The following is a 125224-nucleotide window of genomic DNA, read 5'->3' as shown; positions in this document are numbered from 1 at the left end:
AGACAGGCCAATTCAATGCCCAGACCAAGCATTTGGACATACGGTTCAAAAATGTGTGTGAGGGTGTTAGGACAAACGTGATCAAACTGAAGTATTGTCCTAGCGAAGAGAACCTTGCTGATGGTTTTACCAAGCCCTTAAGTTTCCAGAAGCACAGAGAGTTCTGTGAGGGGCTAAACATGTATTGAACTGTTTGTACATTCGCACCCAGGTCATTGCGAATGAGGGGGGGGTGTTGTGGTTCTGGACAGTTAAGAGTTAACACTCCAGGAGCGTTCTTATCAACTGGGTGCACTGCCCACATGAGCCAGGCATTTTCCTTTGATCTGTGCTCTCTGGGGGCTGCTGAGAGCAGTCTGTCTGAGAGTGTGAGCAAGGTAGTTTCATTTTGTTACATACAGAAAGCTGCAAGTATGCAGCTAGATTCTGTAGGTTTTTCTTTTCTGTTTTTCTATGCTTCTAAATAAAGAGTGATAGAATAGAAGCACTGGTGATGAGCTGAGTTATTGAGGACACCACGCAGACACAGACAAAGCTTTTTTACACTGCGTGTGAACTCTGCTAACATCCGGCAACAGAGAAGAGTGGCAGCGCTCGAGTGGTAGCGTGTGGGCACCACTGAAGTTTGTCGGAGTGTCAATAAATCAAATTTATTGCAGTGCCATTGCAGCAGACTCCGTGGGCCAAAGAATTTATGACCCACAAACTTTAACATGACTGCCACATCTCTTTGAGGTTCAGAAAGTGGTGTTAAAATATACTAGCTTAGACTACATCAGATTTGTTGATTTCTATGTACAAATTTCCCCAAATGTCCCCAAATTCGTAAGTGACCTTCTTCTGACATTTTTTATTCCTATTTGGTAACTGGATTCTTACTGCACTGTTGTCTTATTTTTCTTAAATAAATATGTATTCTGTACTTTTTGTGGATATTTGGATACAGTCTTGATCCAAACCAGTACCTCAGATCCTTTTGGGAATCCTGGCTGTTATGTTCTGCTGGAGACATCTGGCAAAAGCTCTTGCTTTCTGGAATCACCCAGATGTCCTTTGTACCCACTGTGGTTTCCTGGACCTGAAAGGAAGAATTGTTAGCAAGAGCGGTGACATTCTATTATTCTGGGAATTTGGCATTACTAAGATACATATCTCAAACACATGATATGAAAGCATTGGTCTGAGTTTTTAAAATAAAATAAAAGGCTTAATGTGCTGTCAAGTGGGGGGAGGGGACTCAACCTGGTGCCAGTAACCAGGTTGAGAGGTTTAGAAGTTGGCATCTCCCAGGGTGAGAGGCTGGGTGAGAAAAGGGAAAGTCCAAGGTGAAAATGGGGGGTGCCTGTCACTGGGAGTCGGGGAATGTGCTTGTGACTTGTCAATGCTGTGACTTGTTTGCAAAGCATTTTGAGGATAAAATTGCTTGCATCCGCTGGAAACCTGACTCCGCTTTTACAGTGGACAAAACTCAAGGGGTGTCCAGAGAACAGTCCAGCCCTGATGTGTTGGAAGTGTTTCAGTTGGTAACATTCAAGGATATTGCCCCTTGCCCCTCTTGTCTGACGAAAAGGAGCAGGGAGGGGACAGCTGACTGGCTCAAAATGTGATTCATGCCTCCTTACAAGAGGGTGTGGTCCCTGCCTACCTGAAGGCGGTAGTGGTGAGCCATCAACACAGATTGGTTATGTGTACCCCCTCAAGTTATTTCATGGTGGCCCTTGGAGGTGGGATGGGTCTTTTTGGGTGGAGTGTCATATGACATCTTCAATAAAACTCTAGAGGGATGGGGCATAACCAAATTACAGGAGGTAGTATTCTAATACTACTGATGCCTGTTGTATGCAAGACCAATGTATCTTGCAAGGCTGCTCAGTCAGTGGATTTGGGGGGCAGTGTCTATGACACTCTGTCTGAAGGCAACTAGGAGAGACAGACAGACTAGTTGCCATGCCCATCAATTTGGAAGGGACCGGCTCCCTCAGACATTTTATTGGCGGTGGGGGAGTAAAGACCCCTAGTAGCTTTTTACTACTGATGGCCATTGTTGCATGACCAATGTATCCTGCCATGATGCTCAGTGGAATTTTTTTGCGGGGATGGGTAGCACTGTTTATGGCACCCTGTCTGAAGGCAACTAGGAGAGGCATACTGACCAGTTGTCATACCCATGGCCTGTAGTTCAGTGTCAGGAGAGAGATGAGATGGCTGAGTCCAGGAATGATAAACCATGGACTGGAAAACTGAACTTGAATCCTGATAGTGACGCTCCACCGTGATTGCCACAAGGGTTCTGTAACTTTTAGGCTTCCTGTCTGCTATATATGCTTCCCCATTCTGAAATATTCATCTGAAAGAAGACTTGGTAATGCAAGATAAACTAAAACTTACTGTATTTTTCGCTCCATAGGGCGCACTTTTCCTCCCCTAAAAAGTAAGGGGAAATGTATGTGCGTCTTATGGAGCGAAGCCAGCAAGAGCAGCTGCTGCTGACACGCTCTGCACAGCTCTCCTGGCTCATTGTAAAGCCAGGAAGAGCTGCTGCTGCTGAGCTGAGCCGGAGAGGGGATTCCATCTGTCCCTCCCTCCTCCGTGGCTCGCTTTTAGAAGCAAAGTGGGAGCGGAGCCACTTACATTCGTGTAAGCGGCTCTTCTACCACTTTCCTGCTTCAAAGCAACCACGGAGGAGGGAAGGAAGGGGACCGTGGATCCTCCGCTGCTCGCGGCTGCAACGGATTCCCTCCTCCCGGGCTCCCTTTGAAGCAGGAAAGTGGGAGGGGAACCCCTTACATTCGTGTAAGCAGCTCCTCTCCCTCTTTCCTGCTTCAAAGCAACCATGGAGGAGGGAAGGAAGAAGATCCATGCAGCTGATTCCCTCCTCCCGGGCTCCCTTTGAAGCAGTATAGTGGGAGGGGAGCAGCTTACACTCGTGTAAGCAGCTCCTCTCCCACTTTCCTGCTTCAAAGCAGAGGGAATCTGCTGCAGTTGCGAGCAGAGGATCCATGGCTCCGCTTCCTTCCCTCCTCTGTGGCTTGCTTTGAAGCAGGGTGCGGGGGTGCAGGGGGGGGGAGAGGGCAGGAAATAGATGCCAGGCAGGAAGACACAACCACACTTTCTTTGACCACTGGAAAGTCCACCTCAGCCTCCCCAGATTTCCACTGAGATGGCCAGGCTAATCTCAATGGCCATAAGAGCTGGAAACTTGCATGGGCTGTTTATTTAAAGATGAAAACATGCACACAAGTGAAAGAAATCCTCCCAGGTTCCTGGACACAACCCATGCTTGATATTCACACAGGTTACATGGATGGCATTGGCAACTGGAGGAGCAGCATGGTTAAAGAGCAAGTCCTGGTTTCAAGCTTAAGATCATCTCATTCGTGGTGGCCTCAAACAATCCTTTGGCTGCAACGGGAATCCCTCCCTCCCTTAATTCAGGATGCTACAGTCTACAGATGCTGTGGCCGCCTGCCCTTTCCCCTGAGCTGTAAAAGCACCTTCAATAGGGTGATGGGAGGTGACACAGTCATCTTCCAGATGTGCAAAGAACCACCCTCTCGACACTAAATGTGACAGCAAGCCTCACACTCAGATCTGAAGCATAAATGGGAACCTAGGAAGCTGCCATATAAGGAGTCAGACACACTACTCCATCTAGCTTTAGTAATGTCAACACTGACTGGCAGCAGTTTGCCAGAGTTTCAGGCCTGGAGAAGCCAGGATTGAATGTGTGGTGTTCTGTATGCAAAGCCACTGAGGTTACAGCTGTTCCCTTTAAAAACAAACTAAGATTGTAGTCCTCATGATTCTGAAGAAAGGGCTAATTTAAAAAGGAACAGAGGGATCGTCCCTGTACCACGTCAGGACCCCTGAGCCCATTTAGCTCAGTTTTGTCTTCACTGATGGGCAGAGGCTCACCAGGGTTTCAGGAGACACACCCTCAGCCCTACCCGGAGAAGCTTTCAAGGACTGAACTTGGGATCTTCTCCATGCTCTCCCCATTGAGCTATGATGGCTCCCTCCCCTCCTCCTCTGCAGAAGGCCATGGTTCAGAATATATTTTTTCCGTGTTTTCCTCCTCTAAAAACTAGGTGCGCCTTATGGAGTGAAAAATATGGTAATGATAAAAAGACAGGACGATGGGGGGGGGGGGGTTTGTAGGGATCAGTGCTGTTTTTCTAGATTTACAAATGCCAGAGCTCCCCATGAATAGCACCTACCTGAAAGGTGCCAGAGCTGAGCTCCAGTGAACTCTGGCTGAAAAAATGCCCTAAGTTAAATTCTTCAGGAGACACCTCTTTTCTAACAAAACCTCTGAATTTAATAATAATTTTTTTCCCTGCGCAATGTATATTATTTTGTTTTCATCCCGTTTTATATATTTTATATTTAGTAATGTCCTTGGCCAAATCAATTAATAATAATTGCATTTGTATCTGAAAGAAACAGTTCCAAGAGCCAGCATTTTATTTTTCATAACCATTTACGGTGCCTGTAATGGTGAATGAGAATTTAAATAAGTTAGTTTTAAATAGTGTATATTTAAGAAATCTGAGAAATATCATAATTTCATCAGAACATGAATATACAAAATTTTCAACATTAGAAGTTCAGGTAAAAATTAACTCAGATATAATTTTAAATTGCTATCATACCCAAAGGACTCTCAAGACACAAAGAATATTAATAAACAAGTTATATTTATAAGATACAACAAAATCAGAGGATTTGAAAACAGGCCTAATTAATAAGATTAACCAAATCAAATTCTTGTGGGCAGGTGAGCTGCAATAAAATGGGAGGAATTCTATCCCCCAATCTCCTGAGCATGTGAAAAGACGCATGCTGTGGCCATACAGCAAGATTTGAAAACAACACTCCCTCCTTGGTGTCTGAACCTTGAGTATGTGAACCTGCCATAAGTCAACAGGGTGGTGCAGCAGCAAAAAAACCCCCCAAAACTAGAGGTGCACTTCATTGTCTCTCAAGATGGTTGGGTGCCAACTGAGGCTCCCTCAATGCCAAAGGTGCTTCTCAAGTTTCCACCCCATCCCTCACTAATACATATATTTGGCTGGAAGGATTGGAGGCGGCGTACAGATTTCAGCAGACTCCTATGCACTGTTGGTGGAAGTAGTAATCATTTATTTCAAAGGGATTACACTGCAATTCTATATCTGTCTTCCTTGATGTAAGCGTCACTGATTTCAATGGGTCTTTTGCCCAGATAACTGTGTATAGTTCTGTCTTGTGACTTCTTCAAGGTATTGTTAGGAGTTTTGGTTTCTCTGGCGCTTCACTCTATCTCCCCTTCCTCATATTCTTTCATCCTACACATACAGCCACTGTTTAAGAATCTTCTTTCACTTACACTCACACACAAAGTTTCCTACGGAATGAAATTATATTTGCAATCTATTTTGTCATCACCTTTATTTTAAACTCAATCCAAGAAACCAACCTTCACTGAGTTGGTGTGCCATTTCCTCTCCCAACACTTTCATGTAAATGTTGAATAGCACTGAGGACAGGACAGAATCCTGAGGTCAGTTGTCACAGTCCAATGTCTAAGGCTTTGAAAAGACATCCTCTCAGTTGCCTCCTTCCCAGGCTAAGTGTACCCAACTCCCTAATCCATTCCACATAAGGTTTGGTTTCCAGGCCCTTTATCAATTTAGTAGCCCTTCAATGCACACATTCCAGCTTGTAAATATCCTTCTTAGATTGCAGGGTCCAAAACTGGGCACAGCATTCCAGGTGTGGAATGACCAAGTCAGAATCGAGCAGTACAGTGGTACCTCTGGTTAGGTACTTAATTCATTCTGGAGGTCCGTTCTTAATCTGAAACTATTCTTAAACTGAAGCACCACTTTAGCTAAGGGGGCCTCCTGCTGCTGCCGCGCTGCCTGAGCATGATTTCTGTTCTCATCCTGAAGCAAAGTTCTTAACCCAAGGTACTATTTCTGGGTTAGCAGAGTCTGTAACCTGAAGCGCATGTAACGTGAAGCCTATGTAACCCGAGGCACCACTGTACTAAAAATTCCTTTGATCTACATAGACATTATAGAAAACTGTTACAGCACAGCAGACTATTTTTTTTGAAAAATAAGTATACACTTATTTTAATCTTAATCTTATTTTAATTTTAATTAAGTCATTAAGATTCTCATTCACCACCAGAACCAGAAACTCCATGGCTCTAGTAAAGGACTAATGTGAACATTTCTTTTTCTGCTCCAGGTTTTGTTTGTGGGAGTGACTTCACTTTCAAGTGATGTGCAACAAGAGATTTTTGTGCCATTCAAGAAAGTGTTGGAATTGGATCTCTTTCTCAATTGAAATAACTGTTATAATGCTTCAGAAATCTCACAACAACCTCACTTTGATTGGTAATTATGGTTCAGGATAAACCTCCTTCTTGTGAATTCAAGAATTCACAGCAATGGGGCAGACAGGGACTTTTAATAAAGTACCTAGTGTCATGCAAGTAGGACCGTAATTTAACTACATAAGGATTTAGAAAAGAGTCCAGATACTTGGATAGAAGTTCCAACATGGAATTAGTTCCTGATACTATAGGTCTACCAGGTGGCGGAAATCCTTCTTTGTGGATCTTGGGCAAAATATAAAATAAATGTATACGCTGGTTGCTATTAGAAAGAAACTGTTTTAAGGATGAATTGATGAATCCCATTATTTCAGCTTCTTCAACCACGACATTTATCAATCTAGCGATATGTTTAGAATGGTCAGAGGAAAGTTTCCTGTAGTAAGAGGTATCATTCAGTTGATGCATGACTACCTGACAATAATCACTTTTATTCATAATAACTATAGCCCCACCTTTGTCCGCTGGTTTAACAACATTCTGAGCCTGTGCCTCTCTCTTTGCTCTTACTTGAAGTGGAGTCTTATTGAGTTGGAGGGAGCAATATACCGGTACTAATCAAATTGCAAGGAAAGCCTCAAGGTACAGCTCAGGTGACTGCTCAGCTGGCAAAACTGTCAGTATATGGAAACATCACCGCTGCAGACAGCCAGTTTGTTGACACCACATGATGCGCCTATCTGTGGGAAAGAAGAATTTCCAGGACGTTCACAGGCTGGATAAGTCTCTGTGAAGAGTGTAATTTGAAACCTTCTGTGTGCGCATGTTCAGGAAGTTTGTCAGACTTGCTAGAAGAACTAACTGGAAGGACGTGTTTTTCTCTAGTGCTGTAATGTCAGAAATAAACATTATGTAAATAGATTTCTGACTTATTTTTTTCCCCCTGCAGAAGCAGGAGGGAGGGGTTGTGCATTTTACCCACACTTGGGAAAATGTTGCCTATCAAAATCTCCCTGGTCTGTCCGAGATATCAGCCAGAGGAGGTTACCGGTAAGCAAGCTCCGAGGACAGTGAGAGGGGCCAGCCTCTATGGAGGGGGCTTGCAAACCAACAAAAACTAGGCATAGCTCAGGACTGTTGAAAGGTGCCAGGGACACACTGGTAGGCACTGAATGGAATACAGTGACTCCAAGATAATTACTGAGAACTAATTAAATCATATTATGGAACTTTGCTCCTCCTTGTTCTGTTTGTGCCAGATTGTTGGGACGGGCAGAGATACTTTGACTCAGCTGATCTGTTTGCTGATGACTGTCCTTAGCCACATTGTCTTGAATTGAACCCAGCTAGTTGTTTATACCTGTTTCAAATCCCATTCTCCATTTTCAAAAGATAAGAAGAGACCTGAGGTACAGCAGCATCCTTCTTGGAGTGGCTGTTCAGATGTCCATGAGTACAGGACTATCATGACAGGAGGGTGGTAGGCCACTCCCACTGGGCCCTTATGCCTCTATCGCTGTCTGGCAGGCTAACAGCAGCTCTGGCTGTGCACATTTTGCTCTTCAAGATATGGCATCTCTAATAGGCTGCAGTGATGGCCACCAACTCAGATGACTTAAAAAGAGGATTAGATAAATTCAGAGAGGGCATGTTTTCCCACAATGGCTATGTTCTATTTCCACTGTCAAATTTCCCCCCCTCTGAATAATTGGTGCTGGGTATTGCTGAAGGACAGAATATTGTCACAGTCTTGATCAGCTTGCAGGCTTTCCACAGGGATCGGTTGGGATGCTGGACTAGATGGGTCATTGTCCTGATCCAGCAAGTTCACCTTGTGTTTAAAAGAGTGAGGGACAGCTTTTGCCTATTTCCTTCTTCTCTTTCCACTGCTCTTGGACACAAAGCAATATTCTCATTTCCTGCTATACCACCAACCAAGGTATTTTAAACCATACACAGCACAGAAGGCACAGAGGACATTCATCACTAAGCTGTCTATCTTGGGGTGTCCTTCTCTTCACTTCATTATTTATGTTAGGCCTATTGAGCAATGCAACTCCTTCCTTGATAGCCAAAGGTGCTTCTCAAGTTTCCACCCCATCCCTCGGCAATAAATATATTTAAATGGAAGGACTGGAGGTGGCATTTGGATTTCAGCAAGCTCCTTATGCACTGTTGGTGGAAGTAGTAACCATTTATTTCAAAGGGATTACAAAGCAATTCCATATCTGTCTTCCTTGATGTAAGTGTCACTGATTTCATTGGGTCTTACTCCCAGATAAATCTGTATAGTTTGGCATTGCAACTTCTTCAAAGTATATTTTGGAGTTTTGGTTTATCTGACACTTCCCTCTCCTGCCTCAAACTCTTTTCCAGTTGAAATAACTATTGATGCTTCACATATCTCACACCAGCCTCAGATTAATGGGTAATTATGGTTCAGCATAAATCTCCTTCTTGTGAATTCACAGCAATGGGGCAGTTGGGGAGTTGGAAGCCTAGTGGTGAGAGTCAGGCCTTTGGATCTGTGTCTCTTCATTTTTTGTCTAACCACACCTACACTGTCAGTAAACAAGTACTTTAAATAAATGTGTTCTGCCCTCGGGCTTTATGATAAAACTGAGATGGAAACAATCTAATTCTAATGAGGCACAAAGTAATCAACAATTAGCATGTCACACATATGCTCTTCCCAGAAATCAGGTGAACCTGTAACCTGCTCGCAACCATGGGGCCATTCAAGTTTGCACTGACAGTTTTGTAGCTTTTCAGTATTTTTCTTTTTAAATCTAGTCACGATAGCTATCTTCCCTCCAGCACGAGAGCCATTAACCTCTTAATACCCGTTGTTGCAGATCACAGTGGAAGATATTCTTCTTACAGTTCAAAAGTCCATTCACCTTGGAGGCAGAGTTATTTTAAATCTGATTTGAATGCTTTGTAGGATTGGTCCCTACTTTCGCTTTTGTTGTTTTTACTATTTGTAGTCTCTTGGTTATCAAGTCCAGACTGGTTACACCCCTGTACACGATGGTCTAGGCAACGCTGTGGTCGGTCTCTTTAGTACTGAGCGAGCTATTTTTTGCTGCCAGAAGCACCAACTCCGTCAGGAGAGACGTTACCTTTTCTAATTTGTTGTTAATTTCCTCCACTGTTCTTGCAGTCAACAGACAGTGGTCCATGAGTATTTCTCCATGGAGCAGTGGCCCCTCAGATAGTAGTTCATGGGATAGTTCATGAGCGCTCTCTGACTCTGTCTCTGTCAACATAAACTCAGCCGGCAAGCCACGAACTGCTAAAGGATGCTGTTGGTTTGACCAAGAGTGCTACACAAAGAAGGAAGCCTTAAGGAACACTTATTTTGCCTATAGAAACGCTGCACTAAATTACTTACTCCATCTTATTTCAAAATCTAAAAAGAGTATAAAGCCCTTTTGGCCTCAAAAAAAAGAAAAAAAAAGGAAAAAGAAAAAAGGCAGGCCGAACAAAATTCCTGGTCCCTGCTATTGAATGCCTCACTAAACAATGAAACTAAACACTTTTGGCAACTGGTCTCCGACTCAATGAAAAATAGTTCGTCAGCCCCCAGCTGTGCGATTCCAGCTCAGGTTTGGGAGAACCACTTCAGAAATATATTTATGGAAAATCCAAGCTTCCCTTCCAGCTTTCAGGATGATGACAGGGCAGAATTGTCACTGCTCCCTTATTGGAGGCTGGTTACTGTAGAGGAAGTCCATACATTAATTGGGAATCTGAAGAGCGGAAATGCTCCGGGGAAAGACTTTATCCCAGCAGAGTTGATTACATCAAACCAGCACTGGCGGGCTCCGCTTCTGGCAGCACTTTTTATGGTAGTAAATAACTCGGGTAAGGTACCATATAGCTGGAAACATGCTATAGTAGTTCCAATATTTAAGAGAGGCCACCCAAATGTACCCTCCAATTATAGGCCAATTAGCCTGCTCTCAATAATTGGGAAGCTGTATGCCCGATTCCTCAGTAGCAAACTGACAACTTTTCTAAATGAACATAATATACTTGTTGAATATACGACTTCTCTTTCTTATAAAAGCCCTGTACAATGGAACCAAACTGCAGGTCCAATGCGGTCGACAGGGACAGTTATCGAACAGCATCGAGATGACTAGAGGGGTGAGACAGGGATGCATTTTGGCCCCCACATTGTTTTGTCTATTCTTAAATGACCTGGAAGAGAGCTTAATAGACCCATATGGACACCTTCCAAAAATAGGAATGTTGTTATATGCTGATGATGCGGCCATCATCTCACGTTCCAGACCGGGTTTGAATTATCTGCTGAGGAAATTTTCTGATTACTGTTCTGGAAATGGTTTATCCATTAATTATGAAAAATCTAAAATTTTAGTTTTCGAAAGAAGCTTCTCCAAGTCTAAATGGGTGCTGGATGGCCATAACCTTGAACAGATCAAATACTTCAGTTATCTAGGGCTCACATTCCATCATACAGGATCTTGGAAGCACCACTGGCAAACCTCCCTTCAAAAGGCAGAAGTCACAAAGCTAGCCATACTCAGATTCTTTTTTCACAAAGGGCGGCAAATATGTTCCAGCAGCCTTAAGGGTTTTCAACGCAAAACCCGTTTCCTAACTTCTGTATGCTGCAAATGTCTGGCATAATGGGGACCTGCCAAAGCTAGATGGCTTTCAGGCAAAATTTCTATGATCTCTGCTGGAGGTACCCAACTGTGTCCCCAACTCCATACTTCTGTTAGAAGCTGGTGAATGCCCAATTTCAACTAAAGCGTGGTGGGCTGCCCTAAAACATTGGCTCAGGATTTCAGTGTTTGATCTAGAGAAGGGTTTGTACCAACACCTGACCAATGAGGAATTTGTCAGCAAATAGCAGAAAACCATGGCTAAAAAAGCCACCTCTATTGGTCTGTCACCCCCCCCCCCAACTGTATTACCTGGGTTATGAAGCCGCCCAAAAGATGTTAAAGCAAAAATTATGGGATAATGCACACAGTGACTTGCAATCTCAATCACACACAGTCTGTAGTCCGCTGGCAGTAGGAGTACAGTATGGGCATGTCTTTAAGTTAGCATCTTACATTAAAAACCTGACAGTACCAAACTATCGAAGGCTTTTCACCAAAGCCAGACTAAACGTCTTTCCTCCTGCAGTGTTGGATGGCAGGTTGAGAGGAGTTTCCTACCAGGACAGACTTTGCTTGTGTGCTCAAGACATCGATTCCATAAAACATATTTTGTTGCACTGTGCAAAATATGAGCAAGCCAGGGCTGAACTGAAACTACCCTTGCTGGTACCTTTCCCGGGAAAATCAGAGGCTCACTATGTCAGGTTCCTATTGGAAGACCAGACAAATGCTAGAACATTAGCAGTGGCAAAGATTTTATCGGTGGTTGCAAGAACAAATGATCCCTATATTCTGAACAAAATGCTTGTTTAACCTGGATGTAGGCTGTATGAATTGTGTATTGCTTTGTAACTATTTGTTGGGTCTCTGGACCGTAATAAAGTTTGATGATGATGATTTGAATGCACACCCTTCAACAATCCCTTTTTGGCCAGAAGGGCCATGGAATTCATTAAGCTGTCATGAGTTATGCCTTGATTTGAAGGTGTCCTGATTTCTCCCTGCCAGCAGAGAAGGGCCAAAGAAGCAGCTTCTGGGGACATGAGGTCTCCTTCCCAAAACCTAGTTACCGCTTACCAGGTTTTGGGAAGAAGGCTGTTTGACTCTACGGACCTGTCAGAGTCCTCACACCTCCTGCCTGAAGCACCTCCTTGTGCTGCTTCTTTCAGACCAGAAACAAGGGGCTTTCCCAAGCAGTACACTGCTCCCACACCTCTGTATTGTTCACTTTGGGCAGTAGTCAAAGCCATCTGTGCATGGAAGACGCATATCCTCAGGAAGGCCCTTATAATGCCGGAGTGATCTAAAGCCCAGGAAGAATGAACCTTTGGAAGAAGAAGCTGACATGGAGGGATTTATGGGCCAAGGAAGCGTGGGAATGGTCCACTGAGGAGCAGGAACCTATGGAAATAGAGAGTGCATGCTTTCCCAGATATCCTATATTTCTATATTGTAAGACAAAGCTCTTTTTATATATTGGATGCAAGCTTTTTAAGGAACTCGGTGGGATTCAGCCTCTGTGGTGTTGTAAGTTATGGATAAAATCCTTGCAACCTTCTCAACCCCAACTGACACTCTGTCTGTTCCAGAAGCAGAAGATTTTGTAGGAAAACTGTCAGCAATACAGAGTTTGCTAAAAGAGTGTTTGGTCTGTGCCAGGTTGTCAGATGCATATGGACAGACTGGCACCCAATTAATGTGGAAGATCAGGTTTGGCTGTGGACACATTATTTGCCCCAGAAGGGCAGATGCAGGAAACTGGACCCACAGAGATTGGTCCCATTTTAAGTTGTGGACCAGATCAATCCTATGACTTTCCGACTCCAATTGCCTGTATCCAGGAAGATTCATGCCATCCTCCACAGATCTTTCTTGTCACCGATTTTACCTGTACACCCTACCAAGCACCTGGTTAAGCACCTATCCCTCCTGTCATGGTAGAAGGAGATGAAGAATACGAAGTAGACCAAATTCTAGAATCCAGGATGTGAAGAAAGAAGTTGTAATACAGCAGATGAATCTCAAGGGGTGTCCAGAGCACTGTCAAGTCCTGTTGTGTTGGATGAGTTTCAGTTGGTAAGTCTCAAGGACATTGCCCCTTGCCCCTCTTGTCTGTGGAAAACCAGCAGGGAGGGGAAAGCTGACTGGGTCTGGGAGGTGATAGATGCCTCCTTGCAAGAGGGGGTGTCCCTGCCTGCTTTAAGGAGGCAGTGGTGTGCCCTCATCAGAGATGGGTTATGTGGTCTCCTCCCCTCAATGCATTTCATGGTGGCCCTTGAAGCTGGCACTTCTGGGATGGGAGTTTTGGGGTGGCGTGTCATATCACATCATCAATCAAAGTCAGGAGGAGCAGGACGTAAGCAATTGCCAGGAAGTAGTATCCTTCTGTATCTGTAGTATCTGTAGTATCTGTAGTAAACCTCAGAGCCTAGGGCTTGCCGATCAGAAGGTCAGCGGTTTGAATCCCCGCGATGGGGTGAGCTCCCATTGTTCAGTCCCTGCTCCTGCCAACCTAGAAGTTCGAAAGCACGTCAAAGTGCAAGTAGATAAATAGGTACCACTCTGGCAGGAAGGTAAACCGCATTTCCGTGCTCTGCTCTGGTTTGCCAGAAGCGGCTTAGTCATGCTGGCCACATGACCCAGAAGCTGTCTGTGGACAAATACCGGCTCCTTCATCCAGTAAAGTGAGATGAGCGCCGCAATCTGAGTCGTCCGCGACTGGACTTAACGGTCAGGGGTCCTTTTAGTATCCCTATACTACTGATGCCTGTTGCATGCATGACCAATGTATCCTGCTAGACTGCTCAGTCAGTGGAATTGGGGGGGGGGCTCTGTCTATTTCATCCTGTCTGAAGGCAACCAGGAGAGACCAATAGACCAGTTGCCATGCCCCTGGCCTGCACTTCAATGTCAGGTGAGATAAGCTTGTTGTATCGAGGAATGATACTCCATTGACTGGAAAACTCAACCTGAATCCTGATACTGAAGCTTCACCATGATTGCCCCAAGGGGCATGTAACTTTCACCCATCCTGTCTGCTATATATATACTTCTGCATTCTGAAGTATTCATCTGAAAGAAGTCTTTGTAATAAAACAAAACCTAAAAGTTAATGTTTTGTTTTCTGCCAATAGGTTTAAAAACAAAAGTGACAATTTGAGGAGCATATCACTAATCAGGTGAAATCCTTTAAATATCTAGGTTTATACTTTTCAGTTGGAATAAACACTTTGTAAATACAGTACATTGGTTATTCAGTCAACTCTCTGTCAAGGTTCTATTGGAATAAAAGGGAGTACACTGATTTCCCCAGCCCTCAAAATCTGTTTTTTTTTGTTGTTGTTGTTAAATTAAATTTATATACTGCACTATACCCACACATCTCAGAGTGTTTCACAAGATAAAATTAAAATATAAAAACACTTAGTAGACAGAAACAGCAGAGTAACACCCCCCAAAAAACAACAACAACCAACATAAAAACAGTTTAAAACAATTTTAAAAAATAACAAATACAATTAAAAGGCAGTTTAAAACAAAGTCAAAGTCAATCCCCAAATCTGTTATGGTGCAAAAATATGGGGATCTCCTCAAAAGCTGAATCTGTAACAGAATAAATAGATTTGAACCATCTTTGAACTTCCAAAGCTTCTCCTTTTGGAAGTTGTCAGCATTGGTAACTTGAATAAAATAGAGTGGGGGGCAGGAAAGCCTCACTCTGTATAATCAATCAATCAATCAATCAATCAATCAATCAATCAATCAATCTGTCATCTGTATATTTTGTCTCACATCTTTTGCCCATAAGTAATTTCTTTCTAGAAAAAGAGCTGTTGGAGCTCACCATGAACGACTTCCTTGTTCTCTTAGAATGTCAATGGCACCCACATGAGAGGTGCCAGAGCTGAGCTCCAGTGAACTCTGGCTGTAAAAATGCCCTAAGTTTAAAATCTTCAGAGGAGAAACCTCTTATCTAACAAAACCTCCGATTTTAATAATGATTTTTCTGTGCAATGTATATTATTTGGTTTTAATCCTGCTTTATGTATTTTATATTTAGTAATGTCCTTGGCCAAATCAATAAATAATTATTGCATTTGTATCTGAAAGAAACAATTCCAAGAAACAGCATTTGTTTTTCATAACCATTTATTTTGCATTATAATGATCATAATGAATTTTTTTTATGATACACTACAGAGTTCTTTGTGTTTAGAATCCACAGTCCCCACATTCTGACCCCCTTTTCTCTGTTCTTGTTTCCCTTTACCTCCAACAAAAGCAAGCAAGAAAGAAACAGAGATCGCGAGTCCTGGATTTAACCACTAGGCCTCCAATTTCCCCTGGACATAGTCAGATGGCCTTAATTGACTTTGTAGCCTGATTGAGAAATGTTGCTCATTTGGAGATGTCTGTGGTCCTGCAGTATCCCTACCAGGGGGAGTTGACATCTTCCCTGCTGCCCTGCACCAATTCATGCAACAGCTGCCTCACTGTCCAAAACCTTTTAGGATTATTTAAGGAGTTTCTGCTTTAGAATTGCTATGTAGATTCAGGCTTATAAAACTGAATGGCAGACATGCTTTTAAAATAATACTAATAATTTTAGACTTCAGATTACAAAAAAAATTTTTTTTGAAGAGCTGCAATAGCCTGGCTGCACAAAACAACAAAGTCTCAGAGGAGTGCTGTATCAAATTCTAGATCTCAGAGGAGTGCTGTATCAGATTCTAGATATTACTGAAAAGCTCTGACCACATGTGCACAGCATTCAAATCATCAGTTAGGTTGGAGGAGCTGGGTGACAACAACAGAGGCTCACCCCGTAGTGTAGCTTTGAACTGCAGACCTTGTGATCAGCAAATCAAAGAGGCTCAGTGGTTTAGGCCACAGCACCACTTGCATTCCTTTGGGTATCAACCCAACATACACACCTAGGTTCCACTGCTCTGTGTTTACCCAACATTTTCATGTCAGATCTAAGGGGCAGCATCCCACACAAAGAATTAAGCGCTGCAAAGTGCCTGAAGTGTGCCCTTAACCCAAGAATGCCACAGAATGCCTAATCTTTTTCTCCCCATCCTCTTCACCTGCTAGATGCAGCTGAGGCCAGTGGCACCAATTTCTGTCAACTTTCTACTTTCTGTAGCTGTCATTCTCATCAGCTTTGTTCTTACTTATTTCCTCTGGAGCAAAAAAAACAACAACAACAAAAAAACACACCCACAAATAGAATATCCTTTACTTCCAGATACATATCCTTACATTATACCTTAGTCTTACTTGCCTGCACCTGAAAGGATTGATTCAATGCCCCCATTCTTTTTGTGTGTGGATGCACTAACAGCTTTGGGGGGTAATTTGGAGCTGAACCAACAATGTCTCTTCCTCAAGCACATGGCCTGGTGCCTCCCACTCGACTGGTTCAGAAAATGACCATGTTTGTGCAGCTCTCTAATGGAGGAAGCTCCATGGCCATTGCTGGCTCCACTTGAGACCTTCCTCATTGTTGTGTGGGTGACTGATTCATACCTGGCACTTGCTCAGTCATTGGCACATTCGACTCCTGAGGTCTCACCTCATCCCTTTTACACTGTGGAAATTATGGCTGAGACAGCAGGATCATTATACTGGTTAAAACCTCCATTGCATCCACATGTAACCATAGCCCATTCCATTCTTTCCAGCCTTGCTCAAATGGATCTAGTATCCAGTGTTTTCCTGAAGGAGCATCTCCACCCCCATCATTCAGTCCAGACACTGAGATCTAGCTCTTGAGGGCCTTATCACTTCTCTGAGAAATGAGGTTAGAGGGAACTAGGCAGAGGGCCTTCTTGGTAGTGGTGCCCACACTGTGGAACAACCTCCCATCAGATGTCATGAAGATAAGTAACTATTGAACCTTTAGAAAACATCTGAATGCAGCCCTGTATAGGGAGGTTTCTAATGTTTGATGTTTTATTATGTTTCTGCATATGCTTGAAGGCGCTCAGAGTGACTAGGGTGACCCAGTCAGATGGGTGGGGTAAAAATAATAAAAATATTATTACTATTAAGAGGAATCTTATTTTGTAGATGGCTTCTGGGCTTTTGCCCTTTTCCATATTGCTCTCACTTCCTTTCTTGAGTGCCTTCAACATTTACATTGTAAATTATCTATATGTGGTTTAGCGTGAGCACCAACAATGGGCATGGAATTCACTGGAGGCCAGATCTGCTATCCTATGGAACCAGCCACCTAAGACAGTCGTCTGACCTTGCCTCATGGGTGGAACCATCCTGCACCTTGGTATGCCAAACTCAAACTACCCATTCAGGCCCTCACCCTCACTATGTAACCAGCATCACAAATACCACATGGGGAAAAGCTTTTATAGCTCTGTGACTCCAGTGTATGAACTCTGTCATGGCTGAAGGATGCAACTGCCAGATCTCGTATGTGGAAAAAGATTGCCTACATGGAGGTAAGGTGCCTGAATATTTACCCGACAACTTGCTGGTTTGTTCCATCTATGAGGACTTAAGAGAAGCTTTGTTCATATATTTAAATCTCCCAATTGAGAGATGGATTAGGTATATGATTAACTTTTTATTAAGGGACAAGACCCCTACACCTCTGAAAAAGTGGTCTGTTCTGCCTTTAAAGTGACTATTATAAGGAGAAATGTTTGTTCTGTTTTTAACCTCTTTAATGTATTTTATCTTTCATAATCACTTCAGCCAAACCAAGAAATAATCATTGCATTTGTATCTGAAACAGAACTGAGAACCAAAATTTTATTTCCCAAAACCATTTATTTTGTATTGTAATGATCATAAGGAAAACTTTATTTATTAATGATACACTATAGGGTTATTTGTAGATAGAATCCACAATCCCCACATTCTGACCCCTTTTTCTCTGTCCCTTACTTCCCTTCACCTCCCCCAAAAGCATAAAAGAAATAACCAGAGATCCTGAGTTCTGGATTTCACCACTAGGCCTCCAATTCACCCTCATTGCCATGGATTTTGGAATAAACAAGGAGGAGTATTACACCGTCCCATTCACCCTTCATGTTCAAGCTGGTGTGAGATTTGTGAAGCATTGTAACAGCTTTTTTGGAAAGTGAGAAAGATAATTCCCCCACTTCCAAGTAATTGTACTCCATTGTTCCGGAAGGTACAGAAATCTGTTGTTCCACAACCTTGGAAAGTGAAATTGTAGTGCTTAACACCACCTGGGGGGGGGGGAGAGAGAGAAAAAACAAATATTGACATAATTCCTTTACCCAGGGACTAGAAGATTCTGCCTCTGATGCTGAATGAGAATTTTAATGTTAGTTTTTAAAAGTGTATACTTAAGAAATCTGAGAAATATCATAATTTCACTGGGATGTGAATATACAAAATTTTCAACATCAGAAGTTCAGGTAAAAAAATAATTCAGATATCATTCAAAATTGCCATCATACCCAAAGGAGTATCAAGACATGAAGATTATTAGTAAACAGGTTATATTTATAAAATATAATGAAATTAGAGGATCTGAAAACAGGCCTAATTAATGAGATTGACCAAATCAATCGGGGTTGGACTCGATGGCCCTTGTGGTCTCTTCCAACTCTTCCAACTCCATGATTCTATGAAATCAAGTTCTTATGTGCATGTCAGTTAAAAAAAAAAAAAGCAGAGGAATTCTATCCCTGCCATCTCCTGGGCATGTTAAAAGCCACATGCTGTGGCCATACAGAAAGATTTGGAAACAACAATCCATCCCTGGTGTGTGAGCCTTGAGTGTGTGAACCTGGCATGTGCCAACAGTGTGATGCAGCAGCAAAGAAAAGCTGGAGGTGCACGCCATTGTCTTCCAACACTGTTGGATGCCAAGTGAGGCTCCTTCATTGCCCAAAAAGTGATCTAAGTATCAAGAGAATCTTCCTTTTACTTTACCACATCTAATTTCATGTTAAGCACATCTAACATGAAGTAGGTGAAAAGGAGGAATCCCAAGAGTCAACGAGGAACTCTCCTTGGAATCCTTACTCAGCCCTCAAAAGAGAAACGAGCAAAGCCTAAGCTGTAAAGGGCAGGAGAAGGATGAGAAGAAAGAATGTAGGGCAGAAGCTTGTTGAAAGCAGCATATCATCCCTCTCTTCTTCTCCTGTTCATCCCCTAAATCCATTCTGGGGTTTTCCTCAATTCTGAAGAGCAAATTTTGGGAGGATACAGGGCACATGCATGCAGAAGAGAGCAGAAATTCTCTTGCACAACTGTAAATCCTTGCACTAATGGTCTGAGTTAGACAGATACTGCTCATTGTCACAGAATTTAAGGAACTTTATTACATTCCTTGTACATAATAAATATGCTTTTTGAGCAAGAGGGACACATTTTGTCCTGGACTGCATCCCAGTGGTGGAGAGAACCAGATGCAACTGGGGTGAAGCCATGAATGATTTTTTTTACTTTTCTTCAGAAGGGTATTTTATATACACATCTCGATCTGAATTCTTCTTCTGGACAAGCAAGTGGCATTAAGAGAGTTAAAGGACACAGACCAGGCATGCAAAACACTAAGGAAGGGTTCAGAGTGGGGAGAGTGAGAGATATGGACCCTCTCACTTTTCCAGCAACATAAAAAGGAAAGAGAGAGAGAGGGAGGGAAGGAGAGAAGGAGGGAGTCTACGTAGCAAATCTGATGACTAGGTCTTTCCCCTCTGTCTGAGTAGCAATGTTACCTATATGAAGATCTCCTTTAAAATCAACACACTGGGTTTCATTCTCAAGGCAGTTGATGGTCTTCTCACTTTTACATTTTGTGGTCCCTTCGGAGAAGCAGGCTGGGCACTGCAGACCATTTTCAGCCAGCATGTTGCGATCAGGAACTGCCAAAATCAAAAGTATAGTGAGCATATTAATAGTTTTACCGGTTTCTTTGTGTTATATTATTGTATTTCACCCAAGGCCTTAAAGTTTTGGTGGGGCATCTGCAAGTTTTAATGGCTGAAAAGATGATCTGGGTTCAGGATTGACATTGGGACAGATTCCGGAGAGAGCCCAGGTTGGAAAGGGAACCCAAACACCTGGATGGCTCAGTTGGTGAGGGCATGGTGCTGATAACACCAAGGCCGCAGGTTCAATCCCCATATGGGACAGCTGCATATTTGGGTCGGACTAGATGATCCTCAGGGTCCCTTCCAACTCCACGATTCTATGAAACTATTATCTATCCCTTCTCAGGCAGAGACGTAGCTGCCCAGTAGGTCCCTCTTTTTCAGTTTCTCCTCATGCCTGCTTCTTCGTCCTGCCTGCCTCTCTACCCCTTGAGAGCCCCTAATAGTCCTCAGCTGCTCAACCCAACTAGTAGACATCTGGAGCTGTCTCACCCCATTTGAATAAGGCACAGGTCCTCTGAGAGCTGCTGATTGACTAAGAATTGGCCAAATCCAATGCACAGCCATAGCATGTTAAGGATTCTAAAATGATGCAGAAACTTACGGCTGATTGTTGCATTGTTACACAGTTGAGTGTTGCAGCAGTACTTCTTCATCTCAAAGAATTTACCATCCGCTGCAGTGAAGCTGTAATGGCCTGAGAAACAACTACTGGATGGCAAGCATCCATTCAAAAGTTGCTCTTGGCGTTTCACTGTGAAAAAGAATTTGAAAGAAATATCTAGATCAGGGGGGGAAATATGCAGGTCTGTTGCTCCTAAAGCACACTCATTGTAATGGTTCCAATTTTCTGAGTTGTCTGAATCAGTACCCTTTCAGACTAACAATATGGAAAGTATTATTAAATTTGGAAATGGAATCTATGAAGAACTTCATTTCAGGTTAAGTTTGTAGCATGAAGAATCATGGCTTCTTCTATACATCTGACAATACATCTGCCATACACTTCACTCTCTCTTCTAGTCACTCCTAACAGTTTGCAGGTTGGGGAAAAGCTCCTGGGTAGACAGGGTGGGTGAATCAGGAACAAGCAAAGGGATCAAATCAGCCTTAACCAATGATTGAAGTAGGAACCAAAACCTATCAGGGTGGAGGGACCCACTCTGAATCAAGCTGGGTAACGGAAATCCTTTTTAAGAAGAGACCTACAGGAATATTTCCTTTATGTTGGTTCCTTCCTCATCATTTCATCACTGATAATTATTTCAAAATTACTTGAGGGCAGACAGGGAACCATGAAAGTGTGAAGCACCTTCATTTCCCATCCTGAATGCTGAACTTTTGATTAGTTTTTATAGCTCTGTGAAATGACTCTTAATTTTAATGTCATGTTTTGCAAAGAGGATATTCAGTTTATATTCCAGGCTTATTGTCCTAGTTCAGGGATGTCCAACCAGAAGATCGCGATCTTCTGGTAGATCCCCGGCTGATCCTGGTAGATCACGGGATCCTTATCGTGTACAAAAAGTTATGGGGGGAAAGCTAAAAAACTCTGTGCAATCCTCCCCCCAAAAAGCTCAAGAACTCTGGGCACTTCCACCCTAAAAAAAAAAAGCTCAACAATTTGGGCAATCCTCCCACCCCACAGACGCTCCTCCTCCCTCCAATGATAATGGGTAGATCACTGCCAGTTTTTTTTATACTGGGAGTAGATCACAGTAGCTTGGGAGTTGGACATGCTAAACTGGAGTTCATTGCTTTGGATTATGCTGAACTGGCAAAAGTGACTGGAAGAATCAGCAGTTAGGAAGACCGGAATTTTAATAAAGAATGGGAAAGATTATATAAAACCGTCAAAACTTTTAGAAGGGTAAGAAGGGATTTCTCATTAAAGCAAATCAAGTTTTCCAAGCTTGGAGATCAGCACCCAAATTCAGCCACTGGTTGTGATCAGGGGATGTTAGAGTCCCCATTTCCATATGTCAGCCATTCCTTACTTCAGGATGGGAAGCTGTGATCCTCCAGATGTTGTTGGACTGCATCTCCCATCATCCCTGACTGGTGGCCCGGCTAGCTGAGTTCGAATTCATCTACAGCTGAAGTACCACAGTCTCCCCACCTCCCTTTTTTCATAGGAGAGTTGCTACATCATAGACTTCTGTAGGCTAGTAGAATGCTTAAAGTTCAACTATCTTAACCTGGGTCAAATCCAACAGCAAAAGACAAAAATGTAGGCAAATCTTACTTATATTTGTACGCAGAACACTGGCCTCGCAGGAATCTTGAAAAGACGCACAAGTTGTTTTAGCGTAGCCATTATGGGTCAATCCAGTCCTGTTGAAGTCAAATCTGCACTTCAGAGGTAATGCTGAGATTAGGAGCAAAAGATGGATCATTATTATAATCAACATTATTATTATTTGGTTATGCCGCTTGCTTAATGAGACACAGAGGAGGAGGCGATAGTGATTTAAAACTTTTAAATTAAAATGGGTTCAATTTAAGAAGCATTTTAATAGAATAAATTGAAATGAAATGAGTAAAACACTCATTAATTAAAACTCGAAGCCATTGGCCAGAATACTGGTTTAATCATTTCCAAGAGGTGGGGAGGTGAACCCTCCCTTTCCCACGACCCACTTTTCCTCCTATCCAGACTCTCCCTTAAATACAATTTCTTCCCACTGCTTGGTCACAAGCGTAGATCTGGGCACAATTAAACTGTGGAATTTTCTACAAGAGGTAGTGAAGGCCACCAATCTGAATGGCTTTAAAGGAAGGTTCAACACATTGATGGAGAATAAGATCCTCAGTGGCTATGTACTATATGGCTATGTACTATATCCAATATCAAAAGCAGCATATTTCCTCTATCAGTTGCTGGAATCCACAGTAAGCCAAAGTGTTGCTGCTGTGCTGAGGTCCTGATTTCATGCTTCCCATAGTCATTGTGTTGGCCAGTATGAGGACAGGATCCAGGACTACGGATGAACCAATCTATCAATTTCATTTGCTCTTAATTTCTAATTTTTTTCTAATTTAATTATTTATCTGCAGCTACTTCCTCCAAGAAGCTCAAGGTTGTACACATGGTTTTCCCCTCCCCATTTCATCGTTACAAGATTCCTGTGAGGTAGGTTAAGCAGAGGGACAGTGCCTGGTTGCCTGGTCCAGTGAGCTTCATGGCTGAGTGGAAATTTGAACCCTGGTCTCCTGGATCCTTGTCTGACAGTCAAATCACACAATCAAATCTCTTAAATTCAGCAACCGAGATTTCCACAACCAACAAGTATTAGAAGGGGATATGGAACATCACCAGAGGGTTTATGTGATTTGTTCCATGGCGTAGAATTGAAGGCGTCTTTCTTTGTAAAATGTATTTAATTTCTTTGTGCTATGGCCATACTTTGACTTCTTCCCTTTCCTTTCCAGAGGAACTTTTACCCTCCACTCCAAAGCAATTATTATTCTATCCTGTTTTCTAAGACATATTTTCTCCCCCTCCCCTCTAAAGAAAAGATTGTTCACCTTCTTAGCACTTTCACTGCACTTTGAAATCATGCCCAACATTTTCATCTGGCAATCTCTTGCCTTTGGAATCCTCCCTCCCTCCCCATTTCCACACCTACCAGTCTCTGTGTGTTTGTGTGCGTGTGCATATATTTTACACCCACCCATATATATGTATATCTATGAATATCTATATCTATAATTAATCTACGTATATCTATGTATGCATATCTATGACATCACAATAAATAAACTCATGATTTGACTCTCCTCTCTTTCCTCTTGGTAACCCAGCAGTCCTTGCTCTCTATGATGTTGATCTACACTCCTAAGTCCCCTTCCCTCCCAAGAAGCAAGTTCTCTTCAGTGTCCTCTAAAGATTATTGAATGTTACCTGGAGAAAGCAGGGACAAGAGGAGGCATGCGCTTAGGAGTGCCTTCAGCATTCTAGAATGATTAGGAGACTCAGAGCAGAGATGGATCAACAAGGGAATTGATGCAGATAGAGGCTTCCCTGGAGGGATTTAAAGGCAATGGGCTTATATTGCAGGGAACACTTGGGAACAAATAGTTCAGGGAGGTCTGGGAATGAGAGGTGTTCGTTCACCAGGAAGATAAAGAGGGACATACTGAAATTCAAAGCTCACTGTTGGAATTGTCTGTATTATTTCTCTAAGGTCTCATTAGTTGTTGATAGACACTTCTCAGATTTCTTCCTCTTAATAATAATAATTTTGAATTTTTTTACCCCACCCATCTGACTAGGTCACCCTGGCTACTCTGGGTAGGTTCAAGCATACACAGAAACATAATCAAATATCAAACATTAAAAACCTCCCTATGCAGGGTTGCCTTCAGATGTATTCTCTGAACCAGTCGAGTGGCAGGCACCAGGCCTTGTGCAAAGGCTGCTTGAGGAAGAGGCATTGTAGTTTCAGCTCCAAATTACTCCCCAAAGCAGTTAGTGCATCCACACAGAAAAAGAATGGGGGCATTGAATCAATCCCTTCAGGTGCAGGCAAGTAAGACTGAGTGAAGGATATTCTGTTTGTCAGTGACTTTTTTATTGTTGCTCCAGAGGAAAGAAGTAAGAACAAAGCTGATGAGAATGTGAGCTACAAAAAGTAGACAGAAATTGGCCCCACTGGCTTCAGCTGCATCTAGGCAGGTTACAAGGCTGGGGAGAAAAGGATTAGGCATTCTGTGGCATTCTTGGGTTAAGGGCACACTTCAGGCATTTGCCAATCCTTAATTCCTTGCAGGGGATGCTGACCTGCCATGAAAACGTTGGGTAAACATTGAGCAGTGGGACCTAGGGGTGGATGTTGGGTTGATACCAAAGGGGTGAAGGTGGTGCTGTGGCCTAAACCACTGAGCATCAATGGTGTGCTGATCACAAAGTCTGTGGTTCAAATCCACACTACGGGTGAGCTTCTGTTGCTCTGTCCCAGATCCTCCAAACCTAAAAGTCTGAAAACATACAAGTGTGAGTAGATAAATAGGTACCACTGCTGTGGGAAGGTAAACGGCGTTTCCATGCACTCGGGCACTCGTCACGGTCCTCTATGCACCAGAAGCAATTTAGTCATGATGGCCACATGGCCCATAAAGCTGTCTGCAGGCAAACACCGACTCCCTGGACCTGAAAGTGGAGATTGCCACACCCCAAAGTCAAATTCAACTGGAGAGAACCATCCAGGGGTAATTTACCTTTACCATCACCTTCACCTGATACTCAAATCTCACCTAACAAGAAGTGAGTCCTTTTCTCGCCATCCTTTCTCAGGAAGCCCCATTTTGAGGTTATAGTATGCAACACACTGTCTTGGGGAGGGCTGCTTCCATACAAGAGTTAGACAAAATCCTCACCTGCCCACATTTTCTGAATTTGCATAAATTTGGTTTCCAGTTCTTCCAGAGGATCAACTTAGCCTTCCTCCCTCCTTGCCCAGAAAATATTGGAGCCTAACTGATGATTTGAATACTGTGCACATTTGGTCAGAGTTTTTCAGTAATAATTAATAAAGTGGCTCTAGTTGAATCTGATACAGTACATTGAATCTAATACAGTGCTCCTCTGAGACTTTGTTGTTTTATGCATCTAGGCTACTACAGCTCTTCAGGGGTTTTTTTTAATAATCTTAAATTTTTTTTATTATTTTAAAAGCACACAATTCAGTTTTATAAGGTTGCATCTACATAGCAATTCTAAAGCAGAAACTCCTTAAAGAATCCCAAAAGTTTTCGACAGTGAGGCAGCAAATGAGGCAGCTGCTGCATGAATTGGTGCAGGGTAGCAGGGAAGGTGTCAACTCCCCCTGGTAGGAATACTGCAGGGCCACAGACAGTGCCAAATGAGCAACTTGTTCCAAGAAGACTGCAAAGTCAATTGAGGCCATCTGATTATGCTTATCATGAAAACAGAACAACTACTTTAGTGCTTTCATGGTTCTTGTGATTATATTTCTAAATCTCTTTCCACAATGACTAAGACGGCCAACCATATTCTTCAGTGCCTGACTGTAGCCCTCATCTGCTACAGACATGTGCACAAACTGCTAATACTATCACATCCTAGGTCAATGGGAAGTTGCTTGGTCCTTGATGGATAAAGGTATATTCTGAGCCCGTTCCTCTGTCTTTCCTATTACTTGATGTGGGGTCTTACTCAATTGGAAGGAGTGATATACTTTTTTTGTTCTTTCAGGCCACTAATCAAAGTGCAATGAGAGCCTCAAGGCACTGCTCAGGTGACTTCTCAGCTGGCAAAGCTAAACATAACTCAAGACTCTAGAAAGGTGCCAGGGACACACTGGTAGGCACTGAATAGAATCTAATGACTCCAAGATCATCACTGAGAGCTAATTAAATCAATTTATGGAACTTTGTCCCTCCTTATTCTAATTGTGTCTGATTGCTGGGACAGGGAGTGATACTTTGACTCAGCTGATCTGTTTGGTGATGACTGTCCTTAGCCACATTGTCTTGAACTGAACCCAGCTAGTTGTTTATACCTGCTTCAAATCCCATCCTCCATTTTCAAAAGATAAGAAGAATTGTGAAATACTACAGCATCCTTCTTGGAGCAGCTGATCAGATGTGCAAGGGTACAGGGTATCATGTGATGTACAAGGGTCCAAGGGTATCATGTGAGGAGGGCAGTAGCTCACTCCCATTGTGGCCTCATGCCTCTTTCCCCAGTTGACAGGTTAGAAGCAGCTCTACCTGTTCTCTCTTTTTGCCTACCTTTTTCTTCTCTTTCCATTGCTTGGGATGCAGAGCAATACCCTCATTTCCTGCTCATACCACAACTCAAGGCATTTTTTAGCCACACAGTACCGAAGTCACTGAGGACATTCTGCACTAAGCTGTCTATCTTGGGGTGTCTTTCTCTTCACTTCATTGTTTATATAAGGCCTACTGAGCAATGCAACTCCTTTCTTGATAGCCAAAGGTGCTTCTCAAGTTTCCACCCCATCCCTCACCAATAAATACTGTATTTTTCGCCCTATAGGATGCACCGGCCCATAGGACGCACCTAGTTTTCAAGGGGGGGGGGGAAATCAAGGAAAAAAATATGATTTCCCCCCCGCAGCTCTGGGAGCAGCGGACAGGCTGCACGCAGCCTGTGCGCTACTCCAAGACCTTCTTCCTGCTTTTGTGGGAGGTGGAGGAATTCTCCCACCTCCCGCAAAAGCCCACAGGAGCCGCGCGTGACTCCTGCGGGCTTTTTGACCAGGAGGGAGAAGGGACTGAAACGGCCAGTCAGTCCCTTCTCCCTCCTTGGGGAAAAGCCCCCAAGAGCGGCACGCTCTTTAAAGGCTGCGCGGCTCCTACGGGCTTTTCTAGGAGGTGGGGGAATTCCCCCACCTCCTAGAAAAGCCAGCAGAAGCTACACAGCCGCTTTAAAGAGCGCAGGACTTTTGCCTGCTTTTGCGGGAGGTGGGGGAATTCCCCCATCTCCCGCAAAAGCCCACAGGAGGGAGAAGGGACGGACTACGCCAGTCCGTCCCTTCTCCCTCCTTGGGGAAAAGCCTGCTTTCTACCACCGCCAGCCTCCAAGCCGGGTTGGAGAGTAGCAGGAAGGCTTCGCGCCCCTTCCCACTGCCCCCCATCCTCTGGGGCTGGCGATGGGGGAAGCGCTGCTTTCCCCCACCGCCAGCTTCAAAGAGCAGACTCTCCTGGCTTCAGCAGAAGCAACGCGAAGCCTCTGGAGCGCAGGGTTCGGAGGCTTCGTGTTGCTATCGCTGAAGCCAAGGAGCCTGCATTCGCCCCATAAGACGCACACACATTTCCCCTTCATTTTTGGAGCTGGAAAAGTGCGTCTTATAGGGCGAAAAATACGGTATATTTGGCTGGAAGGATTGTCCTGGAGAAGATTTATTTTGCTTGAGTTTAATAAAGTTAAAGAAGACAGAAAACTATTCTATTTAATTACTCCATAATTTCATAAATATTTTACATGAGATAATTGAAAGAAGGGGTAAAACCATGCTTAGTGCAGTTCAGAAGCTATGTGCTGTATAATATTTTATGCAGTTCATAGTTCAATCATGGAACTCACTTCCATAGGAGGCAGTGATGGCCACCAGCTTAGATTACTTGAAAAGAAGACAAACTTGAAAGGTGCCAGGGACAGACTGGTAGGCACTGATTGGAATACAGTGACTCCAAGTTAATTACTGAGAACTAATTAAATCATATTCCCCCTCCTTGTTCTAATTCTGTCAGATTGTTGGGACGGGGAGAGATACTTTGACTCAGCTGATCTGTTTGGTGATGACTGTCCTTAGCCACATTTTCTTGAATTGAACCCAGCTAGTTGTTTATACCTGTTTCAAATCCCATTCTCCATTTTCAAAAGATAAGAAAAGCCCTGAAGTACAGCAGCATCCTTCTTGGAGTGGCTGTTCAGATGTCCATGGCTACAGGACTATGATGAAAGGAGGGCGGTAGGCCACTCCCATTTTGAGGGTGTGGCAGCAGCGGCCCCTTGAACCTGGGCACTTATGCCTCTTTTGCATACAGCAAAACCTGGGCGCTTATGCCTCTTTTGCTAACAGCAGCTCTGGCTGTGCTCATTTTGCTCTTCAAGATATGGCAACTCTAATAGACTGCAGTGATGGCCAGCAACTCAGATGACTTAAAAAATGGATTAGATGAATTCAGAGAGGGCATGTTTTCCTACAATGACTACGTTCTACTTCCACTGTCAAAAGAAGTTCTGCTTCTGAATAATTGGTGCTGGGAATTGCTGATGGACAGAATATTGTCACAGTCTTGATCAGCTTGCAGGCTTTCCACAGGGATCGGTTGGGATGCTGGACAAGATGGGTGATTGTCCTAATCCAGCATTTTCACCTTGTGTTTAAAAGGGTGAGGGACAGCTTTTTGCCTATTTCCTTCTTCTCTTTCCACTGCTCTTGGACACAGAGCAATATCCTCATTTCCTGCTATACCACCAACCAAGGTATTTTTAACCATACACAGCACAGAAGGCACAGAGGACATTCATCACTAAGCTGTCTATCTTGGGGTGTCCTTCTCTTCACTTCATTATTTATATTAGGCCTACTGAGCAATGCAACTCATTCCTTGATAGCCAGATGTGCTTCTCAAGTTTCCACCCCATCCCTCGCCAATACATATATTTGGCTGGAAGAATTGGAGGCAGCGTACGTATTTCAGCAAGCTCCTTATGCACTATTGGTGAAAGTTGTAACCATTTATTTCAAAGGGATTACAATGCAATTCTATATTTGTCTTCCTTGTTGTAAGTGTCACTGATTTAATTGGGTCTTACTCCTAGATAAGTCTGTATAGTTTTGTATTGCAACTTCTTCAAAGTATATTTTGGAGTTTTGGTTTCTCTGGCACTTCCCTTTATCTCCCCTTGCCTCAAACTCTTTTCCAATTAAAATAACTATTATAATGCTTGACGTATCTCACACCAGCCTCACATTGATGGGTAATTATGGTTCAGCATAAATTTCCTTCTTGTGAATTCAAGAATTCACTGCAATGGGGTGCACAGGGAGTTGGAGGCCTAGTGGTGAGAGTCAGGTCTTAGAATCCGTGTCTCTTCCTTTTTTGCTGTTGATGGAGGAAAATGGGATGCAGGACACAGAGAAAGAGGGCTGTATTACAGTGTGTCATTATGCTTATTATGATAAATATAAAGGATTGTGTGAAATAAAAAATTGGTTCTAAAATGTGTATCTTTCAAATCAAAAGTTTCGAATTGGGAAGTATGGTATTTCTTGATATAAAGCATCAGAGTTTTGTTTTTAATGTAAAACAGAAGGCAAGCAGAGGTTTGACAGTTTTTGAATGCATGGTTATGTCATCTAACCCCAATACCAGAGGATACATCTCTCAAGTGAAATGATTAAAAAGTTAGAACAGGTGGTGGAAGAGACAGACTGGGCCTAACAATCTTTGTATGTTCATGTATCTTAGCCTTTTTAAAACACAACATACAAAAAGTCATATTTAAAAGGCAATGGAATTTATGCCAATCCTATGGCCTCCAACTCTGACCATTTTGAGTTGTAAATGTTCTAATCTCCTTACAGCTGAAGAGTACATTCACCTTGGAGGCAAAGAAGAAGAAGAGTTTGGATTTGATATCCCGCTTTATCACTACCCGATGGAGTCTCAAAGCGGCTAACATTCTCCTTTCCCTTCCTCCCCCACATCAAACACTCTGTGAGGTGAGTGGGGCTGAGAGACTTCAGAGAAGTGTGACTAGCCCAAGTTCACCCAGCAGCTGCATGTGGAGGAGTGGAGACGCGAACCCGGTTCTCCAGATTAAGAATCTACCACTCTTAACCACTCAAGCTGATTTGAATGCATACCCCTCAACAGTCCCGATTTGGCCAGGATGGCCACAGAATTCAGTAAGCTGTCATGAGTTATGCCTTGATTTGAAGGTGTCCTGATTTCTCCCTGCCAGCAGAGAAGGGCCACATTAGCAGCTCCTGGGGACATGAGGGCTCCTTCTCAAAGCCTAGTTACTGTTTACCAGGCTTCAGGAAGAATACTGTTGGACTGTAGGACAATGTCAGGGTCCTCCCGCCAGAAGCCGTACAAGCACCTCCTTCTGCAACTTCATTCATTCCAGAAAGAAGGGGCTTTCCCAACCATTGCACTGCTCCCACACCTCTGTATTGTTGAGCCTGAGCACTAGTCAAAACCAACTGTGAAAAGAGGCATATCCCCAGGGAGGCCCTCATAATACCAGAGGGATCAAAAGCCAAGCAGATAACCTATGGAAGAAGAAGCTGACTTGAGGGAAATATGGATTCCAGCTGGGATTCCAACTGGGAAGGACTGGTCCAGTGAGGAGCAGGAAATTATGGAAATAGAGAGTGCATGCTTTCCCAGAAATCCTATATTTTTATATTGTAACACGAAGCTCTTTTTTTCATATTGGATGCAATCTTTTTAAGGAACTCTGTGGGAATCAGCCAGATGCCTCTTCCAGTCTAACCACACCCACACTGTCAGTAAACAAGTACAGTAGTGCCCCGCAAGACGAATGCCTCGCAAGACAAAAAACTCGCTAGACGAAAGGTTTTTTCGCCCGCGATTTGCCTCGCAAGACGAATTCCCCTATGGGCTTGCTTCGCAAAACGAAAACGTCTCGCGACTTTGTTTCCTTTGTGTAAAAACCGTTAAAACCAAGGGTGCTTAGCTTGAGCAGCTGCAGTTGCGACTTGACTTCGAGGAGCAACTGTTAGCACGTGGTTTGGTAGCCTTTTCTCAGACTTTGCTCACTTTTGAAGATTTTCCAAAACTTTTCCAGAACTTTTCCAGAACTTCTCTTTCATCCATTTGGTAAGTTAAACTTTTAAAACTTTTTTGGGGGGTTTTGGATTTTGGGTTGGGGTGTTTGGGATTCAAGGACTTGGTGTTGGGAAGGGGTTTGCGATAATCTGGGGGCTTGTGGGCCTTTTTTGGGAATTTTTATGATTTTCTGTGACCACTGGGCCAGGTTGATTTTTTTTGAAAAATTTTCTGAGTTTGAATTTCTGAGTGCTGGCCATGTTATTATTTTTTGAAATTTTTTTTTGTCTGGGTGGGGAAGCAGTTGGGGAGGGGTTTGCAGCAGTTGGGGAGGGGCTGGGGGAGCAGTTGGGGAGGGGTTTGCAATTTCTGTGTTGTGGGTGGGTTGGTGCGTGTCTGTGGGAGCAGTTGAGGTTTTTGAAGACATTGGTGATTTTTGAAGCTTTTCCTAAACTTATTTTGCAGCCATTTGAGGTTTCTGAGGACGTCGGTGGTTGATTGTTGAAGCTTTTCCAGAACTTCTCTTTCATCCATTTGGTAAGCTAAACTTTTGGATTTTGGATTTGGGGTTGGGGTGCTTGGGATTCAAGGCCTTGGTTCTGGGTTTTAATTTCTGTGTGGTGGGTGGCTGGCTGCTTTTGTATTTTTTGGGTTTGAAGCACATCACTGATTTTTTTTTCTGTTTCTGAGTTTACGAAGGTAGGAGCTGTGCTGCCATGGGACCCAAGAAGACTGCTGCTGCGGTGGCCGGCGAGAGGAAGAAGGAGAAGGTGACGCTGGAAATGAAGAAGGAGATCATCTGGAAGCACGACGGCGGAATGCGTGTGACGGACATCGCCAGGGAGTACGGCAGGAACCCATCAACCATCGGGACCATCCTGAAGATGAGGGAGAAGATCCTGGCGACTGATGCAGCCAAGGGAGTCACCAGGATCGTGAAGAACCGCCCAGCTGTCCTGGAGGAGGTCGAGAAGTTGCTGCTCATCTGGATAGAAGAGAAGCAGCGTGCAGGGGACACAGTGTCTGAGGCCGTCATTTGTGAGAAGGCCAAGGCCTTGCACGCTGACCTCATCCGGGAACAGCCAGGAACCTCAGCCGAGCCAGAAGTCTTCAAGGCTAGCAGAGGTTGGTTTGACCGGTTCAAGACAAGATCTGGCATCCACAGTGTGGTCAGGCATGGAGAGGCTGCCAGTTCTGATGTTCCTGCGGCTGAAGACTTTGCAGCGGAGTTCCTGGAGGTTGTGACGACGGAGGGCTACGTTCTGCAGGCAGAGGCTGCGCAGGAGCAGGCCTCACTGGAAGAGGAGGAAGCAACTGAGGAACGGCTGTCCTCCGAAAGACTGAGGGACATTTGCCAGAAGTGGAAGGAGGTGCAGACTTTTGCAGATCTACACTACCATGAGAAGCACGTGGCACATGACGCTGGGAACTTTTATGATACGAGGGTCATGTCGTCTTTCAGGGAGCTGCTGAAAAGGCGGATAAAGCAGCAGACTATGGACAGGTTCTTGACCAAGAAGCAAAGAGTGGAAGAGGAGCCTTCTTCGAGTGGTCCCCCAGAGTCTTAGAAAATGTACTGTACACTTTGTTGATTTTTAAATGTTTTTCTGTCATGTTTATAAAGTTAATTTATTTTCCCTTCAATTTTTGAACTGCTCTTTACAGTATGTGTGACTTTAAAGAGCAGTTAATAAACTGTTGTTGTACCAAATTTGGCTTTGTTTGGACTTTTTTTGACCATAGGAACGCATTAATTGATTTTCAATGCATTCCTATGGGATTTCGTGCTTCGCAAGACGAAAAATTCGCTAGACGACAAAAATTGCGGAACGAATTAATTTCGTCTTGTGGGGCACCACTGTACTTTAAATAAATGTGTTCCTCCCTCAGGTTTTATGATAAAACTGAGACGGAAACAACCTAATTCTAATGAGGCACAAAGTAATCAACAATTAGCATGTCACACACATGCTCTTCCCAGAAATCAGGTGAACCTGGAACCTTCTCGCAACCATGGGGCCATTCAAGTTTGCACTGACAGTTTTGTAGCTTTTCAGTATTTTTCTTTTTAAATCTAGTCATGATAGCTACCTTCACTGCAGCATGAGAGCCATTAAGCCTCTTAATACCAGTTGTTGCACATCAGAGTAGAAGATGTGACCCACAAGGGATGTGCACGCACTGATGGCTGCCACATCTCTTTGAGGTTCAGAAAGTGGTGATAAAATATACTAGGTTAGACTACGTCAGATTTGTTGTTTTCTGTGTACATATTTCCCCAAATGTTCCCAAATTCTTAAGTGACCTTCTTCTAACTTTTTTTTATTCCTATTTGGTAAAGACTCTCTTCCCTGGAAGAGAGGGGAGTGGTTGTGGGCGGGAGCCCCCTGCCTCCCCCACTCACCTGGCTGGCGCCCACGCCCATCGGCAGGCACCCAACCAGGTGCCTCCGAGGGGGCGTGTTCAGCAGCCTATGTGCTGCGGCGCCAGCCCCTCCTCGGCCTCATTCTCCTCTCCATCGTCTCGTCACGAGTCACACACATTTTCTTCGAGTCAGGAGTCAGCTCAGCCACAAGGTTTGGAGTTGGGGGTGTTTGTGTTTGTGGAGGCTGTCTGGTTCCTGGCTTGCCTTTTTAAATTTAGGAGGCTTGCGTGCGCTCATTGCTTTACTGCTTTTAAAAACCTAGGCACCCAAGTTTGCCTTGCTGTCTTGCTGTGTCCTCTTTTCTGTGTAAAAACCTACATTTAACCTTTTATTTTCCCCCACTCCTGGTGCTGGATTTGTTTGGGCGTTTTAAGTGCGAATTACCTTTCTTAAGCTGCAGCTTGTTCCTTTGCCCATCACATGGTCTCTCCGCCACCAGCGAGGTCTGAGTGTGAATGCCGTCTTTCTATCTCCCTTGTCTCCTCACTTTCTTTTCCCGGCCTCTGCCTTGGTGGCTGTGCGTTTTATTTTAATTTTGGCCAGTGTGCCTGTATGTCCCCCCCCCCATTGCCCTTGCCCGTCCGATTGCCTGGCTGGTCTGGGTGACTGAGTGGGTTTGCCTTACATTTTAATTTGTTGGCCAGGGTGCTTGTACGTTTTTCCCCTCCCTTGCCCTTGCCTGTTCCTCTCTAATTTTAAGTCATGTGTGTGTGTGCTGGCAGCGTGTGTTTGTGCCTGCCGTTTGTTGATTTATTACTCTTTTAGTGTGGGTTTGATTTACCTGCCATCCCTTCCACTGGTACCACTTAAATCGGGAACCCCCTCTGAAATTTTAAATGATGCCGGGGCTTAGAATAGACTGTGCATTTAAACAACACCCCTCTTACTTTATCTAAGCCACACACCCCTCTTCGCTTGGCGTTTGGGGGAAGAAATAAGGCAGGGCTTGGGGCAGACAATTCAGGGTTTCTGATCAGGGAACCATTCCTCAGCATTGTACATTTATACGTTTAGAACCTTTGAGGGTGTACCTTTGCCTGGTTCTTGTCATTGGCTTCACTTGCCAGTACAGGGTCCCTAAAGAAAACCGCTTTTAAACAACAACAACAACAACAACAACAACAACAACAACAAAAAGGTTGCAGCTTATAGAACTTTACTGAAAAGTCCAGGCTAACCCACGGTTTATATTTCCACTTCATTTTGGCTCACTGTAAAGGACAGCTATTTTCCTTTTCTTCTAAACTTTCCCTTGCTCGGTGTGTTCATTTTACCCCCTCCTCCCCCCCAACTCCTCCCCAGGCTTTTCTTCTCCTCCCTCCACCCCTCCTCCCTCCCAGCACCCCCCCTTTCAGAGTTCCCTTTGCTTCTTGCCTGAGTCATCACAGCATTTCCTAGTAAGTTGCTGGTTTGATCCCTGTATGGAACAACTGCATATTCCTGCATTGCAAGGGGTTGGACTAAATGACCCTTGGGGTCCCACACAATTCTAGAGAGCCTGGATAGCTCAATTGGTCGAGCATAGTGCTGATAATGCCAAGGTTGCTGGTTTGATCCCTGTATGGGACCCCTGCATATTGAATGAGATATTATAATATGAAGTAGGAAGCATCTTTAATATATATATATATATATATAGTAATAAATAACACACACACGCACGCACATACTAATTGGATAAACAATTGAACATTTAACCAAATACTTGGAAAATCGTTATTTATTATAAGTAAATCAATCGTTAATTAGTACATTCATTTCAGAATCTATAACATGTGCCTGTACAACCTCTTGTAAACAGTAGCACGTGTTTGTGGCAGTAGCTCTCACCCAGGTTGATGACCTCCCAGGCACCTCTGCCGCCCTCTTCAACGATTCTCAGTTTTCAGGCGCAGGCCCAAGCTCTCGGGCAGTAACTGCGGCAGTGCAAATTAGGCCTCTGGCCCTCAGAACTGCATTGGGTCGCCTGTGCGGAGGCCGCCGGCCTGTGTCAATAACCCTGTTGCGTCCAGTTCTTCTGGTTCTTTGCAGAATAAGCAGCCCAGCAGCTGGAGGGGGAGCTTCAGACAGTTGAGGGGGGACAAACCATCAGGTAAAAGACGCACCAATAAGAAGCACGTGTGTAAGAAGAGCAAGTCAAAAACGGGCGACATGGATGAAGAGTCAGAACAGCCTGTTACAGAACATAGTCATTAGCTATGATAAAAGTCCGAAGGAAGGCTTCCAGGATCCCTCTAGCATGCTGGGATCAAATTGAAAATGGCACCTGGTCTGTGGCGGTCGTCCCGTATGTTGAGAAGAAGGCATTAGATTCTTATCGCACGGGTAAGCCGGACCTGAGAAGGGAGCCAAAGCGCAAGGTATGTTGGGAATTCAATAAGGGGTCATGCCAAAGGCAGTCTTGTATCTGCACGAGTGCGAGAGGTGTGCAGGGGTACTCCCAGCCATAGCGTGTTACAAAGGGAAGCAGCCCTTTCGGGAAGGCGAGGTTCCAGTTCCAGAGAAGCCCCCGCAGCAGGGAACAGACGATAGGGACCCTCCAGGTCTAGCATTTTCCCTGATCCAGCTCCCTCCTCTCCGCATTCTTCGATCGAATTCTTCGATCGGGCACTAAGACTTATCCGGAATTTTGGTTACGAGGCACTCTTGGCAAAATGTGACATAGAGTCAGCCTTCTGTCTATTGCCAGTTCATCCCAATGACTGTCATTTGCTGGGATTCAAATTTCAAGGGAAATATTACATTGTCAAGGCTATGCCGATGGGTTGTTCGGTAGCCGGCTCGGCCTTTGAGACATTTAGCACTTTTGGGGACTGGGCCTTGCGCTACAGAACCAACTCACCTGGGGTGACACGTTACCTCGGTGACTTTCTACTCGTTGGGAAGCCCAATACTGGCAAATGTGCCTCCCTTCTGGAGGCCTTTTCAGCTTTGGCCCAGGAGCTGGGAGTTCCCCTCACAGCAGATAAGGCGGACCCTCAACGCATCTTACTTGCCTGGGTATAGAGCTTGACACAGCAGCTCAATCCGCCCGCCTGCCAGAGGGGAAAATAGTTGCCCTTAAGGAAACAATTCGTCAAACCCTTCCCAAAATAATAATAATAATAATAATAATAATAATAATAATAATAATGTCGCTCTTAGACAGGTCCAGTCCTTGCTAGATCATTTCAACTTCGCATGTAGAGTAGTTTCACCAGGCCACCTATTTTGCTCCCACTTAGCCAGGTTGTCAGCGGGCCTCAAGCATCCGCACCATAGAGTAGGACTCCCCAAGTCGGTCAAGGTGGATTTTGAGATGTGGATCAGATTTCTGGAACACTACAACGGAGTCTCCCTATGGCAGGAAATCCTTAATTTGGCCTCTGATTTCCAGGTCCACTCCAATGCGGCAGGGTCCCTGGGCTTTGGTCTGTTCTTTAAGGGACGTTGGTGTGCGCAATAATGGCCAGCAGAGTGGCAAGGGGAGGCCATCATGCGGGATCTCACCTTTCTGGAGTTTTTTCTCATAGTTGTGGTGGTTCACATATGGACCGAGGAGTTCTGGAATCGTCGGGTGTGCTTCAGAACTGATAACCAGGCCGTGGTTAACATACTGGCTAGCAGTCATTGCGTTCTGAGAGAGGTCTCGCCTACTTCGATCATTTGTGCTCCGATGCCTTGCTTCCGGTCGTTAGCACCTTGGGCTCAGCTGCTGCCAGAACCCTTTCCAGATCACCTACAGAACCTTGGAGACACGAAGTGATCAAGGGAGTATTGGCGTCTGTTGCACCCTCTACCCTCAGGTCTTATAAGAAAGTATGGTGCAACTTCACAGGTTTCTGGTCCAAAGTATCGTCCCTTTCCCCTATCGTATGAAACTTAGGTCAATTTGCTGGTCCTAGTTTGAGGCCCGGCTGTCCTCTGCGGCATACGCTATAGCCTTCTTTGGTGCCTTGTGGGTTGGCGAGGTGGTAGCAGAAGCTACCTCAAGTGGAACAATGTGCAGCCTCCTCCTGGAGGACGTGCAGGTGTCCAGTTCAGGCGTGATGGTGCAGGTGCATCAGTCTAAGATGGACCACGGCGGTAAGGGCTCCGTAGTACAACTCATGGCCTCCGGTCAGAAGGGCCCATGCCCAGTAAAGGACACCAGGTGATACCTTTACCTCAGACCTCCTGGCCTTGGCCCGCTCTTCATTCATGAGGATGGATCCCGATTGATAAGGCACCAATTCACCAGGGTACTTTTCTTTCCTTTCATTCTCAGCTGTGTTCCGGAGAAGTGTGTGGATTTGCGGCCACAGTATAGTCCATTGGGCCCACGTACGGGCGGTCAGCTGCGGCCTCACGCCTAATCTTGGTTTGCCACCTGGAGTTCAAGTTTCCTGGTTTTCAAGACGAGGCATGCGTTGGGAAGAGCTTATGCCATTGCTGGTGGAGAAAGTAGCCGCGTTCGGCTCTCCCAACATCCTTGTCATTCAATTAGGGGAAAATGACCTTGTTAACAGAAGAAGTGCGGACTTGTCATGGAACATTAAAAAAGATTTGGTTGCGATTGCCGCCTTGTGTCCCGGAACAACGGTGTTCTGGTCCTCCTTCCTGAAGAGAATTGTTTGGTGCGGTGCACAGGACTGTATGGCCATCGAAAAAAACAGGAAACTCGTAAATCGGGCAGTGGCCCGTTGGGTGCGCTTTATGAATGGCCGAGTTATATATCATGACCGTATCCAGATTGGCGAGCAGGCCTTATACCGGAATAATGGGATGCATCTCTCAGACACGGGGAACGGCATTTGGCTAGATAGCGTCATCAGCAGTATTTGGGATTGGTTGCAGCTGTGATGGTATTGGCGGCAAACCTTTTTTGGCTCGGGTGGCGGTTAGGCATTGGAATAATGTGTTGTGATGTGTCGAAGAGCTAGGTGTGGCCATCGCCTATGCCTTCAATTTTGGGGTATTCCGTTAAAGGAATCCGGCAGTCGTGTACTCTGTCCGATGCCTGCTTGGTGGGAGGCCATGGCACGACCCTCGGTGACATCAGGAGAGAGCCTATAGTTGGATTAGCATCAACAGGCTCCACCTACTGGTGAATAAACCCCCTTCTTTTAGATATCCAATGCCTAAGCCAATACCTTTTCACTGCTGTAATCAATAAAGTTGTGGCCTTTTCTTGCCCATTAACCTTATATCACGTGTCCTTGTGTATTCATTCCACATTGCGGGGGTCGGGTCCTCGAACCACAACTGGATTCTTACTGCACTGTTGTCTTATTTATCTTAAATAAATATGTATTTTGTACTTTTTGTAGATATTTGGATACAGTCTTGATCCAAACCAGTACCTCAGAGCCTTTTGGGAATCCTGGGTTTTATGTTCTACTGGAGACATCTGGCAAAAGCTTTTGCTTTCTTGAATCACACAGATGTCCTTTGTACCCACAGTGGTTTCCTGGACCACAAGGGAAGAATTGTTAGCAAGAGTGGTGACATTCTGTTATTCTGGGAATTTGGCTTTACTACGTTACATATCTCAGACACATGATATGAAAACATTGGTCTGAGTTTAAAAAATAAAATAAAAGGCTTAATGTGCTGTCAAGTGGCGGTGGGGGGGGGGGGACTCAACCAGCTGCAAGTTACCAGATGGAGAGGTGGAAAAGTGGGCATCTCCCAGGGTGAGAAAAGGAAAGCTCCAAGGCGAAAATGGGGAGGGGCTGTCTTTGGGGGTCGGGGAGGGTGCTTGTGACTTGTCAATGCAGTGACTTGTTTGCATTTTGAGGATGAAATTGCTTGCATCCACTGGAAACTTGACTCCTCTGTTACAGCAGATGAATCTCAAGGGGTGTCCAGAGCACTGTCTACCCTGTTGTGTTGGGTGTGTTTTAGTAGGTAAGAATCAAGGACATTGCCCCCTGCCCCTCTGGTCTGAGGAAAATTAGCAGGGAGGGGGAAGCTGACTGGGTCAGGAAGGTGATTAATGCCTCCTTAGAAGAGGGGGTGGTCCCTGCCTACCTGAAGGCAGCAGTGGTGAGCCATCAACACAGATAGATGGGTTATGTGGACCCCCCCCCCCAAGATATTTCATGGTGGACCTTGGAGGTGGGACCTCTGGAATGGGACCTTTTAGGTAGAGTGTCATATGACATCTTCAGTCAAACTCTAGAGGGGTGGGGCATAACCAATTGACAGGAGGTAGTATTCTAATACTACTGATGCCTGTTGTATGCATGACCAATGTATCTTGCAAGGCTGCTCAGTCAGTGGAAGGGGGGGGCAGTATCTATGGCATCCTGTCTGAAGGCAACTAGGAGAGACAGACCAACCAGCTGCCATACCCATGGCCTGTAATTCAGTGTCAGGAGAGAGATGAGCTGGCGGAGTCCAGGAATGATAAACCATGGACTGCAAAACTGAGCTTGAATCTTGATACTGACGCTCCACCATGATTGCCACAAGGGTCCTGTAACTTTCAGGCTTACTTTCTGCTATATATGCTTCCCTATTCTGAAATATTCATCTGAAAGAAGACTTGGTAATGCAAGAAAAACTAAAACTTAATTATAAAAAGAAAGGACGATGATAAGGGGGGAAGAGGAGGTTGTAGGTATCAGTGCTGTTTTCCTAGATTTACAAATGCCGGAGCTCACCATGAACTTCCTTGTTCTCTAAGAATGGCAATAGAATAACACCCCCCCCCAAAAAAAAATCCCCCCATCCCTCTGGAATGGGACCTTTTAGGTAGAGTGTCATATGACATCTTCAGTCAAACTCTAGAGGGGTGGGGCATAACCAATTGACAGGAGGTAGTATTCTAATACTACTGATGCCTGTTGTATGCAAGACCAATGTATCGTGCAAGGCTGCTCAGTCAGTGGATTTGGGGGGGGGAGGGAGTGTCTATGGCACCCTGTCTGAAGGCAACTAGGAGAGACAGACAGACCAGTTGCCATGCCCATCAACTTTGGAAGGGACCAGCTCCCTCAGACATTTTATTGGGGGTGGGGGAGTAAAGACCCCTAATAGCTTTATACTACTGATACCTATTGTTTGCATGACACTCAGTCAGTGGAATTTTTTTGTGGGGGTGGGGGGCACTGTTTATGGCACCCTGTCTGAAGGCAACTAGGAGAGACATACAGACCAGTTGTCATACCCATGGCCTGTAGCTCAGTGTCAGGAGAGAGATGAGGTGGCTGAGTCCAGGAAAGACAAACCATGGACTGCAAAACTGAAATTGAATCCTGATAGTGACGCTCCACCATGATTGCCACAAGGGTTCTGTAACTTTTAGGCTTCCTGTCTGCTATATATGCTTCCCCATTCTGAAATATTCATCTGAAAGAAAACTTGGTAATGCAAGAAAAACTAAAACTTACCGTAATTATAAAAAGACAGGACGATTGGGGGGGAGGGTTGTAGGGATCAGTGCTGTTTTTCTAGATTTACAAATGCCAGAGCTCACAATGAATAGCACCTACCCGAAAGTTAAATTCTTCAGGAGAAACCTCTTATCTAACAAAACCTCTGAATTTAATAATGATTTTTTCCCTGTGCAATGTATATTATTTTGTTTTCATCCCGTTTTATGTATTTTATATTTAGTAATGTCCTTGGCCAAATCAATAAATAATAAGTGCATTTGTATCTGAAAGAAACAGTTACAAGAAACAGCATTTTATTTTTCCTAACCATTTATTTTGCATTATAATGATCATAAGGAATTTTTTTTATCATACACTACAGAGTTCTTTGTATTTAGAATCCACAATCCCCACATTCTGACCCCCTTTTCTCTGCTCTTGTTTTCCTTTAGCAAAGCAAGCAAGAAAGATACAGAGATCCCAAGTCCTGGATTTCACCACCAGGCCTCCAATTTCCCTTCATTGCCATAGATTTTGGAATACACAAGGAGGAGATCTACACTGTCCTATTTACCCTTCCTGTCCAGGCTGGTGTGAGATTCGTGAAGCACTATAACAGCTTTCTTCGGTAACTGTAAGAATAAATCTCCCAGTTGCAATAAGAAATCTTCCATTTTTGCGGATGGTACAAAGATTTGTTGTTGAACAACCTTTGAAAGTGAAAAAGGTGATAAAGAAGGTATCTGGAAAAAAGAAAACAAATATTGACTTTAGAGCTTTTCCCAGGGAATAGGAGATGGTGCCTGTGATGGTGAATGATAATTTTAATATGTTAGTTTTAAAAAGTATATATTTAAGAAATCTGACAAATAACATAATTTCATCATAACATGAATTTACAAAATTTTCAACATTAGGAATTCGGGTAAAAAAATTACTCAGGTGTAAATCAAAATTGGCATCATACTCAAAGGAGTCTCAAGACATGAAGTTTATTAATAAACAGGTTCTATTTATAAAATATTATGAAATTAGAGGTTTTATAAAGTGCCCTAATTAATATGTTAACAAAATCAAATTCTTGTGGTCAGGTGATTTGCATTAAAATGCAAGGAATTCTATCCCTGCCATCTCCTGGCCCTGTTAAAAGGGACCTGCTGTGGTCACACAACAATAATGGAAAACAACACTCCCTCCCTTGTTTGTGAGCCTTGAGTGTGTGGTCCTGGCATGAGTCAACAGTGTGATGCAGCCGCATAAAAAGCTGGAGTTGCACTCCATTGTCTCTCAGGATGGTTGGATGCCAACTGAGGCTCCCTCAGTGTCCCAAACTGTGACCTAAGCATCCAGAGAAACCTCCTTTTATTTTCCCATATCTATTTTCATCTTAAACACATCCAACATGAACTGGCGGAAAAGGGCATTTCCAAAAGCCAATCAGGAACTCCTGTCCAAATTCTTACTTCACCCTCAAAAGTGAAACTAGCAAAGCCCAGGCTGTAAAGGTCAGGATAAGGATGAGGAGGGGAAATGTAGGGCAGAGGCAGCTCAAATCCCCTGTTCATTCCCGATCCCCTATTCTTTTCAGGAAGGAAGTGTGTGGTAAATTTGGTCCCTTTCCAAACAGCATTATTCCTCAAAAACACTGTTGGTCGGGAGTAGCTTTTAGGAGGATACAGAGCACCTAGCTAGATACTGCTCATTGTCACAGTGTTTAAGGAAATTTAGTTACATTTCTTTACATAATAAATATGCTTTTTGAGAATGAGGCACACATTTTGTCCTGAACTGCATCCCAGTGGTAGAAAGATCAAGAGCAACTGGGGTGGAGCAATGAATGCACTTTCCCCTTTTGTCCAGAAGCGTATTTAATATAAACAGCAGAATCTGAATCCTGCTTCTAGACAAGCAAGTGGCATTATGAAAGTTAAAGGTTAAAGTCCAGGCAGGCAAAACACAAAGGAAGAGTGCAGTGCAGCCACTAAGAGATATGACCCCTCTCACTTTTCCAGCAACGTGCAATGCAAAAGAGAGGAAGGAAGGGACAGAAGGAGATCAGGACAGAGTGTGCATGACCCAGGCGATGACTAGGCCTTTTCCCCTGATGAAATAGCAATGTTACCTTTATGAAGAGCTCCTCTAAAATCAACACATTGGGTCTCATTCTCAAGGCAGTTGACGGTCTTCTCACTTTTGCACTTTTTCTCCCCTTTGGAGAAGCAGGATGGGCACTGCAGACCATTTTCAGCCAGCACGTTGCGATCAGGAACTTTCAGTATCAAATGTAAAGTGAACATGTTCATGTCTTTGTCTGTTTTTATATCTCTGTCTTATGTAAATGGAATCTAGCCTAGGAACTTACAGTTTTGCTGGGGCAGCTGCAAGTGTTCTTGGATGAAAACATGATCTAGAAACAATCTGGGTTAAGGGCTGAGCATGGGACAAAGTCACCATTGGTCTCTGAGATGAATGACCTTTACCCAAAATGGGGTGGGAGAGTGTGAACTTTATTTTCCTTTTAATCTCTCGGAATGTATTCATGCCATCGATTATGCTGTAGCCTCTCTGAAAATATAGGCTCTTAGTCCCCCATTTTTGTACAGAGATTCTGTCTTTCTTCTGCTCTTAACAATGAGCTATCCGAGAGTTTCTGTGAACCGCCCAAAGACACCCAGGTACAGGGTGGTTCCTAAATTCAATAAATTCAATAAATAAATGTCAGAGCATGCTGTAAGGTAGGGTCTTATATTTGCACAATTATAACTGATGGGTTAGATAAAAAGGTAATGGAACCCCTGACCATTAGGTCCAGTCGTGGCCGACTCATCTCGCTTTTTTTGTCGAGGGAGTCAGCATACAGCTTCCGGGTCATGTGGCCAGCATGACTAAGCCGTTTCTGGAGAACCAGAGCAGTGGATGGAAACGCCGTTTACCTTCCCGCCAGAGCAGTACCTATTTATCTACTTGCACATTGACGTGCTTTTGAACTGCTAGGTTGGCAGGAGCAGGGACCAAGCAATGGGAGCTCACCCCATTGCAGGGATTCGAACCACCAACCTCCTGATCGGCAAGTCCTAGGCTCTGTGGTTTCACCCATAGCGCCACCCCCGTCCCTTCTGGGTTAGGTAGTACTTGTCAATTAAAGGACAGAGAAGAACTAGCTCAAGGGTGAACTTGAAGGGACCAGAAGCTATTTATGAGCTGTTCAGGAGCTTAGGTATCCAATTTTATATCTGATCCTTCATGGTGCTGCTTCAAGGGATAGGAAGAAGGAGAGGCCTGGCTGGAAAGGTAACCCATCCCTTTTCAGGCAAAGACAAAGCTGCCTAGTAGGTCCCTCTGAGTACTGTTGATTGACTAAGGATCCAAGCCCTAACATGTTAATGATTCTACAATGATGCAGAAACTTACGGCTGAGAGTTTCATTGTTACACAGGTCAGTGTTGCAGCATTGCATCTTCATCTCAAAGAATTTACCATCGGCTGCAGTGAAGCTGTAATCGCCGGAGAAACAATATCTGGATGGCAAACAAGTATTCTCAATTTGCACTTCAGGTTTAACTGTGAAAAATAATTTTAAAGAACTCTCAGGATCTGGGGGGAAATGCGGTCTATTGCTCCTAAAGCACTTTCATTATAATGCTTCCAATTTTCTGTGTTGTCGGAATCAGGACCTTTTCAAAGTAACAATATGGAAAGTATTATTCAATTTGGCAATCTAAAGTAAGGTTCTGTTTATTTATTTAAATTTGTGCACACTGCTATATCATAAAAGGAAAGAGATATCAAATGTTTTTCAGTTGTAATACATAGAAGATACAATATTAAAAGTAAATAGATAGATTTCAATAAACTAGTGTATTCTTAATGGTCTGGTGGAAAAGAAAGGTTTTTTGCAGGCACTGAGTTCAGCTCTCAACCACAAGTAGTAGCCTCTTGCCTCCATAATCCATAGAACCAGACATTCTTTTTATGCTCACAATTAATTTGCAAAATGCATTAAATTTGGAATTTCTGCAGAACTTCATTTTAGGTCAAATTTGTTGCATGAAGAATCATGCATTTTTGTATACACCTGACAATACATCTGCCATACACTGCACTCTCTCTTCTAGTCGATCCTAACAGCTTGCCGGTTCAGGGCATGCTTCCCTGAACTCCTGTTGCTGAACACAAGACACTTAGCAAGACACTTGCATTGCACCAACCTTACTACCCCCTTACGCCTCTCCCTCCAAGAATGTAGCAGTGATATTGGAACAGATGGTCAAGCAAGCACCATCCCACCTAGGGTCGCCCCAAGGCATTTTGGAACTGAGGTGCCAAATGGTACCCACTCCCTCCTGGGTAAAAGGAGTGGGTTAACCAGGAACAAGCAATCAACCTTAACTAATGGTTGAAGTAGGAACCAAAAACCATCAAGGTGGAGGGACCCACTCTGACTCAAGCTGTTCCTTCCAGTAGCACTTCAGTGTGCATGCACACGAAAGCTCATACCTAGAACTAACTTAGTTGGTCTTTAAGGTGCTACTGGAAGGAATTTTTTGTTTTGACTATGGCAGACCAACACGGCTACCTATCTGTAACTGACTCAAGCTGTGTAACTGAAACCCTTTTTAAGAGGTGAACTACAGGAATACTTCCTTCATGTTGGTTGCTTCCTCATCATTTCATCACTGAGAATTATTTCAAAATTACTTGAGGCCCCCCTCAAAGAGCCATAAAAGTGTGAAGCACCATCATCTCCCATTCTGGTTGCTCAGCTTTTGAAGAGTTTTTATACATCTGTGAAAGGATTGTCAATTTTAAAGTCATTTACGGCAAAGGGGATATTCAGTTTATATTCCAGGCTTATTGTCCTAGTTTGATAACCAAAACCAAACTGGAGTTCATTGGTTTGGCTCAATAGGGATTTCTGGTTGATGCAAATCAAGTTCTCCAAGCTTGGCGATCAGTACCAAATTCAGCCACTGCTTGTGATCAGGTGATGTTAGATTCCCCATTTTCATATGCAAGCCATGCATTCCTTACTTCAGATGTTGTTGAACTGCATCTCCCATCATCCCTGACTGGTGGGTGGCTAGCTGAGGCTGATGGGAGTTCTAATTCATCTACAGCTGAAGTGTCACAGCTTCCTCACCTCACTTTTTTCTTAGGTGAGTTGTTCCAGCATAGATTTCTATATGCTAGTAGAACCCTTAAAGTTCACCTATATCTTAACTTGGGTCAAATCCAACAGCAAAAGACAAAAAGTCAGGCAACTCTTACCTATATTTGTGCGCAGAACACTGGCAGAACAGGTATACATAACATTATTATTACAAGGTCTATTTGCATTGCTGTTATCTGTCATTCCAGTGCTGTTAAACTTATCTTTGCACTCCAGACGTCCGGCTGAGGACAGGAGGAAAAGATTCATGAATTATCATCATCATCATCATCATCATTGTTTTGTTTTGCTTTTTGCTTAATGAGGTACAGAGGAGGAGGTGTTCATGAATTAAACTTTTAAATTAAAAAGTGTTCAATTTAATAAGCATTTTAATAGAAGAGGATGAAATGAAATGAGTAAAACACTCATTAATTAAAACTCTTGTAGCCATTGTTCAGAACACTGGTTTAATTACACTGGGGAGGTGTACCCTCCTTTTCTCACAGCCAACTTTTCCTCCCATCCAAACTCTCACTTAAATACATTTTCTTCCCACTGTTTTGTCACAAGCATAGATCTGAGCACAATTAAACAATGGCATTTTCTACAAGAGGCACTGAATGCCCCCAATTTCAATGACTTTTAAAGAGGATTAGATAAATTGATGGAGAATAACACTACTAAGGCTACTAAGCATGACAGCTATGTACTACCTCCAATATCAAAAGTAGCATATTTTAAATAACAGTTGCTGGAACCCACTTTAAGCCAGAGTGTTGCTGTGGTATGGTCCTGATTGTGTACTTCCCTTAGTCACTGGGTTGGCCTGTGTTAGGACAGGATCGTCGACTAGGGATGAACCTATCTATCAATTTCACTTGCTGTCAATTTCTTATTTTTCTAATTCATTTATTTATCTGCAGCCACTTCCTCTAAGAAGCTCAAGGTAGTGTACATGGTTTTCTCCTCCCCATTTTATCCTCAGAAGATTCCTGTGAGGTAGGTTAAGCTGAGGGATCCCCAGTGAGCTTTGTGGCTGACTGAAGCCTAGCCTCCTGCATCCTTGTCTGACACTCAAATCACATTCAGCTCCCCAAATTTCCACAATCAACGAGTAGTAGTAGTGAATCTGGATCCTCACCAGTGGGTTGATGTGCTCTGTTTCAAGGAGTAGACTTGAAGGTGTCTTTCTTTGTAAAATTTATTTAATTTCTTCCTGCAATGGCCATACTTTGTTTTCTTCCCCTTCCTTTCCTAAGCAACTTTTTCTCTCCATTCCAATGGAATTATTATTCTATCCTATTTTAGGCATGTTTTCTCTACCTCTCCCACTAAAGAAAAACTTATTCACCTTCTTAGCACTTTCCCTCCACTTTGAAATCATGCCCAACATTTTCATCTGGCAATCTCTTGCCTTTGCAAATCCCCCCTCTGTGTCCCTACCCCCTCCCACACACACCACACACAGACACACAGAGAGTGATCCCCTACTTTCTCTTGGTAACCCAGCAGTGATTGCTCTCTGTGGTGTTGATCTACACTCCTAACTCCCCTTCCCTCTCAAGAAGCAAGTTCTCTTCAGTGTCCTCTAAAGATCATCAGAAGTTCCCCATCTTACCTGCAGAAAGTGGGGCCAAGAGGAGGCATGCACTTAGGAGTGCCTTCAGCATTCTAGAAAGAATAGGAGACTCAGAGCAGAGAAGGATCATCAAATGAATTGATGCAGGTAGAGGCTTGCCTGGAGAGATTTAATGGCAATGGATTCATGTCGCAAGTAACACTTGGGAACAAATAGTTCAGGGAGGTCTGTGAATTGGAGTTGTTTGTTCATTACAAAAATGAAGAGGGACATACGAAAAATAAAAGCTCACTCTTGGAATTGTCTGAATTATTTCTCTAACATCTCATTAATTGTTGATAGAAGCTTCTCAGATTTCTTCCTCTTAATAATAATAATTTTTTATTTTTTTTACCCCACCCATCTGACTAGGTCACCCTGGCTACTCTGGGTAGGTTCAAACATATACAGAAACATAATCAAATATCAAACAATAAAAACCTCCCTATGCAGGGCTGCCTTCAGATGTCACCTGAAGGTTTTATAGTTACTTATCCACTTGACTTTTGATGGAAGGTCATTGCAAAGTGTTGGCACCACTACCAAGAAGGCCCTCTGCCTGCTTCCCTCAGAGCTCACTTCTCAAAGTGAGAGAACCACCAGAAGGCCCTGAGAGCTGGATCTCAGTGTCTGGACTGAATGACAGGGGTGGAGATGCTCTGTCAGGAAAAGCCTGGATAATAGGTCCATATGGAAAGGGCTGTGGATGCACATGGATGCAATGGAGGCTTTAAGCAGTAAAACTGATCCTGCTGTCTTGGCCATGGTTTCCAAAAGATAAAAGGGATGAAGTGAGACTTCAGGAGTTGAATGTGCCAATGACTGAGAGAGTGCCAGGTATGAATTAGTCACCCACACAATGATGAGGAAGGTCTTGATTGGAGCCATCAGTGGGCATGGAGCTTCCTGCCTTAGGGAGCTACACAAACATGGCCATTCTCTGAACCAGTCGAGTGGGAGGTACCAGGCCATAGGCAAAGGCCACTTGAGGAAGAGACATTGTTGGTTCAGCTCCAAATTACCCCCAAAAGCTGTTAATGCATCCACACAGAAAAAGAGTGGGGGTGGTGAATCAATCTCTTCATGTGAAGACAAGTAAGACAGACGTAGAATGTAAGGATATGTATCTGGAAGTAAAGGAAACTCTGTTTGCAGGAGGCTTTTTTATTTTTGCTCCAGAGGAAATACATAAGAACAAAGCTGATGAGATGGAGAGCTACTGAAAAAAGAAAGTAGACAGAAATTGGTCCCATTGGCTTCTTCTGCATCTTGGCAGGTGATGAGTTTGGGGTGAAAAACATTAGGCATTCTATGGCTTTTATGGGGTTAAGGGCACACTTCAGACATCTGCCAATCCTTAATTCCTTGTGGGGGATTCTGACCCGCCACGAAAATGTTGGGAAAACATGGAGCAGTGGGACCTAGGTGTACATGTTGGGTTAATACCCAAAGGGATGCAGGTGGTGCTGAGGCCTAAACCAATGAACCTCAATGGATTACTGATCAGAAGGTCTCCGGTTCGAATCAGCACTATGGGTGAGCTCCTCTTACTCTGTCCCAGATCCTCCAAATGAGCAGTTCGAAAGCATACCAGTGCAAGTAGATAAATAGATACCCTTGCTGAGGTAAGGTAAATGGTGTTTATGTGTGCTCAGGCACTCGTCACACTCCTCTCTGCACCAGAAGTGATTTAGTCATGCTGGCCACATGGGCCATAAAGCTGTCTGCAAGCAAACACCAACTCCCTCGGCCTGAAAGTGGAGATGAGTGCCGCACCCCAAAGTCAAATTCAACTGGAGTGAACCATCCAGGGGTCATTTTCCTTTACCATCACCTTCACCTGATACCCAAAGTTCACCTAACTGTTGGAGTTCAGAACTTAACAGGTTAAGTTGTTCCCATGATGCCTCAACATTCTGACGTCAGCTTTGAAGCTGGGAGGAGTCTGTTTCTGTTCCTCGCTGTCTTTGAGGGAAATGGACGCAGTTTGTAATGGCTGAGAGGTCCTGGAGTATTTTGCTGAGAAATGTCGCAATAAAGAACTGTTAATAGACAAACCTGTACTCTGTATGTTTGTCTGAAGCAAGTGACAGCTTTGCCGCTGTGTTTACTCTGCAAGGCGTGACTGGACGGAGCAGAATTTATCGCAGCTTGAGGAAGCGTGCCGGACTGCTGTAAATGGCTAATTTGGGTCGTAAACAAATTAGCGGGTCACGTCCTAATCAATAAATCGCACAGGTTATGGGTGGCATAATTACCGCTCGTAAAGCTGTCGCTGGAGCTGCCGGAATGCTTTGAAGTCTGCGTTCTGAGGCAGAGGAGCTGCCGGAGGCGGAGGTCTGGCTCTGAGGCAAAAAGCTGGCTGGAAGACGCAAAGGTTTGCCTGCTTCTAAGAGGCAAGACAGAGCTGAGAGCTGAGAGCAGCTGGGAATTGTTTCTCCACGGATGGGAGCCGGAAGAGCTGGTGATCAGTGAGTACAGCTTGGGGGCCCCTGGGGAGAACGGGAGAAGATGGCAGAGAGCCAGGTCCTTGAGGACATTCCGCTTGAAAAGCTCACTTTAAAAAGTTGGGCAACTTGGAGCAGAAGAGTGAGAGGTTGGTTCTTGGTTACTGGGCTTTGGGATGTAAGCCAGAAAGAGCCACTACCCCTGACAGATGTTGCAGGCTTTGAAGCTGCGGTGCCTGAAGATGGCCAGCAGAGAATGCAAAGAGAGCTTGATATGCTGAAAGCATGCGTAGACGCATCGCTGAAACCCCACTTGGAGGGCGTAAAGTCAGCAAGGGCTGCCTGGGATGTGCTGAGAAGTTTGTGTGAAACTTCAGCAGGAGGCCAGAGCCCTGGAGAAGCTGGAGAAGTAGCCCCTGTTCATCAAGCAGCCTCAAGGAGCGCTGGTGAGCAGATCGGGGGGGCGAAGAGTTCCAAAGGCAAGTTTAAAAAAATTTCCACTGTGGATGCTGGAGTGGAGTTCAGAGGGGGCGGAGCTGGCACGGAGCGCTTTTCCGGAAGAAGGAGGGCCAGGCCGGCTGGAAGGAGCCCCGGGCAGTACTTTTCCACTGGAGTTGAACGTCTGCGTCGCAGCTGCCCCCACCGGAGCAGAGAGGCGAGGCAGGATGTTGTCAAGGTCAATTCCCATGGGAACCAGCCGGGTTTCCATGGCAACCAGCCTGGAAAAACAACCAGGCGTGGGACTGAACCAGGTGGATGTGCTAAACAACAGGAAGAGCCTTATCATCTGACAGCCAGTCTGGCATTGTTTGAAAACAGCTGTGTGAGAGACTCTGAGTTTTGCTTTGTTATAGACTCTGCAGCTAATTGCAATTTGATTCCAGAGACCCCTGCTGTCGAGATGTGGAATTGCAAGGCAGTTCCGGCCGGAAAAACTGTACTTTTTGCAAATGGACAAAAAAGAAATGTAACTAATGTTGCAACAATTTCTCTTTCTGTTTTGCAGGAAAAGGTCGAAGTGTGCACCGTCCCAGGGATGCATCACTGTCTTTTATCTGTGCCTTATTTGTTTAAAAAGGGGTTTAAGGTTTGTTTTGAGGATGCTGTCTGCACAATTTCCAAGGAAGGGAGGCAGCTTGCCAAGGTTAAAAAGGGGCAGAATGATCTTTTCATTCTTAAAACGTCTCTGGAGGGTGAGGGGAAGGTTGAGAAAGCACAAGCCCTGCGTGCTACAGTTCCCACTCATGTGTCATGTGCCCATGTTTGGCACAGAAGGACAGCTCATGGTTCTTTAGAAGAACTACAAGTGCTGCCTGAGGTTTCCAAAGGTTGTAAGATTAAAGAATGTGGAAGTGCCATGAATTGTGAAACTTGCAGACAGGTAAAGGTAAAAGGGTGCAGTTACCCAAAGGTGGAGAGGGTAACCACAAAACCCTTTGAACTGGTTCACATAGATCTGTTGGGTCCCGTAAAGGAACCAAGTCTGGGAGGGGCCAGGTTTCTGCTGACGATGCAGGATAGTTTTTTATCTGTGCCTTATTTGTTAAAAAAGGGGTTTAAGGTTTGTTTTGAGGATGCTGTCTGCACAATTTCCAAGGAAGGGAGGCTGAGTCCTTTTCTCGCCATCTTTTCTCAGAAAGCCATAGTTGGAGGCTATAGTATACATCTCGCTCTCTTGGGGAAGGCTGCTCCATACAAGAGTTAGACAAAATCCTCACCTGCCCACATTTTCTGAATTCACCTAAACTTGGTTTTCAGTTCCTCCGGAGGATCAACTTAGCCTTCCTCCCTGCAGGGTAGACTTCCCAGAAAGCAGTGGAGCCTAACTGATTATTTGAATACTGTGCACATGTGGTCAGGAATCTGTATTTATATACACGGTGGGTGGTGTGTGAATAGCAGAGGAGTTTATACATAATGCTCCTCAGAAGTGGAATTGGTGGCAGTTACATGTAGGCCATTTTATCTGCCTAGAGAAGCAACTGTGACAATTATCATAGCCGTTTACATTCCACCTGATGCTAATATCAGAGCGGCACTTTCTAAGTTATATGATGTCATTTCTAGGCAGCAGCAAATCCATCCAGAGCATGCTATTGTTGTGGCAGGGGACTTTAATTAGGCCTGCCTGAAGGCAGTCTTTCCTAAGTTTGAACAGTATGTGAAATTCCCCACTAGAGGGAAGAATATTTTGGATCGTGTGTATTCCAATCTGAAGCAGGCATACAAGGCAATCTCCCTTCCCCACTTAGGTTCATCAGACCATTCCTCAATTTTTCTATGTCCGAAGGACATTCCCCTAAGGAGAGGAACTCAGTCAGCTATAAAAACAGTCAGAATCTGGCCAGAGGGTGCTCTCAGTAAGCTCCAGGACTGTTTTGAAAGCACTGCTTGGAGTGTGTTTGAACAAGATCTGCACAGATACACAGATGCTGTACTTTCCTATATCAAAGTGTGCACCGATAATGTAACAACAGAGAGGTGCATTCGAGTTTATGGGAAGAGCAAACCCTGGATGACTGCTGAAGTAAGGTTACTCTTGAAAGCTTAGGTTAATGCCATTAAGACAGAGAGGCAAGAACAAGGCTCAGGAAAGGCATTAAGGCAGCAAAACAACAATATAAGCTTAAAGTGGAGAATTACTTAGCCGATAAAATGAGACAAGTGTGGCAGGGACTACAGCACCTAACCAACTACAAGGGCAATACAAGGAACATGGTTAAGGCTGATGATGTGTTAGTGGAGGAGCTGAACATCATCGCCCGCTATGAGGTAGAAAGATCAAGTATCACGGCTCCGGCCTGCCAGCCTACAAACTCTCAGCCACTTATTCTAGCAGGGGTCCTGACAAGGATTTTTAACATCTCCCTGCAGGCTGCTTGTGTTCCATCATGTTTGAAAGCGGCCACCATTATCCCAGTCCCAAAGAAAACAGTAATTAACTGCCTAAATGACTACAGGCACACTGCATTATCATCTGTAATGTTGAAATGCTTTGAGAGATTGGTCCTTCAGCACCTTAGGACATGTTTTCCACCGTATTTTGATGAACACCAGTTCGCTTACAGGAGAAATAGGTCAACAGACGATGCCATAGCCACAGCTTTTCACCTTGCAGCGAGTCATCTGGAGAAACCAGGGAATTATGTCAGAATGCTGTTTATTGATTATAGCTCGGCTTTTAATACCATCCTTCCGGACTTTTTTTTTTTAAAAAGCTGAGGGACCTGGACCTTTCTTCTACCATCTGTGATTGGATTAAAGACTTTCTGAGGGATCACACACAAATAGTGAGAATTGGGCCTGTTACATTTTCCTCTCTGAAGCTCAGCATTGGCACCCCACAGGGATGCGTGCTGAATCCCTACCTGTACTCGTTGTATACATATGACTGTATCTCATCCGATCCATCTACTGTGTTTATTAAGTTTGCAGGTGATACCACCATAATGGGTTTAATTACAGGTAGAGATGAATCAGCGTATAGGGAGGAGGTTCAAAAAGTCTTGACATGGTGCCTAGAGAACAACTTGCACCGAAATATCAGTAAGACAAAGGAGATGGTGTAGGACTTTCGGAGGAAAAGAGGGGAACTAGCCTCATTGTAGATCAGGGGGGCTGTTTGGAGAGAGTCTCTTCCTTTAAATTCCTGGGAGTCTACCTTAGTGAAGACCTCACTTGGAAAATCAATACAACTCAGGTGGTTAGGAAGGCCCAACAGAGACTCTGTTTCCTCAGGGTTTTGCGAAAGAAAAATGTCAAAAAAACCCTAATGATCTCCTTCTACCGGTCCACAATAGAAAGTGTCCTTTCATACTGTATTACAGTGTGGTAAGCTGGTTTGACAGGGACGCAGGTGGCGCTGTGGGTTAAAGCCTCAGTGCCTAGGACTTGCCGATTGAAAGGTCGGCGGTTCGAATCCCTGCGGCGGGGTGCGCTCCCGGTGCTCGGTCCCAGCGCCTGCCAACCTAGCAGTTCGAAAGCACCTCCGGGTGCAAGTAGATAAATAGGGACCGCTTACCAGCGGGAAGGTAAACGGTGTTTCCGTGTGCAGCTCTGGCTCGCCAGATGCAGCTTTGTCACGCTGGCCACGTGACCCGGAAGTGTCTCCGGACAGCGCTGGCCCCTGGCCTCTTAAGTGAGATGGGCGCACAACCCCAGAGTCTGTCAAGACTGGCCCGTACGGGCAGGGGTACCTTTACCTTTACCTTAAGCTGGTTTGACAGCCACGAACAGGAGGTCCCTACAGAGGGTGGTGAATACAGCACATGACATCATGGGCTGTCCCCTGAGTTCACTAAATGACATCACGGGAGACTGCTGCCTCAGGAGAGTGAGGAAAATTCTTAGGGATGACTCACAACCCATCCAGCACCTCTTTAATTTCCTACCTTCGGGCAGGAGATACAGAAGTATAGTCAGCCACAGGTTAAAGGAAAGCTTTTTTCCATAGGCTGTTGGGCTGCTGAATGGAAAAAAATAGTGGTGCAATTGACTTCCGACAAGCACACAGAGTGTGAACAAGACTGAGTGTATGGGGGGGGGGGTCATTTAATTTCACTGCACAAAGGTGGTGTAGTGACAATGAAGTTTTATTATTATTATTATTATTAATGTTTATTTATAATTATTCACCTTGGAGGCAAAGTTATTTTAACAGTCCCAATTTGGCCAGAATGGCCACAGAATTCATTAAGCTGTCATGGGTTGTGCCTTGATTCCAGGTGTCATGATTTCTCCCTGCCACCAGAAAAGGGCCATGGAAGCAGCTCCTGGGGTGGCAGTGGCATTGGGAAAGAGACATGAGGGCTCCTTCCCAAAGCATAGTTTGTGCTTACTAGGCTTTGAAAGAAGGCTTTGGAAGAAGGCAGTTTCACACTAGGAACCTGTCCTCACACCTCCAGCCAGGAGACCTCCTTTTGCTGCTTCTTTCAGTCCAGAATGAAGGGGCTTGCCCAACCATTGCACTGCTCCCATACCTCTATATTGCTTAGCCTGGGTAGTAGTCGAAAGCAACTGTATAAAGAAGAAGCATCTACTCAAGAAGGCCCTCATAATGACAGAGTGATAAAAAGCCAAGGAGAAACGAACCAGCAGGGGACCTTTGGAAGAAGAAGCTGACTAGGAGGAATTTATAGAACAAGGAAAGGTGCTCAAGGATTCCAACTGGGAAGAACTGGTCCAGTGAGGAGCAGGAAATTATGGAAATAGAGAGTGCATGCTTCCCCATAAATGCTATATTTTTATATTGTAACACAAAGCTCTTTTTTCATGTTGGATGCAATCTTTTTAAGGAACACTGTGGGATTCAGCCTCTGTGGTGTTGTCAGTTATGGATAACATCCTCACAACCTTCTCAGTCCCAACCAACACTCTGTTGGTTCCAGCAGCAGAAGACTTCGTAGAAAAACTGTCAGCAATCCAGGAAGATTCACCCCGTCTTCCACAGATCTGTCTTGTCACTGGTTGTACCTGCACAACCTTACCAGGCACCTAGACAAGCACCTCCACCTCCTGTCATGGTAGAAGGAGTGGAAGAACATGAATTAGTATGAAGTTGCAATACCTGATTGCATGGAAGGGGTATTGACTAGAAGAAAGATCATGGGAGTACACAGAACACATCCATGCACCAGATTTGCAAAGGGCGTTTCATACACACTACCCCAATGTACCAAAACCACTAGGGTGGGTGGAGGAGGACTGTGGAAAGGGGGGTGATGTCAGGGACTGAGCAGAGGAGGAATGGTGGAGACCATCTCCCCAACCTGACCCTTCCAGAGAAGAAGACAACGGTTCAGAATTACAACAGAGATTTAAAAATTGGAAAAGTGGTATTATAACGACAAAAACAGATTGACTTGCCAAATTATTAGAGTATTACAATATATCCAAAACAATGGGAGAAATTGGAAGGATCTCAAAAGAGAAGATAGACAAGGACTGGAAGGTGTTTAAAGGATACTTGCAAAACCATATTGAAAAATCAGAACTCCTATTAGAATAAACAAGTTCCGTTTTAAATACTGAAATACTAAATAAGATGGATAACAATGTATAATAGAAAAAGAAGCAGAAAACTGGTTTAAAAGTGTGTGAAAGAAAGTAATAGAAGTGGAAAGAAATTGCAATTGAGTAGACTGGAAGTCTAACACAAGGGTGGGGTGAGGGGTGAGGGGTGAGGGATGGTGATGGGAAAAGGAAGAAAACAAAACAAAACAAAAAGAAATACAACAGAGATTTGAGAGGAGGCCACAGCTCAGAGGAAGATGAGGGGAGATAATGGGAGAAGAGGAAGAGGCAGAGCCAGAACAGCCGGCTGATACATTATCACTAGAAAGCATTCGAGTCCCACCATCTCCCAGAACCCAGTGAACCTGCAAAGTAGGAGAGCAAAGAGCTCAAAGACAGATGGCCCTAAGTGACCTTCTTCTATTATCTCTTATTCCTATATGATAACAGGGTTCTAGCTACACCATTGTTTTATTTTTCTTAAATAAATATGTATTCTTTACTTTTTGTGGATATTAGATACACTCTTGATCCAAACCAGTACCTCAGAACTCTTTGGGCATCCTGGGTGATATATTTTGCTGGAGACATCAGGCAACAGAGAGTGGTCATTTAGCTCCTGCTTTCTGGAATCACCCAGATGTCCTTTGTACTCACAGGTGTCTCCTGGACCGGAAGGGAAGAATTGTTAGCAAGAGTGTTGACATCCTAATATTTTGGGAGTTTGGCCTTTTGTTTAAGAGAAATCAAAAGCCTACAAGATAAGAAGCCCTTAGAATGATGGATCCTTTTCATAAGCTACATCTCATCTTGTAACCCATCCCTCCCTTCCTTCCTTCCTTCCTTCCTTCCTTCCTTCCTTCCTTCCTTCCTTCCTTCTTCTTTTTACATTTTCTCATATTGCCAACTTTATTTTCTCTTCCCTTTCTTACTTTTATGGTGTTTTCTCTTTCATAAACCTTAAAATCATCATCATCACCATCACCATCAATATTCCTATTAATTTTATTTAAATATTCCTCTTTCTACTCATTTTCTTTGTATTGGTGTGTCTTTTGTATCTGCTTATACTAACAGAATATCAGTATCTCTGAATCTCAGAATTTATGATATCTCAACCACATGATGATATGAAACATTGGTCAGAGCTTTAAAAGTAAAATGCTTAATGTGCTGCAAGTGGCGGTGGTGGGAAATTTCAAACTGGTGCCAGTAACCAGGTTGAGAGGTGAAGTGGACACCTCCTAGGGTGAGAGGCTGGGTGAGAAAAGGAAAGCTCCAAGGTGAAAATGGGGAGGGCCTTTCATTGGGAGTTGGGGAATGTGCTTGTAACTTGTCAATGCTGTGACCTGTTTGCAAAGCATTTTGAGGATGAAATTGCTTGCATCCACTGGGAATTTGACTCTGCTGTTACAGCAGATGAATATCACGGGGTGTCCAGAGCACTGTCTAGCCCTCTCATGTTGGAAGTGTTTTAGTTGGTAAGATTGAAGGACATTGCCCCTTGCCCCTCTTGTCTGAGGAAAACCAGCAGGGAGGGGAAAGCTGACTGGGTCAGAAAGATAATTAGTTCCTCCTTGCAGGTGGGTTACATGGTCCTTTCCCCCCAAGTCATTTCATGGTGGCCCTTGAAGCTGGCACTTCTGGGATCGAAGTTTTGGGGTGGTGTGTCATATGACATCATCAACCAAAGTCAGAAGGAGCAGGAAATAAGCAATTGACAGGAAATAGTATCCTTCTCTATCTGTAGTAACTGTAGTAAACCACAGAGAGAGTAAACGATCAGAAAGTCGGCAGTTTGAATCCCTGCGATGGGGTGAGCTCCCATTGTTAGGTCCCTGCTCCTGCCAACCTAGAAGTTCAAAAGCACATCAAAGTGCAGGTAGATAAATAGGTACCACTCTGGTGGGAAGGTAAACGGCATTTCCGTGCACTGCTCTGGTTCGCCAGAAGCGGCCTAGTCTGGCTGGCCACATGACCCGGAAGCTGTCTGTGGACAAACGCCAGCTCCCTTGGCCAGTAAAGCGAGATGAGCACCACAATCCCAGAGTTGTCCATGACTGCACTTAACAGTCAGGGGTCCTTTTAGTATCCCTCTACTACTGATGCCTGTTGCATGCATGACCAATGTATCCTGCCAGACTGCTCAGTCAGTAGAATGGGGGGGGGCTCTGTCTATTCCACCCTGTCTGAAGGCAACAAGGAGAGACCGATAGACCAGTTGCCATGCCACTGGCCTGCACTTCAATGTCAGGAGTGATGAGCTTGTTGTGTCAAGGAATGATACTCCATTGACTGGAAAACTGAACCTGAATCCTGATACTGAAGCTTCACCATGATTGCCCAAGGGTCCTATAACTTTCAGCCATCCTGTCTGCTATATATATACTTCTGCATTCTGGAGTATTCATCTGAAAAAAGACTTTGTAATACAATAAAACCTAAAAGCTAATGTTTTGATTTCTGCCAATAGGTCAAATCCTTTAAATTTATAGGCTCCTACTTTTCAGTTGCAATAAACACTTTGTAAATACAATACATTGGTTATTAATTCAGTCAACTCTCTATCTATGTTATTTTGGAATAAAGGGGATAGACTGATTCCCCCAGCCCTCAAAACCTGTTGTTGTTGATGTTTTCTTCTTGCTGTTGTTGTTAAATTCAATTTATATACTGCACTATACCCACACATCTCAGGGCATTTCACAAGATAAAATTAAAATATAAAAACACTATATATACAGAAACAGTAGAATAACACCCCCCCGAAAACCCCCCACATAAAAACAGTTAAAAAGAATTTCAAAATATAACAAATACAATTAAAAAGCAGTTTAAAAGAAGTCAGTCCACAAATCTGTTATGGTGCACAAATCTGAGGATATCCTCAAAAGCTGAATCTGTAACAGAATAAATACATTTGCACTATCTTTGAGCTTCCAAAGCTTCTCCTTTTGGAAGTTGTCAGCACTGGTAACTTGAATAAAATAGAGTGGGGGGGGGGCTGGAAAGCCTCACTCTGCATAATCAATCACACCTTATTTTGGGATAACTCAGATCCTTTGACTTCCCTCCATTCACTCCTCTGGTTCTTTTGTATTATCTTATGTTGTACATGTCTATAATTTCCTTATCCTTAATTATTCCCAATTTTCAACATTGTCCTTAATATTACAAGTGGTGTGTGTTTTTTTGTAGAACCTGTTATTGTGTTAATTTCCTTACAGTTCTTCTGTAAACATGCAATAAATATTTTTCTCATATATATATATATATATATATATATATATATATATATATATATGCAGGTTTTGGTGTCCTCGGGTGTCTTCCCGTGTAAAAGTTGGGGTGTCTAGGCGACGTTTCGACGAGGTCTCACTCGTCATCTTCAGGCTGGTGCTTTCGGCTTCTTGTTACTGGAACAGAGCAGGATCTCAGTGTTTGAGTTCCTATAAATACTGTAGAGGGGGTGTGGTGTATAGCCTCCAATGTTCTGGGCAGAGAGGAAGTTCCCAGGCTAGTGTGCCTTTTCTTCTTTTGTTCCTTAATTACTTGAGAGATATCTTGAGTGATTTCTTGAGTGATATCCTGAGTACCACTTAGGTGGGTCATTAGGTGTGGATTAGTTGTTAAAGTCTTTGTGTCTTGACCTCTTGAACTTTGTGAAGAGTTTTCCTGAGAAGATGGCAGCCTTTTGCACCAACCAAAAAATAGCCAATATCCTCAGAAACCCCAAGGATAAAATCCAGTTGGAAAACCAAGGGATCTATGAAATACCCTGCAAAGTCTGCCCAGCCACGTACATTGGACAAACAAACAGACGAATAAATGCACGTATCGCAGAACACAAGAATGCCGTCAAAAAAGAAGAAAAAACTTCCTCTCTTTTCCAACACATGAAAGAAACAGGACACGAAATTAATTTTGCAGATTCCAAATTGCTCTTTAACACGGAACATCACCACAAGAGAATAATCATGGAAGCCATCGAGATAGAGAAACACCCTCACAACATGAACAAGCGTGACGACACATCCCGCTTGCCAGACATCTGGAAATTAGCCCTCCCCACAAAAACTGACACCAGATCCAGAGGCACACAGAACGCCAACACCAATCAACCACACCAGACCCAAACCCAGACCCTCTCCACAGATGAATTACAGACACCATCCAGTAGCCAATCCATGGTGGCACCTCCGGATGCTGCACCCCCCTGCAATCCCTACACAGATCTGGCTGACACAAGCCACAAAACCACAGCTCGCCCCTATACACGAAGCCAAGCCAGAGCACAACTAAGTACAGTACAGCCATCTTCTCAAGAAAACTCTTCACAAAGTTCAAGAGGTCAAGACACAAAGACTTTAACAACTAATCCACACCTAATGACCCACCTAAGTGGTACTCAGGATATCACTCAAGAAATCACTCAAGATATCTCTCAAGTAATTAAGGAACAAAAGAAGAAAAGGCACACTAGCCTGGGAACTTCCTCTCTGCCCAGAACATTGGAGGCTATACACCACACCCCCTCTACAGTATTTATAGGAACTCAAACACTGAGATCCTGCTCTGTTCCAGTAACAAGAAGCCGAAAGCACCAGCCTGAAGATGACGAGTGAGACCTCGTCGAAACGTCGCCTAGACACCCCAACTTTTACACGGGAAGACACCCGAGGACACCAAAACCTGCATTCCTGTACCCGTGAAAATCTACGAAAGCATATATATATATATATATATTTGTTGTCTTCTTGATTTCTTAGTTTTCTGGCTAATTTAGCCATTCCAGCATAATTATTATAAAAGTGTGTATTGGCAATAAGTAATATGAAATCGAAATATCGAATAGACGGGAGGTTGGGTCTTTAGTGTTAAGACCAATTTATGTTTTATTGTTGTTAAGAAAATTGTGTGTCTATGGTTATTCCTATGTGTAATTTGAGATTTGTGTTTTTTTCTTTTTTCTTGGTGTATCAATAAAAAAGAAAAAAAGAAAAGAAAATAAGTTGCCAATCTTTTTTGGTTGCGACTTGTTCTTCTTTCCATTGTTGGGCCATTAATTTCCATGCGGCTGTTGTTGCATATTCTTTCGGTGTATCCTTTCCAGTTATACCTATTAAGAAAGCTTCCAGTTTTTAAACAAATGTTATATTAAACTTTTTAAGAATTCATTATAGATAATTTCCCAAAACTTTTTATAACCTTACATTGCCACCACATGTGGTAAAACGTACCCCCTGCTTTTTTTACACTTCCAACACTTATTTTCTTTTGTTTTGTACATTTTTGATAGTTTGACCGGAGTTAAATACCATCTGTACATCATTTTCATATAATTCTCCTTAAGTGCCATAAATTTTATATCATTTTTCATTATCATTCCCAATCTATCATCTATATATTATGTCCCACATCTTTTGCCCATCAGTGGTTTTTCTAGAAAAGGAGCTGTTGGAGCTCACCATGAACGTCTTCCTTGTTCTCTTAGAATTGCAATGGCACCCACATCAGAGGGGCCAGAGCAGAGCTCCAGTGAACTCTGGCAGAAAAAATGCCTTAAGTTAAATTCTTCAGAGGAGAAACCTCTTATCTAACAAATTGTCTGATTGCAATAATGATTTTAGCTGTGCAGTGTTTTTATCCAATTTTATGTATTTTATTTTTGTGATTTCTTCAGCTAAAGCAATCAATAATAATTGCATTTTTATCCAAAAGAAACAGATCTGAGAACCAGCATTTGATGTCAGGGGACTGCCATCAGAACAGGGGAAGGAGGCAGGGGGGCCGTAGGGATACAGAGAGCCTCCAAAATTCCTGAAGAGCAGTTCCTCTTCCAGCAGTGGGGAAAGCCACACCTCCAGTAGAGAAGAGAGGGAAGGGGCCAGCCAAGAGAGGAAAGGGCTTGAGGATGCTGCTGAGAGCCCCAGCACCTCACCTTGCCAGGCTGGCTAGGAGGGACACACGCCACCTCCATCGCCCAACTTGTGCAGAGGGGTGAAACACAAGGAGGGGAGGAGGAGGCTTCGGGTGCCGAAGTTCTTATGTTGGGGGAGAAGCCGGAAGGGGGCATTCCCGGATTCTGCAAGTGACTAAGTCGGACATGGACTTTGTAGATCTGCACTGTAAATAGTTTGCACAATAAAACCTGTAAAAGACAGGTCAGAGTCCTGCCTGGTTACTCACGAGCAACCACCATTAGCATCTGACAGCAATCCAGGAGTCTTTGCGGTTGCTCGCGTGTAGCAGTGAAGAGCGGCATGATGAGTCAAGAGAATAAAGGGAGGCCAGAGGAGCAAAGAGCTGCAGGCAGAGGCACTGAGGAAGATGCGGCGTGGAATGTACCGGCTCTGGTGCAGAGGAATGTGGAGCTGGAAGTGCACATTGCTGGCCTCGCAGCGAGGCTGGAGGAGCGCAGATTGCAGGAGCAGCAAATTATGGCAACTCCGGTGGGGCGAAAGATGCCGCACTGGTGAGCAAATTTGGCAGGAGCCCTCAAGAGTACCTAGCCTTTAGGTCTGAGATTAAATACGCCCTGGACTTACAAAAGAAGGAATTTTCCAATGATGAGGAGAGGGTGGCATTCATAGTTTCCCACTTAGAAAGTGCAGCCTGGGAATGGGTGAGACCCCTGATAGCGGTGGGAAACAATGCCCTCCAGGACATGTGGAAATTTTATGAGGCGATGGATGCAATGTTTACCAGCGAAATTCAGGGGGATGTTACGCAGCAGGAGACACTTTCTGTTTGGGGTGCAGCAGCAGATCCAGATGTGGACAGACTGCAAGAACTTGGAATATTGGCACACTGCACATGTGCTGTGTCAGAAGCAGATCCGATGGGCGGTGTTTTTTGCCCATTTTGACTTTAAGATCCAATACGTTCCTGGAGAGTAGAATGTGAGGGCAGACGTGTTTTCCAGGAAGCCTGAGTACATGGAAGATGAAGGGCCCCCAGTGGCCAGACAAATGTTCCGGGAGGACAAATAGGCCTGTGGGGAAACACTGGCAGGGGAGGCAGGACTGGTTAGACTCACCAGAGAGGATGATTTTGCTCAAAGGAAATTTAGGGAGCTCAAGGAGGGTCTGGGGGCTTTGAGGAGAAAGAGGGGCTGTTCTACAAAGGGACACTGTATGTACCGGGAGAGCCCTTGAGGGTCAGAGTCCTTGAGCAGTTCCATGACAACCCTACAGCTGGGCACTTTGGGCAACACAATACCATGTTGTTAGTTAAGTGGGATTTCTGGTGGCCCAAGGTAAGGGAGGCTGTGCGGGAATATGTCCGAGGGTGTGACATGTGTCAGAGAGGAAAGAGGGAAAGGGCGGCCCCAGCTGGGCTGCTGGAACCGGGGAGACCATGGGAGATGGTGTCCATAGATTTCATGACGGACCTGCCCGAGGTAAGACGGCAGTCCTGGTGGTGGTGGACCTACTGACCAAGATGTGCCACCTTGTGGCATGCTCTCATGCTGTGTCAGCTGAGGAAACTGCCAGATTGTTCCTGAATCACATCTTTTGGCTGCATGGGTCCCTTCTAGGGTGATTTCTGACCATGGAAGACAGCTCACCTTGCGTTTCTGGTGCAAGATCATGAGTTTGTTGCAGGTAGAGGTGAGCTTTTCCACAGCCAGGCACCCGCAGACAAATGGACAGGCGGAGAGGGCAAATGCCATTTTGCTGCAGTACTTGTGCTGCTATGTAAATCAGCGGCAGAATGATAGGGTGGAGAAGCTAGCGCAGGCAGAGTTTGCATACAATAATGCTGAACACATGACCACAATGATGAGTCCCTTTCCTGGCAATTACGGATGTCATCCCAGGTCCCTTCCAGAGTGTGAGGAGGAGGAATTGAGTGTACCAGCCACAGAACAATTCACAGAAGAGGTGGAGGCCATACACCAACAGCTCAAGATGACTCTGGAAAGAGCCAAGGAGGCGTACAAGAAGGCGGTGGACAAACATAGGAAACCGGGGGAGGTTATCCAAGTGGGGGACAAGGTGTGGTTTTCATCTCAGGGGCTGCCTCTGGGGGGGGGGTTGCAAGAAACTGCAGCCTAGGAGGGTGGGCCCCTTTGAGGTGACACAGCAGGTCAACCCATTAGCTTTCAGGCTGAAGTTGCCGGATAACATGAGGATACATGCGGTGTTTCACAGGTCTCTGCTGTTGCCTTACAGGGAGGGGCACAGTTTCTGGGGGAGGAAACAGGGGGGGCCCACCCCACCTAGCGTAGAAGAAAGGGAACTCTGTAATGAAGTGACGGAGATACTTGACTCCAGGTGGAATGGACATCAACTAGAGTACCTATTTGCCTGGGAGGGGATTCCCAGTTCAGAAAACACATGGATTCTGGTGGGGCGCGTGACTGAGGAGTATCTCATAGAGGAGTTCCATGCTCTCTTCTGGCACAAGCCCAAACCCCCGACATTGTTTTTGGGGGAAGTGTTTGGACCCATAGTGGACGAGGGTGACTTTGAGGGATTCGCGCCCTCAGGGGAGGGGAAGGGAATAGGGGACGAAGTTGCCGAGGTCTCTGATGAGGAGGAAATTTCCTGGGACCTCCCACCCGGGCAAGGATTGTCGGGGGTGGGGAAGCATTTTTTGACTCCACAGAGGAGGAGAACAATTCCTTCATTGGTTCCCCCCCTCCTGCCAATGCCAGTGAGTGGGAAGCAGCCCTGGACCCCACCAATGGGGAGGTGAGGGGGAGCAGATGTCAGGGGACTGCTATTGGAACAGGGGAGGGAGGCAGGGGAGCTGTTGGGATACAGAGAGCCTATGAAACTTCTGAAGAACAGTTCCTCTTCCAGCGGGGGGGGGGGGAGCCACACCTCCAGTGGAGAAGAGAGGGAAGGGGCCAGCAAAGCGAGGAAAGGGCTTGAGGATGCTGCTGAGAGCCCCAGTGCCTCACCTTGCCAGGCTTGTCAGGAGGGACACACACCACTTCCATCGCCCAAACTTGCACAGAAAGGTGAAATGCAAGTGGGGGGGGGGAGGTTTCGGGTGCCGAAGTTCTTATGTTTGTGGAGAAGCCAGAAGGGGCCACTCTCAGATTGTGCAAGTGACTAAGACGGACATGAACTTTGTAGATCTGCACTGTAAATAGTTTGCACAATAAAACCTGTAAAAGACAGGCCGGAGTCCTGCCTGGTTACTCACGAGCAACCACCACTAGCATTTGACATTTTATTTTCCATAACCATTTATTTTGCATTATAATGATCATAATGAAGGCTTAACTATTTTTTAATGATACACTACAGAGTTCTTTGTATTTAGAATCCACAATCCCTACATTCTGACTCCTTTTTCTCTGCTCTTGTTTCCCTTTACCTCCACCAAAAGCAAGAAAGAACAAAACAGAGATCGCGAGTCCTGGATTTCACCACTAGGCCTCCAATTTCCCCTCATTGCCATGGATTTTAGAATACACAAGGAGGAGGTCTACACTGTCCAATTTACCCTTCCTGTTCAGGCTGGTGTGAGATTCGTGAAGCATTATAACAGCTTTCTTCATAAACTGAAATTAAAAGTTTCCCAGCTCCAATAGTCCTTCCTCCATTTTCCAGGACGGCACAAAATTTTGTTGTTGCACAACCTTTGAATGTGAAAAAGGTGATAAAGAAGAAATCTGGAAAACAAAAATAAGTGTTGACATTAGTCCTTTTCCCAGGGAATAGGAGATGGTGCCTGTGATGGTGAATGAGAATTTTAACACGTTAGTTTTAAAAAGGGTATATTTAAGAAATCTGAAAAATATAATTTCATCATAACATGAATGTACAAAATTTTCAGCATTAGGAATTCAGGTAAAAAAATTACTCAGATATAATCAAAATTGGCACCCAAAGGAGTCTCAAGACATGAAGTTTATTAATAAACAGGTTATATTTATAAAATATAATGAAATTAGAGGTTCTGAAAACTGCCATAATTAACCATGTTAACAAAATCAAATTCTTGTGGTCTGGTAATTTGCATTAAAATGACAGGAATTCAATCCCAGTATCTCCTGGGCCTGTTAAAAAGGCACATGCTGTGGCCACACAAATCAACAAGGTGATCCAGCCACATAAAAAGCTGGAGTTGCACTCCATTGTCTCTCAGGATGGTTGGATGCCATACTGAGGCTCCCGCACTGTCAAAGATCTAACATGAAGTGGGAGAAAAGGGGGTCCCAAAAACCAATCAGGAACTCCTATCCGAATTCTTAATCAGCTCTCAAATGTGAAACTAGCAAAGGGCAGGCAAAGGATGGGGGGGGGTGTAGGGCAGAGGCAGCTCAAATGGCCTGGACTCTGCCTCTTCCTTCCTGGGGCAAATCAGCCCATATACCCCTCCCCTATTCATTTCCAATCCCCTCTTCTTTTCAGGAAGGAAGGGTGTGGTAAAATTGGTTCCTCTCCAAAGAGTATTGTTCCTCAAAAACGCTGTTGAAAGGGGTGGGGGGTGCATGTAAGGCTGGATCCAGGCACATGAATACAGTGATACAGTTAAATGATTCGGTTCAATGTGTTGTGAAATCCCAATGCAGAAAGATAGGATAGAAAGATAGAAAGATGCTTTTCTGAAGTTTACTATACAGCGGAAAGGAGCAGCCAAGCATACTAGGACTCAATTTCTTGACTTTAAGAAAGCCGACTTCATAAAACTTAGGGAAGTGCTGGGTGAGATCCCATGGACAGTAATACTAAAAGGAAAGGGAGTTCATGACGGCTGGGAGTTTGTTAAGAGGGAAATAGTAAAAGCACAACTTCAGGCAATACCAATGAGACGGAAACATGGATGGTGCCTAAAGAAGCCAGGGTGGCTATCTAAAGAACTTTTAACTGAGTTAAGATTAAAAAAGGATGTGTACAAAAAATGGAAAAGGGAGGAAACCACCAAAGAGGAATTCAAACAAATAGCCAGCACGTGTAGACACAAAGTCAGAAAAGCTAAAGCACAGAATGAACTCAGGCTTGCTAGAGAGGTTAAAAGCAACAAAAAAAGCAAATGGGTATGTTCGTAGCAAAAGGAAGAACAAAGAAACAGTGGGGTCACTCAGAGGAGAAGATGGTGAAATGCAAACAGGGGATACAGAAAGGGCTGAACTCCTCAATGCCTTCTTTGCCTCAGTCTTCTCCGATAAAGAAAACAATGCCCGACCTGAAGAACTTGGAGCAAATGATTCAGCAGAGGAAACACAGCCCAGAATAACTAAGGAGATAGTACAAGAATACTTGGCTAGTTTAGATGTATTCAAGTCTCCAGGGCCAGATGAACTGCATCCAAGAGTATTAAAAGAACTGGCAGATGTGATCTCAGAACCACTGGCACTCATCTTTGAGAATTCCTGGAGAACAGGCGAAGTCCTGGCAGACTGGAGGAGGGCAAATGTTGTCCCTATTTTCAAAAAGGGGAAAAGAGAGGACCCAAATAATTACCGCCCAATCAGTCTGACATCAATACCAGGGAAGATTCTGGAGCAGATCATTAAGCAAACAGTCTGTGAGCACCTAGAAAGGAATACTGTGATCACCAATAGTCAGCATGGATTTCTGAAAAATAAGTCATGTCAGACTAACCTGATCTCGTTTTTTGACAGAATTACAAGCCTGGTAGATGAAGGGAACGCACTGGATGTAGTCTACCTTGATTTCAGCAAGGCATTTGACAAGGTGCCCCATGATATTCTTGTAAAGAAGCTGGTAAAATGCGGACTTGACTATGCTACCACTCAGTGGATTTGTAACTGGCTGACTGACCGAACCCAAAGGGTGCTCATCAACGGTTCCTCTTCATCCTGGAGAAGAGTGACTAGTGGGGTGCCACAGGGTTCTGTCTTGGGCCCGGTCTTATTCAACATCTTTATCAACGACTTGGATGATGGACTCAAGGGCATCCTGATCAAATTTGCAGATGACACCAAACTGGGAGGGGTGGCTAACACCCCAGAGGACAGGATCACACTTCAAAACGACCTTGACAGATTAGAGAACTGGGCCAAAACAAACAAGATGAATTTTAACAGGGAGAAATGTAAAGTATTGCACTTGGGCAAAAAAAATGAGAGGCACAAATACAAGATGGGTGACACCTGGCTTGAGAGCAGTACATGTGAAAAGGATCTAGGAGTCTTGGTTGACCACAAACTTGACATGAGCCAACAGTGTGACGCGGCAGCTAAAAAAGCCAATGCAATTCTGGGCTGCATCAATAGGAGTATAGCATCTAGATCAAGGGAAGTAATAGTGCCACTGTATTCTGCTCTGGTCAGACCTCACCTGGAGTACTGTGTCCAGTTCTGGGCACCACAGTTCAAGAAGGACACTGACAAACTGGAACGTGTCCAGAGGAGGGCAACCAAAATGGTCAAAGGCCTGGAAACGATGCCTTATGAGGAACGGCTAAGGGAGCTGGGCATGTTTAGCCTGGAGAAGAGGAGGTTAAGGGGTGATATGATAGCCATGTTCAAATATATAAAAGGATGTCACATAGAGGAGGGAGAAAGGTTGTTTTCTGCTGCTCCAGAGAAGCGGACACGGAGCAATGGCTCCAAACTACAAGAAAAAAGATTCCACCTAAACATTAGGAGGAACTTCCTGACAGTGAGAGCTGTTCGACAGTGGAATTTGCTGCCAAGGAGTGTGGTGGAGTCTCCTTCTTTGGAGGTCTTTAAGCAGAGGCTTGACGACCATATGTCAGGAGTACTCTGATGGTGTTTCCTGCTTGGCAGGGGGTTGGACTTGATGGCCCTGGTGGTCTCTTCCAACTCTATGATTCTATGATTCTAGGATGCCACATCGCCGTCTGGTACCACAGTATTATAATGCATATAAAGCAATTTACCGTATTTTTCGCCCCATAGGGCGCACCTAGTTTTTGGGGAGGGCATAAAGAAAAGAATTTTTATTTTCCCCCCCAGGCATGGGGCTGGGGCTGGGGAAGCCCGAGCTTCCCCCGCCCCCAGCCCCCAGAACAGGCTGCTCTCCGCAAGCCGTAGGAGCCCTCCCACGGCTTGCAGAGAGCTACCCGAAGCCCGGGCGTGACTGCTCAGCGCGCCTGGGCTTCAGGGTACAGGCAGCTCTGCACAAGCCGAGGGAGGGCTCACGCGGCTTGCACAGAGCTACCCGAAGCCTGGGCGTGACTGCTCAGTGCGCCCGGGCTTCAGGGTACAGGCAGCTCTGCACAAGCCTGAGAGGGCTCCCGCGGCTTGTGCAGAGCTACCCGAAGCCCTGGCGCGACTGCTCAGAGCACCCGGGCTTCGGGGTGCAGGCAGCTCTCCGCAAGCCATGGGAGCCTGGCGGTGCACAGCGACCCCTCTCGTTCTCCAGGTTTCGGCGAAAGCCTGCATTCACCCTACAGGATGCACACACATTTCCCCTTCATTTTTGGAGGGGGAAAAGTGTGTCCTATAGGGCAAAAAATACAGTATCTTTTTACAAATTTAGTTAAAATGACAGCTAAATCTTTGGAGCAGCTTTTAAGAGGATACAGAGCACCTACAGGCAGAAGAGTGTGGAAATTCTGTTGCACAACTATAAATCCTTGCACTAATGGTCTGAGTTAGCCAGATACTGCTCATTGTCACAGAATTTAAGGAAATTTAATTACATTTCTTTTACATAAGAAATATGTTTTTTGAGAAAGAGACACACATTTTGTCCTGCACTGCATCCCAGTGGTGGAAAGATCCATATGCAACTGGGGTGGAGCAATGAATGCATTTTCCTCTTTGGTTCAGAAGAGTATTTAATATAAACATCCCGATCTGAATCCTGCTTCTAGACAAGCAAGTGCATTATGAAAGTTAAAGGGCAAAGTCCGGGCAGGCAAAACACTAAGGAAGAGTGCAGAGTGCAGCCAGTAAGAGATATGATCCCTATCACTTTTCCAACAATGTGCAATGGAAAAAGAGAGAGAGGAAGGAAGGGAGAGAAGAGATCAGGACAGAGTCTGCGTGACCCAGCCCATATCTAGGCCTTTCCCCCGACTGAATAGCAATGTTACCTTTAGCAAAAGCTCCTCTAAAATCAACACATTGGGTCTCATTCTCAAGGCAGTTGACGGTCTTCTCACTTTTACACTTTTTCACTTTTTCAGTTTCTCCTTTGGAGAAGCAGGCTGGGCATCGCAGACCATTTTCAGCCAGCATGTTGTGATCAGGAACTTCCAAGATCAAATGTAAAGTGAGCATGTTAATGTCTTTGTCTGTTTTTGTATCTCTGTGTTATATAAATGGAATACACCCTAGTAACTTACTCTTCTGCTGGGGCAGCTGCAAGTTTTCTTGGATGAAAACATGATCTAGAAACAATCTGGGTTCAGGGCTGAGCATGGGACAAAGGCACCATAGGTCTCTGAGATGAATGACCTTTACCCAAAGTGGGGTGGGAGAGTGTGAACTTTTAATCTCTCTGAATGTATTCATGCCATCGATTATGGTGTAGCCTCTCTGAAAATATAGTTTCTTAGTCCTCCATTTTTGTACAGAGATTCTGTCTCTCTTCTGCTCTTCAGCAATGAGCTATCCAATAAGTTTTGTGAACCCCCCCGAGACACCCAGGTACAGGGTGGTACAAAAATTCAATAAATTCAATAAACAAATTTCAGAGAATGCTGTTAGGTAGGGTCTTATATTTGCACCATTATAACTGCTGGCTTAGGTAGTGCTTGCCAGTTAAAAGACAGAGAAGAACCAGCTTAAGGGTGATTCTGGAGGACACTTGAATAAGATAGGTGGGTTGTAAGGTCCATATTTGAAACATCCAATTGAAAGTGAACTTGAAGGGACCATAAGCTATTTATGTTCAGGAGCTTAGGTATCCAATTATACCATATTTTTCATCCCATAGGACGCTCCGCCCCATAGGACGCACCTAGTTTTTTTGGGGGGGGGGAATAAAGGGAATTTCCCCCCTTTATTTCCCCCCCAAAACCAGGTCAAGGAACAGCGGGATGGCGGTGCTGTGCCTCCCCGCTGACCTCCGAGCTTGTGGGGCTCGCCGGTCTGCCCGGCGTGAGGGGCGCTCTGCTTCAGGGTGCCCCACGCGCCAGGCGGCAGGCTGCTAACCGCAGCCTAGGGAGCCCTGCGGGAACTTCTGTGCGCACCGACCCCTCTCACTCTCCAAGCTTCAGCAAAAGCCTGTATTTGCCCCATAGGACGCACACAGATTTCCCCTTCATTTTTGGAGGGGAAAATGTGCGTCCTATAGGGCGAAAAATACGGTATATCTGATCCTTCATGGTGCTACTTCAAGGGACAGGAAGAACGAGAGGCCTGGCTGGAAAGGCAATCCATCCCGAGAGAAATCCCCGGGCCCAGATGGCTTCACGGCAAGTTACTATAAAGAAATGGAAAATACTGTACTGGCACCACTGAGAGAAGTAATGAATAATATTTTGAAAGAAAAAGAAATACCAGATACTTGGAAGGATGCCTTCATTACTTTAATCCCAAAACAAGACTCAGATCTGTCGCAAGTTAAGAACTACAGGCCGATCTCGCTGTTGATTATAAAATTTTCGCAGGAATACTGGCAAGTAGAGTTAAAAACATATGGTCAGAATATATCCATGGAGATCAGGCGGGCTTTCTGCCTGGCAGGCAAATGAGAGATAATATTAGAAATATAATAAATTCCATAGAATACTTGTCTGCCAGGTATGATAAGCAAGCCATAATGATGTTCGTGGATGCAGAGAAAACATTCGATAATATAGTTTGGGACTTTTTACTAAAACAGCTAGAATATATGGAGGTCGGTATGAATTTCTTCAACGGAATAAAGGCAATCTATACGGAGCAAAAGGCCAAATTGATTATAAACAACGTGGTGTCAGAAGAAATAACGGTAGAGAAGGGTACAAGACAGGGCTGCCCACTCTCCCCGTTGCTATTTATAATAGTACTGGAAGTACTCCTGAACTCAATAAGACAAAATAAGAAAATAAAAGGGATTAGAATTGGTCAAAATGAATATAAAGTTAAGGCATTCGCGGACGATTTAGTAATAACAACAGAAGACCCGCTGAACTCAATAAAAGAGATACTGGAAGAACTGGAACAATTTGGTAAGGTGGCTGGTTTTAAGTTAAACAAAAGGAAGACTAAAATAATGGTGAAGAATTTAGATTCGAAGGCAATCGAGGAATTACAACAACAAACAGAAATAGAAGTGGCCAAAAAGGTAAAATATCTAGGAATATGGATAACCCCGAAAAATATAGACCTATTTAAGAATAACTATGAGCAGGTATGGAAAGAGATAAAAAAGGACTTGGAGAGGTGGGGGAAGCTGAGATTGTCATTCTGGGGTAGGATAGCTTTAATTAAGATGAACGTTCTCCCGAGAATGTTATTTCTGTTCCAGAACTTACCGATAATCAAGGGCACTAAGATATTCAAAGAGTGGCAAAGAGGAATCTCAAAATATGTCTGGCAGGGCAAAAAACCAAGGATTAAGTTTAAATTGTTAACAGAAGCTAAAGAAAGAGGGGGATTCGCTCTGCCAGATCTGAAGTTATACTATGAGGCACCTCTGCTGGGTGAAAACGTGGATAAAATTGGAAAATAAGGAACTATTAGACCTGGAGGGGTTCGACAATAGAGCAGGATGGCATGCGTACTTATGGCAGGGGAAGAGGAAGCACAAGGGTTTCGCAACACATATCTTTAAAGGCCCTCTAATGGAAGTTTGGGAGAGGAATAGATTTTTACTAGAACCTAAAGTACCACACTGGCTATCCCCATTGGAAGTTATGAGCGTGAAAAAAGTAAACATGAGAGGTGATTGGATAACTTATGAACAATTGTTAATAAAAGTAGGGGGGACATGGAAACTGAAACCATATGACCAGGTTAAAGGAAAAGTCTATGATTGGTTACACTATTTCCAAATAAACGAAATGTTTAGACAAGACGTTAAAGAGAGAGGATACGCGGATAAAGAATCTAAATTCCAGACTGAAATAATAAACAATGATTACAAAATTCTCTCTAAAACGTATAATATGCTATTAGAGTATAACTTGATAGATGAGGAAGTGAAGTCTGTGATGATTCATTGGGCAAGGGACATCGGCCATAATATATACTATGAAGAATGGGAGAAACTCTGGAAAAAAAAACCTTAAATTTACAGCTTGCATAACGTTAAAAGAGAACCTCATGAAGATGTTTTACCGTTGGTATATAACACCTGCAAAATTAGCAAAAATATATAAAACTTGCAATAAATGCTGGAAATGCAGGGAAAAAGAGGGATCCTTCTTCCACATGTGGTGGGACTGCAGAAAGGTCAAAGGCTTTTGGGAAAGTGTATATAATGAAATGAAAAATATATTAAGATATAACTTTGGGAAAAAGCTGGAGGCTTTTCTGTTAGGCCTAGCAGGAAGTGATATAAAGAACAATGACAGTAAATTCTTTCAATATGCAACAACGGCCGCAAGGGTCCTATTGGCTCAAAATTGGAAACAACAGAACATACCGACGCTTGAGGAATGGAGAGCAAAACTACTAGAATACGCGGAGATGGACAGATTGACGGGGAAAATTAGATATTTAAAAGACCAAAGGTTCATTGAGGACTGGGGGAAATTTGTGGAATATCTGGAAAATATAAGTGAAGGTCAGATAACGCTAGTTGGGTTTAAAAAAGCTCTGTGAAAAGGTTGGAATATTGTCTAAAGAGAAAAAGAAGGAAAGAGAAAATAATGTCAATATAAGCTAGGATTTGTGTGAATTTGTTAAATTAGGGTATGGATGATTTCAGGGGAAGCTGAAGGAAGTCTTATAAAAAGAAATCTGTAACAACAAGGTGTAAACTGTTTTATTTTCTTGTTTGTTATGATTTAAAAAACAATAAAAATTATGCGAGAAAAAAAAAAAGGCAAGGCAATCCATCCCTAGTAGGTCCCTCCCTGCTGCCTATTAGGTCCCTCTTTTTCACAGTATCTCGTCATGCCTGACTTTCTGTCCAATCTGAATTCCCACCCGTTGAGAGCCCCTAAGAGACCTGAGCTGCTCAACCCAACCTACATCCATCTGGGGCTGTCTCACCCCATCTGAACAAGGCACACATTCTCTAAGTACTGCTGATTGACTAAGGATCCAAGCCTTGGCCAAATCCAGTGCACAGCCCTAACATGTTAATGATTCCACAATGATGCAGAAACTTACGGCTGAGAGTTTCATTGTTACAATACAAAATAAAAAAATTCCTTCCAGTAGCACCTTAAAGACCAACTGAGTTAGTTCTAGGTATGAGCTTTCGTGTGCATGCACACTTCTTCAGATACACTGAAACAGAAGTCACCGGACCTTTCTATATAGTGAGAAGGTGGGGAGGGGTATTACTCAGAAGGGTGGTGGGAATGGGTGATTGGCAGATAGCTGCGATGAGCCTGTTGACGACTCTTAACGACTGCAATAGGTCTAACAGGAAAAAGCAAGGGGTGAGAAGGTGAAAAATGGCTTTGTCATGTATAATGAGATAAGAATCCAATGTCTTTGTTCAAACCAGGTCTCTCCATAGTTTTAAGTTTGGTGATAAGTTGCAATTCAGCAGCTTCTCTTTCCAGTCTATTTCTGAAATTCCTTTGTAATAGAACAGCTACTTTGAGATCTTGTATAGAATGTCCTGGGAGATTGAAGTGTTCTCCTACTGGTTTTTCTGTCTTGTGGTTCCTGATGTCGGATTTATGTCCGTTTATTCTTTGGCGTAAGGTCTGGCCTGTTTGTCCAATATAGAGAGCTGAAGGACACTGTTGGCATTTTATGGCATACACAATGTTAGACGATGAGCAATTAAAAAGTCCCGAGATGGTATGTGTGATGTTGTTGGGGCCAGTAATGGTGTTGTCCGGGTGTATGTGGCAGCAAAGTTGGCATCTGGGTTTATTGCAGGCTCTGGTGCCAGTGTCCGTGTTAAGTCTGGTTATAGTATTATTGTGGGTTAGGAGTTGTTTAAGATTGGGGGGCTGTCTGGAGGCAATGAAAGGTCTTCCTCCCAGAGCTTGAGAAAGAGAACTGTCATTGTCCAGGAGAGGTTGTAGATCTCTGATGATGCGTTGTACTGTTTTAACTTGGGAGCTGTATGTGATGACTAGAGGTGTTCTGTTATTTTCTTTTTTGGGTCTGTCTTGCAGCAAGTTCTCTCTGGGTATCAGTCTGGCTCTGTTGATCTGTTGTCTAACTTCATCTGCTGGGTATTTTAGTTCTAAAAAGGTTTGCTGTAGATCTCTTAGGTGAGAGTCTCTGTCTGTAGAATTGGAGCAGATGCGGCTGTAACGTAGTGCCTGGCTATATACAATGGACTGTTTGGTATGTTTGGGATGGTAGCTAGAGGCATGTAGATATGTTTGTCGGTCAGTTGGTTTACGGTATAAGGTGGTGTCTATGCGCCCATCCTGTATTTTTATAGCAGTGTCCAAAAAATGTATTTCTTGCATAGATTGATTCATTGTTAGGTTGATGGTGGGGTGAAAATCATTGAATTTCTGGTGGAAGGTTTCTATTTTTTCTTACTTTTAAATGCCTTTTTCCTTTTTCCTTTTTGAAGTTTTTTTGTTAAGATACTTAGTAAGTAGTTGCATTTGTGTTTTTCTTCTCAAATGCATTTGCTTCGCTTTTTCTTGTATTTTCTTGTATTTTGTGTTCAAATGAAATTCAATAAAAATATTTAAAAAAAAAAGAGTCGTCAACAGGCTCATCGCAGCTATCTGCCAATCACCCATTCCCACCACCCTTCTGAGTAATACCCCTCCCCACCTTCTCACTATATAGAAAGGTCCGGTGACTTCTGTTTCAGTGTATCTGAAGAAGTGTGCATGCACACGAAAGCTCATACCTAGAACTAACTCAGTTGGTCTTTAAGGTGCTACTGGAAGGAATTTTTTTATTTTGTTTTGACCATGGCAGACCAACACGGCTACCTATCTGTAATTGTTACAATAGTCAGTGTTGCAGCATTGTGTCTTCATCTCAAAGAATTTACCATCCCCTGCAGTAAAGCTGTAATCGCCTAAGTGACAACCTCTGGATGACAAACATGTATTCTCAATTTGCACTTCCGGATTTTCTATGAAAAAGAATTTGAAAGAACTATCAGGATCTGGGTGGAAATGTGGTCTATTGCTACTAAAGCACATTCATTATAATGGTTCCAATTTTCTGTGTTGCCCAAATCAGGACATTTTGAAAAATACAATATGGAAGGTATTATTCAATTTGGCAATCTAAAGTGAGGTGCTGTTTATTTATTTAAATGTGTGCACACTGCTATATCGTAAAAAGGAAAGAGATATCAAAATGTTTTTTAGTTATAATACATAAAAGATACAATAAGAACCATATTAAAAGTAAATAGATTTCAATAAACCAGTGTGTTCTTAATGGTCTGCACAGGCCTGGTGGAAAAGAAAGGTTTTCTGCAGGCACTTAAGAGTTCAGCTCTCAACCAGAAGCAGTAGCCTCTTGCCTCCATAATCCATAGAACCAGGCATTCTTTTTATGTTCACAATTAATTTGCAAAATGCATTAAATTTGGAATTTCTGCAGAACTTCATTTTAGGTCAAATTTGTTGCATGAAGAATCATGCCTTTTTGTATACACCTGACAATACATCTGCCATACACTGCACTCTCTCTTCTAGTCGATCCTAACAGCTTGCCGGTTCAGGGCATGCTTCCCTGAACTCCTGTTGTTGAACACAAGACACTTAGCAAGACACTTGCATTGCACCAACCTTACTACCCCCTTATGCCTCTCCCTCCAAGAATGTAGCAGTGATGTTGGAACAGATGGTCAAGCAAGCACCATCCCACCCAGGATCACCCCAAGGCATTTTGGCACTGAGGTGCCAAATGGTACCCACTCCCTCATGGGTAAAAGGAGTGGGTTAACCAGGAACAAGCAAAGGGATCAAATCAACCTTAACTAATGGTTGAAGTAGGAACCAAAAACCATCAAGGTGGAGAGACCCGCTCTGAATCAAGCTGTGTAACTGAAACCCTTTTAAAGAGGTGAACTACAGGAATACTTCCTTCATGTTGGTTGCTTCCTCATCATTTCATCACTGAGAATTATTTCAAAATTACTTAAGGCCCCCCCCTCAAGGAGCCATAAAAGTGTGAAGCACCATCATCTCCCATTCTGGTTGCTCAGTTTTTGAATAGTTTTTATACATCTGTGAAAAGATTGTCAATTTTAATGTCATTTACGGCAAAGGGGATATTCAGCTTATATTCCACGCTTATTGTCCTAGTTTGATAACCAAAACCAAACTGGAGTTCATTGGTTTGGCTCAATAGGGATTTCTGGTTGATGCAAATCAAGTTCTCCAAGCTTGGTGATCAGCACCAAATTCAGCCACTGCTTGTGATCAGGTGATGTTAGATTCCCCATTTTCATATGCAAGCCATACATTCCTTACATCAGATGTTGTTGGACTACTGCATCTCCCATCATCCCTGACTGGTGGGTGGCTAGCTGAGGCTGATGGGAGTTCTAATTCATCTACAGCTGAAGTGTCACAGCTTCCTCACCTCACTTTTTTCATAGGTGAGTTGTTCTAGCATAGACTTCAATATGCTAGTAGTACCCTTAAAGTTCACCTATATCTTAACCTGGGTCAAATCCAACAGCAAAAGACAAAAAGACAAGCAGATCTTACCTATATTTGTACGCAGAACACTGGCAGTACAGGTATACATAACATTATTATTACAAGCTGTATTTGCATTGCTGTTATCTGTCATTCCAGTGCTGTTAAACTTATGTTTGCAGTTCAGACGTCCGGCTGAGGACAGGAGGAAAAGATTCATGAATCATCATCATCATCATCATCATCATCATTGTTTTGTTTTGCTGTTTGCTTAATGAGGTACAGAGGAGGAGGTGTTCGTGAATTAAACTTTTAAATTAAAAAGTGTTCAATTTAATAAGCATTTTAATAGAAGAGGATGAAATGAAATAAGTAAAACACTCATTAATTAAAACTCTTGTAGCCATTGTTCAGAACACTGGTTTATTTATTTCCAAGACGTGGGGAGGTGTACCCTCCTTTTCTCACAGCCAACTTTTCCTCCCATCCAGACTCTCACTTAAATACATTTTTTCCCACTGTTTTGTCACAAGTGTAGATCTGACCCCAATTAAACTATGGCATTTTCTACAAGAGGCACTGAATGCCCCCAATTTCAATGACTTTTAAAGAGGATTAGATAAATTGATGGAGAATAACACTACTAAGGCTACTAAGCATGACGGCTATGTACTACCTCCAATATCAAAAGTAGCATATTTCAAATAACAGTTGCTGGAACCCACTTTAAGCCAGAGTGTTGCTGTGGTATGGTCCTGATTGTGTACTTCCCTTAGTCACTGGGTTGGCCAGTGTTAGGACAGGATCGTCGACTAATAATAATAATAATAATAATAATAAATTTTATTTATATCCCGCCCTCCCCAGCCGAAGCCGGGCTCAGGGCGGCTAACAACAATCAACAATCAAACAATCAGATATTCACACATTCTAAAAATATTACATTATAAAAATCAATTAAAATCAAATTAAAGTGCAAATATAACAAAAGAAGGCAGACTACCTAAAACTTTTTTTGAAATGACGGACAATATGGATTTGATTGATATATGGATTTGATTGATATATGGAGAGTCAAGAACCCCTTAGGAAAAGAAGGAACTTTCTTTTCTGAAGCTCATCTGTCATGGACACGAATTGACCAAATATGGACAACTAAAGGACTGGCACCTAAAACTAGAAAAGTGGAAATTTGCCCAAAAACTTGCTCCGACCATAATGCTTTGAAAATGGAATTGAGACTAAACATAACCGGATCCTTCCGATGGAAAATGAATGACACCTTATTCAGAGATCAGGAGATTGTGAAGAAGGCCCAAAAAACTTTGAAAGATTACTTTGAGATAAATCTAAACACTACGGTGGAAAAAAGAACAATCTGGGACGCAAGCAAAGCGGTCATGAGAGGGTTTCTAATACAACAAAACACTGTAAAGAAAAGACTCTGGAATGAAAAGAAGCAGAAGATATTGGAGAGAATAAGTGAAGGAGAAAGGAAATTAAGATCTAGGCCCAAGTCTAAGGAAGTGCTGAGAGAAGTGAAATTTTTCCAGGCCCAATACATGAAACTGATAAATCAAGAAGTGGAGTGGAAAATTAAACAAATGAGACAAAGATCTTTCGAATCAGCTAACAAGTGTGGGAAACTGCTAGCATGGCAGCTGAAAAAAAGACAAAAACTAAATACAGTTACAAATCTAGAGATTGAAGGGAGAATGGTTCAGAAGCCTGAAGAAATCAGGAAATGTTTCCAGAGATATTTCAAAGATCTTTATGCACAAGGGCCGCAGAAAGAATCTGAGATGGATCAATTTATTAAAACTAACGGATTACAAAAAATTTCCCAGGAAATGAGAACAATCCTGAACGTTAAAGTCTCACAGCAGGAAATCGAGAGTGCCATACAGAACCTCCAACTAGGCAAATCTCCAGGCCCTGATGGACTTACCTCCAAATATTATAAGGCTTTGAAGGACTACTTGACACAACCCTTGATGGAGGTAGGTAACCAGATCATGGAGGGTAAGAAGGCACCAGAAACGTGGAAAGAAGCTTTCATCACATTGATTCCCAAAACAGAAACTAAAAAGACTCAACTTAAGAACTACCGTCCCATCTCACTCCTAAATGTGGATTACAAAATTTTTGCAGATATTTTGGCTAATAGACTTAAAAAAGTATTGAATGAAGTGATTCATAAAGATCAAGCAGGCTTTCTCCCGGGTAGGCATTTGTTTGACAACACGAGAAACATTATTGACATTTTGGAACTCTTACAAACAAATATTAACACTAGAGCGGTGTTAATTTTTATTGATGCGGAGAAAGCCTTTGACAACATTTCTTGGATGTTCATGAAGAAAAATTTGGAAGGGATGGGAGTGGGACGGGGGGTTGAAAATGGTATAGAAGCAATATACTCAGATCAAAAAGCTAAATTGATTGTAAACAATGTGGTGACGGAGGAATTTAATATTGAAAAAGGGACACGACAAGGGTGCCCTCTATCCCCATTATTGTTCATCTTGGTCCTGGAGGTGCTTTTGAACATGATTAGAAAGGACCGGTCAGTTCGGGGCATTGAGGTTGCAGTGAAACAATACAAATTGAAAGCATTTGCAGATGACTTGGTATTAACATTACAGGAGCCAGTTCCTAGCACAAAAAGAGTTTTAGATTTAATTTCTGATTATGGTCGGGTGGCGGGATTTAAGTTGAATAAGCAAAAAACTAAGGTTTTAGCAAAGAATTTAACGTCTACAGAAGCAGATGAGTTTTCGAAAGAGACAGGATTAAATGTGGTTAAAAAGGTGAAATACCTAGGGGTGTATCTGACTTCTAAAAACTTGAATTTGTTTAAGGATAATTATGAGAAATGTTGGTCAGAAATTAAAAGGGATTTGGAAATTTGGACAAGACTAAAACTTTCCTTGTTAGGCCGAATAGCAGCTATAAAGATGAATGTTTTGCCGAAAATGTTATTCTTGTTTCAGACCCTGCAGATTGTGGACAAAGTGGTATGTTTTGGAAAGTGGCAGAAGGATATCTCTAAGTTCGTTTGGCAGGGCAAAAAGCCCCGAATTAAGTTTAAAATACTAACAGATGCGAAAGAAAGGGGGGGATTTGCCCTGCCAGACTTGAGGTTATATTATGAATCTACAGCCTTCTGCTGGATGAAAGATTGGTTTTTGTTAGAAAACACCGATGTCCTAGATCTGGAAGGGTTTGATAACGCTTTTGGGTGGCATGCGTATTTGTGGTATGACAAGGTTAAAGTTCATAAAATGTTCAAAAACCATATTGTTAGAAGAGCAATTTTTATGGTCTGGACAAAATATAAAGACTTATTGGAGAGCAAAACACCAAGGTGGCTTTCACCGGTGGAGGCCAAGGCACGTAAGAGACTTAACATGGAGGCCTACTGGCCAAAATATTGGGAACTAATCGAAAAAGTTGGTGACAATTGGAAGCTGCAGAGTTTTGAAAGTGTAAAAAGCAAGGTGCGAGACTGGTTGCATTATGCTCAAATTCGGGAAATTTTTAAAACAGATAAAAAGGTTGGGTTTCAGGTGGAAAAATCGAAATTAGAGACAGAATTGTTAGAACCTAAAGACAAATTACTTTCAAGAATGTATAACTTGCTGCTTAAATGGAATACACAGGATGAGACAGTCAAATCCGCCATGATAAAGTGGGCACAGGATATTGGACATAACATTATGTTTGATGACTGGGAAAGGTTATGGACCACCGGACTGAAATTCACGGCATGTAGTGCCCTGAAAGAAAATATTATGAAAATGATATACCGGTGGTACATGACCCCAGTCAAGCTTGCTAAGATATATCACCTGTCTGATAATAAATGTTGGAAGTGTAAAGAGGCGGAAGGGACATTCTTTCACCTCTGGTGGACATGTCCGAAAGTGAAGGCCTTTTGGGAAATGATCTATAATGAGTTAAAAAAGGTATTTAGATATACCTTACCCAAGAAACCGGAGGCCTTTCTTCTGGGCATTGTAGACCAGAATGTGTTAAAGAAGGATAGAACTTTTTTTATGTATGCTACAACAGCAGCAAGAATTCTCATCGCAAAGTGTTGGAAGACACAAGATTTACCCACACTGGAGGAATGGCAGACGCAGTTGATGGACTATATGGAACTGGCTGAAATGACTGGCAGAATCCGAGACTTGGGAGAAGAAACAATGGAAGAGGACTGGAAAAAATTTAAGGACTATTTGCAAAAATATTACAAGTTGTATGAATGTTAAGAAAATGCACTTTTTAGGAAATATTAGCCCCAGCAATGGTAATTAGGTGAAATGAAAACTAAGGCACAAGAAGATAGAGGTGAAATCAAGAAAATTTTTTATTGCATTATGTTTTAATTAAAATACATAAGATCACGGTTATAAAAATTCTGACTTTGGTAACATGATGAATTGAAAGATACAATAAGTAATGAAATAAGATAATAAATAGCTGAAGACTTTGTATTATGAACATTGGGTTACAAATATATTGAAATGGGTATTATGACAAAATGAAAGATACAATAAGTGATGAAATAAGATAACAAAATGCTGAAGTTGGTATTATAAATAATGCAGACTCGGGAAGATGTGGGGAAGTCCAAAAGATTCTGTAAAAGAAATATGAATTATGAAACTTTTGTACTTTATCTTTTTTCTTTTTCTTATTCTGTAAAACTAATAAAAATATTTAAAAAAAATAAAAATCAAATCAAATCAAATTAATGGCAACTAATTAAGCAAGATTCTAAGCAGGTTGCCAGAGGAGGGAGTCAGGCTGCACCCTGACCAAAGGCCTGGTGGAACAACTCTGTCTTGCAGGCCCTGCGGAAGGATGTCAGGTCCCGCAGGGCCCTAGTCTCTTGTGACAGAGCGTTCCACCAGATTGGAGCCGCAGCCGAGAAGGCCCTGGCTCTAGTTGAGGCCAGCCTAACCTCTCTGAGGCCTGGGACCTTGAGGATGTTATTATTTGCAGACCGTAGGTTTCTCTGTGGGGCATACCAGGAGAGGCGGTCCCGTAGGTACGAGGGTCCTAGGCCGTATAGGGCTTTAAACCTATGAACCTATCTATCAATTTCACTTGCTGTCAATTTCTTATTTTTCTAATTCATTTATTTATCTGCAGCCATTTCCTCTAAGAAGCGCAAGGTAGTGTACATGGTTTTCTCCTCCCCATTTTATCCGCAGAAGATTCCTATGAGGTAGGTTAAGCTGAGGGATCCCCAGTGAGCTTTGTGGTTGAGTGAAGCCTAGCCTCCTGCATCCTTGTCTGATACTCAAATCACATTCAGCTCCCCAAATTTCCACAATCAACGAGTAGCAGTAGTGAATCTGGATCCTCACCAGTGGGTTGATGTGCTCTGTTTCAAGGAGTAGACTTGAAGGTGTCTTTCTTTGTAAAATTTATTTAATTTCTTCCTGCAATGGCCATACTTTGTTTTCTTCCCCTTCCTTTCCTAAGCAACTTTTTCTCTCCATTCCAATGGAATTTATTATTCTATCCTATTTTTAAGGCATGTTTTCTCTACCTCTCCCAGTAAAGAAAAGCTTGTTCACCTTCTTAGCACTTTCCCTGCACTTTGAAATCATGTCCAACATTTTCATCTGGCAATCTCTTGCCTTTGCAAATCCCCCCTACCCTCACCCACCCTCACCCACACCCACAGAGAGAGAGAGAAAGAGAGAGAGAGAGATCTCTCCACATTTTGTGTGTATTGCTGAGATGCAGCTTCCATGTTAGAGTGGGATATTTCATTATTTTGCTACATAATAATAATAATAATAATAATAATAATAATAATAATAATAATTTATTATTTATACCCCGCCCATCTGGCTGAGTTTCCCCAGCCACTCTGGGCGGCTCCCAATCAGTATTAAAAACAATACAGCATTACATATTAAAAACATCCCTGAACAGGGCTGCCTTAAGATGTCTTCTGAACGTCAGGTAATTCTTTATCTCTTTGACATCTGATGGGAGGGCGTTCCACAGGGCGGGCGCCACTACCGAGAAGGCCCTCTGTCTGGTTCCCTGTAGCCTCACTTCTCGCAATGAGGGAACCGCCAGAAGGCCCTCGGCGCTGGATCTCAGTGTCCGGGCTGAACGATGGGGGTGGAGACGCTCCTTCAGGTATACAGGACCGAGGCCGTTTAGGGCTTTAAAGGTCAGCACCAACACTTTGAATCGTGCTCGGAAACGTACTGGGAGCCCATGCAGATCTCTCAGAACCGGTGTTATGTGGTCCCGGCGGCCACTCCCAGTCACCAGTCTAGCTGCCGCATTCTGGATTAATTGCAGTTTCCGGGTCACCTTCAAAGGTAGCCCCACGTAGAGCGCATTGCAGTAGTCCAAGCGTGAGATAACTATAATAATAATAATAATAATAATTTATTATTTATACCCCGCCCATCTGGCTGGGCCTCCCCAGCCACTCTGGGCGGCTTCCAAAAGAATATTAAAATACTATGATACATCAAACATTAAAAGCATCCCTAAACAGGGCTGCCTTCAGATGTCTTCTAAAAGTCTGGTAGTTGTTGTTCTCTTTGACATCTGGTGGGAGGGCATTCCACAGGGAGGGCGCCACTACCGAGAAGGCCCTCTGCCTGGTTCCCTCTAACTTGACTTCTCGCAGTGAGGGAACCGCCAGAAGGCCCTCGGTGCTGGACCTCAGTGTCCGGGTAGAACGATGGGGGTGGAGACGCTCCTTCAGGTATACTGGACCGAGGCCGTTTAGGGCTTTAAAGGTCAGCACCAACACTTTGAATTGTGCTCGGAAACGTACTGGGAGCCAATGTAGGTCTTTCAAGACCGGTGTTATATGGTCTCGGCAGCCGCTCCCTGTCACCAGTCTGGCTGCTGCGTTCTGGATTAGTTGTAGTTTCCGGGTCACCTTCAAAGGTAGCCCCACGTAGAGTGCATTGCAGTAGTCCAAGCGGGAGATAACCAGAGCATGCACCACTCTGGCGAGGCAGTCCACAGGCAGATAGGGTCTCAGCCTGCGTACCAGATGGAGCTGGTACACAGCTGCCCTGGACACGGATTTAACCTGTGCCTCCATGGACAGCTGTGAGTCCAAAATGACTCCCAGGCTGCACACCTGGTCCTTCAGGGGCACAGGTACCCCATTCAGGACCAGGGAGTCCTCCACACCTGCCCGCCTCCTGTCCCCCAAAAACAGTACTTCTGTCTTGTCAGGATTCAATCTCAATCTGTTAGCCGCCATCCATCCTCCAACCGCCTCCAGACACTCACACAGGACCGTCACCGCCTTCACTGGTTCTGATTTAAAGGAGAGGTAGAGCTGGGTGTCATCTGCATACTGATGAACACCCAGCCCAAAACCCCTGATGATCCCTCCCAGAGGCTGCATGTAGATGTTGAAAAGCATGGGGGAGAGGACAGAACCCTGAGGCACCCCACAAGTGAGAGCCCAGGGGTCTGAACACTCATCCCCCACCACCACTTTCTGAACACGGCCCAGGAGGAAGGAGCGGAACCACTGTATGACAGTGCCCCCAGCTCCCAGCCCCTCAAGACGGTCCAGAAGGATGTCATGGTCGATGGTATCAAACGCCGCTGAGAGATCCAGCAGAACTAGGAAACAGCTCTCACCTTTGTCCCTAGCCCGCCGGAGATCATCAACCAGCGCGACCAAGGCAGTTTCAGTCCCATGGTGAGGCCTGAATCCCGATTGGAAGGGATCCAAATGGTCCGTTTCCTCCAGGCGTGCTTGGAGTTGTTCAGCAACCACCCGCTCAATCACCTTGCCCAAGAATGGCAGATTTGAGACTGGGCGATAGTTGGCCAAATTGGCCGGGTCTAAAGATGTTTTTTTTAAGAAGCGGTTTAATGACCGCCTCTTTCAGCGGGTCTGGGAAGGCTCCCTCACAGAGGGAAGCATTCACCACCCCGCAGATCCCATCGCCCAGCCCTTCCCGGCTCGCTTTTATCAGCCAGGATGGGCAAGGATCAAAGAGACAGGTGGTCGGTTTCACTCGTCCAAGCAGCCTGTCCACATCCTCGGAGGTAACAGATTGGAATTGATCCCATGTAACAGGACCAGACAGAACTCTAGCACTCTCCCGCCCTGGCCCTGCTCCCACGGTGGAGTCTACCTTCTTCTGAATCTGAGCGATTTTATCTGCAAAAAACTTTGCAAAAGCATTGCAGGAGATCTTGGGGTCCCTACCAGGCCCCGGTGGTACAGGTGGTTCTGATAGATTGCGAACCACCTGAAAAAGTCTCCTGCTGCTGTTTTCTGCAGATGCAATGGAGGCGGCCCTCTTCGCCGTCGCCATTGCCACTTGGTAGGCTCGACGTTGAGCTCTAACCCGTGTCCGGTCTGATTCAGAATGAGTTTTCCGCCACCGGCGCTCTAGCCGTCTCAACGATTGTTTCATCACCCTCAGCTCCGGGGAAAACCACGGGGCTGTCCGGGCTCCATGCAAACGGAGAGGGCGCTTCGGAGCCAGACAGTCAATAGCCCTGGTTAACTCCGCATTCCAGCGGGCCACCAGGGAATCAGCTGAAAGGCCATCAACTTGGGATAAAGCATCCCCTACCACTCTCTGGAAGCCAATTGGATCCATTAAGTGGCGGGGGCAGACCATCCGAATCGGTCCCACCTCCCTGCGGAGGGGAAGGGTTGCGGAGAAGTCCAGTTGCACCAGGACATGACATAGTTTATCTGTATGACATCATAAGAAATAATCTCTTGACTTGACTCTCCCCTGCTTTCTCTTGGTAACCCAGCAGTCCTTTCTGTTCATGGTGTTGCTCTACACTCCTAATTCCCCTTTCCTCCCAAGAAGCAAGTTCTCTTCTGTGTCCTCTAAAAATCATCAGATGTTCCCCATCTTACCTGCAAAAAGTGGGGCCAAGAGGAGGCATGCGCTTAGGAGTGCCTTCAGCATTCTAGAAAGAATAGGAGACTCAGAGCAGGGATGGATCAACAAGGGAATTGATGCAGGTAGAGGCTTACTTGGAGGAATTTAAAGTCCATGGACTCGTGTCACAGGGAACACTTGGGAACAAATAGTTCTGGGAGGTCTGGGAATGGGAGGTTTTTTCCCCACTACAAAGATAAAGAGGGAGGTACTGAAATGCAATGCTCATTAGTTATGATCTCATTAGTTGCTGATAGACGCTTCTGATTACTTTTTTGATATCCTTTACAGTTTACAGATAGGTAGCCGTGTTGGTCTGCCATAGTCAAAACAAAACAAATTCCTTCCAGTAGCACCTTAAAGACCAACTAAGTCAGTTCTTGGTATGAGCTTTCGTGTGCATGCACACTTCTTCAGATTGTTTTGTCTTTACAATTTAAATGGTGAAGGCACTCAAGAAAGCAACTGAGAGCCAAATAGGCAAAGATTGACTGGGGTGACCCAGTTAGATGAGTGCCACACCCCAAAGGAAATTAAACTAGACTTAACCATTTATGGGTCCTTTACCTTTACCTTTACCTGATACACAAAGCTCACCTAACAAGAAGTGAGTCCTTTTCTCCCCATCCTTTCTCAGGAAGCCACATTTGGTGGCTGGCAGTCGGGGGGGGGGGGGAGGCTGCTTCCATACAAGAGTTAGACAAAATCCTCACCTGCCCACATTTTCTGAATTGGTCCAAATTTGGTTTGCAGTTCCTCCAGAAGATTAACTTACCTGTCCTCCTTGCAGGGCAGGCTTCCCAAAAAGCATTGGAGCCTAACAGATGATTTGCATACTGTGCACATGTGGTCTTTCCTACCTGTGTGGTTCAGAGTTTTTCATCCGATACAGTATTGAAATTAATTTATTACGGTCATAGACCAGAAAAAAAACAAAAAACAACGGTAGTTTACAAGGGGAGTAATGGTGTCAATTTAAAAAAATTATACATAAAAGCAATACACATATGCACACACACACACACACACACACACACACGCACACACGCGCTACAATATATGTATAGACTTAAAAAAAGAGTGGGCTTGTCCAGGGGTCAAGTCTTTTACTTTTTTACAGCTAATGCCCTCCGCTTGATCGCAGCCGCAGAAAATTTGGCCACTTTCAGTGTTACTTCTGGGTTTTTATCTCCTAGTAGGATTTTCAGCCGCTGAGATTCAGATCGACCTGGAAATTTCTGAACGATAGGGGAAATAAACAGTGACCTGATATCCCCATAGAGGTCGCAGTGTAGCAACACATGTGAAGCCGTTTCCACCTCTTTCAGACCACATGGGCAGACTCGTTCAGCATAGGGTTTGCCCACGTATCTGCCCTTTAGTAAGGCAGATGGCAGTACATCAAATCTGGTAAGGGTAAACGCCCGCCTGTATTTTGCGATTTGTAAATCCAGCAAATATGGTGTTAGATTGAACCCTTTTCCATAATCTTGGATAGCTGGATATTTATCTATCTTGCTCATATGGTCCTGAAGCTCTACATCTCCTATTCGCTGGCTCACCATCCTTTTAGCCTTTTCAAAACCTGAGGCTATAAGTTCTTGTGGGGAAAGCCCCAGGCCCTTCAATTTTTCATAGAGCAACAATCTCCATTTAGACTGGAACGGGTCTAATAGAGTCAAAGGAGCCACTCCCACTGGGAAAAATATGAGTTTTAGCCAGAAGTGAATCTTCAGGATCCATATCCTGGCATTGATAGGGAGTTGACCTACCTCCAGCCTAATGGCTGTGTTGGAAACACAGGTAGGTAACCCTAGTAGGGAGCGGTAAAATTTAGTTTGTACAGATTCCAGAGACTTGAGTTTTTGACAATTAAATATCTGGGTGCCATACATCAGTTGTGGAAGTATTTTTGCGACAAAGACCTGGGAGGCAGCAGGAACATATTGACCTCCTTTTCTATAAAAGAAACTTATGATAGCTCTGGAAGATCTTTGCGCATTTGCAATGGAATTCTTAATCTGATGGCACCAGGATCCCTTCTCATCAAAGATTATTCCAAGATATCTAAAGGATGTTACTTGCTCAATAGGTTGGTTATTAATTTTCCATTTATGTCGGAGTTTTCTCTTGGAGAACACCATAATTTTTGATTTAGTGTAATTTATTATTAGGTGTTCAGCTTCGCAATATTCTGTAAGAGCTCGTAAAAGTTTTCTTAGTCCCACACAAGAGAAGGAAATAAGTGCCGCATCATCTGCGTACAAAAGGACTGGGATTGGTATATTATTTAGGTTTGGGGGATGAGTACTTGCATCCTCCATCTTTCTAACTAAGGAGTTTATGTAGAAATTAAATAGAATAGGGGCAAGAACACAGCCTTGCTTGACACCATGGAAACTTTGGATTTCCTTTGATAGGTTCCCATAACGGTCACATCTAACACGGATCCGAGTATTTTCATGTAGTCTACGGATGAGAAGCAAAAGACGTCTATCGATGTTAGTGGCACTTAATTTTTCCCAAAGTCTGTGCCGGGGTATCAAATCGAAAGCTGATTTGAAATCTATAAAGGCTACATAGAGGGAGCCTCCTTTCTTTGAGGTGTATTTCTCCACTAGATGTTGCAATACCAGTCCTTGGTCTAAAGTTGATCTATGTGCCCTGAAACCAGCCTGGGCTTCCTTAAGGATGTGCTCCCATTCCAGCCAGTCCGCAAACTTTTCACGTAAGTGAGTTGCGTAAAGTTTGCTAATAATGCTTAAGAGACTGATTGGTCTGTAATTGGCTGGATCAAGTTTACAGCCTTTCTTGAAAATGGGAACGATGATTGCCAATCCCCAGTCCTCTGGTATTATTGCTGTTTGATCTATGCTGGTGAATAGGGTGGCAAGGACTGGGGCCCACCAGTCAATATTGGCTTTGAGAAGCTCAGGGGAGATATTATCTGCTCCCGGGGCTTTTCTGTATTTGAGTGCCTGAATAAGCCTCCTGACCTCCGCAACCGACACCGGAGGCCACTCATCACCTGCCGCACACTGTGTTAGTGGCTGTGTCAAAGGCAGAGCTGAATATAATGATTGGAAGAATGCCTCCCAAGTCCCTGCAGGTATAGTATACTCCACTTCTGAGGAGGTAGATCGCACTCCATTCGCTACCATTCTCCAGAAGGTGGCCGAGTCTCTCTCTCTGGATGCATCTATTAGGCATTTCCATTCTCTTTTCTGTGCCAGGAGTTTTTTGTTTTTAATCAGGATTTTATAATTTCGTTTATCTTCAAACCAGACCGTGGGGAGTTGGGGTAAATTGGCAGATCTATAATTCTTGTATTTTTTCAGTAAGTTTAGCTTCATGTCCTGGCATTCTTGATCAAACCAGGGTTTGGAGTTTTTATATACTGAGGATTGCCTATTTGACCTGTTCCTTTTTTCCTTCAGGGAATCTTGAAGGAGTGAAATTAACTCCTGAAATAAATTTATTTTTAATTCATGGCTTGAGGAAGTTATAAGGTTATCTCTCTTAGTGAGGAATTCCTTTGAGCATAGCCTACTTGAAATTTCCTTATGCAGTTCATCTGTCCATCTAATACGAGAATATCTGAGCTCCAAAGCTGTAGGGCTCGAATATTCGATTTTCTCAGCGCAGGATAAATCCTTTCCCGCAACCACAAGTGCACTTAATGGCAGATGGTCACTATCTAAGCGCTCCTCCACTTTGCATTCCAGAACTTTGTTTTGAAGATCATACGACACGATTATATAATCAATTGTGGAGGCGCCATTGTTAGATATAAATGTGAATTCTCCGACCTTCTCCCCCTCAGTACGGCCATTCAGTATAACCAAGTCCAACTTATTGACCAGGTGTAATAGGCATAAGCCAGCATAATTACAGCCTTTATCCTTTGAGATTCTAGCTGGTATTGAGTGGGCTTCCTCTATAATGGGGGCTGTTTCATGGAAAAGGGCATACAAAGCCTCATCAGATTGTCCAGTTCTGGCATTTAGGTCGCCAGCCACCACTACAGAGGCATCAGGAAATTGATTTGATAGTTTGTCAAGATACTGTTCTAACTGAGCCCAGGTATTTCTTATCAGTCTTTTCTCTCTTTGTGGGGGTAGGTATACGTTAATCAGCAGCAAGCTGTGGGTTCTCCACTGTACTTGCACAGCTGTGGCCAGATGGTCTAGTGGGTCTAGTTTTTTAAATATGGCCCTTAGCCTTGTTGAGATTAAAGTAACTAACCCACCTTTAACTCGCCCCCCTCTAGTACTCAAAAGACCTGGGAGGGAGAACGCAGAAAAGCCATTTAACTCCACTTCGCTTGTGCTCCAGGTCTCCTGGAGAAACACAATGTCATGTCTCTGGATATATTTAGTAAAGGATTGGTCAGAAGCCCTCTTTTGCCAACCTGCAATATTCCAAGTTAGCAAGGTAAGATTGCACGTTGTCTTGCCAAAAGTTGATCTTAGTCAATTTGCCTTTAAAAGATTTTTAGGGCCTATCTTTTTGTCTATTGATTGAGTTTCGTTCATTTTGGCAATGTCCATAGATGTATTATCGCCCAAGTACTCAATGGAATCGAATGAAGGGTGCAACGTGCTAACATTAGTGATCAGTACTCCTTTTTTTGGCGAATCTACCTTGAGGTGTTCTATTTGTCTAGTACCAAGTTCGTCCTCATCTAGGTATCTCATGCTGGTCCAAGAGCACGTTGTGGTTGTCATAGGGATGGTTTCCTTCTTAGATGGTAATTTGTTACTGTCCCTTACGCACTGTGTTAGATCTGTTGCTATCAGGTTTATCTCTGCAACTGCAGAGGTATTATAAAAGTAGTCTTTCATGGTTGCCATAGGGATGGTTTCCTTCTTGGATGGTAGTTTATTACTGTCCCTTGCGCACTGTGTTAGATCTGTTGTTAATAGGTTTATCTCTGCAGTTGCAGAGGTATTATAGGAGTAGTCCTTCATGGGGTCTATCTTGGCTTTTTCAGAGAGGTACTCTTTCTTTAATTGGTCCGTTGCCGGATCTTTCTCTCTTGCTTTTTCCTGAACATTCATCTCTGTTAGCTTATTTCTAAGGGTCTCCAATCTTCCCAAGATCTCAGATTGGGCAAGGAAAGGCAACAATCCAAACTGATTTATTAATGCCTTTTCTTCTGGATAGAAGTTATCAGTCCCCTCATTAGGCAGTCTCATCTCCTGTCTTAGTTTCAAGGGCCCTTGCTCAATATGTTCCAGTTTGTCTTTTGAGTGTCCTCTCTCCTCCTTTGATTTACAAGTAAATCTTATCTCAGCTGTCGTAATATCATCAGGAAGCAAATTCAAACATGTGCTGTTTTCAAAAAATCTTGTTACCGTTATCCTTTTCTTTAACAGCAAGTGTCTTGATCTATATATATATTTGGCCAAGTTTTGATCTTTGAAGGAGGCAATCACTCGCAGAGAGTATCCATTATAGAATATGAAATCTACTGAGGTAATGTCATTTAATCTTATTTTCCCTGGCAGCATATCATCTAAAGTATTCACAAAATGCACCGAGCGTTCTTTCTGTGTAAGGAAGCCCTTTGGCTTCGGGTAGTTTAGAAAAGCCAACTTCCTATCTGCCAGTATCAGTTTCCATCCTTTATCCTGGGACAGATCTGCTACTGGCTCATCTTGAGATCTGCCATAATCAATGATATGGGGTGAGTCTTCTTTAATATTTGTGGATCCTTGAGGTTTCAGCATAGAGCACCCGAGTAGTGATTTCGTTTCCTCACTTGTTTTGTTAGGCAGCAATGGTGTTTCTTTCAAAGACTTCAGCTGGATCTTTTTTTCTGGATCCACACTGTTATTCTCTCTGCTGCCATGTGTAGTAGGTTTGTTAGAGTTTGTTTTTGATTTTGTTGGAATCAGCTTATATAGTCTTTTCCAACATACTTTACATGCACGTCGGTTTATGACAGATTTCCTTGCAGTTTTTATGTTCTTACTTTTCTTTTTAGTTTCAGCTTTCTTCTTGTGGGATCTCTTGCTGATACCTCGCTTCTTTTGATTTACTTGAGTAGAAGATTCAGTTTTGGGGACAGAGACATACAACCCCATATCCTTTCCTTGGTGTAAATGATTTTCCGCTGATGATCCTTGTGTACACTTGCTGGTAGCTGGTTGCTTTATATGTTCTGGCTCTTGAGAGATGGTTGGTGGATCAGCACCATGAAATTCTGAGCCTTTAGCTTGGAGGGAATAATTTTCCACTAGTGTCAGGAGCAACCCATTTGTTATTGTTAAATATTTTTTCATAGCTGCCAGGTCCAGATTTATAGAGAGCAGCCAGTCCTGAGGATAGCAGTCATTGTTTTCCGTCTGGGAGCCCATAGATGAAGTCTGGGTTTTCTGGGAGTTTCGGGTTTCTTCCTGTAACTCTGAGGATAATATCTCAGCCAAGACTATTTCATGGGCCAGGCTCATTGTATTTCTATTTTGGTTGTTATTCTCCGAGTCCTGTATTCCTCTAGGGAAGGTTGAGTGATCTTGAGCAGCAGAGGAAAAGAGAAGGGCCTCATCCTGCTTCAACTCAAACATCTCAGCCATCTTTTGCTCATTTCCATTTCCATTCTCGTTGTCCCTTGTATGTGAAAAGTATTGCGTGATTTTACTCTGTTTCTCAAGGCACTCCTGGAACAATGGGCTTGTCACTATCCCCAGGTCCCTACGTTTCTTTCTAGTAAGTACCATTTGTAAATCTTTGTTACCAGTCAGGGGTTATTCTTCCTATTTCAAAAACTTGTCTCTTAGGAAGTCTCTTAGGAAGTCAGGGACTCCACCCAACTGTAGACTAAAGTCCAAATTGAGGCAAGATTTGGGATAGCAGTTTGTAATTTGATAGCTTATAGTTCAGAGCATAACACGGAGTTGATAATAAATTAGCTGTCACCCGTTTTCCTTATTATCGAACAGACTTGAGGAGAGCGGCAGCGTAAGGAGTAAACCCTCCGGACATTAAGATAACAAGGAGGGCTTTTTTTTAAAAAAACAACAAGCTAAAAGAACTATTAAAACTATTTAACTACTATTTAACTACTCTGGAGGAGTTAAAGTATATTAAAAAGGAGTGTCAAAAGTTGGCTCGGTGTCGAGCCTATTTAAAAAACAAGTTTAAAAACTTGCCTCAGATAGCCTCCAGAGCTCTGCAGCTAGTTCGGCGGCCATCTTCCATCTACAACAGTATGTTTTTGTCTCCTCTCTTTATGCCCAGTCTCCTAACGCAATGGGTGTAGAAGTACATCCACCTCTGGACTCTATAAAATCCACTTGTACCATACACAATTATTTCTCTGTCCTACAATCGGCTCCTCTGAGACATTGTTGTTTTATGCAGTCAGGCAACTACAGCTCTTCGGTTTTTTTGGGTTTTTTTAGTAATCTGGATTCTAAAATTATTATTATTTTAACAGCATGCCACTCAGTTTTATAAACCTGAATCTATATAGCAATTTTAAAGCAGAACTCCTTAAAGAATCCTAAAAGGTTGTGGATAGTGAGAATACAGGCCATTGTCTCTTAGCAAAAGAGGCAGCTGCCATATGTATTGGTGCAGGGCAGCAGGCAAGGTGTTGATTCCCCCTGGTAGCGATACTGCAGGACAATGGACAGCTCCAAGCGAGCAATGTGTTGTAAGGAGGCTGAAAAGTCCATTGAGGCCATATAACTATGTCCATCATTAAAGCAAAACAAATACTGTAATTTGTTTCTTTGGTTGTTCTGCTGCAAACACTAAGTGCTTGTGATAATATTTTTAAATATCTTCCCGCAATGGCTGTGACCGCCAACCATATTTTTCAGTGCCTGATTGTAGCCCTCATTTGCTAAAGCCATGTGCACAAACTGATAATACTATCACATCCAAGGTCTATGAGAAGTTGCTGGGTCCTTGATGAATAAAAGTATATTCTGAGCCTGTTCCTTGGTCTTTGCTCTTACTTGATGTGGGAATCTTACTGAGTTGGAAGGAGCAAAATACTGATCAAAGTGCAATAAAAGCCTCAAGGTAAGGTACAGCTCAGGTGACTGCTCAGCTGGCATAGCTCAGGACTGTTGAAAGGTGGCAGGGACACACTGCTATGCACTGAATGACTCCAAGATAATTACTGAGAACTAATTAAATCATATTATGGAACTTTGCCCCTCCTTGTTCTAATTGTGTCAGATCATTGGGGTGGTGGAATACTTTGACTCAGCTCATCTGTTTGCTGATGACTGTCCTTAGCCACATTGTCTTGAATAGAACCCAGCTAGTTGCTTATACCTGCTTCAAATCCCATTCTTCATTTCCAAAAGATAAGAAGAGCCCTGAAGTACAGAAGAATCCTTCTTGGAGTGGCTGTTCAGATGTCCATGGGTACAGGACTATCATGACAGGAGGGTGGTAGGCCAATCCCACTGTGCGGGTGGCAGTAGCGGCCCCGTGAATCTGGGCCCTTATGCCTCTTTCGCTGTCTGGAAGGCCAACAGCAGCTCTGGCTGTGCTCGTTTTGCTCTTCAAGATATGGCAACTCTAATAGCTGCAGTGATGGTCGCCAACTCAGATGACTTTAAAAGAGGATTAGATAAATTCAGAGAGGGCATGTTTTCCCACAGTGCCTATGTTCTACTTCCACTGTGAAAAGAAGTTTTGCCTTTGAATAATTGGTGCTGGGGATTTTTGATGGACAGAATATTGTTGCAGTCTTGTCCAACTTGTAGGCTTTCGACAGGGATCAGTTGGGATGCTGGACTAGATGGGTGATTGTCCTGATCCAGCATGTTCACCTTGTGTTTAAATGGGTGAGGGACAGCTTTTTGCCTATTTCCTTCTTCTCTTCCCACTGCTCTTGGACACAGAGCAATATCCTCATTTCCCGCTATACCAGCCTCACGCTGATGGGTAATTATGGTTCAGCATAAATCTCCTCCTTGTGAATTCAAGAATTCACAGCAATGGGGCAGTTGGGGAGTTGGAAGCCTAGTGGTGAGAGTCAGCCCCCAGGATCCGTGTCTCTTCCTTTTTTGCTGTTGATGGAGGGAGATGGGATGCAGGACACAGATAAAAGTTTGCTGTATTATATATCTGAAGAAGTGTGCATGCACACGAAAGCTCATACCAAGAACTGACTTAGTTGGTCTTTAAGGTGCTACTGGAAGGAATTTGTTTTGTTTTGATAAAGGATTGTGTTAAATAAAAAGTTGGTTCTAAAATGTGCATCTTTCAAATCATTAGTTTGGAATGGGGAAGTATGGTATATGCTGATATAAAGCATCAGAGTTTTGTTTTTAATGTAAAACAGAAGGCAAACAGAGGTTTGACAGTTTTTGAATGCATGGTTATATTGTCTAACCCCAATACAAGAGGACACATCTCTCAACTAAGTGAAATGAGAAAAAAGTTAGAACAGGTGGTGGAAGAGACTGGCTGGGCCTAACAATCTTTGTATGTTCAGGTACCTTAACCTTTTTAAAACACAGCATACAAAAAGTCATATTTAAAGGCAATGGACTTTTACGCCAATCCTATGGCCTCCAACTCTGACCATTCTGAGTTGTAAATGTTCTAATATTCTCCTTACAGCTGAAGAGTACATTCACCCTGGAGGCAAAGTTATTTTCAAGCTGATTTGAACGTATACCCCTCAACAGTCCCAATTTGGCCAGAATGGACACATAATTCATTAAGCTGTCATGGGCTGTGCCTTGATTCCAGGGCCATCAATCACCTCAGGACACTCAGCCATTAGCGTGTTACTGCCGCCCATAACCTGCTAAAGTTTGTGGGTCGTAAATCCTTTGACCCACGGAGTCTGCTGCAACAGCACTGCAATAAAATTGTTTTATTGCCACTCCGACAAACTTTAACGATGCCCACACGCTTCCACTCCCGCGCTGCCACTCTTCTCAGTTGTCGGACAGTTAAGAGTTAACACTCCAGAACATGATAAGAAAGGACCAGCTGGTTAAAGGGGTTCAGGTCAGAGCGAGACAATATAAATTGAGAGCATTTGCAGATGATTTGGTACTTACATTGCAAGAGCCAGAATCCAGTACGAAAAGGGTTTTGGAATTAATTCAAGAGTTTGGTCAAGTGGCAGGATTTAAATTAAATAAATCAAAGACTAAGGTATTAGAGAAAAATCTAACAATAAGAGAGAAGGAGAGGTTTCAGAATGAAACAGGTTTAACAGTAGTTAAGAGTGTAAAATATTTGGGGATTAATATGACAGCTAAAAATATGAACTTATTTAAAGACAATTATGAGAAATGTTGGAACCAAGTGAAAAAAGATTTAGAAATTTGGTCAAACTTGAAGCTTTCTTTGTCTGGTCGAATAGCAGCTATTAAGATGAATGTATTGCCTAGAATGTTATTTTTGTTTCAAACATTGCAAATTGTTGATAAGATGGAGTGTTTTAAGGGATGGCAGTGAGATATTTCTAAATTTATCTGGCAGGGCAAAAAGCCCAGAATAAAATTTAAGATTTTAACTGATGCAAAGGAAAGGGGGGGATTTGCCCTGCCAGATTTGAAACTTTACTATGAATCAGCAGCTTTTTGCTGGTTGAAGGATTGGCTGCTCCTTAAGAACACAGACATTTTAGATCTGGAAGGTTTCAACAATTTTTTTGGGTGGCATGCATACTTGTGGTATGGCAAAGTTAAGGTTCATAAAGGTTTTGAAAATCATATTGTCAGGAAAGCATTGTACAATGTTTGTTTTTTTTTTTAAATAATTTTTATTAATTTTCATAAAACAAAAAACACACAAATAAACAACACATGACTTCCCCATGCCTCCCCTTCACTGCACCCCTGTTTCAGAAGTTTTTAGCAATCCTTCATTCCTTTTCAATATTTAATTTCCCTCAAAATTTTCTTAACTTAAATATTTACAGCTATAGTTCTTTATTTCTTAACCCTTAACATTTTATCAGTCCGAAATTTTGCAACAGTTCTTAAGATATAGTTTAAATTTTTTCCAATCCTCTTCCACTGTCTCTCTCCTCTGATCACGGATTCTGCCGGTCATCTCTGCCAGTCCCATAAATTCAGTCACCTTCGTCTGCCATTCTTCCAGAGTAGGTAATTCTTGCATCTTCCAATACTTTGCCAGGAGAATTCTTGCTGCTGTGGTTGCGTACATAAAAAAGGTCTTATCTTTCTTTGGTACCAATTGGCCGACCATGCCCAAGAGAAAAGCCTCCGGTTTCTTTACAAATGTCCACTTAAGGACTTTCTTAATTTCATTATAGATCATTTCCCAGTAGGCTTTAACCTTTGGGCAGGTCCACCAAAGATGATAGAAAGTTCCTTCGCATTCGTTACATTTCCAGCATTTATTATTGGGCAAATGATATATCTTTGCAAGCTTGACTGGAGTCATGTACCACCTATAGATCATTTTCATTATGTTTTCTTTCAAGGCACTACATGCCGTAAATTTAAGGCCTGTGGTCCATAACTGTTCCCAGTCAGCAAACATAATATCATGACCTAAGTCTTGTGCCCATTTGATCATAGCTGATTTAACTGTTTCGTCCTGTGTATTCCATTTCAGCAACAAGTTATACATTTTAGACAAATTCTTAGTATTGGTCTCTAACAGTTCTGTTTCCAATTTTGACCTCTCTTTCTGAAATCCTAGTTTCTTGTCCTGCTTAAAAGTCTCATTTATCTGATAATAATGTAACCAATCTCGAACTTTGGATTTTAATTTCTCAAAGCTCTGTAATTTAACTTTTTCACCATCATATTCTATAATTTCACTATATTGTACAATGTTTGGATCAGATATAAAGACCTACTGGAGAGTAAAACTCCAAGGTGGCTTTCACCAATGGAGGCAAAAGCTGTGAAAAAACTCAATATGGAGTGTATATGGCCGAAATATTGGGAAATTTTAGAACAGGAGGGTAGTAACTTCAAACTGCAGAGTTTTGAGAAATTAAAGGACAAAGTGAGAGATTGGCTCCACTATTATCAAATAATGGAGGTTTATAAGATGGATAAGAAAATTGGTTTCCAGGTGGAGAAATCGAAATTGGAAACAGAATTGTTAGAATCCAATACTAAAAATTTATCAAAAATGTATAACTTGCTGTTGAAATGGAATACGCAGGATGAAACAGTTAAATCAGTTATGATTAAGTGGGCGCAAGATATTGGTCATAACATTATGTTTGCTGACTGGGAAAGGTTGTGGACCACCGGCATGAAATTTACGGCGTGTAACGCCTTGAGAGAAAATATTATGAAAATGATATATAGGTGGTACATGACCCCAGTGAAGCTGGCAAAAATTTACCACTTGTCAGACAACAAATGTTGGAAGTGTAAAGAAAATGAAGGCTCATTCTTTCACCTCTGGTGGACATGCCCAAGGATTAAGGCTTTCTGGGAAATGATATATAATGAAATGAAAAAGATGTTTAAATACACTTTCCTGAAGAAACCAGAGGCCTTTCTCCTGGGTGTGGTCAGCCATGTGGTGTTAAAGAAGGACAGAACTTTGTTTTTGTATGCCACAACAGCAGCAAGGATCCTTATCGCAAAGTATTGGAAGACATCAGATCTACCCACTCTGGAAGAATGGCAGATGAAGATGACAGACTACATGGGACTTGCAGAGATGACGGGCAGAATCCGAGAAAGAGACAGTGGAAGAAGATTGGAAGAAATTTAAGGACTATCTTAATAAATATTACAAGATTAAAGAATGTTAGATTGACATGGACTTAAAAATATTGGTTTTCAGAGACATTAGAGTAAGAAAAGGAATGGAATTAGTAAAAAAACCTTCGGGAAATAAGGGAATGGAGTTGCTGATGGGATAATGAAACTAGAATACAAAACGGTGAGGTAGTCGGGGAAATAAGGTTGGGAAAATAAGTTTTGAAATTATACTTGTTGTTTTTTGTTTGTGTTTGTTTTCATTGTAGTTGTTTTGTACTTGTATGTTCTTATTTGTACTTGTATGTTCTTATTGGAAAATTTAATAAATATTATAAAAAAAAATAAAATAAGAGTTAACACTCCAGGAGCATTTTTATCAACTGGGTGCACTGCGCAGATGGCCCAGGCATTTTCCATTGATCTATGCTCTCTGGGGGCTGCTGAGAGCAGTCTGTCTGAGAATGTGAGCAAGGTAGTTTTGTTTTGTTAGAGAGAGAAAGCTGCAAGCATGCAGCTAGATTCTGTAGGTTTCCCAGAAATCCTATATTTTTATATTGTAACACGAAGCTCTTTTTTCATATTGGATGCAGCCAGGTGCCTCTTCCAGTCTAACCACACCTACACTGACAGTAAACAGGTACTTTAAATATATGTGTTCCTCCCTTGGGCTTTATGATAAAACTGAGATTGAAAGAACCTAATTCTAATGAGGCACAAAGTAATCAACAATTAGCATGTCACACACATGCTCTTCCCAGAAATCAGGTGAACCTGGAACCTGCTCACAACCATGGGGCCATTCAAGTTTTTACTGTCAGTTTTGTAACTTATCAGTATTTTTCTTTTTTAATCTAGTCATGATAGCTATCTTCCCTCCAGCATGAGAGCCATTTAGCCTCTTAATACCAGTTGTTGCAGATCACAGTGGAAGGTGTGACCCACAAGGGATGTGTACACACTGATGGCTTGTTGTGGTTCTGGACAGATTGGTTTAGAGATCTTGGTTCAGAAGATAAACCAATTGCACCTGCTGGCGAAGCTGATGGTGATGCACCTGCTGGCGGTCCAGACCGAGCTGCCGAACACCACCAGGGTGCAGTGCCAGAGGGGGCAATTCCAAAGAGAAAGGTAAAATCAGAACCCAGGAGTGTACCCTCATCTCCGCAGGCCTCCCTTGTGTCCCACAGACAGGCGCAGTCCAGGAGCACAACGCAGGGGCAGCAGGTCACTTGGTGGTTCACCAGATGCTAGGGACTCCCAGGCAGAATCCAGCACGTCTGGGTCAGATGGGGAGTCCAACATGGGGCAAAGATGGTCTAAGCGGACCACAAAGGGTAAACCACCTGACCGTTTCACAGTCACGAATGTGTGGGCTGGTTTTGCTCAGTGCGAACCAGAAAGCTTTGCTGAGGTTCAGAAGTTACCTCAGGCAGAATCCAGCAAGTGGCAGCAAGCCATGGAAAAGGAGCTTAGTGCCATGAAGTCTCTAGGAGTCTTCACGCTCACAACTCTGCCAGCTGACCAGCAGGCGTTGAGTTGTCGCTGGATCTACAGGTTGAAACACACTGCAGGTGGAGAGCAATAATATAAAGCCAGATTGTTGGCAAGAGACTTTAGCCAGTGACCGGGGCTACACTATTCCCAGGTTTACGCACCCACAGCCAGAAATGAGATCATGCAATTGCTTTTGGCACTAACAGCGCAGAGAGGTTCTGAGGTCGCTCATTTTGACATCGATGTTGCCTATTTAAGCTCACTGCTGCAGAAGGAGATCTACGTGTTACCTCCACCAGGGTTTGAGGGTGACAAACTAGGTCTGATATGGAGACTGCACCGTTCCATTTATGGCTGGAATCAATCAGCCAGAAATTGGAATTTATGTCTCAATGAAGCTCTGGGAAAGCTAAGGTTTCAGAAGAGTCTGGCAGACAGCTGCCTGTATCTGAAGGGGATAGGCCAGCAACAGAAACTGGTTCTTATCTTTGTTGATGACATTGTATTTGTTTCCTGGACAGGTAAACAGGTGCAGGAGTTTGCAAGGAAGCTGAAGCAGCACTTCAAACTCAAGGAGTTAGGTCCTGTGAGCTGTACCTTGGGGTGCAGATTCACAGGGACAAAGATGGCAGTTTTTTGCTAAATCAGAGAGGAAAGATAGAGCAATTACTGCAAAAGTTCAAGATGGCAGACTGCAAACGTGTCAGAACACCAGTGGAAATGTGTTTTCTGGACTTCCGGGTCGGCGCCATCGCCGAATGGCGGACTCCCTCCGAGCTCCGGAGGGAGCCTGCACGGCAGGGGCTGGGTCCTACCGCACCGGCGATGCGGGGACCCTTAAAAACCACGGCCACGGGGGCCGTGGACATGGAGACTCGGCTGACACCGTTAGCGCCCTCCCGACTCGTGAAGGAGCCTTTTTAAAGGCTACGGATTGGGTGCCGGGGAGAAGCGTGGTGTTTTGAGTCCTCTGCTATCCCTGCCGTGCGAAGCCGCATGCCATTCGGCGGAGAGCGCTGGCTTCTTCCTTTGAAAATTCGGACCTAAAAGAACAACCTGTAAGTAATTGGAACTTGGACTAAAAAGAGGGACAAAAATTTCAAAAATTTCGGAGCGAGCGGGGGAGGCGCAAAAAAGGAAGTCAGCCACCCCCTCCATTGTAGAAGGGTCAAAGCAAAGGATCTGATAACTAAGATCGGAGTAACATTATTTTGGCAAGTTTTTAACCTCACGAGTGAAGAATATGAGATTGAGCTGGAGGAGGAAAGTAGAATTCGGACTTAAAAACAACCCCCCCTGGAACCCCGGGAGCGATCGATGACGGAGTTTGGAGAGGAGAAAGGCAAGTTTTGACAGCTGTCAAAGAGCTGTCAAAGCGGAAAATAAGATAGAGACTATGTTACAAGGACTTTGCTGGTTATATTTGTTATAAATTGGATACAAATTGTTTTAAATAAGGATTACAAAGTTACTAGGGCTAATGGATGCGATCTGGAAGAGAACTCAGTTTTTGCAATCCACCTAGAGGAGCCGAGGGACATTACAAGTTTTAGCTGGAAATTGGAACTGAACTGTTTATCTCCTGGGAAACTGCAGAAATGGAACATTATTATGACTACAGAGGCCACTACACCGAAGAAGACAATGGAATCATCTGTTGTGGAATGAAAGGAACTTGACGTAATGTTTTGTTTCTGAATAACAAGCCTCTGTAAAGGAACTAACTTTTGGAATTAGGACATTTGTGCAGGAAAACAGGGACAGAAAGAAATAGAAAGAGGAGTGTGTTCAATAAGAACAACAAAATAACAAGAATTGGACCAAGTTAAAAGTGGGGACATTTGGGACATCCAGATTTGACAAGTTTAAGGATTATAATTTGGAGTTTTTCACTCCTGGATATAAAAATCTGGATGGAAAAAATGGGCCTCTCTTTGAGACAGAATCCTTCCATGATTGGACATTCGAAACTAAAGAGGACTTAAAGGGAAGTTTTCCCTCTGCACATAACTGTTGCATTATAGGGAAGCATTGCATCTTTCTCTTTCTACACATAACTGTGGCCTTATGGGAAGCATTGCTTCTTTTCTCTTGCATTCTGGGAAGTCTTGCTTATAATCTTTTCTCTGTTTCTGCACACACTGTACGAACCTGTTCCAAACACCAAGACATTCTCTCATCACTCAGTTCACCTTAAGTTCATGATGACTTGTACTCCATGCATAGCTGACCACATCTATAGCTATGTTAATCTTTAGTTATTATTAATGAGGAGGTTTCATGCTTGTCTAGTCCCAACCTCGTTTCCCAGCCTTTAATCTACCGGTGATTAATGTTCACATGTAATTCCCACCCCTCACATGTAATTCCCGCCTTGTATGTATGTTAACCAATCAGCATTAAGTTTCTTTGTGTTTGTATCAACCAATCAGCCACAAGCACACCTGTGGCAATGTTTGTAATATTCAATAAAAGAGAGTTCCCGGGACTTTCCCGGCAGACGCCTCTCGTGACACCCACTGCTCGTCTGTCGTGATTTTCATTCCTACATCTGGTGACCCCGGACGTGCCAGATCCCTTACGCAGCCCAGCCCCTGTACTTCACTCGACTGGAAAAGTCAAAGCGCGCTACTTCGTGAGTATGGGCGGCGATTTAACTAAATTGCAGAAAAAACATGCTAGGGAATTGTTCTCTTTAGTTAGACAGCGGGTTGTGGGTGCTCATGTTTCCTTAAAAGAAATTGAACACCTCATTTGTGAAATTAATCGCCAATGTCTTTTCTATCCTGAGACTGGCTCTCTCGACGTGGAGACTTGGCAAAAGATCGGAAAGACCCTCTTTGCAGAACCGAGGGCTCCGATTCATTGTCTGCTTACCTGGCAGAAATGTGCAGAGGCCGTTGCAAAATTTGGACCCCAGGTCCCCCAGGCGTCTCCTTCGGCCCCTGCTCTCCTGCCTGCAGCAGACAATCCCCCCCCTTACCCCACTTCTCCACTGATTCTGCCTCCTTCTCCTCCGCAGCCCGGCAACCCCCCCCCCTGCTTCTCCTCCATCTCAACCTGCTTCCACCCCCCCCATCCCCCTTCCCCCCCTCCTTCTTTGCCTGCTCCTCCTGGAGCCGTGCGTGCTGCACTTTCTCAGGCAAGACAGAAAGGGCTTTTGTCCTTGCAGGAAGAATCCGAGTGGGCGGGGGAAATGCCATCTGCCTTCCCTATCACCTATGCAAACGCAGGAAATGCTCAACAACAGGTGTTTTATGAAACCCTTCCTTATTCTGTATTGAGAGAATTGAGGAGGGCCATTGCTGATTCTGGCTTAAAATCCTCCTATGTCACAGGGATGCTGGAGGGGATTGCGTCTGGTTATACCATGCTGCCCCAAGATTGGAAAGATTTAATGCACATGTTGCTCTCACCAGCCCAGTATGTTGTCTTTGAAAGTGAATTTAAGCATAGTGCAGTAGCCCTGTCCTGTTGGATGCCCTTACTGTGTTTACTAATGGAGCCCCCTCCAGGGGGGTCGTTGCATGGCAACAAAATGATAAATGGCACAGCCTCTACATTCTTCCACAGAAGTTTGCCCAGCATTCTGAGCTGGCAGCTGCTGTTAAAGTTTTGCATCATTCCTCCACGCAGCCAATTCCATGACCCCATACGTGGCTTCCTTTAATGTTACTTGTGCCCGTATGGTGAATTGCACAAAAACCAACTGTGTGAAAATGGGCAAGGATAATTTTAATTGCTCTGATTATGCAGATATTTCCTATGTATATAAATACACAGAGCTGCCTGAAGGCTGGTTTTGGTCGTGTCCAGGCTTTACATTTAATTACATTCCTGCAAACATCAGCCATGGCACACCTTGCTGCTTAAGCGGTATGTCTATTATTTTACCAAAAAAAGCATCATTTGTCCCGCTCTCGATATTGACACACTGTGCAATTGACTAATGATTATAACAATTTTGTTTTTTCCCCTAGCAGATCTGAATATATTTTTTTAGCTGTCTCTTTTTTAGGAGTCCCTGGATTGGCTGTCCGGAATAGCAGGAATATTAACTCTTTAGCTTGCTCCGCAGCAAAAGCCTTGAATTCTACTTCACAAGCTCTTCACCTTTTGAATAAAGAACAGAGTGAATTGCGTCATGGACTCTTATAGACCGCTGCTATCGATTATCTATTGATGCTCCATCATTACGGATGCAAACAAGTGGAAAACATGTGCTGCTTTAATATCACTGACAATTCTAAGGCTATCCAAAAACAAATCTCTCATTTGCAAAATCTCACACATCACATCAAACAGGATGTTGGTTTTCTGCTTACTGCTTGGCTGCCAAACCTTACTTGGCTTCGTAGTCTTTTTCAATATGCCATTGTTATTATATGTATATTAATTTTGTTTTGCTGCTTCCTCCAATGCATTCCTGGCCTCATAAGTCTTTTCTCTCGGCTTCTCTCTCCCCCTCAGCCACCCAATAAAATCCTTGCTGCTTATCTTGCGAAATGGCAACACCAACAGTAAACCAAAGGGGAGAAATGGGCAGATTTATTTCGAGCATGCGCTGGCAAACCACGTATCTCGTAGTATCTTCTGTCCCATCCTCCCTGGCGAACTTATTTTGGGCATTTGCTGGCACACCACTAATCCCGAAATATTTTTGCCTTACCCAGTATGCCTCGCAAAAAAAGAAAAGAAAGGGGGAGATAAAGGGAAGTTTTCCCTCTGCACATAACTGTTGCATTATAGGGAAGCATTGCATCTTTCTCTTTCTACACATAACTGTGGCCTTATGGGAAGCATTGCTTCTTTTCTCTTGCATTCTGGGAAGTCTTGCTTATAATCTTTTCTCTGTTTCTGCACACACTGTACGAACCTGTTCCAAACACCAAGACATTCTCTCATCACTCAGTTCACCTTAAGTTCATGATGACTTGTACTCCATGCATAGCTGACCACATCTATAGCTATGTTAATCTTTAGTTATTATTAATGAGGAGGTTTCATGCTTGTCTAGTCCCAACCTCGTTTCCCAGCCTTTAATCTACCGGTGATTAATGTTCACATGTAATTCCCACCCCTCACATGTAATTCCCGCCTTGTATGTATGTTAACCAATCAGCATTAAGTTTCTTTGTGTTTGTATCAACCAATCAGCCACAAGCACACCTGTGGCAATGTTTGTAATATTCAATAAAAGAGAGTTCCCGGGACTTTCCCGGCAGACGCCTCTCGTGACACCCACTGCTCGTCTGTCGTGATTTTCATTCCTACAAGGACTGGCAAAGGACTATGATTTAGAGAGACGTGGAAATATTGGACATTGAGGAACATTGGGAACGCAACCGGGAAAAGGGGGGGTGGGAAATGTGGAATCCTTAAAGGCGTAAACTATGTTTTATTTAGGCTATATACATCTACATGGTATTCTAAAGTGGGGAACTCGTGGTGGGAATAAGCCGATTTTAGGGGAATGGAAAATAATGTTTTTTTTTAAAAAAAAAAAAATTTGGGTTAAGGATAACAAGTTTGAATTGAGGAGAAGAACTTGTTGAGATCATTTGAGAGATTTGGAATACAAGGGGGGGAGGGAAGGGGAAGTCCTGAAAGGATGTAATTGGAAAAAGATTTGAAATTGGATGTTTTATTAATTTGTAATTAATTGGAAAACTTTAATAAATATTATTAAAAAAACATAATTAGCAAAAAAAAAAAAAAAAAAAAGGAAATGTGTTTTCTGAAAGACAGCCAGTCTTAGGTAAAGCCAGAGTTCGAGAACTGGGAGGTGTTTCAATCTGCTCTGGGGAGTCTGCTATATCTCTGACAATGGTGCAGACCCTATATAGCTTTTGCTGTTAATCTCCTAAGCAGAGAGGCTGCAAAACCCAGTGTGGTGGCCTGGAATGGTGTAAAAAGGGTTCTTAGGTATCTGCAAGAGACCAAGGAGTATAGTCTCACACTGTCAGCTCAGGGAGATGCACAGATCCAGTGCTGGGCAGATGCAGATTGGGCCAACAACTCAGACAGGAAGTCTATCTCCGGAATGGTTGTAATGTACAGAGATTCTGTAATTGGCTGGAGGTGCAAGAAACAAAGCCTCATTGCTTTGTCATCAACTGAGGCAGAATTCAGCTCTCTTTCAGGAGTGTGTAGACAGCTGGAATTCTACACATGTCTGGTCCAGGAGATATGTGGAGTTTGTTGCCTACCCATAACAGTGTGGGAGGACAATCAAGCTTGCCTGAAACTGGCAGAGACAGGCCAATTCAATGCCCGGACCAAGCATTTGGACATACGGTTCAAAAACATGTGTGAGGGTGTTAGGACAAACATGATCAAACTGAAGTATTGTCCTAGCGAAGAGAACCTTGCTGATGGTTTTACCAAGCCCTTAAGTTTCCAGAAGCACAGAGAGTTCTGTGAGGGGCTAAACATGGGTTGAACTGTTTGTACATTTGCACCCAGGTCATTGTGAATGAGAGGGGGTGTTGTGATTCTGGATAGTTAAGAGTTAACACTACAGGAGCATTCTTATCAACTGGGTGCACTGCCCACATGAGCCAGGCATTTTCCTTTGATCTGTGCTCTCTGGGGGCTGCTGAGAGCAGTCTGTATGAGAATGTGAGCAAGGTAGTTTCATTTTGTTAGAGACAGAAAGCTGCCAGCATGCAGCTAGATTCTGTAGGTTTTTCTTTTCTGTTTTTGTATGCTTCTAAATAAAAGTGATAGAATAGAAGCACTGGTGTCAAGCTGAGTTATTGAGGACACCACGCAGACACAGACAAAGCCTTTTTACACTGCGTGTGAACTCTGCTAACATCCAGCAACTGAGAAGAGTGGCAGCACTCGAGTGGCAGCGTGTGGGCGCCATTGACGTTTGTCGGAGTGACAATAAATCAAACTCCGTGGGCCAAAGGATTTACAACCCACAAACTTTAACATGGCTGCCACATCTCTTTGAGGTTTAGAAAGTGGTGTGAAAATATACTAGTTTAGACTACGTCAGATTTGTTGATTTCTGTGTACATATTTCCCCAAATGTTCCCAAAATCTTAAGTGACCTTCTTCTGACATTTTTTATTCCTATTTGGTAACTGGATTCTTACTCCACTGTTGTCTTTTTTTTCTTAAATAAATATGTATTCTGTACTTTTTGTGGATATTTGGATGCAGTCTTGATCCAAACCAGTACCTCAGATCCTTTCGGGAATCCTGGCTGTTATGTTCTGCTGGAGACATCTGAAAAAAGCTCTTGCTTTCTGGAATCACCCAGATGTCCCTTGTACCCACTGTGGCTTTAAAAATAAAATAAAATAAAATGCTTAATGTGCTGCAAGTGGTGGGGGTGGGAAATCTGGTGCCAGTTACCAGGTGGAGTGGTGGAGAAGTGGGCATCTCCCAGGGTGAGAGGCTGGGTGAGAAAAAGGAAAGGTCCAAGGTGAAAATGGGGAGGGCCTGTCATTGGGAGCCGGGGAATGTGGTTGTGACTTGTCAATGCTGTGACTTGTTTGCAAAGCATTTTGAGGATGAAATTGCTTGCATCCACTGGGAACCTGACGCAGGTGTTACAGCAGATGAAACTCAAGGGGTGTCCAGAGAACTGTCCAGCCCTGTTGTGTTGGAAGTGTTTCAGTTGGTAACATTCAAGGATATTGCCTCTTGTCCCTCTTATCTTAGGAAAAGGAGCAGGGAGGGGACAGCTGACTGGCTCAAAATGTGATTAATGCCTCCTTAGCATCTCCCAGGGTGAGAGGCTGGGTGAGAAAAAGGAAAGGTCCAAGGTGAAAATGGGGAGGGTCTGTCATTGGGAGTCAGGGAGGGTGCTTGCGACTTGTCTTTTAAAAAAATATTTATTAACAGTTTAAAGATTACAAAAAGAAGAAAAAGAATTAAACAAGACAATACGATACATTACAAAAACAAAAACAGTACATAAAACATTGAATTAACAAAACAAAACAATTAAAAACACATCCAATAATTTCAATATCTTATCTTTCATTCACTTGTTTCAGCGACCTCCTCACACCTCCCTTTTTGTATTCCACTTCAGTTAACTGTTTCAGCAATTCCTTTCCATCTTCCTCTATTTTCTGTCCTGTAATTTATCTTAACATATTCTAACCTTATTTTTCCCTTTACTGCATTAACAATCTATTCGTACTTAGTTCCTTATAACATTTCTGCTAAAGCCATATAACTTCATTCCAACATTTTTCTAACATTCATTGATTTTACAGTATTTCTGTAAATAATCTTTAAATTTTTTCCAGTCTTCTTCCACCAACTCTTCTTCCTGGTCTCGGATTCTGCCAGTCATTTCCGCCAGTTCCATATAGTCCATCAACTTCATCTGCCATTTTTCCCGGGTGGGTAAATCTTGTGTCTTCCAATACTTTGCAATGAGTATTCTTGCTGCTGTTGTCGCATACATAAAAAAAGTTGTGTCCTTCTTTGGCACCAATTGGCCGACTATGCCCAGGAGAAAGGCCTCTGGTTTCTTCAGGAAGGTATATTTGAATACCTTTTTCATTTCATTATAAATCATCTCCCAGAATGCCTTAATCCTTGGGCATGTCCACCAAAGGTGAAATAATGTACCTTCAGTCTCATTACATTTCCAACATTTATTGTCAGGTAAATTATAAATTTTTGCAAGCTTGACTGGTGTCATGTACCACCTATAAATCATTTTCATTAAATTCTCTCTTAGGGCATTTCATGCCGTAAATTTCAGACCTGTGGTCCATAACTGTTCCCAGTCAGCCATCATAATGTTATGTCCAACATCTTGTGCCCATTTAATCAAAGCAGATTTCACCGTTTCATCCTGAGTGTTCCATTTCAACAGCAAGTTATACATTCTTGACAAATTCTTAATTTTGGGATCTAACAATTCTGTTTCCAATTTTGATTTTTCCACCTGGAAGCCAACTTTTTTGTCCAAGTTATATGCCTCCATTATTTGGTAGTAATGGAGCCAATCTTGCACTCTATTTTTTAATTTTTCAAAACTCTGCAGTTTTATTATGTCTCCATCTTGTTCCAGAATTTCCCAGTATTTCGGCCATTTGGCCTCCATATTGAGTTTTTTCTGTGCCTTCGCTTCCATTGGTGACAACCATCTTGGGGTTTTCTTTTCTAACAAATCCTTATATCTTATCCAAACATTAAACAGTGTTTTTCTAACAATATGGTTTTTAAACGCTTTATGTACTTTTACCTTATCATACCACAAATATGTATGCCAACCAAATACATTGTTGAAACCTTCCAAATCCAGCACATCAGTGTTTTCAAGAAACAGCCATTCTCTCAGCCAGCAAAAAGCAGCTGATTCATAATAAAGTTTAAGGTCTGGCAGGGCAAATCCACCTCTTTCTTTAGCATCAATTAATATCTAAAATTTTATTCGAGGCTTCTTGCCCTGCCAGACAAATCTGGAAATATCTCTCTGCCACTTCTTGAAACAATCCATCTTGTCCAAAATTTGCAATGTTTGAAACAAAAACAACATCCTTGGCAATACATTCATTTTTATTACAGCAATTCGGCGTAGCAATGATAACTTCAAATTTCTAAGTCCTTTTTCACTTCAATCCAACATTTTTCATAGTTATCCTTAAACAAGTTCACATTCTTAGCGGTCATGTTAACCCCTAAATATTTCACTTTCTTAACCAATGTTAATCCTGTCTCCTCCTGGAACTTCTCTCTCTCATTCACAGTTAAATTTTTCTCTAACACCTTAGTTTTCATCTTGTTCAACTTAAAACCTGCTACCTGTCCAAATTCTTGAACCAGTTCCAGTAACCTTTTGGTGCTAGATTCTGGCTCCTGTAAAGTCAATACTAAATCATCAGCAAATGCTTTCAGTTTGTACTGTTTAGCTCCCACTTGTATACCTTTAACCAATTGGTCCTTTCTAATCATATTTAGCAAAACCTCCAGGACCGATATGAAAAGCAATGGAGAGATTGGGCAGCCTTGTCGTGTCCCTTTCTCAGTCTTAAACTCTTCTGTCACTACATTGTTCACAATTAATTTTGCCTTTTGTTCTGAATAAATTGCACCTATACCATTTTCAAAACCTTGACCTACCCCCATCCCCTGTAAATTCTTTTTCATAAAACTCCAAGAAATATTATCAAAAGCTTTCTCCGCATCCACAAATATCAGAACTGCCTTAGTATTAATATTCACTTGTAGTTTTTCTAAAATATTAATTATGTTCCTCGTATTGTCAGACAAATGTCTGCCCGGGAGAAAGCCCGCTTGATCTTTATGGATTTCTTCTACTAGCACCTTTTTTAATTTTTTGGCCAAAATGTCTGCAAAAATTTTATAATCCACGTTAAGCAGCGATATGGGGCGGTAGTTCTTAAGCTGTGTCTTTTCAGTCTCTGTTTTCGGTATAAGTGTAATATAAGCTTCCTTCCACGACTCTGGTGCCCTTTTCCCTTCCAATATTTCATTATAGACTTCCTTCAATGGTTGTATTAACCATTCTTTCAAAGATCTGTAATATCTTGAAGTCAAACTATCCGGTCCTGGAGATTTTCCCAATTGCATGTTCTGTATGGCCCCTTCCACTTCCTGATCCGTTATTTTATAATTCAACATTAACTTATTTTCCTGAGATATTTTCTGTAGTCCATTTATTTTCAAAAATCGATCAATGTCCATTTCTTTCTGCTTCTTCTGTGTATAAAGTTGTTTAAAGTACCTCTGGAAGCACTTTCTGATCTCCACTGGGTTCTGTATATTCTTTCCTTCCACTTCCAAATTCGTAATAGTGTTAAGTTTTTGTCTTTTTTTCATTTGCCAGGCCAACAATTTTCCACACTTATTTGCCAATTCAAATGTCTTTTGTCTCATCTGTTTGATCTTCCATTCTGTTTCCTGATTCATCATTTTCATATATTGTACTTGATATAACTTTATCTCTTTCAGGATCTCCTGTGACTTGCTCTCAGTTTTGCTCTCAGTTTCTTCTCTCCTTTCTTTATTTTCTCCAGGATTTTATCTTTTCTTTCATTTTGAGTTCTCTTCTTAATTGCATTCTGTTGTATCAAAAATCCTCTCATTACTGCTTTACTTGCGTCCCAGATTACTCTTTTTTCCACTGTAGTATTCATATTTGGGCCTTCTTGATCACTTCTTCATTCCTAAACAAAGTATCATTCATCCTCCATCTAAAAGAACCAATTGGCGTCAATTTCATTTCCATCTTCACAGCATTATGGTCAGAACAAGTTTTGGGGCAAATCTCCACTTTGCTGGTGCTTGTGACTTGTCAATGCTGTGACTTGTTTGCGAAGCATTTTGAGGATGAAATTGCTTGCACCCGCTGGAAACTTGACCCCTCTGTTACTGCAGATGAATCTCAAGGGGTGTCCAGAGAACTGTCCAGCCCTGTTGTGTTGGAAGTGTTTCAGTTGGTAACATTCAAGGATATTGCCTCTTGCCCCTCTTATCTGAAGAAAAGGAGCAGGGAGGGGACAGCTGACTGGCTCAAAATGTGATTAATGCCTCCTTACAAGAGGGTGTGGTCCCTGCCTATCTGAAGGCAGTAGTGGTGAGCCATCAACACAGATGGGTTATGTGTAACCCCCCCCCCAAGTTATTTCATGGTGGCCCTTGGAGGTGGGACTTCTGGGATGGGATTTTTTGGGTGGAGTGTCATATGACATCTTCAATCAAACTCTAGAGGGGTGCGGCATAACTAATTGACAGGAGGTCGTATTGTAATACTACTGATGCCTGTTGTATGCATGACCAATGTATCTTGCAAGGCTGCTCAGTCAGTGGAATGGGGGGGCAGTATCTATGGCATCCTGTCTGAAGGCAACTAGGAGAGACAGACCGACCAGCTGCCATACCCATGGCCTGTAATTCAGTGTCAGGAGAGAGATGAGCTGGCTGAGTCCAGGAATGATAAACCATGGACTGCAAAACTGAGCTTGAATCTTGATACTGACGCTCCACCATGACTGCCACAAGGGTCCTGTAACTTTCAGGCTTCCTGTCTGCTATATATGCTTCCCCATTCTGAAATATTCATCTGAAAGAAGACTTGGTAATGCAAGAAAAACTAAAACTTAATTACAAAAAGAAAGGACGATGATAAGGGGGGGGGGAGGTTGTAGGGATCAGTGCTGTTTTCCTAGATTTACAAATGCCGGAGCTCACCATGAACTTCCTTGTTCTCTGAGAATGGCAATAGAATAACCCCCCCCCCCAAAAAAGGTGTCAAAGCTGAGCTCCAGTGAACTCTGGCTGAAACAATGCTCTAAGTTAAATTCTTCAGAGGAGAAACCTATTATCTAACAAAACCTCTGATTTTAATAATGATTTTTTCCTGTGCAATGTATATTATTTTGCTTTCATCCTGTTTTATGTATTTTATATTTAGCAATGTGCTTGGCTAAATCGATAAATAATAATTGCATTTGTATCTGAAAGAAAGAATTCCGAGAACCAGCATTTTATTTTTCATAACCATTTATTTTTCATTGTAATGATCATAATGAAAACTTGACTATTTTTTAATGATACACTACAGAGTTTTTTTGTATTTAGAACTTTTTCTCTGCCCCTTGCTTTCCTTTACCTCCACCAAAAGCATAGAAGGATGAAACACAGATCCTGAGCTCTGAATTTCACTACTAAACCTCCAATTCCCCCCCCCCCCCCATTGCCGTGGATTTTGGAATACACAAGGAGGAGGTTTACCCTTCATGTTCAGGGTGGTGTGAGATTTGTGAAGCATTATAACATCTTTTTTGGGTAATAAAAAGCATAAATCTCCCAGCTCCAAGTATTCTTCTGTTTTTTGGGATGGCACAAAAATCTGTTGTTGCACATTCGTCCTTTACCCAGGGACTAGGAGATGGTGCCTGTAATGATGAATGAGAATTTTGATAAGTTAGTTTTAAAAAGTATATATATAAGAAATCTGAAAAATATCATAATTTCATCAGAACATGAATATACAAAATTTTCAACATTAGAAGTTCAGGTAAAAAAATAACTCAGATATAATTTAAAATTGCAGTCATACCCAAAGGACTCTCAAGACACAAAGAATATTAATAAACAAGTCATATTTATAAGATATAATGAAATCAGAGGATTTGGTTTTTTTTTAAAAAAATAATTTTTATTAGTTTTATAACATAAACAAAATACAAACAACAACAACAAAAAGAAAAAAAACAGACAAACAATACATGACTTCCCCAGACCTCCCCTTCACTGCATCCTTGTTATAAAATTTTTAGCAATCCTTCATCCAATTTTATAATTAATTACCTTTGAGAATTTTCTTAAACTTAAATTTTTACAGCTGTAATTCTCTATATCATATCCCTTGACATCTTTAGCATTCAGAAATTTTACAACATTTTTTCAAATAAATTTTAATTTTTTTCCAGTCCTCTTCCACTGTCTCTCTCCTCTGGTCATGAATTCTGCCGGTCATTTCTGCCAGTCCCATAAATTCAGTCACCTTGGTCTGCCATTCTTCCAGAGTGGGTAGCTCTTTGGTCTTCCAATACTTTGCCAGAAGGATTCTTGCTGCTGTAGTTGCATACATAAAGAATGTTCTATCTTTCTTTGGAATCGTTTGGCCGACCATGCCCAGGAGAAAGGCCTCCGGTTTCTTTACAAATGTCCACTTAAGGATTTTCTTAATTTCATTATAGATCATTTCCCAGTAGGCCTTAATCCTCGGGCAGGTCCACCAAAGATGATAAAAGGTTCCTTCACATTCATTACATTTCCAACAGTTATTATTGGGCAAATGATATATCTTTGCAAGCTTGACTGGGGTCATGTACCACCTATAGATCATTTTCATTATATTCTCTTTCAAGGCACTGCATGCCGTAAATTTAATACCTGTGGTCCATAACTGTTCCCAGTCAGCAAACATGATATCATGGCCGATGTCTTGTGCCCACTTGATCATAGCTGATTTAACCGTTTCATCCTGTGTATTCCATTTCAGCAGCAGATTATACATTCTAGACAGATTCTTGGTATTGGGCTCTAACAGTTCTGTTTCTAACTTTGACCTCTCCTTCTGGAATCCTAGTTTCCTGTCCTGCTTAAAAGCCTCATTAATCTGATGATAATGTAACCAGTCTCGGACTTTAGGTTTTAATTTCTCAAAGCTCTGTAGTTTCAACTTCTCACCATCGTATTCTATGATTTCACAATATTTTGGCCAGTGTGAATCCATATTAAGTTTTTTTACTGCCTTAGCTTCCATTGGTGACAACCACCTGGGGGTTTTGCTTTCCAGCAAATCTTTATACCGATTCCATACATTATACAGTGCTTTCCTGACAATATGGTTTTTAAAATTTCTATGCACCTTTACCTTGTCATACCATAAATATGCATGCCAACCAAAGTTATTATCATACCCTTCCAGATCCAAGATATCTGTGTTCTCAAGAAGTAGCCATTGTTTCAGCCAGCAAAAAGCTGCTGCTTCATAATAGAGTCTTAAGTCCGGCAGGGCAAAACCCCCTCTATCCTTTGCATCAGTTAAAATCTTGAATTTTATTCTGGGCTTTTTGCCCTGCCAGACAAATTTGGATATGTCTTTCTGCCACTTCTTAAAGCACTCCATCTTGTCTAAAATTTGCAATGTCTGGAACAAAAACAACAATCTCGGCAATACATTCATCTTAATAACAGCAATTCGGCCTAACAAGGAAAGTCTCAACCTAGACCATATATCAAGATCTTTCTTAACTTCCAGCCAGCATTTCTCATAATTGTCTTTAAATAGGTTCACATTCTTAGATGTTAAATTTACCCCCAGGTATTTCACTCTTTTTGCAATTTCCAAACCAGTTTCCCTTTGGAAGTTATCTTTTTCCCCCATCGTTAGATTTTTTTCCAGCACCTTTGTCTTATGTTTATTTAATTTAAAACCTGCTACTTGACCAAATGTTTCAATTAGTTCTAAAACTCTTTTTGTGCTAGCTTCTGGCTGTTGCAATGTCAAGACTAAGTCATCTGCAAATGCTCTTAACTTATAGTGTTTCGCTCCGACCTGAATTCCTTTAACCAGCTGATCCCTTCTAATCATGTTCAGCAAAACCTCCAGTACCGATATAAACAATAGAGGGGATATTGGGCATCCCTGTCGTGTCCCTTTCTCAATTGGAATCTCATCCATCACCACACCATTCACAATTAATTTAGCTTTTTGCTCAGAATATATTGCACCTATACCGTTTTCAAAGTTTTGGCCTACCCCCATCCCTTGGAGATTCCTCTTCATAAAACTCCAACAGATATTGTCAAAGGCTTTCTCCGCATCCACAAAAATTAACACAGCTTTTCTATTTATGTCAGTCTCCAACAATTCCAAAATGTCTATAATGTTCCTCACGTTGTCTGACATATGTCTCCCTGGAAGAAAGCCTGTTTGGTCTTTATGAATCTCCTCTAGCAAAACTTTCTTAAATCTTTTTGCTAAAATGTCTGCAAAAATTTTATAATCCACATTCAGGAGTGATATAGGGCGGTAGTTCTTAACTTGGTGCTTCTCAGTTTCTGTCTTCGGTATAAGTGAGATAAATGCTTCTTTCCACGATTCGGGAGCCTTTTTCCCCTCCAAGATTTGATTACAAACTTCTTTCAATGGTTGCATTAACCATTCCTTCAGTGCTTTATAATATCTCGCAGTCAACCCGTCTGGTCCTGGTGCTTTTCCCAATTGCATGTCCTGAATGGCACCCTCTATTTCTTGGTCTGTGATTTTCTCATTTAAGATCCTTTGATTTTTTTCCGAGATTTTTGACAGTCCGTATTTTTTAATAAATTCTTCTATCTCTTGTTCATTTTTTGGCCCTTGTGCATATAATTTCTTGAAAAAACTTTGAAAACAATTGCTTATCTCATTTGGTTTATTAATAGATTTCCCATCTACCTCGAGAGATGTCACAGTATTCAACTTTTGTCTCTTTTTCAGTTGCCATGACAGTAGTTTCCCGCATTTGTCTGCTGACTCAAAGGTCTTTTGTCTCATTTGTTTTATTTTCCATTCTATTTCTTGGTTCATCAGTTCCATGTATTGTGTTTGGTAAAACTTTATTTCTCTTAAAATCTCATGGGACTTGGGTTTAGGTCTAAGTTTCTTCTCCCCTTCTTTTATTAAATTCCAAATTTTCTCTTTCCTTTCATTCTGTTTTTTCCTCTTTATAGAGTTCTGTTGTATTAGGAAGCCACGCATCACGGCTTTGCTTGCGTCCCATATTATTCTTTTTTCGACATCTGATCTTAGATTTATCTCAAAGTAGTCTTTCAATGTCTTTTGGGCCTTTTTACAAATTGCTTCATCTCCAAACAGGGTGTCATTCATTCTCCATCTGAAGGTTCCAGCTGTTGTCAGTTTCATTTCCATCTTTACTGCATTGTGGTCGGAGCAGGTTTTTGGGCAGATTTCTGTTTTTTTAACCCTTGATGCCAGGTTGCTAGAAATCCATATTTGGTCAATTCTAGTCCATGTCATTTTTGCTTCAGAGAAAAAGGTCCCCTCTCTTTCCAGAGGGTTCCTAGTTCTCCAAATATCAATCAAGTCCATGGTATCAGTCAGTTCAAAAAAGGTCTTTGGTAGTCTCCCATCCTTAGATATTACTTGTCTTTGGGCCTTGTCCATGTTTGTGGAGACAACTCCATTCATGTCGCCAATCATTATAATTTTAAGGTCCAAAAAGTCCATTAAAGTCTCATGCAACTTCTTGAAGAAGTCAGCCTTCCCCTCATTGGGTGCATAAACTCCTACAATCAAAATCTTTTCTCCTTGGATTTGAATTTCCACAGCCAGGTATCTCCCTTGTTCATCCTTAAATATCATTTTTGGTTCCCATTTTTCCTTGACATAAATCACTACCCCTCTTTTCTTAACTTTATCTGAAGAAATAAATTCCACTCCTAATCTCTTGTTTATCAAAAGTTTTCTATGTGTCCTGGCAATGTGGGTTTCTTGTAAACAAATTATATCTAAATGTTCTTTCTTCAATATGTGAAACACTTGGCTCCTTTTTCGGGGATGGTTCAAACCATTGCAGTTCCAACTCAGAAGTTGCAGAGACATTTTGATTACTGGGTATCTTTCCCTCCAACTGCTCCAAGTTCTTGCTCCTCCTCGGTCGGTGCTGGATTCAAGCCAAATGAAAGATTTGCAATGTCTGGTATTTCCCTCTCCCTCACGGTTCCTTTCTGAAGATCCTCAAAGTTTCTTTCCAGAAATTGGTCTTGGTCTTGAGTTGTTTTTATTTTAATTTTCTTCTCTTTGAAGTTAAAGGACAATCCTTGTGGGAATTCCCACCTAAATGGAATATTATTCTGTTTGAATAAATCAACTAAATCTTTGAATTGGGTTCTCACTTCCAAAAAGTGTTTAGGAATATCCTTGAAGATCTGTATCTGAGAGTTTTTAATGACCAGAGCCTTCTGGAAATGTAAATTCAATATTCTATCTCTTTCTTCCTTCGATCTCAAAGTGATTAAACAGTCTCTTGGTTTCTTACCTTGCTTCCTACCAATCCGGAAGGCTGTAGTTATTACAAAGTCATCTTCCTCTCCTTCTAGCTCATCATTCCAAAAGTCCTGAAATTTGTCTGTAAGGAATTCCCCAAGCTTGTCCTGTTCTTCCTCTGGTACCAATCTCAGTTTCAGATTCTTGTTTTTCCTCTCCAACTCCATAAGAGCCAAAGCTGTGTCATGTTCATGTACTTTCCTGGCGATGGGCGCAAATTTTCCTCTGGTTTCCTCGGCAGTGCTCTTAGCGCTCTCAGCTATTCTCCTTGTTTCTGTACTTTCTTGAATTAACCGATTTATAGAGTCTGTATTAGAAGAAATTGTCGTTGTGTTCAAATCCAGTCTTGTTGTCAATTCTGTCAGTTTCTTAGAGTTCTCTGTGGACTGCTTAGTAAGCTCTGCAGACTGCTTAGTAAGTACTTCTAAAGATTGGTTTATTCTGAGCAGAGCCTGTGTCATAGAATCCATTGATACTGTTGTTACTTTCTCTTGTGCAGCTGCTGCTCCTGATAAGGAACCTCTTTTTTGAGCTTGCTTTTGAGCCTGCTTTGTTTTGCTTCTTGTTGATATTTCATCCAGTGGATTGCTCATAACTCAAGGTCGTTCACACAGGAAAGCTACAAGTGGAAAATTCCACCAAGTCCAGCGTAATGCAACTAAAGTCCTGTAGAGGGAGAAATTGTATCCAAACAGGGGTAGCAGAGAGACAAAGAAACAGAAAGTTCCAAAGGCAAAAGTCAAACCAAAAGTCTTACTTTGTAACAGTTTAAGATGTTAAAGTTTTTATCCACTAAAGTTCCGTTATTGTGTTTCAAATAGATCTTTACTTTGTAGCCGCGATCTTTTTTTGACAGCTTATTTGACAGTTCAATGTTTGACAGCTCGTTCTCTAGGCGATCGCTATTCCGGCAGTCTGGCCAGAGGAATCGGCAGCGGGAAGTTTCCCGTTCTTAATTCTATCTTTCAAGCAGGCAAATTTAATTCAATTTTCCTTCCCCCTTCTCCTGCCCTGTAGGGGGGAAGACCCTTGCGATGTCCGGATTGGTAGAATCTAAAAAGCCCTTCTTTTAAATGCAGCTCAATCTTTCATTGCTCCGTTAAACATGCAGCTCCGGGAGGCTGACTTCCTTAATTTTTGCCTTTCCCGTTTTTAGCCAAATCTTCAAAAAAAATTAAAGTCCCGTTCTTTAATTTTTCCAGTTCTTACTCACGGGTTTTGTTTCCAATCGGTAGTTTCAGGAAGGAATCGGCGCTCTCCGTCAATGGCGACGCGGCTTCGCTCTGCAAGCTGGGTTGCGATCCTCAGCACCGCACTCGCTCCCGATGCCACTCCGGAGCCTTTAAAAAGGCTCTTTCGCGGTACCGGGGGGTGCAAAGGTGCCCACCGGATCTCCTTGTCCACAGGCTTCAGCGCCTGTGATTTTAGGGGTCCCCCGCTCGCCGTAGCGGGTCAGACCCGAACTCGCAGAGCAGCCCTGCCTCGGAGCTCGAGGCAAGGGCAGCCATTAAACGCTGGCGCCGACCGGAAGTCACCTGAAATCAGAGGATTTGAAAACAGGCCTAATTAATAAGATTAACCAAATCAAATTCTTGTGGGCAGGTGAGTTGTAATAAAATGGGAGGAATTCTACCCTTCCATCCTGGGCATGTTAAAGACCCATTCTGTGGCCACACAGCAAGATTTGAAAACAACACTCCCTCCTTGGTGTCTGAACCTTGAGTAAACCTGCCATAAGTCAACAGGGTGATGCAGCAGCAAAAAAAAAAAAGCTGGAGATGCACTTCATTGTCTCTCAGGATGGTTGGGTGCCAACTGAGACTCCCTCATTGCCTTACTGTGATCTAAGTATCCAGAGAATCCTCCTTTTATTTTACCATATCTATTTTCATGTTAAACACATAAAACAGATAAAAAGTGGGAATCCCAAGAGCAAATCAGTTACTGACCTCAGAATTCTTACTCAACCCTTAAAAGAGAAACTAGCAAAACCCAGGCTGTAAAGGGCAGGAGAAGGATGAGAAGAAAGAATGTAGGGCAGAAACAGCTCAAATGGCCTGGACTCTGCCTCTTTTCTCTAGGGGCAAATCAGCCCATATGCCCCTCCCCCGTTTATTCCCAATCCCCTCTTCTTTTCAGGAATTGGTTTCTGATTGTGCAGGTGCGCCAGAAACAATAGCGTAAGGCACACCAAACATATGGCTTTAAAAAAAGTTCAAAAACTGGAACACTCACTTCTGGTTTTTGATCATTTGGGAGCCGTAACATTCGACTCCCAAGGCGTTCGATAGACTTCTATATGCTAGTAGAACTATGTTAACATGGATCTAATACAACAACAGAAGACAAAAAGTCAGGAAAATCTTACTTATATTTCTACGCAGAACAGTGGCCTCACAGGAATCTTCAGTGGATGCACAAACTTTTTTAAAATACCCATGAAATGTCATTCCAGTCTTGTTAAACGTATGTCTGCACATCCTAGCTAATGCTGAGGACAGGAGCAAAAAATTACTTCATGGGTTATCATTATCATTAACATTATTATTATTTGGTTTTGTGGTTTACTTAATGAAACACAGAGGAGGAAGTGATAGCGAATTGCAACTTAAATTAAAAGGGTTCAGATTAGTAAGCATTTTAATAGAAGAAAATGAAATAAAATGAGTAAAAGACTCATTAATTAAAACTCTTTAATTAATGCAGCCATGGTCCAGAACACTAGTTGAATTATTTCCAAGAGGTGGGGAGGTGAACCCTCCCTTTCCCACAACTAACTTTTCCTCCCATCCAGACTCTCACTTAAATACATTTTCTTCCCACTATTTGGTTACAAGCTTAGATCTGAGCACAATTAAACTATTTTCTACAAGAGGTAGTTAGGGCTCCAATTTTAATGGCTTTAAAAGAGAATTAGACAAATTGATAGAGAATAAGACTGCTAAGGCTACTAAGCATGATGCCTATGTACTACCTCCAATATCAAATGTAACATATTTCAAATAACAGTTGCTAGAACCCACAGTAAGCCAGAGTGCTGCTGCTGTGCTGAGGTCTTGATTGTGTGCTTCCCATAGTCATTGGGTTGGCCAGTGTGAGGATAGGATCCTGGACTAGGGATGAACCAATCTATCAGTTTTGCTTGCTCTCAATTTCTATTTTTTCTAATTTATTTATTTATCTTCAGCCACTTCCTCCCAGAATTTCAAAGTTGTACACATAGTTCTCCCCTCCCCCATTTTATCCTTACAAGATTCCTGTGAGGTAGGTTAAGCCGGGGGACAGTGCCTGGTCCAATGAGCTTCATGGCTGAGTGGGGATTCGAACCTTGGTCTCCTGGATCCTTGTCACAACAGAACACTGGCTCTCTTAATTTCAGCTCCTGACATTTCCACAACCACCAAGTAGTAGTAGGGAATCTGGATCCTCACCAGTGAGTTTATGTGCTCTGTTCCATAGGGGTGGTTTCTTTCTTTGTAAAATGTATTTAATTTCTTCCTTCTATGTTCATACTTTGTTTTCTTCCCTTCCCTTACCTAAGCAACTTTTCCTCTACATTCCAATGGAATTATTATTCTGTCCTACTTTCTAAATGATATTTTCCCCCTTCCCCACTATAGAAAAGATTGTTCATTTTCCCTGTACTTTGAAATCATGCCCCACATTTTCATCTGGCAATCTCTTGCCTTTGCAAACCCGCCCCCCCCCCCCCGTTTCCACACCTAGTTCCACACACACACAAACAAACAACACATACAGAGAGAAAGAGTTTCACAATTTTGTGTGTATTGCTGGAATGCAGCTTCCATGTTAGAGTGGGATATTTCATTACTAGTCTGTATGATATCATTTATCTCCACGACATCACAAGAAATAAACTCTTGACTTGACTCTTCTCTACTTTCTCTTGGTAACCCAGCAGTCTTTGCTCTCTATGGTGTTGATCTATACTCCTAACTCCCCTTCCCTCCCAAGCAGCAAGTTCTCTAAAGATCATTAGATCATTAAATGTTCCAAATCTTACCTGGACAAAACAGGGCCAAGAAGAGACATGCGCTCAGGAGTGCCTTCAGCATTCTAGAAAGATTAGGAGACTCAGAGCAGAGATGAATCAACAAGGGAATTGATGCAGATAGAGATTTGGCTGGAGAGATTTACAGGCCATGGACTCATGTTGCAAGTAACACTTGGGAACAAATACTTCTGTGAGGTCTGGGAATGAGAGTTGTTTGTTCACTACAAAAGAGAGACATTTTGAAATTCAAAGCTCACTGTTGGAATTTTCTTCCTCTTAATAAAAAAGAAAGTTAATTGTCTCTTTGACATCTGATGGGAGGTCATTCCACAGTGTGGGCACCACAACTATGAAGGCCCTCTGCCTGGTTCCCTCTAGGCTCACTTCTCACATTGAGAGAACTGCCAGAAGGCCCTCAGAACTAGATCTCAGTGTCTGGGGTGAATGACGGGGGTTGAGATGCTTCTTCAGAAAAATCCTGGATATTGGATCCATATGCAATGTGCTCCGGGTGCACATGGATGCACTGAAGGCTTTAACAAGTAAAACTGATCCTCCTGTCTTGGCAAAGGTTTCCAAAGGGTAAAATGGATAAAGTGAGACCTCAGGAGTCGAATGTGCCAATGACTGAGAGAGTGCCAGGTATGAATCAGCCACTCACACAAGTATGAAGAAGGTCTCGATGGGAGTCAGCAATGGCCATGGAACTTCCTCCATTAGGCAGCTACACAAACATGGTCATTCTCTCAACCAGTCGAGTGGGAGGCATCAGGCCATGTGCAAAGGCCACTTGAGGAAGAGACATTGTTGGTTAAGCTCCAAACTATCCACACAGAAGAAGAGTGGGAGCAGTGAATCAAGCCTCTCCTGGTATGCCCCGCAAAGGACCTTAATGGGCCATGAATAGCCATAGTTTAGAGGTCTCGAGCCCTAAGGAAGTCAGAATATCCTCCACCAGGGCCAGGGCCTTTTCAGTGATGGCTCCGACCTGGTGGAATGCTCTGTCCCATGAGACTAGGGCCCTTCAGGATTTAACCTCCTTCCGTCAGGCCTGTAAGACAGAGCTATTCTGCCTGGCCTTTAATTTGAATTCAGCCTGATCTTTTATTTCCTTTCTCTTCCCTCCCCCTCCCATTTTATGAAGATTACCTGCTCTGAGACTCCACAGCTAATTCTCCCCTGGCCTCCTCGCTGGCCCAAGTAGGACCAATTCAGCCAACTAGCCCTGGGGATTATCTAATGCTTATTTCCCCTAAATTGATTTTAGCTTTTTGAATTTTATTGTTATTCATGTTTTTATATTGTATTTTATGCTGCTTTTACAATTAAGTGTTTTAAATTTGTTGTTAGCTGCCCTGAGCCCAGTTTTTGAACCAGGAAAGGTGGGGTATAAATAAAAAATATATTATTATTATTATTAGTAGTAGTAGTAGTAGTAAGAATAAAATATAAAGTGAGATATCTGGAAGTAAAGGATTTTCTGTTTGTTGGTGGCTTTTATATTTTTGCTCCAGTGGAAGTAGGTAAGAACAAATCTGATTTGGAGAGCTACAGAAAGAAGAAAGAAGCATCTAGGCAGGTGATGAGGTTGAGGAGAAAAAAATTAGGCATTCTATTGCATTATTGGGATAAGAGCACAATTCGGGCATCTGCCAATCCTTAATTCCATGCGGGGGATGCTACCTTGTAAAAGTGACATGAAAAAAAGGAGTAAAAACGGAGTAATGGGACCTAGGTGTGTGTGTTGGATTGATAGTCAAAGGATGCAGGTGGTGCTGTGGCCTAAACCACCAAGCCTCTCGGACTTGCCGATCACACGGTCTGCAGTTTGAATCTTCACTACAGGGTAAGTTTCTGTTGCTCTGTCCCACATCCTCCAACCTAGCAGTTGGAAAGCATACCAATGAAAGTAGATTAATAGGTACCGTTGTGGTGGGAAGGTAAACGGTGTTTCCATGCACTCTGACACTTGTCATGCTCCTCTATGGGCCAGAAGCAATTTAGTCATGCTGGCCACATGACCCATAAAGCTATCTGTGGGCAGACACCAGCACCCTTGGCATGATAGTGGAGATGAGTGCCACATCCCAAAGTCGAATTCAACTGGAGTTAACTGTCCAGGGGTCCTTTACCTTTACCTGATACCCAAAGCTCACCTAACAAGAAGTGAGTCCATTTTTCACCGCCCTTTCTCAGGAACCCACAGTTGAAGGCTACAGCATACACATGGCAGTCTTGAGGGGTACTGCTTCCACTCAAGAGTTACACAAAATCCTCACCTGCCCATTTTTTTGAATTTGTCTAACCTTCCACAATTATTTTCCTGTCCTACAATTTGCTCCTCTGAAACTTTGTTGTTTTATGCAGCCAGACTCCTACAGCTACTACAGCTCTTCAATTTCTTTTAGTATTCTTGGTTTTTGAATTATTATTATTATTATTTTAAAAGCATAGCTGCCATTCAGTTTTATAAGTTTTATAAGACTGTATGTACATAGAAATTTTAAACCAGAAACTCCTTAAAGAATCCTAAAAGGTTTTGGATAGTGAGAATACAGATAATTGTCTATTAGCAAATGAGGCAGATGCCACATATATTGGTGGAAGGAAGGTGTCATTTCCCCCTAGTGGAGATACTGCAGGACCACCGACTGCTCCAAGTGAGCAACGTATTCCATGAAGGCTGCAAAGTCAATTGAGACCATCTGACTATGCCCATCATTAAAGCAGAAAAACTCATTTAGTGTTTTGGTTGTTCTGCTGCAAGCAGTGCCTGAAGGGCTTGTGATTATATTTCTAAATCTCTTCTCACAAT

General features: G+C 43.0%; 1 protein-coding gene and 1 long non-coding RNA gene across 3 annotated transcripts; one reads left to right on the top strand and one right to left on the bottom strand.

Moving 5' to 3' along the window:
• Positions 1–31693: 31693 nt before the first annotated feature.
• Positions 31694–32850, top strand: LOC309346006 (putative CENPB DNA-binding domain-containing protein 1). Its single transcript, XM_081869627.1, has 2 exons — positions 31694–32338; positions 32414–32850. Exons 1-2 carry the CDS (start codon positions 31856–31858, stop codon positions 32705–32707), a joined length of 777 nt encoding a protein of 258 aa, XP_081725753.1. The 5' UTR covers positions 31694–31855; the 3' UTR covers positions 32708–32850.
• Positions 32851–41216: 8366 nt separating this feature from the next.
• On the bottom strand, positions 41217–77906 carry LOC309346227. Of its 2 annotated transcripts, XR_014158495.1 has the most exons (5): positions 47675–47859; positions 46173–46370; positions 44316–44465; positions 43027–43593; positions 41217–41647 (listed from the first exon to the last, which is right to left on the bottom strand). It is a non-coding gene; the product is annotated as an uncharacterized lncRNA (long non-coding RNA). The 2 variants fall into 2 exon arrangements; XR_014158494.1 differs by lacking the exons at positions 46173–46370; positions 47675–47859 and adding an exon at positions 77794–77906.
• Between the last annotated feature and the right edge of the window lie 47318 nt (positions 77907–125224).

The sequence above is a fragment of the Podarcis erhardii genome (genome assembly GCF_964252035.2).
Source record: "Podarcis erhardii genome assembly, chromosome: 7".
In the NCBI taxonomy this organism is placed as follows: domain Eukaryota; kingdom Metazoa; phylum Chordata; class Lepidosauria; order Squamata; family Lacertidae; genus Podarcis; species Podarcis erhardii.
Note: the sequence above shows the minus strand (reverse complement) of the source record. Positions and strands in the feature narration are given on the sequence as shown.

What these genes read in the sequence shown, in the direction of transcription:
- LOC309346006 (XM_081869627.1), top strand. Translation starts at nt 31,856, where the DNA reads ATGGGACCCAAGAAGACTGCTGCTGCGGTGGCCGGCGAGAGGAAGAAG. An exon ending in GAGAGGCTGCCAGTTCTGAT is followed by an intron (nt 32,339 to 32,413) that starts GTTCCTGCGGCT and finishes CTGCAGGCAGAG; the next exon opens with GCTGCGCAGGAGCAGGCCTC.